Genomic DNA, 144179 nt, shown 5'->3' on the forward strand with positions numbered 1-144179 from the left:
GTGTTTTCATTGACTCAGTTACCTACCACTTTAGATATACCTTATAGCTGTTTTTGTGATTTGCCAACATGGGGTATAAAATAATGCTGAGTCTTTTTAAAATATTTACATTAAATAACTCTGAGCTCTACTCTTCTATTGTGAAAATGTATTGCCTCTCTCTTTGGGGTATCTCACCTCCCATACTAAAAGAAAGAATGCGAAGAGGCTTGCTTTGCTGAAGGCAGCAGTGCTGGTTATTATCCTCATGATAGAAGAAAACTGGAAAATATGAGGAGTTCATTCACTGAAGAATGCCAGGCTCTAGTGTAGTTGCTGCTGGTAAAGTGCTTGTGGAAAGCAGGTAGTTTGATAGAGAGATTCAATCTTTGGTCACTGATGCAAGAACAGTGGTGATTTATCATACTTGTGCTGGCCACCCATCACTAAAGAAAGGGACCTGGGCACCAATTCACATCAATGCTACTGGTCTGGCAGGAGTTTCTTAAGGTGAATTAAAAAAAAAAAAAAGACACATAAAAGTCAACAACAGTCACTACACAGCAAAGGCACATTTTCTACTTACCTGGCTCATTCTGAACAATCACACACAGATGTTTTCCAGATGTACGTCCACAGTGCCAGGAAGGGTCCATCAGGAGGAACCTTACAGCCTCGGCCACATCCTGAGCTCCCAGCCAGCTCTTTCCTTGATGATCTGGCCTTGGTTCCTTTCTCTCATAGTGAATGTACACATCTACCAGTTGACCCTCTATCTGAGCCACCTCAATTCATCAGAGATAATCTCTTCATGTTAATCTGCATAACAGAGGGTATTGGAGTCTCCATTCTATTTCTTCTAGAAAGCTCTTTGGTTTTGTGCAAATTGTTCACTCTTACAACCCAGACGCAAATCCTAGCCAAGGAGAATGTCTCAGTGAGAGTCCTGACAGTAAAGAGATGGCACATGTATATACTGAAGATAGTTAATAAAAGCACAATTTAAAGATGTGGCAGCGGGTGGGGAGGGAAATGCAATACCATACTAGTAACAAAGGAGGGCCATCACCCTCTACAGGACTGAAGGGCAAGGGGACAAAGTAGATCAGTACCTAAAGAGGGTAGGCATAAGGAGAGGGCTACCTGACAGGAGCTGTGACTTATAGTGGAGGAGCAGGGACACAACTCACCCTCCATGACCTGTTAAGAAAAGCTGTAGGAATAAACACTCCAACCTCACTCTTCTGCCTTTCTATCTCCTGCTGATTATTTCTGTTGGCCAAATACAACAGGGTGCCAGAAGGCAGGGGATCACAGTCTGTGCATGTCAGCGTCTTGAGTACAGAGCAGGGTAGAAAAAAATGAAGAATACAACTGGATGGGGAAGGGTGAGACTTAGCATAGAAAGCCAGAGGGGAAACGCCCCATATATTAACACTATTCACAGTGCGTCTCACAAACTGGTGCCAGTCTGTGAGGTATTTGCGGCTGAATTGCCATGAGCTAAATACGGAAATACAGAATGTACATTTAGAAATCTTAATAGCAGCTTAACACAGTCAGCATTCAAGTATGTGGTTGTTTCATTAAACAGGAAGTAGAACAGTTCAGTAGCTATTGTTTCCATGAGGAAAATTGTTCACGGTATGAGCTATATTCTAGTGGTATACAAATAGGCTCATGATAACACATGAGATATTTTAAGGCAAGTTTGTCAACTATAACTGAAATATTTATAAAAATCTTTTAAATTGTGAGAATTTATTTATTTTTACAACTTACTATTCTATCACTTCAGTTATTAACCAAGCCTATTTTTATTTAGATATAAATTACGCATTTTTCGTTATTAGAAAAATTAAGAACTAGTATTTGTATTGACATTTCCATGTCTGGTATTGGCAAAGTAGCTTGTATTGACTAACCTTTCTGTAGATCGTGATGAAATTTTTTTTTTTTTTAATAATCATCTGAAGGTTCTGGAGAGCAATAAAAGAAGCAGAAACTGGAGGAGAGTCAGTGTTTCAAATCAGGAACTGCACTGGACAAAATTTGTAGGTCGGGCACTATGGCTTACGCCTGTAATCCCAGCACTTTGGGAGGCTGAGGCGGGTGGATCTTGAGGTCAGGAGTTTGAGACCAGCCTGGTCAACATGGCAAAACCCCGTCTCTACAAAAAATACAAAAATTAGCCAGATGTGGTGGTGCATGCCTGTAATCTCAGCTACTCGGGAGGCTGAGGCAGGAGAATTGCTTGAACCTGGGAGGCAGAGGTTGCAGCAAGCTGAGATCATACCATTACACTCCAGCCTGGGCAACATAGCAAGATTCTGTCTCAAAAAAAAAAAATCATGTTTATATAGCTTTTTGTCTGAGAGTTTGCCCCAGTTGACACAAGTCTAAGATAACTAAAACTCAAGCAGAAAGTGCCAGTTTGAGGAATCAGATATGGAATTTGAAGAAAATGTCAATAAATGTAATAATGGACCCATTGAAATTATCCAATATAAAAAGAAAGAGGAAAACATTGAAATAAGATGGACAAAACTTTAGGAACCTGTAAGACAATGTCAAGGAGTGAATGCATAGCTCACTGCAGCCTTGAACTCCTGGGGTCAGGCGATCCTTCTGCCTCAACCTCTTGAGCAGCTGGGGCTACAGGCACACACCACCATGCCCAGCTGATTTTTTTTTAAAATTTTTTGTGGAGACATCCATACATGTCCAAACGCACACAGCACTGAGAAAGCCTTAAGCAATGACACACATGTAACAAAAAGCATATCTAGTATCCGATTGTGGTTTATAAACACCATTGTTTGCCAAAAGCCAGGCCTCCATGGAGAGAAGGAATACAAGATGATCCTGCGGTATCTCATGCTGAAAAAGTAAGAAAGTGCTTAAAGAATAAGAAAGCATATCAAAAGGGCAAAAAGGCAACTTGAAGGAGCTCCCTCTGGCCAAATCTAGGACAACTGATAAAATCAACTGATGTGAACTATAGCGGGTAAAAATTTGATTCACATGATCTTTGAGTAATTTTCACTAAAATATCTCCACCTTATAAGGGAGAGTTCTGGTGGACACCATCTTATCCATATGATCTAAGTCAATATCACTAATATTGAGACAAATCAATATGGTATGCCTCCAGATATGATATACTTAGAAGGATATATCACTTTATTCCTGCCAAAAATGCATGGCCCGAAACTAATCGTACCCAAATTGAGGGACATTCTACAAAACAAACAGTCTTGTTCTCTTAAAAAAAAAAAGTCAAGGTTAAATAAGACAAGGAAAAGTTAAGGAACTGTTTCAGATTAAAGGAAGCCCAAGAGACCTGACAACTATTGCTATATGTGATACTGGATTGGATCATGAACCAGAAAAAAAAAATAGCTATAAGGGACATTATTAGGACAAGAAATGAAATTTACATAGGGACTATGGATTAGAAAACAGTGTTATAGGAACTTAACAATGTTAAGTTTCCTGAATTTAATATTCCTATTTTCAGAAAATCCACACCAAATGATTTAGCAGAAAGGGGGAATGATGTTTTGAACCTACATTCAGATGGTTCAGAAAAATAATATTTTAAATAAATACACACATGGATATGAGACAGAAAGAGACAGAGGCAGAGAGACAGGGAAGGGGGGATGAGTGGAGACAGAGACAGAGAGGAGAATACTAAAGCACATGGAAGCAAAATGGGAGCTGGTAAGGGCATACTGGAGCTCTTGTAAAACTCTTACAACTTTTCTTCTCCTTTTTTTTTTTTTTTCTTTTGAGACAGAGTTGTCTCACTCTGTCGCCCAGGCTGGAGTGCAGTGGCGTGATCCCGGCTCACTGCAACCTCCACCTCCTGGGTTCAAGCGATTCTCTTGCCTCAGCCTCCTGAGTAGCTGGGATTACAGGTGCCCGCCACCACGCCTGGCTAATTTTTGTATTTCTAGTAGAGACAAGGTTTCACCATGTTGGTCAGGCTGGTCCCGAACTCCTGACCTCATGATCCACCCACCTTGGCTTCCCAAAGTGCTGGGATTACAGGCATAAGCCACCTCACTCGGTTTCTTGCAACTTTTCTGTGAATTTGAAATTGCATCAAAATAAAAACTTAAAACATATAATTAAAATTATATAGTATTTATAAAAATATTCACTCAGTGATCAACAAATTGGTGTTATTTTCTTGGAGGATTTGTGAATTATTCTTATTAAAAATAATTTTTTAAACTGAAATTTTGTTTAAAAGTTAATGCATCTGAGTTCATCAGCATTTTTTTTTAATTATATTAATAGCTGAACATTAAAAAGCATAAAAGTGAAATAATTATTCTTGGTATATATTCATGTACTTAATCAGTTTTGTAATTCTGTCTATAATACTATGTCACTGGTGTTCTTCCCTTGCTTCTATGTATTTGAAAGCTTTGTTTTTAATAATTACAATTTGCTATACACTTAAAAATAAAAGTTTTTAGTTGTTTCTGTCACTGAATAATTTCATTAAATATTTTCAACATCATTTTTAATATGAAATTATTTTTAATTTTCTCATAAAATAGCCTGCAGTATTCTTTATAGGTGAATATTTTATTAATAAATTTGAAATTCATGGCAGCTTCAAATGACTCTTCTCTTTTGGCCACAATATTTTTATGTGAAAAACTACTTGTCTTCACAGATGTTGGCCACTGCACAAGCAGCTCTGGTCAAAGTCTACTAAATAGAGGCTATTCTCAAATTTTGACTTTTTTTTTTTGAGACGGAGTTTTGCTCTTGTTGCCAAGGCTGGAGTGCAATGGCACCATCTCGGCTCATCGCAACCTCTCCCTCCCAGTTTCAAGTGATTCTCCTGCCTCAGCCTCCTGAGTAGCTGGGAGGCATGTGCCACCACGACCAGCTAATTTTGTATTTTTAGTAGAGATGAGGTTTCTCCATGTTGGTCAGGCTGGTCTCGAACTCCTGACCTCAGGTGATCCACCCGCCTCAGCCTCCCAAAGTGCTAGGATTACAGATGTGAGCCACCGCACCCAGCCAAATCTTGACTTTTTAAATTGAGATCTTAAATATTTTAGCCCAAATATTTTTACAGGTACTATTTTTTTCCTTTAGACTACTTTTTGCAACACATATTATTACAAGATGAAATTTAAAGTGTCCCTTTTTATTATTCTTCTAAATATGTAATCAAATTTAGATTCTGCAAAATAATAGGTCTTCTCAATTTCTATCCATTCTAGAATGTAATATAAACTTATAAAATTAAAACTAAAATCATCAAAAGATTTTTCCCACATGTTAACCTATTTCACCTTGAGTTCTCATCGATTATTTTTCTTTGCTTCTTCCCTTGCTTCTATGTATTTGAAAGCTTTGTTTTTAATAATTACAATTTGCTATACACTTAAAAATAAGTTTTTAGTTGTTTCTGTCACTGAATAATTTCATTAAATATTTTCAACTGATTTTGAACAAGATGCAACCAAAATGAAGAGAACTTTCTTCATAATTACGGTTGACGTTTAAGTTGATTTGCCAAGTAATTCTTCAAAAAACGCAAACTTTTTTTTTCTTTTTTTTTTAAGTTCCGGGATACTTGTGCAGAACGTGCTGGTTTGTTACACAGATATACATGTGCCATGGTAGTTTGCTGCACCTACCAACCCGTCATCCTGGTTTTAAGCCCCACATGCATTGGTTATTTGTCCTGATGTTCTCTCTCCCTTCGCCCCACCCGCACCCCACAGGCCTCAGTGTGTGTTGTTCCCCTTCCTGTGTCCATGTGTTCTCATTGTTCAACTCCCACTTATGAATGAGAAGATGTGGTGTTTGGTTTTCTGTTCCTGTGTTAGTTTGCTGAGGATGATGGCTTCCAGCTTCATCCATGTCCCTGCAAAGGACATGATCTCTCATTCCTTTTTATGGCTTCATAGTATTCCATGGTATATATGTACCACATTTTATTTGTCCAGTCTATAACTGATGGGCATTTGTGTTGGTTCCAAATCTTTGCTATTGTGAATAGTGCTGCAGTAAACATATGTGTGCATGTATCTTTATAATAGAATAATTTATATTCCTTTAGGTATATACCCAGTAATGAGATTGCTGGGTCAAATGATATTCTGGTTCTAGATCCTTGAGGAATTGCCACACTGTCTTCCACAATGGTTGAACTAATTTACATTCCCACCAACAATGTAAAAGCATTCCTATTTCTCCACACCCTTGCCAGCATCTGTTGTTTCTTGACTTTTTAATAATCACCATTCTGACTGATGTGAGGTGGTATCTCATTGTGGTTTTGATTTGCATTTCTCTAGTGATCAGTGATGTTGAAAAAAGCTCAAACATTTTTAAGGTCTGATTGATGATGCATGGCAAAGAGAAATTATATACTGCCATCTGAAGTTTTTTGTTTGTTTTTTAACATCAGCTTTATCATAAAAAAAAAGTTACTCTATATACACATAAAAATGTGTGTAAAATTTAACCACTAGCAATTCCTATTTAAATTGGTAAAACACTGAAATCTGTTTGGAGGCAATTAGGAATTGTGTGTGCATCATAGTCAATCCAAGTACACTTCTGTTTATAGATATCATGATTAGAACATAGTTTTTACAGTGGTGCTATGCTCTGCCAAAATTTATATTCATGTCACCACAGACACAAATAATTTCATTTTCAATGTTGAACTTTTCCTTGAATTTATCTCAGTATGCACAATGGTGTCAGATGTTTTGCCTTCAACAAATAAACTTCCAAAAGCATAACTTGACTTCATGAATTGTCAGGTGAAAAGAAAGTTAAGTCATTAACTGGAATGAACTTGATCAATTTTCTATTTGAAACATCTGATGACTTTGATATACAATTGGAATTATTTAACTTTGCAAAGTTCTCCTATTGTTAATGGAGCCAACACTTCAGCATGGCTTTGTACATGCACAAGAAATGTTGGTACTGAATATGATTGAAATTAATTTAGAGGAACAGACATTTAATCTAAATGAAAAGTCACATCAAAGAATGACGTATAAATAAACCTTTCCACAGCTGCACATATTAAATTGTTTTCTCTGACCACAATCCTCTTAAGATAACTTCCAACTTTGAAGTAGGTGCTGTTGCTTTTTCGGCTGATGTGTGTCATCTGCTTTTTATATGTTTAGTGATATCACTAAAACCCTTTGACAGATGGTAAATCTCAACATTTTTGTGCAAGTTCTATATTCATCATCAGCTATCTTGAAAAATGAACATTTAAGACCTAATTTTTCATTAAATATGCTCTTTCAGGTTGTTGGTTTTGTTTTGTGTTTGTCATCGTCATTGTTGTTGATTTTCCTTTTGTTTTTTAGCTCACTGCTGCTGAAAGTACTTTTTACAAAATTTTTAAATAGAGTTACAAAATAGTAATGACCAAACCATTATAGCGAGAAAGTTTATATTATTTTCTGAATATGACACTTGTGTCACTACTATTGAGCTCTATATCCACCACATATGTCTCATATACCCATCCTGTAATTTCCTGTATTTCCTACTGATAGACAATCTTGTGGTTGTGAATCTTCCCAGCCATGGCTGGGTACATACAGGGCACAACTGACTGGTAGACCAAGTGGCCAGTAGAGAGAGGAGCGTCAAAGAGCAGAAGGGGCGAGCTGTCGCTATTCACTCAAGTGTGAGTCTTTCCAGCTAGCTGCCTGCATGCTGTTCTTGGAAGGAGAGGTTAATTTCATGGCATCTGAAAAGAGGTGGAGAAAAGAATATGAGTTATTATTGGTCCCGTTTCCAATTTAACCACATGTTAGAGTAAAAACTCTGTTTACTGCACATGCATCTTACATGTGACCGTGGCAGAACCAAAAGTACAAGATAGAGGGCTACCGTATCCATTTTCTGTGCTACATAACAAATTTCCCTCATCTATAAAATGGGCATAGCAATGGGTCTACTTGTGGAGTTTTTGTAACCAATAAAAGAGTTAACAATACAAATATGATTGGGTTAAGGAAATATATAAGAATTAGGTATTATAATAATTATTACTGCTGTCTAGAAAAAAACAAATACTATAATACTTTCAACAATTCCTCATTGTTGAAATTGCTAGAAACCAAGTTGTTTTTCAGTCTCTTCACTGTCATGGATGCTTCCTTTGTGTTCCATTTGCCAATTCCTGCCCCTTTATAGTTGTATTTTTGTAAATAATAATTCTACTGCTACAACCTCAGCCGTTAGCTTTTATGGGCAGTCATGTTACATATTCGTTGGCTTATATTAAACTTCAGAGTTTTTTTAAAAAATGTACACCCAAGTATATTTCATCTAAACCATTACTAAGCCATAGTTTCCCACTTCAAACTCAAATAGCTGGTTTTATGAAAGTACACTTAGAATTTTCCATCCACCCCTTTTTATGTAATCTTGTTAGTTTCCATTCACAGCTCTATTTCTTATGAGATCTTTTTGATCATCCAAGTTATTAGCTTTGGATTATTTGTCATTAAGAGCACAGGTTTGGGCCAGATAAGGTGGCTCACGCCTGTAATTCCAACATTCTGGGAGGCTGAGGTGGGTGGATCACCTGAGGTCAGGAGTTTGAGACCAGCCTGGCCAACATGGTGAAACCCCATCTCTACCAAAAATGCAAAAAAATAAAAAAATTTAAAAAGCTGGGCGTTACGGCAGGCGCCTGTAATTCCAGCTCCTCAGGAGGCTGACCCAGGAGAATCGCTTGAACTTGGGAGGCGGAGGTTGCAGTGAGCCGAGATTGTGCCATTGCACTCCAGCCTGGGCAACAAGATCGAAACTCCATCTCAAAAAACAAACAGGCCGGGCGCAGTGGCTCACGCCTGTAATCCCAGCACTTTGGGAGGCTGAGGCTGGCTAACACGGTGAAACCCCGTCTCTACTAAAAATCCAAAAAATTAGCCAGGTGTGGTGGTGGGTGCCGTAGTCCCAGCTACTCGGGAGGCTGAGGCAGCAGAATGGCGTGAACAGGGGAGGTGGAGCTTGCAGTAAGCCTAGATAGCGCCACTGCACTCCAGCCTGGGTGACAGAGCAAGACTCCGTCTCAAAAAAAAAAAAAAAAAAAAAAAAGAACATAGGGTTGTGTTGTATTCAAATAATTCTAGGCCTCAATACCAGCTCCACTCTTCATTAATTCTATAGAATTGGGCAATTTCAATCCATTTTCTCATGTGTCAAATGACAATAATAATAAATATTTCACATCACAGGATTCTTGGAGTGATTAAATGGTATAATAGTTGATACCTGTCAATATAGTATATGAATAAAATATTTTATAAATGATATTTATTATATATAACATAATACTAGATTTTAAATGCAACATGTGAAATATTACTATTTATATAATATTAATAAAATATTGTTATGAAAAATTATTCACCAGGATAAAAATAATCACCGGGATAATAATAATAATAATAATAATTTTAAAAAACTATATTCTAATAGAGACTTCCTTCTAGTAGGCATATGACAATTTTAATAGCTACAAATCCATCTATCAATTTTAAAACTTTAACAGCAAGAATGATATTACTGTACTAAGATAGTCAACGTAAATTTTGATTGGCTTCTTACACTCAGATCTTTCTTTTTTCGCAAAAGTTTTGTGCCTTATTCATATTTTATTCTTCAGCTCTTTGAATATATCCATGTCAGTGTATCCACCTCAGAAAGTAAGTTCCTGAACAGACTTAACCAGACACTTACACTACCCAGGGGGAGCACACTGGGACAGAAGTCTGCTGCCTGGGATAGCAGGCATACAAAACACATTGCAAGGCAGCTCATCCCAAGGGCTGCACAAATCCTGTACCATCCGAAGAAAAAAGTCACCTATTTCAGAGCCACACACAGAGCAAGCACTCTGTACACATGGAGATAGCATTCCCAGCACTGCTCTATGGATTCCCTCTTCTCTCCTGGTGCCCATGTGAACTTCCCCTAGGATATCCTACATTCTCTCTCTCTCAGTCCACTATCTCCTCTCCTACACCAAAACGAATTTTCTCTCTCTCTCTCTCCCTCCTTTTCTCTCTTGGACTTTGGGAGTGTCAAGAAAGAGGGGTGGTGGGGAGGGTTACACTGGATTTTGTAGATAATCTTTGAATGTTTAGCAAAGCACAGAGCTTCTCAGGGCATTTCTCCCCACTGCACAGCCAAGGCACCCAACCCAGCTGTTCCATTCACTATTGTCCTGGCAACCCGGCGTGATCTTTCCCTTGTCCTACTTTTTTAAAAGCCCTGTCATCACAGCTTTTCCCTTTGGAACATAACAAGAAGGGACAGAGGTGAAGGAGTGATGGCCGCTCCTTGTCACATTCTCCACGTTACTAGGTGGCCTGCACTGCCTGGGCAGCCACCCCATCCCCAGACTCCACCCTGCTGGAGTGCCCCTTTCCTGCTGATACTGGGGCTAGGTCTGACTGCAGTGCGTCCGCCGGCCCTGTCCACCTTCCACTTTGCTCCATTTCCCTTTCCTCTGAGCGCTTTCGCCACCATCAGGCCCTGGTTCAGCAACTGCTGCTGGCCAGTGCCCTTCTGCTAAAGAGTAACAACTCCCTGGTGAATGCCAGAATCATCCTTAAAAAGTCTAATGGAGAAGCCAGTTCTTTATGATCTCAGCTCTTAATCTCCCTCCTCCAGAACCACAACAATGCTCTGGCCTCGCCAGATGCCTCCGTTACATGTTACTTCTACACACAGGGAGAGACGCTATCCACACTTTCAGGGTGTGTAAACCAAGACTCTGAAAGATTAGTAACTGGAAGGAAGGAGACAAGACCATTTCTTCAGTGTGTAACAGACTCCAGCTTTACACACACCACCTCCAGGTAAATGTTCCTGGGGCAGGTTACTGATGCTCACAGTCATTAGGCAACTCACCCGACACTGAAGCTGAACCTAACTCCTCCAGCTCCAAACCCAGAATTCTTTCTAGAATTTGAGAAAGAACACTTTTCCCCAGATATCTCAGGAATAAAATGGCTCTCTCCCGAAGGCTCCCACCTCCTCCCACAGCCTCATTACCTTCATAGCTACCTTTACCATCCTGGAGGGTAAGGCTGCCATTTTGTTCATCTTGACATCAACTCTCTGTCTCCCACGCTGGAGATGCTCAACAATATATGCTTTATGGAGATATTTTAAGACAGACAAAGGTCTCATAGAGGGAAAGCTTTTATTAATACTTAGGATCAAGCTCACACACAAAGGTGATTGGAGACACTGACATCTTTTCCCAGGTGAATCTACTCCTAATCTGACCCTCCCACCCAGCACCATTAAAAACACAACATACATTTCATTCTTCTGTTTATCCATGGGAGTTAGTAATAACCTTTATAGCACTTATTACAGTATGTCAATATAACTTCTTTCTCATTCTATCTCTCTACCAGGCTGGGAATTTATCAAGGATAAGACACCCTGTAATTCATTTCTGTGATAGATGAATAGTAGGTGGTAGGTAAATGCTTTTTGAATGAATGAATGAAGATTAAATGAACCAGATTCTCTGCTTGAAATAGGAGGTGGGGAAGGTTGATATTGTCTATGAAGCTGTCAGACTCTTTGATCTATTGAATGCTAGCATTCAAAGGCACTTTAGAAGTGAAGCCAAATTCCTTCATCTTACCAAGGGGGAAGCCCAAAGAAGTTTAGCAACTTGCCCAAAGTTACACAATTAGCCTCTGAGCTGGAACTAGACCTCAGGTCTTCTGGTTCCCAGTTTAGTGACTCCTGTCCTTTTGAGAATTTGTAACAAAGAGGAGGGAAGACTTAGAAATCTCCCAAAGTGTCCCCGTTTCTCCTTCAACCCAAGTTCCTTTAGAAGCCAGCCCAAAACTGTTATCCCTTTTTAGGGGCCTTATATCCAAGGCAGCTGTGGGAGATCATGAAGAATTTGAGCTGGGGTGGATAAGGAAAGCCACAACTCCCCTGATGTTCTCTCCCCTTCCCTCAAAAATTGCTTTAACTTCTAAGAATTTACCTTCATCTGTAAGGTGGACAAAGTTTTATATTGAAGGACTTTTATGACAAAGTTATTTACAATAGTAAGCATTTTGCACAATATAAGTGTCCAAAACCAGGAAAACAGTTAAATAAATCATGGTACAGCTATACAATGACTATTATGCACTAATTGAAAAATCACATTTTGTTAATACAATGAATTCATGCATGACATAAAAATATTAATATTAGCTAACAATTAATGTTCACCATATGCCAGGTGCAAGCCAAGAATTTTACATGTCATCTTATTTAGTCCTGACAGCAAGCTTGTGAAAAAGGTACTATTATTAACTCCATTTTACAGAAGAGGATACTGAGGTTTAGAGAGGTTAAGTAATTTGCCCAAGATAAAACAACAAGTAACGACAGAGTTAGAAACTTTAGAAAAATGTCTTTATTATAAAGTTAGGTTTTAAAAATCTGATGTACAACTTTCTGTATTATATTATTCCAACTATCTAGTTATTTTATTCAAAGAAAATATCACCAATGTAGTTGCTCCTGGCTAGTAGAAATACATACAGCTTTTGTATTCTATAATGTGCAATATTTTTCAAATGTTCTATAATGAGTAAATATTTCTCTTATTTTATTTATTTGTTTTGTTTATTTAAAAACATAGCGAAAGCTTTTTAAAAAAGTATTCTCCTCTTGAAATGGCAGCTACATCATCAGAATTTGAAAAAGAGGAAAAGAGGGGATGCCTTAGAAAAAGTCCATAGGAAAATGAGAGAAGTTGAGCCATCTGGCTGCTGGCACCCTACTTCCACCTCCTCCAAGCCTCTTCCCCTTCACCAGTAAGAACATTCCTAACTCAGGACCCAGAGTAGCAAGACAGGAGCTGCTTGTCTTGCAGTACCAACCATCGGTGAGATACAGGTTGGTACTGCAAGACAAGATTTTGCCTCTCAGATCCACTTGTGCCAAACTCAAGAGCCAATGACCCCATATAAAGGAATCACGATGTCTTTTTTCTCCCACTTGAACATTTCCCAAATTTCAAATTAGTGAAAGTTGCTGAAAATTGGGTCCTCCGCATAGAAATGATGGCCATACTAGTAATGAACAGTTAGTGAGAGCCAACATTCCCCAGTCTTCACACTGAACAATCTCTCTGTGGCACTGGAACCTGCTTACGTTTGTCTTCATTCATTCGTTCAACAAACTTTCATTGACCACACAGTATGTGACTTTTTCCCAAGCACTGACAATACAGAGGTTAAAAAAATACAGACCAGCCCCCTGTCCTCACAGAATGTGTCTATAAACTCTTAGCATTCCTCCCCTCAAGCCCTGGAATATGGCCTGGCCTTGGTGACTTGTTACTCATTAATAAAATGCAGCAGAAGTGACACCATGTCACTTGGTAGTAAACAGCAATGAAACTTCTCCTTAGCTTTCTCTGGAGTGCTCTTGGAACCCAGCCACTATGCTGCGAAGAAACCCAGGCCATAGGCGGAAGCCTCATATAAGAGTTCTGGCTGAGGGTCTCGACTGAGGGCTCAGTTGACGGCCACTATCAACTACCAGATACGTGAATGAAGAAGTTTTTGAGATGATTCCAACTCCAGCCCTCATCTGGCAAGTAAACCTGCCAACCTGAACAAAGGCAATCTTTCAAACTGTGAGAGGTAATAATAAAAAATAATGTTTTGTTTGCTTTACACTACAAAGTTTGAGATTTTTTTTTAGGCATCAATAGATGAGTTTACGGTGTAGCAGAGGAAAGCAGACATTAAATAATTATCCAAAAAAAGAAATTACGTTATAAGAGTACCGTGAGACTCTTCCCTTTCCTGGCTCACAAACCAGAACTGCATGACAGTTCGTCTCTACGCCCTCCCAGCTTCTCTCTCCTTGTTAATGGCATCTCGGCCCTGAAAAAAACTAAAACTGCAGAATTTGTGTCATTCTGCACTATTTTTTTCAGACCCATACTTAATTGGTAATCATATCCTGTTGATTCTACTTCCAGAGGCACCTCCCATCTGGCTCTTTCTTTCCAATCCTACCACCACCTGGGACCACATTGGGCCCTGAGAATCTCATCCCTGGCTTATTGGAATGCCCTCTCCAGTCAGTCTCACAGCCTCCATTCTCTTCCTTGTCAATCCATTCTATTCTCTGCTTTCAGACATATGTTCCTATACCAGGTCATCCCCAATTTTTCCCTCCCCTGCTCACAAAACTTTACTATCTCTTCTCACATTCCCCCCTCTTCCTTTCTCCGCCATAACGGTGTGTGCTTGACTTAGCTTCTCACAAGACTTTTGGGATTAAGTGATTCCTGGCCAAGAAACAAAAGCAAAATCGTCCTGTTCCCCAGTAGATTCGGATGAAAATTGGTAATAAAATCAGGTACAACTCCAAAAGGAGACATTGGAGAAGAACCAAGTTGGGTCTATAGGTAATTGCACATGAGATCGCACACATATTTATGCTGTCTGAAGGTCACAATCATGTTACCATATCAAACTGAAAATGTCACCACTATCTGGAGAGCTGGACATGTTTTATTGGGAAGATATTTTTCCTCTCTGTACCTGTTATGAACCCACTGGTTGATTGGGTTGAGTAATAAATATGTGAGACCTTCTGTTTAAAAAAAAAAACAAAACTTTACTATCTATTCATGGCCTAACAAATGCAGGTCAAATGCCTTAGACCTTTCCTGGTCTGCTGTTCACCTCTGATCTGGCTTTATTTTCCACACAGTTCTGCTACTGCCTGCTACACTCCGATAATCTGGACTTCTCCACACACTCTGAACACCTCTTCTCTTTGATGCCTCTGAGCTCTCTATCCCACCCCCGCCCCCCCCCTCCCCGCATCTGGATGTTTTCTTCCTTCCCCATGTGTCCAGGAGTCTACTTCCTATGACTTTCAAGGCTCTTATAGCAGCAATTGTCATCAGTCCTAAGGCCAGCTAATAATGATAGCTGTGACTGAGATGGCTTATGACCCAACATCTTGCACAATGGAAGTTAGGAGTTTTAACTGAGCATGTGGTCAGCTAGAGACTACAGTTCCCACCCTTCTAATGAAACTTGGCACAATCAGGTGACCAAGTTCTGGAACATGGAATGTAACCAGAAATGAAATGAGCCACTTCTGGGCGATGTCCTTAAAAAGATGAAGCATGTCTTCACCTGGCCTTTTACCTTTCTTGCTTGCTGGGATGTGGTAAGGGCCAGAGCAACCATCTTGGTCTTGGAGCTGGAAGCCATGTTAAAATGTGGAGGCCCCCTTATAGCCACAGACTTCCTACCTCTGGACAGAGAGAAGAATAAACCTCTATTATGCTCTGCTACTGGAATTTGGAGTCTTTTTGCTATAGTAGCTTAGTCCATATCCCAACTAATGTAATAGTTAATCGTTATATTGACATTTTTATTATGTGGCAGATACTCTTCATCACGTTATTTAATTTTCACAAATGTCATTGTGAAGAAGATAATATTGAAGATGAAGAAATTTAAGCTCAGAAAAGCTTTGCAACTTGCCCAAGGCCACACAGCTAGCAGGTAATCAAGTTAGAACTCAAACCTAGGCCAGATGATTTCAGAAACTATACTCTTAATCACTATTTATCCCTTTGCTCTGTTCCACAGCCTTAAAGGCATAGGTAGATCTCATTCAGGCTTGCCAGGTGTCCCCAAAAGCGCCTAGGAAAAAATTCTTGTATACAGTGGATGCTCAATAAATGTTTGTTGAATGGAATGATTGATCTTAGGAAAACTTTGTGAAAGTTTCTAACTAAAATAATGTGATACATGGCTGGGCATGGTGGCTCACGCCTGTAATCCCAGCACTTTGGGAGGCTGAGGCGGGTGGATCACCTGAGGTCGGGAGTTTGAGACCAGCCTGACCAACATGGAGAAACCCCATCTCTACTAAAAATACAAAACATTAGCCAGGCGTGGTACCACATGCCTGTAATCCCAGCTACTCAGGAGGCTGAGGCAGGAGAATTGCTTGAACCCTGGAGGCAGAGGTTGCAGTGAGCTGAGATCATGCCATTACACTCCAACCTGGGCAACAAGACTGAAACTCTGTCTCAAAATAATAATAATAATAATAATAATAATAATGTGATACAGTTAACTGTTTCTGGTGACCAGTAGCCTGCATCCCTATTTTATAGAGACTACTATTCTCGGTGCTTAATACCAACAAATCTCTTCCCAGAGAATACCATGTATTGGAGCACTTTTTGTCCATATCATTATTTATCTTACAATCAACAGAGAATCTATGTGAATTATTGGGAAAAAGTGTTTAGCCTGTTTCAGTCATCTATATTTATTTACACAGCTGTTCTTCCCCTTGTTCAAGCAGAAGACTGTGGTTCAGAAATCAGAGACGGAAATAAAATTAGGGGCTTTTTGAAGACTGCTGTGTGGTATCCTGCATCCTGGGCTCTCAGCAGGGATGTGGGGTCCAGGGACTTTCAAAGTCTTTCTTTGTGCTATGTTAAGGGTCCTGGTAGCAAGTGAATAGTGCTGAGGGCTTGGGGCTGTGGGAGAGGTTATTATAAAGTACCGGCATCCTACTGTGAGGGCTGAATGTGTTCCCTCCTTCAGGGCTCTTATCTGGAGCGCTTCGACAGAAAGGGAATAGAACAGAACGTCTGAACTGTTCTAGGGTTGTCTTCAGCCCTCCTCTGGGAAAACTTTTAGCAAGAAACACAAATCAAGGGGAAGCTAAAGAATAATTTTTAAAAAGGGTCTTCAAACAGTAACAGCCAGGCTTTGTTTTTTTCAATTAAGGGGACAAAAAGAAGAAATCACAGCCAATTTTCTTTCCAATTAAGTCTCATGGACCTCCCAAAATACAACACAGATGCTGTGACGAACACTAACACGCTCTTCAGTGAAGTGTGCTTGAACTCAGTGACACTTAGAGAATGATTTTTGAAACTAAAAATTTAAAACAAAAACAAAACACAGAGAGAGAGAGAGACCATAAAAGCTTATTATAATCATGGCTTGCACTAACTCTATGGGAGGTTATGCAGTAAAGCTGAATTCTTTCTCATCAGTACATTCAAAATAAATTCATTCTTCTCTTTCACTTCCAATACAGATATACATTTAAGATGATTCTTCCTCCTATGTGTACCTACCATACGATATTAATATATCAGTTTAAAACTAAGCATTATTTCATGTTAGAACATATGTTTCGTAAGAATGACCATGCCCTAGAATTTCATGAAGCCATGTGTCCCAGGAAGAAGTTACTTGGGTAGGAGGGCTAAGATGATCCTACCACCTAGAGGACATTTAGATTGGGAGGAGCTAGACAAACATTGAAGAGACTTGCTTGACCCACTGCTGGTCGGTTTTAATGAAGCCAAATCTCATGGAACAGGGGCAGAATGGGTGGAGAGTGAGTGATCAGCCCTGGCTAATTCTAGTTTCAATTCAGCAAATCAGAATCACGGTTCACGGCAGCAATCCCATGGATGCCATTGAGTGTAACCGCCCAAGGGTTTCACCTTGCCCGCTGCCTAGACAGAGCCAATTCATCCAGACAGGGGAACTGCAAGAGAAAGAGTAATTCACGCAGAGCCGGCTGTACAGGAGACTGGAGTTGTATTATTACTCAAATCAGTCTCCCTGAGCATTCGAGGATCAGAGCTTTTAAGGATAACTTGGTGGGTGGGGGAAAGTCAGTTAGCCAGGAGTGCTGATTGGTCAGGGATGAAATCATAGGGAGTCGAAGCTGGTCAGTTCCTGGGTGGGGGCCACTAGATGAGATGAGCCAGTTTATCGATCTGGGTGGTGCCAGCTGATCCATCAAGTGCAGAGTCTGCAAAATTTTTGAATTTTGAACCATATGAATATATTAACTATTCAAAAGATAAATAAAATGGAAATTATTTAAAAATATGAATTATTTACTCCCTGATGGTGGTAATGGTTTCACAGGTATATAGCTATGTCAAAACTTATCAAATTGTACACTTTAAATACGTATAATATTATATCACAGTAAAGCTACTAAAAATATGATAAATGACAAATTTATTCACTATCCAATAAATACTATTGGGATATTTGGCTGCCATTTTAGAAAGTGAAATAGAAAAGTTAGATGCTTACATTACAGCAGACAAAAAAACATATTCCAATTGGATTAAAGTGCTACAAGAAAAACAAAACAAGCTGGGCACAGTGGCAGGCACCTGTAGTCTCAGCTATTCAGGAGGCTGAGATGGGAGAATCATTTGAGCCCAGGAGTTCCAGGCCAGCCTGAGCAAAAGAGCAAGACCTCATTTCTAAACAAAATAAACAACTAAAATAAAAAGGAAAACAAAACAAAGCAAAAGCCCTATAAAAATTTTGAAAGAAAATATTGGAGAGTTACAATGTATGTTTATTACTTTTGAGTGGGGAACGCCTTTCCAAGAAATACACAAAGCCTAGAAGCCATGGAGAAAAAGTAACAATAGCAGACTTCACCCCCCAAAATGTAAAGCCTCTGACAAGAAAGACACCATGAATGAAGTTAATGTCATTGAACAAGGCACCAAGATATCCAGTAGAGGCTGGGAGCGGTGGCTCATGCCTGTAATCCCAGCACTTCGGGAGGCTGAGGTGGGTGGATTGCTTGAGACTAGGAGTTCAAGACCAGCCTGGGCAATGTGGTGAAACTCTGTTTCAAAAAAAAAAAAAAAAAAAAAAAAAAAAATATATATATATATATATATATATATCTCCAGTAGAATATATATCCAGTAGACTATATCTTTAGAGATAGCAGGGTCCTCCACTATTCTGCACCACAGGCCCCTATCACAGTCTACTGAAGCGCCTTCTCAGATGACATCTGGAGATATCTGAAACAACTGTAAGGTGATATGAAAATATCTGTGATTTCTATGGGTGACAAAGTCCGAGTACTGCTAAAACTCATGTAATTTTCTGCCTACATCCATTAGTTGAAGGAATTGCTGAACTTCAACTAAAGGTTAATGAAAATAAAGATGTACTATTTTTCCCATTCAAGTTCACAGACCCCTGGAGCCTATCCACAGAACCTTTGTAGGGTGTCTCCAACCCCACGGGCAGTGTTCCAGGGAAAGGTCTTGGCATAACCTCAAAAGACAAAGAAATGCAAAGGGTAAAATGTAGAGGTCCAATCAAGCAGTTTAGCCCCCTGGGGTTGCTTAAATTACGTGCCCTCAAGCCTTCAAATTCATAACAGAGAGAAAGAAAAGAACACCTTCCTTCATATGGCAGCGTGGAGGTGAAAAGCAGTGCTGTGTGTGCCCAGCTCCATATGTCACACCCAGCCAAAATCTCTAGGCAATGGGCAACATGACTAGCTGAAAACAGAATTCCAAAAAATTCCCCTAGGAAAGCATCCGAAAATTGTTTGGATGACATAATTATTTTCTTAGCAGGTATGTATCTATAATCCTGGAGAGATTTAGAATTAAATGCAGAGGTGAAATAAATAAAACACATAGTATTCTTTGCTTATGCCAAATTAGGGGAGACTCTGAAACTATTTGATGTTTTCAGTTCTTGTAATTTTAAGATAATTTGGCATGTTAGATAGGACTTCTGCTTTTTCCTCCCTTACCTCATTATCTTCATTCCAATTCCTTGATATCTTCTCCACCTCTAGACATTGGAGAGCCCAGGGCTTTTATCTGTTCTCTAGCTACACTCACTCATGCCCCATAGGAACACTATCTATAGCGGATAAAACCAAATCTAGTCTCAAACCAGACCTCTCCCATGAATTCATTCTCTCATATCTAACAGTCTATTCAACATCTCCCCTCGATTGTCTCAAATTTTGACTTCCTGCCCTGACCACATCCCACAAGTCTGTTCTCAGACTTCCCCAAATCAGTAAATTACAACTACATTCCTACAGCTACTCATTCCAAAAACCTTGGTTTTAGAGTCATTAAATCTTATATAAAAATTAGGCTAACAAAATGAGGCAGAATAATAGAATAGAAATTGGATTAGGTATAATACCAGCTTTTGTAATCATGTTTGTTGTACTAGCATGTATAATGTTAAATAAAACAACTTTGACCATTTAATTTTTAGTTATTCCACCCCATTTTGGTTTTGAATCTTCTCCTCCATCTTCATTCATTGTCACGCTTCCTTGGCATGATTACACAGAGTTTTAAATTCCGTGTGTGCCACAGATCCCAAATATAGAGCTCCAGCTTCACCTCTCTTGAGAATGCTGTTGCCACCTAGAGATTTCCATTGGAGATCTACGAGCATTCAGAGCTCTTCATTCCCATGCACCTAACTTGAAACTTCAGTCCTCCACCTCATTTTAGTTAGTCTATTTACCTCGTTGCTCAAGCCTAAAACTTCAGCTTTGTCTTTCACAGCTCTTTTCTTATTTTGTCCAATTTTTCACCAAATCCTGACAATTCTTCTTCCAAACCATATCCGTAAGTTGTAGCACTTCTCCCCACATTTATGGTTAGTCACCTTAATCCAAGGTGACTTAATCCATGGTTAGTCACCTTAATCCAAGCCACCAACAACTCTCACTGGGTCTTTTCCAATGGCCTCCCAGGTAGTCTCTCACCCTGCTAACCATTTTCCACAAAGCAGCCAGTTAACCTTTAAAAAAAAAAAAGAGCCATTTCCTTCTTCTTCATGATGTCCTACAGTGACTTCCTATTTCACTCTGAGTGAGATCCAAAGTCGTTTCCTAAAGCAGTATGCATTTATTTGTTTGGGGTCTGTCTCCCCCCACTAGAATGTAAGTTCCATGAGGGTCAAGGCGTCTTCTCCTTTGTTCACCACTTTAACCACAGCACCTTAAACAGTGCCAGGCAGACTGGGGCTCAAGAAATACTTGTAGCACAAAAAGAGAATAAACTGCTGAATGTGGAGTGAAGGCTGGGAGTATAAAGCAGTGGAGGAAGGAGGGCAACACTAACATTTTAGTCTATATTTTGTACACTTTTGCAAAGAGATGTTTTGAAGACTTCAGTCTTCAAAAATCTAAAAGGAAAAGAAAATTTATTTAAACTTGTTAACGAGTCCAAGCTCTAAATAATGACTGAAAGGGCAATAGAATAAGATAGCAAAATCTGTGAGTCCAATATGGGTAGAGCTGAGGAATCTGGAAATGTTAAATCAACTTTAAGAGGAAGAGGCTGGGCGCGGTGGTTCACACCTGTAATCCCAGCATTTAGGGAGGCCGAGGCAGGTGGATCACTGGAGGTCAGGTGTTTGAAGACCAGCCTGACCAACATGGTGAAACCCTGTCTCTACTAAAAATACAAAATTAGCCGGGTGTGGTGGTATGCGCCTGTAATCCCAGCTACCTGGGAGACTGAGGCAGGAGAATCTCTTGAACCCAGGAGACAGAGTTTGCAGTGAGCCGAGATCATGCCATTGCACTCCAGCCTGGGCAACAAGAGTGAAACTCGGTCTCAAAAAAAAAAGAGGAAGAACAGGGCTTGGTGTGGTGGCTCTTGCCCATAAGCTCAGCACTTTGGGAAGCCAAGGTGGGAGAATCACTTGAGTCTGGGAGTTCGACACCAGCCTGGGCAACAAGCAAGACCCCCATCTCTACAAAAATAAGCAAATAAAAAATTAAAAAATAAGAGGAAGAACAGATAGAAGCCATACTCTAGTCTGTATTGACTTTGTAATGAGATTCAAATCCCAGCTTTGGCTGGACACTGTATCCCTGAAGAACATCTGTGCCCTTGCCCACTCCTATTTGTTCTTTTCCATTTTCTCACCCTCACAACATCGATTTCAACTCATACAGCCAATGGGCGTTTTAAAATGTCCAGGCAGCTCCTTTTGAGTTAAGATACACCTGAAGGAAGGGTTTTCTTCCATAAAGCCTCAACATCTCCAAATAAAGATTGCAATCTCATCAAAAAGACCCAAGAGAATACTTCAAAATGGACAACCAGCAACCAGTGAATTCTGCCTAGCTAGAAGCTCCAGACTTTGAGGACTCGTGGATTTGTGATGATTTTTTTCTGCCTGTGATGAGAAATTGGGAAGACCAGACATTCCTGGTGGGTAAAGGAAATGCCAGAGAGGAAGCTCCAGGATTACCAGTAAATGCCTCTTGAAAAGGGCCAGTTTTGGAAAGGTAGGATTTGCTAGTGCCTGGCTATGGTAATGGGTTTGCAGGAAACGACTGATGCAAAGCAGGGTTAACCTGAAGTAAATTTACCCCTCAGCAGGCCTCCTTTCCTTAACTCCGCCCCCACATATTTTAATCAAGAGGCAAACTCCCAGGCTGGGATTAGACAGGGACCACATTTTAATCACTAAACTTTTTCATAACAATAGGCCTCACGTGATGGTCCTAACTTCCTGGAAGATTTTGAAAGAAAAACTGGGGGGAAAAAGATCTCTGAATCCTTTGGGATTTAATGGAGGAAAGGTGCAAGTCCAAGCAGCTCTCTAGAAAGAGGAGACTCTAGCTACCCTGTGCAGGGCTTGAAGGGTGAGTTCCATCTTAAATATTACATTTGAAAAACATAGCAAACATCTAAAAAGAGGTTCCCTAATAAAATTATTCACTCTCTTCTACATCTGGTGAAAGGTGCTTCTTCTAGTCTTGTCTCTCTGCCTTGTGAATGTTAGCAATTATGACGATTTGGTGAATCTATTGCCCTCTAAGACAGGTCTTCCTCTAATGGAAGAAGAAAAACCAGGGTTTTAATCAGAGCACGGATGGGGGCCTGTTTCTGCTGATGGATATCTTGGAATACGGAAGAATGTTGGCCGCCTGGGGGTTGCTCCCGTGGTATCTGAGTCACATTTGGATGTTTGGGTTTTTTAGTTTGTTTGGTTGGTTGTTTCGTTTTGTTTTTGGCTCATGGAGATTGGGTAATTCTTGGAAGGTCTTGAGGCTGATTTTGTTGTGGTTGGTGTTACTGCTCGTTCTGCCAGGTACTAGAAAACAGACTTTAGCATTCTCCGAAGTGCATTAATATAAACCTATTTTTGATTTTGAAAGTCACACCGAAAACTTCTTCTTCCTTTTTTTTGAGACAGAGTCTTGCTCTGTCGCCCAGGCTAGAGTGCAGTGGTGCGATCTTGGCTCACTGCAAGCTCCGCCTCCCGGGTTCACGCCATTCTCCTGCCTCAGCCTGCCCAGCAGCTGAGACAGGCGCACGCCGCCACGCCCGGCTAATTTTTGTATTTTTAGTAGAGACGGGGTTTCACCATTTTAGCCAGGACGGTCTCGATCTCCTGACCTCGTGATCCGCCCGCCTCGGCCTCCCAAAGTGCTGGGATTACAGGCGTGAGCCACCGCGCCCGGCCCAAAAACTTCTTTTCAACCCAAGAAATGCTGCGACTGCCTTGTCAAGAAAGCAAGGTATACATCTTGTTTCAGCTTTGTTCCCACTCCTCAACTTGTCCAGACTTGGAACTCTCTACTCAGTCTTTTCTCTGACCTCTTGCCGTGGGTAAACAGCTATCTGGGCCCCCTTGCTGGTACCCTCACAGGACTTGTCTTGTTCCTGCCATTTCTTCCTCCTGGCACGCCTCTGCCTAGCTACTCCTAACTGCAGAAAAACCTTCCTCATCTTTAGAGTTCTTTCTGAAATGCTGCCTCTTCCATGAAACCCTCCCTTTTCCCCCACAACTGGAATGAATTCATGTCTGTCCTGTCCGCTGAGGGATTTTATGTTTTTTCATCTCTCATGAGGTCTTCCTCTGACACGTATTTCATTGCACATGTTTTCCCTACCGTAATGTCAAGATCCTTGAGGACTGCCACGATTTTGCCCCACTTTCTGTATCCCACTTTCCCTCCAGTGCCTTCAAACATAGTGGGAATCTGTAGAATTCTGAGGGTGGTATTTTCATCAGGACTGTTAGTCCCAGCAAAGCAGAATTGTGTCGCACTTAAGTTCCCAGGCTTTAAATGCAAGCGGACTAGGGTAGAATCTTGGTCCAACCACTTAACCAGCTCCTGACCTTGGCAGTTGCTAATTCTCTGAGAATCTTAGTTCCTTCATTGGGAAAGTGGTAATAATAAAACTTAGTAACAATAGGATTGTTGTGACAAGTAAATGAGGCAAATATAAAACACCTGGCATGGTGCTTGACACGTAAGTCTTTTCAAAAAGACTTAATAAGTGGTAGCTCTTTTATTATTATTACTATTACCATTAGCCATAAACTTCTGTACAGAGACCAAAATATTCTTACCACATGTTGATCTATTTAAATAAATTAAGGGTGATTGCTCTGGAGAGAGGAATTCATGAGCCCTACCAATTCTATCTTTTTCCAAAGACTCTTCTATAAAGAGCAATCACTTTCTAACAGTGCTGACCAATAGAAATATAATGTGTTATATACATAATTTAGAATTTTCTACTAGTTACATTAAAATAAGCAAAAAGAAGCAAGTGAAATTAATTTTTTTCTTTGTCGCCCTGGCTGGAGTGCAGTGGCACGAACACAGCTCACTGCAGCCTTGACCTCCCGGGCTCAAGTGATCTTCCCATCTCAGGCTTCCAAGTAGCTGGGACTATAGGTGTCCGCCATCATGCCCAGCTAATTTTTGTATTTTTTGTAGAGACTGGGACTGGGTTTTGCCTTGTTGCCCTGGCTGATCTCAAACTCCTGCACTCAAGCAATCTGCCAACCTTGGCCTTCCAAAGTTCTGGGATTACAAGGGTGAGCCATGGTGCCCAACCAAAATTAATTTGAATATATATTATTTATCTCAATATATCCAAAATATTACCATTACAACATGAAGTCAATATAAGTATTAATGAGATATTTTACATTTTGAGGGTACTAAGTTTTCAAAATCTAATGTATACATAATACATAAAACAGCGCATCTCAAATCCTACTAACTCTATTCAAGTGCTCAATGGTTACATGTAGCTAGTGGTTACCATATTGGGCAGCACAGATTTATAACATAGAATTTGAAAACCTCTCCCTCATAAATGAATCCTATCATTCCAGGCTTTCACAGAATGTAGTTGGTACTACAAGACAATGTGTTTCTCTGAAAATGGTTAGGACTGGGAGTGCCAACTCTAGACTCTGGTCTGGACTCTGCCATTTACTTGGATAACTTTGGGTAAACCATTAAATTTGGCAGTTTTATTTCCTGCATTTGTCCTGGGGCTTAGCTAGGTCACAAGGCACAAAAAATAGGACTGCCCTCTTCAACTCAGTCTGTCTCATTGCCACCTACCGTCCCTAGGAATAGGCCTAAGACCTGAGACAGAAACCCCTACACATCGTAGCTACGGTTGAACTTTTTTTTTTTTTTTTTTTTTTTTGAGATGGAGTCTGGCTCTGTCACCCAGGCTGGAGTGCAATGGCGCTATTTTGGCTCACTGCAAGCTCCGCCTTCAAGGTTCAAGCGATTCTCCTGCCTCAGCCTCTTGAGTAGCTGGGACTACAGGTGTGCGCCACCACGCCTGCTAATTTTTGTATTTTTAGTAGTGACGGGGTTTCACCATGTTGGTCAGGCTGGTCTCGTACCCCTGACCTTGTGATTCACCTGCCTAGACCTCTCAAAGTGCTGCTGTGGTTGAACTTTTAAAACAAGCCATGTTTTGAAGAAGATTTATTTATTTATTTTTTTGAGACGGAGTTTTGCTCTTGTCACCCAGGCTGGATGGAGTGCAGTGGCGCGATCTAGGCTCACCACAACCTCCGCCTCCTGGGTTGAAGCGATTCTCCTGCTTCAGCCTCCCAAGTAGCTAGGATTACAGGCATGCGCCACTATTTATTAATTGAGGTATCATGAATACTGTGGAGTTCTTGGAGTTTAACTCATGCTTTTCGTTTTTCCCCCAGAGGTTACTCCAGTTTATGGGAATTTCATTCTTAGAATTTGAGTACTTTGAGTTACCCGATCCAGTCATTTCCAAATCTTGCCCCAACAACTTGGAACACACTCAGGGTCCAGATGCTGGTGGTTGGGGTTAGGGAAGAGAGAGGAGGAGGGGAAGCTAGAGGAAGGGTGAATCAGTGGCTCTGCCTCCCGACTCTTCAGGTTTATAACTGATGTGTCATGTTGCTTGTTTCATCATGAGATTTGATTAGAACAAAGGGTTAAAAAAAATTGAAACCCAGACCTCACCTTACTCTTCAGTTTGGAGGAGAGGACCTCCTACAATACTGTATTTGCCCAACCTTGCACCACTCGGGTCTCCTGACCCCCAGTCTCCACGCATTTTTCTCTAATGTCACATGACCTATCCTGATTTCACCTATTGATTATTAAGCAATTTTGAAGCATCTACTGGACTTCAGCAAACAACTGAGGCCTGGAGTAGGAGCAAACTAGTCATCCTGCGTTAATTCTATTTCAAGCAAGTGTGATCCATCCTTCCTGGGGAGGCAGCGGGATGAGGAAGGAGGCTTGCATTTGCTTCTTCTATGACTCAAAAATGAACTGCCTCATAAGGCAATGGGAATTCCCTGCCTGGCCAAGGAAAAGGGGATTGTTAAGCATTATGAAGGCTTTCTTTCCTGGTCTTTCAGCTTAGAGTCAATCCATAGGCACGACAATCACAGAAGATAGAATTTGACTCAGGAGCACAACCCAAATCTTGAATGTATGTTTTAACGCTTACACTAACTTTATTCTAACCTTACCCCCAGATTCCTATGATTGCATCCAATGTCCAAAAGTTATTTCAGCCACTAAGGTTGATTTTTGCTCAAGGCCCAGTTTCCACCGTTCACCCTGTTTTCTCAACCCAAAACTGCATTTTCTGTTGCTTTAAAAATTTGCATATTTTCTCAGTGCTGTTTCTGACTTACAATAAACAATACCCAGACCTCCTGCCAAAAAAATGTCCAAATGCGAAATAGTTGCTATAATAGTCGTTTCTGTGATGGCAACTTTGAGCTGTGTGCTTTTAAATTATAATTACTTTTTTCCTTACAAAAGATGTGTATCTGTCTTGATTGCTGTAATTATGATTCTATACCAGCAAACAGTTATAAAAGATTCATGTCATCACTGTGCTTCATAAAACCCATGCCCCTCAATAAGCTTCCTTTGGTGACTGTATTATGTTTGTGTTTAATTTGTGGCAGGGAAATCCTAATGAGAAGCCATTAATCACTGAGTGTATATAAAAATTTGTGTCCTTAACTAAACAGACCAAAGTGGATATGGCAAGCCCGTTATTGGCATGACATGATTTAGAATCAGGAAAGCGATTTGAGAAAAACAATCTAGTCTAACCTAGTTTTACGGATGACATTCAGAATTGGGAAGGGAGAGCATGTGGCTTAGTGACTGCACACATAATGGGACCAGGAGCCCAGAGATGCAGGTTTGAAACCTGAACTTGGCACTAAGGAATTATGGCACAAACTGACTTGACTTCCTCATTCATCCTCGCTTCCCAACTGTGATGTGTAGAATCCACACATTAAGGAGGTACCTCACCCAGGGAGCTACCTGGGGGCAAGAAAAGGGGGACACTGAGGCAGGCTGTGACTCCCACCCACCCCGCATTCAATTAGAGCAGCCACACTTGGACCTATTTTACATTGTAATGATTGAAGAAGGAACTCATTGGCTTTTTTTTTTTTTCCTTTTAAGTTTGATGTTTACTGACTTCCTTTCTCCAAATCTTAGAATTGGAAATGGACTGATGAACCCTCTTGTGTTTGTGACTGTGTTGCATCTGTTTATTGGTGCAGCAACTCTTTTCTGAGCACCTTCCGTTCTGGTTCCTGAGTATGCAGTAGTTATCCATACAGGCCCTGCCCTCAAAGACCCTGCAGTCTAGACAGGGAGAATTGCAGCACAAAGTGGTAATGACTCTGGAAATTTAAACCCAGGGGGCCTTGGGAGCACATAGGAAAGGCAACCAAGCCTGTTGGATTTGGGGAGTGGGAGGAGATTAGAGTTGACTCCCCAGAAGAAATAACAGATTGTAGGCTTTCCTTTTAATGTTCTTTCCTTTCTTTTCTATCTGTCTTTAAAAAAACTCCTGGGGGCTTCTTCTGGGAAAAGATGAGAAATCAACATGAAGAACTCTTGTCTTAGCGCTGACTATAATCCCCAGCATATTACTCAATCCCTACTGATCTCCAACATCTGGGTCTACAGGACCAGTAATAATAGAGTAGAATAGACCTCAAAGTATTATCACGAAGATTAAATTAGACAATGTGTGTAGAAGTACTTAAAAAACTATAAAGCCCCGTAAAAATGTCTGCTGAAGGCTTCAATTCCAATCAACCTACATAATCTTTCCCAGCTAAACTGATATTCTTGGTTCTACAAAGGCTTGACTCATGTTGAGCAACTGGGAAAAATGTCACTTTTCAATATAAATAATAATTGATAATAACATGTGTGAAGCCTTCATTAAAAAGCAGACCCTCTTTAGCTTTAGAATGGAGAAAACATGTTGTTTTTTAAGGCATCATTATGTCCACCTGTTGGCTTACTTGTGATAAAAATAACAGTTGGTGTAACTTCTTGCCATGTGAGAATCTATGTGGGGGGGTTCCTCTTGCTGGTCTTCACCTTTGTGTTGGTGTTCCCTAGGCTTCTGCCCTTGCTCAGTCCTCTTCTGAAACCCCATCAGAGGTCAAAACAGAAGGACTTCCTAGAGCCACATGCTGATAACTAACTTGAGTGAAGTGAGTGGGACAAGTGGGCTGGAGAGTGCACACTCCACCTACAGGAGGCAGCCTTGGCTCAGTGTCAGCCGACCACTTCAAGGGCCTTGATATTCTCAAATGGTCAGTATTTTTCAGTGTGAATGTGAACTCACCCAGTTTGTAAATTCTCCTCCTGCCCCTTGACTTCCTAACCCAAGTCTTAGTCACTTCAAGGCTTTGCATTTTACCTAAAACGAAAATTACTTCCCTGCTTAAATCCTGTGGCTGGCTCCCCATTGACTAGGAGTGGAGTTCAAGTTGTAAATTTGGCCCCTACTGGCCTGTTCTCCAGCAGGAACTGCTACTGGCTCCCTGCCATGCCACACTATGGCTGCTATGGGCAGGCACCTGCTAGAAACAGTGTACACAATGTGGATCCAGGCACGGCCCCTTCCCTTAAGTTGCTACCAATCTTTTTGACATACTAACTGGTAAATAGGCCTCAGCACACAGCAATCTCATAACTTTCTGTTGGGCCCTGTCCTGGCCCACTGCTTAATAATTACGATGCATTTATGGAAAGAAACTGGTATTTGGAACACAGTGGTTGCTCAATGTTTGTTGAAAGAATAAATGAATGTGATAAAGTTAATTTTAGTTCACCTCTCTGTAGTTGGATGTTTTTAGGCTTCATATGACTATAACTTTAAAATAAAACCCAGTTATTTAAAAATTCAACTAATCAGACTTCACCACAGGTTTTTTTGTTGTTCTGCTTTTTACATTCATACTCAAGAAGAAAAAAAATCAAGACAAAATGGAAGACAACTACCACAAGTTCTTCTACACCTACTGCCTCTAACACATCCACTGTTACACTCTGGGGTTAAGTCAGGTCCTGTTCATTTTCTTAGCATTCTACAATTTCCAAATTCTAGAAGGAGAATTGACATTCATGATGATCCTAAAATGCAAGCTATTTAAACAAGGAATGATTTTAAAACCATCATTAAATTAAAAATCAACTTGGAAAACATCGAAAAAAGATTAAAAGGTTTTCTAATCCATTTTGTTGCTCAAAAAAAAAAAAAAATCCAATTAACCAAAATTTGCTAATTTTAAATGGTGAAGTTTGACTGGCCTGTACCATGCTAAGATCAGCACGTGCTTATTACCGTAATCTCTTGTTCTTCAAACCAATAAATGCTCCCTTTAAGGACAGGTTGGATTTGGTTATTTCTTGTTATACTGACATTTTTTTCCCAAAAGAAAGGATTTACCGATAACATACTTAATCACACAATGTTCACAGAAAGATCTTGACAGATTTTTTCAGCAGGAACAGCATTTGCTGCTGGTGTTTGTGTTTTTTTCATTTGATAATACTAACATTAACATGATCCCCCAGGTTCTGTGTCTCCCACCCTGAGTAGCTTTAAATGAAATATAGCATACAGAGACTTGTTCATAATTTCTTGATCTTTCATTTATTTAGTGTTTCTAGAAGGAAAAAAAAAAGATGTTTTAAAGCTCAAGGGACTTAACTATAAAGTAGAGGGGAAAAGGTAGAAATACACGTTGAGGAAACCCAGGAGGCCCCCAGGCATTACTTTTGCTATAGCTTTCCAGAAAGAGAAAGTGGTGCTTAAAGAAGTAATTCCCAATGTTTCCCTCCAGACTAAAATTGGATGAACTCTGAACTGAGACTCTTTGCATCTCATTTTCTCATTAGGTTTTATTACAGCCAACAAAACTTTCAGTGGTGAATTATTTCCCTTCTCAACAGAATACCAGACTCCCATAATGTCTACACAAACAGAAATAATGAAATGGTTTTTAACCAAGCTTTAGGGATTAGAGAGGGAAAAAAAAAGTAAAAAAGAAAGGGCACCAGGATCTTCCCATCTCTATGCTAACCAAAGTGTGGTTTTCCAGCCCTTTTTCTTGCCTATTAAAAAAAATAAAAACAAAAAATGGAAATGCCACTGGGCTTGAAACCCCATTTAAAATCAGATTTCTCTTTCGAGTTCCCTTACAATACAAGTCAAAGTCATTTCCACCAAAAAAAAAAAGGCGGGGGAGTGGCGTGCAAATTAATCCTAAACCCATGGCTCAGATAGGACCTGGTATAGTAAATAAATGCTTTTAAAAGTAGTCATGGCATTGAGAAATGGCTCCATGCACCTAAGCCAGAGGCACCAATGTAAAAACTAGTAATTGTGTTTTAACACAAAAGATTGAAAAGCGTTTTGTTTCACATCCTAATATTATTCCACCCACTTAAAAAGAGTTACTTATTATTGACTCTGTATTAGTCATAAGACAAGTTCTTGCCCTCAAAGAACTTATAATTTAGTTGAGAAACCAAAACTTAACATGAGCTTTAAAAGAAGGATGCAGTGCAAAACATGGTATAATTAAGTGTTAAACAATGCAGTATAGATGCTCAGTGACCTAGGAGGTCAGAGGAAGGGAAAGGTCACTGAGGGCTGGGAATGTCAAAAGCATGTACTTTCAATAAGTTCTTGAAATGACAGCATGTTAGAAAGCTGTTATAATTGCTGCTGATTTGTAATTTTAAAGCATTGACATGATTCACCATTGCTTTCCAACCAGTAGCTGTTCAAAAGGACATACAGTTGTGGGTGAAAGGAGATATTTCTTTATGATCTCCAGAGATTTGTATTGAGGGGAAAAAAGACATACTTTCTTGTTGAATAATGAACCAAGAATTGAGCATATTTTGCATGGGGAATATTAAATTCAGTGAACAAGAATTCAAACCTCAGGCTGTATTTTTGGTATAAATTTTTGTTTCTAATGAACCATTTTCTTCCTGCTAAAGAAGCTTTAAGTTTTGGGAATAAGTCAGCTCAAAAAAAATTTTTTTTTAATTTTCTAATATCTATTTTCACAATTTATTTTCTTTTAAGAAAAGTGGACTAGAAGCGCAAGTTACCTTCTCAAGGCAATGAGAATTTTTTAGCTCTAAAAATGGTGTGTGTGGCAGGGAGAACATTTAGCATCCTTTAAAATGGAGACATCTGAACAGCAACTTATCTTTTGAATCACCATATCTCAAGTGTGTTTTGCACTCTTGGTCTTAAAATGCCTTTCATTTTCTAGTTTGGCAAAAATTCCAGTCTCTTTACATTTGCTACCTTTTCCGTCTTTGCAACACAGGCAGTGTGAGCTAAATTAGGTTTGTTATAATGAAGTTTTGAAGTTTAAACTGCTAAAATAGAGGCATGTCCCTAACTTTAGACAAGTTTAGAGAATCGTAGTAAGCATTATTTTTTTTTCTACATACTTGTCTGCATTCAGGGTCTTCCCAAGAAATGTCAGTTAATTCCCCGAATCGAAAAAGGAACTTTTTCGTAACAGTTGTACAACCAGGCTAAAGAGCACACCCTCGTCTTCCCTGAAGGGGAGGAAACCTGCAATAATGTGAGGTAATTAAATTTAGCCTTAGAAAAGTCTTTGAAACGTTCTAATCAAGACTTTCAGCTTTCCGATTGTGTGCGCTTTATTTTTCAATTCTTCCTGGTCCCGGTTTTGCATTTCTAATGACAGTGGACTGACAAAGCGTGAAAGTGGTCTAAGGAGCAAAACAAAGCCAGCAAGCCTGCTTCTGGTGTGCCAAGATTAATCAATATTCCAGAAACCTCGGGGTTTCCCCCTCCTCCCCTGTGCGGTTTCCATTCCCCACTCCTCCTTTCCCGGGCACAGACTCCTCCCCTTTTCTTAAGTTGCCCTGATAGTAACTTGCAGTTTCAGAGCACATGCACACTGTCAGGGCTAGCCTTCCTGCTTACGCGCGCTGCGGATTGTTGCTCCGTTGTACCTGCTGGGGAATTCACCTCGTTACTGCTTGATATCTTCCACCCCTTACAAAATCAGTAAAGGTAAGTGTCACATGCTGTGTTCCTGCTGGGTTTAATTTCTCCTTTCACTTCTCTGCCGATGTATTTTGCCTTCCAAGCAGAGGAGTAGCCTGAATCAAGGCTAGCCATTTTGGTAGATAAAGTCCATGTTAGTCATCTCACGTCGTTAGAGTGTGGTGTCTGTTTATGCCGGGTCCTCTGTTAATTTGGAGTTGAGTCATTCGGGGTGGATTGGGGGCAGATTGTGGCGCGAGATCTAGAAAAGGATCAAGGTTGAGCGGATCTGCTTAAAAGTGACTGGTAAGAGGAATCAGAGCTATTAGTTAAAAAAAAAAAAAAAAAATCTGGTCTCTCCTATTTCCCGGTCTTCACTTCTCCCTAAGCATTTAATCCAGTGTACAGTCTTAAACAAATTAGAAGTCTTAGTATCACTGACCCCAACTTGCAATTTTATTTAAAAGGCAAACTGTTAAGACAAGTCTGTTTTTTTTTCCTGCACTGGGATTTCGAGAAGTCATTTGCGAGGAGTCCTTTGGTTTCCAGTTACCTCCCCCACAGGCGCACACGCTGGCTGCTTGCGTTGGCAGCGACACACATCCATGGTACGGCTGGTTTTCACTCGGATTGATTATGGGAAGGGCTATGGATTAGAACTCCTGTAAAGCACCAGGAGGAATCCCTTGATTTTTCAGAACAGCTGATTTCCACCAGGAAAGAGATTTACTGAAATGTAGTTAAATAGCGTGAGTGCTTTAAAGAAACCAGAAACCACAAGCTGTAATGTTTGGAATGAAAATTGGTTTCATCTCCTCATCTGTTCTAGAAATCCTAAATTTTAAAATGCTAAAAAGTCAGCGATAGTTTCCTCGGAAGACTCCAGCATGTGTGTCACAAAGAAAAACGCTACTTCATACTTCTACTTGTGATAAAAACGAAGCTGAATTGTAATTTCAGATGATTTATAGATGTGTCCAGAGCACTTTGCTTATTTCATGGAAAAAAAAAATGAAAAAATTACCCTGTAAAATAGTCACACGTATTTCCCATGTACTGTGGGCACTTGTGTTCTTTTTATGACCATATTTACTAGTAGATATTATTATTTTTTTCTTAATGAAGAAAATAGCTGGTTACTTTACTACATATAACAGAGACAACTCCCACCAATCAATATCTTAATTATTTTTATTGACTTGATTATGCTTTCAACCATGTATACAGCATAATTTGTCAAGTAATGATTGAGTACTTTCTGTGCATTCAGTTCAATTGGACATTTACTGAGTGTGTACATTGTGCAAGGCATCAGCTGGGTTCTGCGGGGGCGGGTGGGAATAGGGGTTCTCAGTCAGATCTAGCTCTGAAGAACCCTTTTATAGCCTCATTGGAAGGGGAAGGACGGATTTTTAAAAAGAAAATAGAATATATTCCGAATTTATGCACATTTCTCACACGTGGTCCACTAAAATATGCACACTGCAACCTTGAAGTCTGGTATTGTGGCTCTCCAGTCCTTGATTCCTGCTGAGATTATGCAATTTGCCAAGAGCTTGCGTGGTGTGGAGCAGCACTGATTTCTCACCCCTGGAGGCTATAAGTCATGTCTCTTTTTTTCCCATTCTAGTTGTGTTTTCTAATACCAAAGAGGAGGTTTGGCTTTCTGTGGGTGATTCCCAGACACTGAAGTGCAAAGAAGAGACCCTCCTAGAAAAGTAAAATATGACTAAAAGCAATGGAGAAGAGCCCAAGATGGGCGGCAGGATGGAGAGATTCCAGCAGGGAGTCCGTAAACGCACACTTTTGGCCAAGAAGAAAGTGCAGAACATTACAAAGGAGGATGTTAAAAGTTACCTGTTTCGGAATGCTTTTGTGCTGCTCACTGTCACCGCTGTCATTGTGGGTGAGTCATTTGATTAAAAACAAAAAAACCTGTATCTTGTTTCTCTGGGGCATCTGGCTGCCCAGGGAATATTATCAGATGAACTAGTTGTAGGTATCAAAATGATAGCCTAGGCTTTCCTCTGATCTTGATGATTTTTCTCTATAAAAATGACTGTTATGGCATGTTTGGAGCAATATATAGTAAACACATCATTAGGCATCATTAGGCATTATGCAAATCAATTGTGTGAGGAAGAAAAATAAATAAAATATTTTCCCATTTCATGTAAGGATAAGGAAGTGATCATTTAATCATTAGGCATGACAAAGCAAGCATGCTAGATTTGGCCAAAATGTAATTATATACAATGTCAGTTGCACTTAAAACTAATTTATACAATTAGTACACCTAAAATGAGATGTTGGTTCCGAATAGTAATTATATTCTAACTGGTGCTGACTTGAAGCTGAGTATCAACACTTAGACACAGAGACCGAATCTTTTATGTGTTTGCACTTTGTCACCCAGCAACTGGGAAAGGTAGATTGGGGAAAATGTTAACACAGATCTCTTTCATTCATTGCTTTGCAGAGCCTGCCGTAACCAGCTATACCTTTTTTTGAATCATTTCCATCTCTTACTAATTTAGCAGGGTTGACAGCAATCTGTACTAATACAATATTATTGTTTTGTTTTGTTTATTGATCTTAAAAGTTATAGTTTATTACTTATGGGTGGCATTGATCCTACTTTAAAATATAGCTGAAAAAAACCTACTTATTTGGAATTTTTGACCAAACCAATACAGAAATCCTTAGGTTGACAAACATATAAGCCAATGACAGGTTGTAAAAATATTCTAACTTAACCTACCAATTTGCCACCAAAAAAGAAGCATTCCGTTCAGTTTTAATCTCTACTTTGGAGTTTGCCAAGATTTCCATCAACTTTAAAGAGGTAATGATTTAATAAAGATTAAGAAAATTCTGTGGTGTGTAAATATAACTTTTTTCAAGAAAATTGAATTCTTAAATTGTAGACAAATGAAATATAGAAGGAGAGTTTGTCACAAGATTTTAGATACATCCCATTTTAACATCATTGTCTTCCATTAGTAGTCACTGGTGATTAATGATGGTTGGATTAATTTAGAGATATTCAAACAGAACCTGTCCTAACAACTGACCCAGAGAAGTAATGGCTTTCCACAGTAGGTTTCCAGGCTTGAATATATTCCTGGGTGAAGTATTTCAGTCCCACATCATTGTCCTGGAAGTCAATGCAAAATGCAGTCTGCTTGCCTCATTTTTCACTCTGAATCAAAGTCATTGCCAAGCCAAGCAATAGCTGCATAATAATAATTGCAAACATTTATACAGTACTATTCCAGCTACTCTGTAGGAGTTTTGTTTATATTAGCTCACTTAATCCTCAAACAAGCCTATGAAGCGAGTAGGAAGGTATGATTACTATGATATTCCTCATTTTGTAGATGAAACTGACCATGGAGAGATCAAGCAATTTGCCCAAAGTGACAACACTAGTAAACTCTAGAGCTGGAAGTCAAATTCAGTCTAGCACCAGAGGCCATTCTCTTAACCACTCTATTCTTCCTCTGCTCTGCTGCTAGTTGACATCTTTTAAGAGATGCCAGGAAGAGAAATACCCTCATGAGCTGATGAAGGCCAGTTAGCTAGCAGTGCTAGATGCATTCACATAGCATTGTCATTTAACTATATGATTTACCCAGTTAACTCAAAAGAAAACTTACAGTTCTCCTATAGACCATTAAGCCACTTCCTTCTCACTCATTTAACAAATACTCATTTATAATTCATGATCCTATACGTATAATAAATAGAGCTCAGTAATACTGGAGTATATTTGAAAAAGATGGAGAAACACCATTCAAAATGGTGTTGTAAACACAAGAAGAGTTGAATTTCTAAGACAGAAATGTTTCCATTCAAGAATAGAGGAATGGAAAGTCATAAAACTTGAACATGGAAGACAGATTGATGGAGAAGGAAGTTCCTAAGTCATTAGTACGAAGCAATAACATCTCTAATAAAAGGAAGATAATGCCAGGATTTAAAAGTCTGTTTTCCTCTAGGAGTTCTGGGATCATCCCTAGTGTGTTTTTCTCTAGGAGTTCTGGGATCATTCCTCACCCAATGAGGGCTTTCCTAAGATTTGTGAGAATTGCAATAAGAGTTGGCTGAGCTAGGGTAGATAAGTTGGCCGGGTGCCCTCATGGTTGGCTTTACTAATGGAAACTGAGGAGGCAGAAGCAACAAGAAGAAGGCACTAACAAAGAAACACATAAAAAGAGCTCATTGACAGTCAAAGAGACCACTGAGTCTACATCAAAGACTTGGAATAGCAAACAGACAACTTAGGAGCAAACAGATTTAGGAGAGAAGGAAGAACCCTTCAGTTATCTGTTAGTGTGTCTTCCATCGAGAACCCAGTGGATATAAAGGCTCTATTTAGCTTATCACTGGGTTCCATGTCTACCAGTTCTAAGAGATAGGAAAAGAATGTGTCTGTACACCAACTCTTAATTTATTTGCTGTAGCATAAGAAAAAACAAGAAAGATGCTAGCAAGGAAGAAGGAGATAATTATCTTCCCCCAAGATGAGAGATGAGAAGAGCTATAGTTATTACCTAGTTTTCAAATTCCTAGGTTTTTATTGCTTTTAGTAAAAAAAAAAAAAAAAAAAAAAATCGCTGGGAAAACCTATGTACTGGGTTGAATCTTTTTTTAGACTGTTTTGTTTTGCCTTTTTGAAATAAAATATATGTGATTTAATGTGTAGAAGTGGAAACTAGAAAAATATTATGGTAAAGACATGAATCCATATATTCAAAATAAAGCAGAAAATTATAAATATTTTGAAATCAATTCATCTACAAGCATAAGCATAGAACCATTTGTACAATTTTATGTCATTTCTATTGCCATTTCTAAGCAACGTCAAAGTCTGAATGTGCCATGCCATGACAAAAGCTCATGTAACAGGAGCGGTTAGCAATCTGAGAGAATACAGTGCCAAGCTCCACATCCCTTAGAGGGCCCATCATGAAAGCATTAGATAATGGTCTGCCAGGGCTGTTGTGGACATCCGTATGACAAAAACCACACTGGGAAGAGTGGTTATTGTCTTTCTTCCTGCAGAAAGAAATTTCTCCCTTCAGACTGTGGTAAGTTGTGTTAGAGTGACCTCAGACATCTAGCTGAAAGAAAGGAAAAGTCCTTTGTCATGTTCAAGTCACAGAATACTGACTCTTTCCATGGCTAGGGAATGAATTGCACAATAAAAATGAAATCTCAGGCCAAACAATATAAAGAAATGGGTTATAAGATCAGCTGCAAGGTTGGGGGATATTTATAAATAGGAATGCATAGAATTGAGTGGTGGTTTTACCTGAAGGCATTCACAAACACAGTAAACTAGCAGCTTTCTCTGATGTTGGTCTTGGCGCGCAAACACACACACACACACACACACACACAGAGTTTACATTTGAGTTCTCCTTTTTCTGATGTTCTCCTTGCACAGTTCTTCTTGCGCAGTTCTTCTTGCGCAGTTTACATTTGAGTTCTCCTTTCTCTGATATTGATCTTCACACACACACACACTCACAGAGTTTACATTTGAGTTCTCCTTTATATGGATTTGAAAGAAATTGGTGACTTCTCAGGAAAGAAATCATCCTGGCTAAATTTTTATAAAGCATTTCCCTCTGTTCTCTAATACTCTGGCAATGAATTTAAATTGCACTAAAATTCAGTGCAATTCTTTAATATCTCTAGATGGATATACAAGAAACTGGTCAGCATGGCTCCCTGTTGGGATAGGAGCTAGGTGTCTAGGGAATGGGGTGGAAGGAATACTACTTTCCTTTGAGTAAGTTTTTGTATCATTTGATTTTTTCCCCTTATTTTTATATTATCTACCGATAGCTATTATCTACAAAGTAAATAAGTTAAATTATTTATTTTAAAAAATTCAATGCTATTCAATTTAACAAATATGGGATGTTATGTATCTTGCCCTGTGCTATGCAATGGGGATCCCCTGTTCTCAGGTAATTTCATAGGAGACATGGATGAAAAATAAGATGAGAAAGGAATATACAAGGATCAGAGGTAGTAATAGAGAAGTTTCTAATTAGCTGTAAAAAAAATTTTAATGAGATCATATTATGCACACTGTTCTACATAATATGGCATTTTTCTGTGTTGGGACTTTAGAGGTTCTATTTCCTTTTAATAGCCACATTAGGAGCCCTAGATGTGCCATCTGAAAAAAAAAAGAGTGTGGCTTTTGATGAAGGTAGATCTGCATCCATGTGCCAGCTGTATTATTTAATAGCTGTGTGATCCAAAAGGAGGCATCTCTGAGCCTCAGTTTCCTGTAGCTATATGTTTGCTATAGTTGTAATATATATTGCTAACAATAATAAAGCCTGGGTACAGTGGCTCACGCCTGTAATCCGAATACTTTGGGAGGCCAAGGTGGGAGGATCTCTTGAGCCCAGTAGTTTGAGACCAGCTTGGGCAACATAGTGAGACCCCATCTTAAAAAAAAAAAAAAAGAAATAGTCTTGTTGATGTTCACTATTTTGGGCTGGGCAAGGTGGCTCACACCTATAATCCCATCACTTTGGTAGGCCAGCGAGGGAGGATCACTTGAGCCAGGAGTTCAAGATCAATCTGGGTAACATAGTAAGATCTCATCTCTCCAAAAACATTTTTTTAAAAAGTATCCGGGTGTAGTGGTACATGTCTGTAGTCCCAGCTACTTGAGGGGCTGAAGTGGGAGGAGGATCACTTAAGCCCAGCAGGTTGAGGCTGCAGTGAGCCGTGTTCATGCCATTGCACTCCAGCCTGGATGACAGAGCGAGACCCTGTCTCTAAAAAATAAAATAATAATAATAATAATAATAATAGTAATAGCTAACACCCACAATGTATGGAAAGCACTGTTGTGTTTAAGTATATTAACTTTATTTAATTATCACAACAACCCAGAGAGGGAGGTAATTTTATTACTCTTATTGTACAGATGAAAAAACTGAAGCCCAAATCCTTATCACACAGCTGATGAATACTGAGTGGGATTCAAATCCACCGTTCTGGCTCCAGGTGTTCATTCACCACACTGTTCTGGGTGCTATAACACCCATTCTGGCTTTACTCCAGCAATTTGCTGAGGGTCTGCCTGAGGTAGCAATGGAAGAGATGGAAAAGAGAGGTCGAACTGAAAGACCACTGGTGAGACTTGGCAATTGATTCAATGAGAGAAGGTGGACTGCAGACCGATGGCCCAGTTTCTGGCTTAGGTGGCAGAGTGGCTGATGACGCCACATTTGAAGGTAGGATACAGGAAAAAGACTGGGGCCTTGGGGGTGCACGAGGATAAGTTCAGTTTGGACCTGTTGAGTTTGTGGTGTGGGATGCCACCGAGGTAGATATACAATGGAAGAACCTTGCTGCAAATCAAGACTTAGAAGGTATTCCTCCAACCTCCAAACTGAACGAAGACAGTTCTGTCTTTGGATTTCAAGTGAATAAGGATCAGTGAATTGGGCTATCCTACTGTATAAATGAGTCTACTCTGTAAGTGAGTCAATTCTCAGAACAGTTTCCATAACTCTAGGGCCCTCTCCTTCATGCTTAAAAACACTAATCTTTCAGAAATGCTATAGTGGTGTTCTGTGCCTGGATGTAACTGGCCAAGCCAGTTAGGTCAGCCAAGCAGGTTAATCAATGTGGTTTGCTATCAGCTGCTGGACTGAACTGACCTGGTAATGGGACCACACTAGCCAACTGCTTGAGTTCGTGGAGCAGGCACAGTCGGGCACCCACACCTCTCAACTTCCTGAACCCCTGAGAGCGGGGCATTTTCACACTGATTGAACAACAGCAATCCAAACAACGATGGACAGATATCTGGGTTCAGACTTACGGTTTCTTCAACACTTCTTGGAAATGAGCAGGGAGAGAGGAACTTCAACAAGCTGGGGGTAGGGGGATCCTGAGTCCCCTGGTGTTACCAGAGCTCAGCCGTGCTTTCACTCAGCAGAGGCTAGGAGAGGAGGAGGAGGAAGCTGTGGATTTGCAGAGTTTTTCTCTGGAGAAGCCACACTGGGTTAGGTTATAAGAACTAGGGTCTGATTTATCTGTGCTTTATCTTCTCCCCTGGGAGAAAAAAATACAGAAAAATTGTCAGGGCTAGAGATAACACATGTGCCCACAGCACACATACATCCCAGCCCTCTCCCACCTTCTCCAAAAGCACTCCAGGAGCTGCCTCCTACTGTGAGGGTGTAGCCCAGTAAGGTATAGTGGAGATCAGAGCTATGTGCTCTGGAGTCAGACAGCCTAGGTTTATGTCCAGTTCTGGAACTGAGCCTGTTTCTTCATGTATAAAATAGAATAATTATAAAAACTGTCTGCCAAAATTTATATCCCAGTTCTGCTATGCACAAGCCGTATCACCTTAAATGATTTCCCTAAGTGCTTGCCAGGTAAACTGTCCATAGACATTGTAAACCCCACATCTTTTATTTACATCCTGATATGGCTTCAAGCTGTCATATGCACTGATTTGATGATGCTGATCTTCCAGAGAGCTATAAGACCCTGGCATTTGGGGAGGCTGGGGGGCAGAGATGGGAGAAGATACTCACCTGGTTTTGGTTTAGAAGTGGCTTCTGTTTCCTTAGCTAGAGAAGAGAGCCAAGAGAGTTGTAGGAAGAGCCTTAATAGTTGTAACGGGCTTTTAGATGCAGAAATGAAAGCCTCAGAGTAAGTGATACCATCATTATCTGTCCCTTACCTATCTGGCCTCCTGAGCAGAACCAGAAAGTAATCCCCAGGCAGCCATAATCACAGTAGACTACTTAGTGGAGGGGGCGCCTGACAGTAGACGCCTCTCTCAGGAAAACAGAGAGGTGCTAAGAAATGTTTTAATAAGTGTTGTAATACACTCAATAGTGAATTTTTTGTTCATACCTCTCAGGGCCAATCTGAGTGTTCACCACCTCCCTGGTTTCTTCTTTCCTCCAGCCCTTTGGTGCCTACTGCCCATTAACTGCCACTCTGGTCAGAGTGGGGGCTGGCTGGAACCCTGAGAGAAATGTGGCTGGTTTCCAAGAGAGTTGGGAAAGGTTGTTTTGAAGCAGTGGGTAGAAGTCTTAATGTTGTTCTAAGTGTATCTCTGGATTCTATTTTGCTCTTTTTCTTCTTGTCAACTCAGATATTGAGGAAACAGAGCAGGCAATTTCAAATTTCTCTTTCAAGTAGGTAATCAAATAAGCAAGTGTGTTCAGAACAATTAACCTGCAGTAATAATACCTTTCATTTTTGTGGTGTTACAATTTACAAAGCACTTTCTGTTGCACTCTCTGTAGCACGTAAGCTATGACCAGGCCACCCTCCTTCTGATTTGTATCTGCAAATGTCTGGGACGCAGCTAAGAAAGCATTGAGAGTCTAAAGATCCTGAGTACAGGCCCGGCTCTACCATCAACTAACTCGATTTATGATGTAAGACAAATCTCTGGGTCTCATTTTCTCATCAGCAAAGTAAGTTTGGACTAATATCTGCTTCCAACTCCAAAATTCTATCATTTTAAGTCTAGTTTATCTTCCTCTAAAATATCTGAATATATGGAATAATAAACAGACGTGTTTTGCTTTGTTTTATTTTATTTTGCTTTGTTTTGTTTCCAGGGCATGACACTGTACCATTGCTAGAATCTTTTTCCTAGATAACCCATTCTGGCTGGTCTCTCCAGTCTAACAAATAGCCCCCTTGTCTCCCTTTGACCTCTTGAGGGCCCCTGGCTCTGGGTCTGATAATCAGTGTTTCCTAGCCAGTGTTTGAGAACACAGTGATGGCACGCTTTGCAGAAGCTCCTTCTGCCCTTCAGTCTCTGCCCGTCTCTCATAAATTAGGGGAAGAAAACCATAGACTTTTGTTTTTGCTATGGAATAAATAAGATTGTGAAGAGCCTAACCTGTTTAGAGGAGGCAACCAGAGTTTGAGCACTGTCTTTTCCAAGCTGTACATTCCAGGTACTTGATATTTATGGAACACTAGGATACTATCATTCATCAAGTATTTGCTGGCAGCTAGGTGAGCTGCATCATTGCTGGGAGCTGAGAAAACACACAGAGCACTTCAGTGCACAAAGTTTAGCTACTATACTCACTGAGTATAAAAATGATGAATTTTGTCTGCGCACAGTGGCTCACGCCTGTAATCCCAGCACTTTGGGAGGCCGAGGCAGGTGGATCACTAGGTCAGGAGTTCAAGACCAGCCTGGCCAAGATGGCGAAACCCCATCTCTACTAAAAATACAAAAATTAGCCGGGCATGGTGGCGGCTGCCTGTAATCCCAGCTACTCGCGAGGCTGAGGCGGAGAATTGCTTGAACCCAGAAGGCAGAGGTTGCAGTGAGCTGAGATCGCGCCACTGCACTCCAGCCTAGGCGACAGATTGAGACTCCGTCTAAAAAAAAAGATGAGTTTTATGTCAAGCTTCAGTGCTATCAAGATTGCCTAGAGCTTATTCCCTAGGCCAAGAATATTCACATCACTATGCCCTATCAAGAGATGTGCTCAAGAGAGTTTGAAACCAAAAAGAGAAAGATAAAAGGCCCAAAAAGGTTTAGATAAAGGAAGATATACCCTGGATAAGTTAAGGGAGGGCGCTCCCTTTTTCCCTTTGTATAACTTATCAAAGATTGGCGGGTAAATTTAGGAGCAGCAAATTGAAAGGCACAACCAAGTTTTGAATTTCAAGACGGGGTTTCTGTCTCCAGAGAGGGCAACTCCATTCTTCTTGTCCTCAGACTTCTCCAGTTCTCCAACAATGTTTCCAGGCTACAAACTGCTGCTGCTTCACACAGAGAAGACAGCAGGCTGTTAGTGAGAGACTTCTTATTCAGAACCTTGTACGATGAGGCTCGTTTATCCCTAATGAGAGTAGGGAGAAAAATATACCCTGCAAAGATGGTCCCTTCTTTTATACACATTGCATTACTTGAAATTTCATCTTTCAAGCAAATAAAACAAAAACTCAGGTTTCTTGTGCTTGTCTAGAAGCTTGCTGGTATCTTCAGCTACTTGATGAATGTGAAGAGAAACATCAAGAAGGAAATTATGAGTCTATGAAGAAACACCCTGTGAAAAAAGTAGTCATGCTTTTATTTAGTTATTTATTTATTTTTGTTTTCTTAGATTTGCTGTTTTAGGGCAAATGAAGTAGTTTGTAAGCAAACCTGAGATTCAACAAACTTTTCAGGGCCTTGTAAGTTCTGACATTGCAATGCTTTCCACGACACGATGGGTGACGAGGAGCTTGTCATCTTTGCAGAGCGGTTTCAGTTTTCTCATACTTGTAACTCCAAGGGCTAATTGGTTGAAGTAGCACATGAGCCTATAATGATTGAGTTCAAAGTTTTTTCAGATTCGCTTCCTTGTCTCCAAAAAAAAAAGAAAGCGGTTTGGTCAGAAAGTGATCTACTCACTATAAATCTGAACACAATCTCCTCTCCATGGCCTAAACTAAGTAAACTCCTCGTTAAAGCAAATTAAAGCAGGATTGAGGAGAAATCAACCCAGAATCAAAGCGACATTTTAGAAAGATGCAGGCATCCAGCAGAAATATTGCAGAAAAGAATCCAATAAGATTAAAAAAGAAAGAGGGAGATAAGGTTGTGGGCTTTTTTTTTTTTTTTTTTTGGCCTATTTTATTTTACTTATGTAGTAAATAAATTTACACAGTCCAAAATAAAAAAATAGAAAAGCTTATAAAAAGAAAGTATCTCATTGACCCCTGTCCCCCAGGGTTCCCGTTTATCTTGTTATTCATTTCTCATATGCCTTTGGAGAAATGCTATGACTATAAAAATAAATATGTATTTATTCCTTTTTTGACTCTTTGTATACAAATAATAGCATAGTATACATAGCCCACTTTTCACCTTGCTTTTTTCACTTTACGATATACCTTGGATATTATTCCTTAGCACGTAGACAGGCCCCTCATTCTCAGGGCTATATTGTATGGGTATACTATAACTTATTTAAGCAATTATCAATTGATGGACACTTCGGTTGTTTCCAGTCTTTAGACATTTTTATTTAAAAACAGTGTAATGAATGATCTTTCACCCATGTATCTGGATATACCTAGAAGTGAAATTGCTGGGTCTAAAGGTATACTCATTTGTAATGTTGATAAGTATTGCTAATTTGTACCCCATAGAATTTGCAGTCATTTGCTCTCCCAAATTGTGGGATTTAAAAAAGAATTAGCCTCGGTACTGTACTGCCTCTGCCAAAGGTAAGCATGAGTGGACTTTGCAGTTTGTGCAGGTTCCGCAGACAGACTGAGGAAACTAAGGAAATCAGTGCATTGGAAAACTGCAATTTCAGGATAGAATCAGGTAGATGCAGGTATCTCCCTGCTTCTAAAGCCCAAATTTAATCCATATACAACACCCAAAGTTTTAATTTGTATGTTACATTCAACTTTTGAAGCCCTTTCACATCTCTTACTATCTATCATCTTCACAATAAACTGTAAAAGAGATGGACCAGGGTTTCAGTTTTTATCCCTCCCTCTAAGCCCTTGCCTCCTACCACCAATTTAACAGAAGTTTAGAAAGTGAAACATTGAGCGATGTGTCAAGGGCACTCAGAAATAAGAGACTGCCAGAAATAAGACTATAGAAGCTAGGATCACCCCGCTCCCAGGCCAGCCCTAGCTGTTTTAGGTACAGTCTTAGGGGATGCAACCTGTCCACAAATAATTCCCCAGAATACTGGTGCTGACAGTCTGAACACAAATGGGTCTCCGCTGGGCTCTAGAGCAGAACATAAAATAAGGAAACAGGAGCAAACTTTACTCTTCATACTGCACAGAGACATATCAGTTAGTAGAACAGAGGCTCTGAAAGAACAGAAGAGGGAATAGATGGAAATGGGAACACCCTTGCTGTGCACCAGCATATAACACACAAAAGGCAACAGCGGAACTTGGGAAATTTTAAACATATTTCATTCCCAGATTCTACTCACTCATAATAATTTTTTTTTTCCAGAAAGGAAGGCAACAAGTCCTGCTTTTAATTGCTATTTCTGGAATAGAAGATTTTTAAAAATAACAATGGATTGGACATTTAGAATACCTGTAGGATTATTTGTAAATTACATTACCACTTCACATAGCCTTTTTCGGTGCAGTTTTTGGAAGAAAGCACCAGGCCTTTCTTAAAACTCCAAGGTCATTCTAATGCAGTTGTCTCTAAGAGACACACTGTGTGCACATAAGTCTGTGTCTCCACTCTACTTGGTCATCAGTCACCCAGGGCTCGCTCATCTGGGCACCCCTGGTGGAACAAAGCTGGGGCAGGTATTTCCCACCTTCAGCAACAGGAAATACCAAAGGAAAAAAGAATGAGCCAGGCCAAGGCCCAAATCTCCCAAGGATGTAGAAACAGGGGAGTGGGGGAGGGTTGAGATGTTGCCTCCAACACTGAGTAGCTTCTCACCAGGAAACGCCTGAAAGTTTGACAGAAACAAAAGACCAGGGACCAGCAGAACTCTCACCCAGGTAGATTCACCATTATGGCTTTGCCTTCTTTGTAAAAATAAGCTAATACAGCCTGGCACAGTGGCTCACTCTTGTAATACCAGCAACTCAGGGGGTTAAGGCAGGAGGATCCCTTGAGACCAGGAGTTTGAGACCAGCCTGGGCAAGATAGTGAGACCCTGTCTCTAAAAGAACTTCTAAAATTAGCCAGGTGTTGTGGTGTGCACCTGTAGTCCTTGCTACTCAGAAGGCTGAGGCGGGAGGATCACTTGAGGCCAGGAGTTCGAGACCAGCCTGGGCAACAGAGTAAAACCCTAGCTCTAAAAATAATGAAAATAAGCGAGTGAAAATTTATGTCCAACAGCTTCATCAAACTGTAGTTTGTAAGCAAACATAAAAATCATAAGCGTGAGACAGGCTTATGATTTCTCCAAATTGGGCCAATTCCTGAAATAGAAATTTTTATTTGATTCCTCAAATAATTATTGCATGCCTGCCATAATAATTGTAATGGCTAAATTGCTAAAACATTTTTTGACTCATTAAATGCTCTCATATGCATTATCAAGGAGTTAGAATTCATTAACAGAAACAAGATGAATTAGTATAAAGCAGCTAAGATTTATAATGCTTTTGATGAACATGGTTCTTTTAAACTCAGAACTTAAAGTTCGGGAGGATCTTAGACACCACCCATTCCAATTGATCTCTCTCATTTTGCAGATTTTTTTAAAAAAGAAAAAAGAGGCCTGAAGAGATTGTGTGATTTGAAGATATGGAAACAGGCAGACCTAAGTTTGCAATCCCATCCTCTCATATCACTTACTGCAATGTGCCTTGGGCAAGTGGCTTATTCTTTCTAGGCCTCAATCTTTTCATTAATGAGATACTGATATTAAACGCTACAGGTTTGATATGAAGATTAAATCATTTAGATAAAGCATCTCCTACCCTAAGTTACTGACAGGGTCAGGCCCAGAATTGTCTTTCTACAGCATCACACTTGCTCTCCCTTCTACTCAAAAAAACCTACCTTAGGAGCAAATTCGGGATCCATAGCTATCACTCCTCATTTGTGAATTTAGAAAGCTAAGTCTATGAGAAATCATCATTCAGTCAAGATGCAGTCCCACAGACCAGGAGAGCAAAATCACACAGTTTTGTACAGAGGGGACATTCCTTAGGGTAGGCTACTATGTTCAGGGAGTGCAGTAGGGAATCAGATTTACTGGGGAGCACAGAACAGAGAGATTCCTGCATTCAGAAAGTGTGCTCAGCACCAGCTGGGGCCCAGGCACTGTTGGATCCCACTCATCTGAAAGAAAATAAGTCACGTTTGTTCTTTCGTTCAACAATATGTTAAGCAGCTACTGTGTGCCAGGAACTGTTTGAGGGGCTTGATATAGGTCAGTGAACAAAACTGTCCAAAAAAAACAAAAAAAATTCTAACCTTGTGGAGCTTACATTTAGCAGGCAGAGAAAATAATAAACAACAAGCATAATAAATAGAAAATTATATTGTATTTTGGAAGGTGATAGGAACTATTAAAACAAATAAAGCCAGCTAAGGGATAAGAAAGTTCAAGGTAGACCTCATTCAGAAAGTGACATTTGAGCTAGATCTTCTTTTTTTTTTTAGGCAGGGTTTCTCTCTGTCACCCAGGCTGGAGGGCAGTGGTGCAATCTCGGCTCACTGCAACCTCCGCCTCCCAGGTTCAAGTGATTCTCCTGCCTCAGCCTCCTGAGTAGCTGGGACAACAGGCATGCACCACCACACCTTGCTAATCTTTGTATTTTTAGTAGAGAGGGGGTTTCACCATCTTGGCCTGGCAGATCTCCAACTCCTGACCTCAGGTGATCCACCTGCCTCGGCCTCCCAAAGTGCTGGAGTTACAGGCGTGAGCCACCACGCCTGGCCAAACTAAATCTTAAAGGAGGCAAATGTTGTGGATATGTGGGAATGATGTTTTAGGCAGAAGGAAGAGCCAGTGTAAGGACCATAAAGGGGGATCATGTCTAAGATGATGGAGAAATGACAAGGAGGCAAGTGTGGAAACAGGTGAGAAGGAGCAGAGTAGGAGATGGGTTCTGAGGCAAGGTGGATCTAGGGGGGCTTGCCAGGAGCAGCCATTGATTGCATGGTCTCGGGCTTTGAGTACATGAGAGGAGGAGTCAGTGGAGGGAGTAGGGGAGAGAGATCCTGACCTAGGTCTCGGTGTTCTTTTGGGAATAGGCTGGAGAGAGGTGAAGTAGAGGCAGAGAAACCAGTTAGAAGACTACTGCAATAGTCCAGCCAATAAGGAGGGTGACTTTTTAATCTTGGAGCCTTCTTCATTTACAAATTAGAAAAAAGATTTGAAGCATAGAAGGCAATAGACTTATCCAGGATCACAAGGGGAGTTAAGGACTAGGACTAGAATCTCGACATCATTCATTCCTTAAACATTTGTAGAGCATCTTCTCTATGAAGATAGAAGCAGCCTGGTAAGGAGGCCCAGAGACCTTTGCATGTTAGATTGACCTCTAACTGCCATGTATAGCTCACTTGTCAAGTGTGGGTGGGACTTGTGACTTCTAACCAACAGAATATGGCAGAGGTGATGGGATGACACTCCTGTGATTACATTACAATTATACAGCAAATTCTTGTAACCTTGAGACAAATTAGTGCTAGTTTGGTTTTGGTTTTGCTACCTAAATGGAAAGATCCTAACTGTGAAATAGTAGCATTTGTGTCATGTAAAACCAGTGAGTGGTGTGCTATCAACACTATGATTTTCCTTGAGCCATGAAAGTGGACATCCTGGTCCCCTTTCTGGCTAGATATGCAGGCTGAGGTTTTTCTGGGCAATGGGTGTGAATGCCTCCTGGCCTTTCTGTAGCACTAATGCTCAAACAGCTGGCTGGCTCATCTTGGTCAGGCACTTAGTTTTCTCGTGGTTGGCCTCAGAATGCGAGGTCTTTCTGTCAAGATCATTGCCTCTATTGCTTTGAGATTTCCTTTTGACATCTGAGCTCCTTTGGGGCACTACCTCGTTTTCTGGAAGATTCGGCATAGTAACAACTCTTAGAAGACTTTGGTCTGCCAAATTGTTCATGACAAAGTTTGCAGATAGAGGAGGTACTTTAGTAAAATTTTACTACTTCAAACTCCAACATTTACCAAAAGTTAAGTAATATGATTTGGTCTAAATTTTACTTCAAATTATGCCTCATTCTTTTACTCTTAAATATTTTCTGGCATCTTAATATTTTCAATAGTTTTATCAGATTAAATGTGGACTAAATTCTTAAAGTTGGTCTTTAGCTTTTAACTTATTGTGCGTGTTTGGTCTGAAAGAGTAAACCTATGATATCTTCTTTCTGAGGCTGCAGTGTGCACATTGTGTCTTAGTTTAGAAAATGAGATGATATTTAATTTTCCAAAGAAGTATTTGTTGTTGGCCAGGCGCAGTGGCTCACGCCTGTAATCCCAATACTTTGGGAGGCCGAGGCGGGCAGATCACGAGGTCAGGAGATAGAGACCATCTTGTCTAACACAGTGAAACCCTGTCCCTACTAAAAAAAAAATACAAAAAATTAGCCGGGTGTGGTGGCAGGCGCATGTAGTCCCAGCTACTCGGGAGGCTGAGGCAGGAGAATGGTGTGAGTCTGGGAGGCGGAGCTTGCAGTGAGCTGAGATCGCACCACTGCACTGCAGCCTGGGCTACAAAGGGAGACTCCATCTCAAAAAAAAAAAAAGAAGTATTTGTTGTTAGGAAAACAAGGAACCCCTGAAGGACTCCTTTCTTGAACTTTCTACATTAGCAAAGAGAAACTAAGCAAAAATGCAACTTTGTTTATAGCATTCATCCAGCACAGTTATTTTGATCACTTTAAACATTCTAGTCAATATATTTTCTAGATTCTAGAAATCTTAAAATACTAACACTGGAGTAAAACAGAAATCTCAATTAATATTGATAACCAAGGGTGCATGATCTGAATATTGCTCATGACATCCATATATTGTATAACATCACCTATATGCAAACTTTGCAAAATTTGTTTCAGCTCTAACAAATTCTGCTAGGAAGTTATTTTGATTTTCATTGCTATTTTTGCAGAGTAATCTATAATAAAGGATTTGTTCTTTTGCACTGAGGATCTGGTGGCCATAAAGCTTTTTGTCAGCTTTGGGACTATCAATCCATGTGTTTCAAATAAGTGACCACTAAAGGAGCTCAGTTTTGCAAAGGATGAGCTGCTTTACCATGGAGAAAGACTGCTTGTGGCCGGGCAAGTTGGTTCACGCCTGTAATCCCAGCATTTTGGGAGGCTGAGGTGGGTGGATCACGAGATGAGAAGATTGAGACTACCGTGACCAACACTGTGAAACCCCGTCTCTACTAAAAATACAAAAAAAAAAAAAAAATAGCCATGCATGGTGGCTCGTGCCTGTAATCCTAGCTACTTGGGAGGCTGAGGCAGGAGAATCACTTGAACCCAGAGGCAGAGGTTGCAGTGAGCCGAGATTGCGCCACTGCACTCCAGCCTGGGCGACAGAGCAAGACACCGTCTCAAAAAAAAAACAGAAAGAAAATGAAAAAAAGAAAGACTGGTCATGCTACGTCTCCTTGGTCAGAAAGACAGAGCAAAGAGGGCTCTGAGAAGTCTGGGTATCAGGCTGTGTTTCCAAGAAGGCTTTTTTCATTGCTGGGCTAGAATGTAATAGGAAACCAGAACTGCCTACCAAGATAAGCAGCCTTCGTATTCACCGCATTTCCTCTTGATTTGATGCTGATAGCTGGCTGACCCTACCTCTGGCTTCAGCTCTAACGTGGCTTGTAGGGGCAGAAAGCTGACGAAAAATGACTTTTGTTGATTCATTCAGCAATGAGTTGAGAAAAGCTAGCTGTTGACTTCGTTAAGTAAACTCAACGAAACTTTTCCTCAGCTTAAGCTCTAGATTTAGTTAATGTCATTCAAAATAGATGAAAAAGTAGGCAAAAATATTGTGTACCCATTTAGACTCCTTCAGTCAGTACCATGGTTGTTGAGAGGCTGTGAGGACAGTAGAGTGGGTAAGTCTGGACCCTGGAGCTGGACAGCGTGGGTATTAGGTCCACCTCAGCCACTCCATGGACTTGGGTGATCACATAACCCCTCTTTAAGCCTACTGTGGCGCCAGCCTGCCAGCTGTGTGGTTTTGGCAGTTTACCTGCCCTCTCAATGACTCTGATTCCTCATCTGTGAGGTGTGGATAACAATAATAGTCCTGGCCTCGATACAATGTGTGAAGCAATGTGCTTGTGAGGACTTGGTATCTGCCACGTGGTCAATGACTAGGAGCTGTTGCTGTTAAGGACGCAAACGTTGACACACGTCTTCATTAAATTCTTAATTAAATGTCCTTTTCACGTTATTACCGATGGTTTCTAGTGACTGAAAATGTGTGCAGTGGAGGGAAAGGCAGACTATTTTAATTAATAAGCTTTATAAAAGTTTTATTAAATCATGAAAAAGGATTTGGTATAGCCATTTTTGAAAGTGGCTATACCACCTTTGAGATCTTCAACAAGTAAGAAGACCTGTAAAGAGTTCCAAGATGTGCTGGTGCTTACAGGACATGTCGAGGAGATCCAAGGTTATTCCTCCAGGGCATTCACCATGTAGGAGTTCAAGATGCTAAAGACCCAGGAACCAGGCTCTTTTGAGACCTATACTCAGGCCTAGGCTACAAGAACATGTTTGTGTTTGAGAGGCATTAAAAGAGTAATGGAAAGAGCACTGGGCTTCGTGTAGAATCCCTCCACTCAACCACTTATGAGATCTATAAGCTTGAGCAAGTTAACTGACTTCTGAGCATCAGTTTATTAATCTTTAAAATAGACACAAGGCCTGGTACAGTGGCTCACACCTGTAATCCCAGCACTTCGGGAAGCCGAGGTGGGCGGATCACGTGAGGTCAGGAGTTTGAGACCAGCCTGGCCAACATGGCAGAACCCCATCTCTACTAAAAATACAATAATTAGCTGGGCCTGTTGGTTCATGCCTGTAATCACAGCTACTCAGGAGGCTGAGGCATGAGAATTGCTTGAACCAGCAGGCGGAGGTTGCAGTGAGCCGAGATTGTGCCATTGCACTCCAGCTTGGGTGACGGAGTAAGACTCTGTCTCAAAAAAGTAAAAAGAAAATAAAATAGATACAATAATATCTACCTCATAAAGTTGTGATGAGTGTCAAACACCACCATTAACACATAGTACGGGCTCAATAAATATTCCCCTTTCCCAGTGTAATCTCATCTTTTTCAAGAGTAGAAATAGCTCGCCTGGTAAACCCAGAAATAGTAACCAACCAAAGCATAGTCAGGGATAAAAATGATTCAAAATGTGTCCGAATCTACTATCACTCTAAACAACACTTCTCTTCGAAACTTTTGACCTAAAACTATCCCTTATAAATAAATGATGTCTCCTCTCTATAGAGAAGAGATGTCCTACTTTAGAGAAATGATGTCCTCCTACTATAGAGAAGAGTTTTTAGACAATGTAGGTGTTGTCCTGAGGAATGTAAAGAAATAGAGACACATCCTAGAGTAGGACTGCACTTCCCAGCAAGATCAGCTTGTTGACTATAAGGAGAAACACACACAAAATATCACCACCTCTTGAGACTTTTCTTCCCTTACTGTCTTGCATTGTTCTGTTAGATATCTGTTGGGCAGGTAAGAGACTTTGTCATTCACACATTACCCAGAATTCATTCATGGAGCTGGCTTACTTTCCCTCCTAACACCTAAATAAAAATTGGTTGCACTGAGTAAGTGCAGGGCTTGAGTGGGGAAGAGGAGAGAAGGTAGTAGAACACCCAAGGAGAGGAAGAGGCTGTATACACAACCAGTATTGTTGTATCAATGGGAGTAGAGTTAGTGTAGGCTCAGATAAGACTCTGGAAGATGAGATCAAGTGCACCTAGTATTTAGAATAATCGCTTCCTTCATCAGCACTTGTTTGACTTTTGCTCCTAGAACCTATATCATTAGCAGAACAGCTATTCTATCAATTACTTATAAATAAGATAAATTTTATGGACTAGATAGGATCCTGCCTACCCTTGGAAATATTACTGTATGTAAGTAAGTGTATTTCTAATAACAAACAGCCAACTTGGATATGAATTTGTAAAACCAAGCCTGGTCTTCAACTGTTGTTTGCAGTATATCTAAAACTCCTAACAGCTTGATACATTCAAATTCCAGATGACCAAAATGAGCCCCTTGTGTTTACCATGCACATGTTTTGTTATAATTGAATGTCAAGTGTTTAAATCCATTTAAATGAAGATCAGAAAAACACATCATCAATTCCAGTAAAATTAATTTGATTGGAAGTAAAGCAAAATGTTTGTTTATTTATTTATATGTGATAAAGCACTTATCTTTGCGTGACTTGGCTTTTATGTGAGCAAGCAGGAAAAAGACAGATATAACCAAAGTCTTTTATTAATTCCTATAAGTTATGGATGCTGCTGTGTTGAATAATGGGCATTGTAAATCAGAATTAAATGCCTTACACCAGACTGAGTTCCAGGAAGATTAAAAGTTAAATATTTTAAAACAAAACAAGTAAACAAAGAAAGAAACACGAATTTAAGATCTATCAAACTTGTGAGGGGGGAGGGAAATTAAAATGTATAAACTCAAGAAGAAATCACCTAATAAAAAAGGTGTGCAGACATTGTTATAAAAATGCAAAATACCTGTACATGTTTAATGTAATAATGTAAGGCAAACAAACCAGAAAAACAGTTATAGCAAGTATTTTATACATAGGCAAAGGGTAATTATCTTTATTATATAAAAATAATCACCCAACATGTACACACACACACGTGCGTACCTAGACTCTTAAACGATTAGGATTGAATAGATGCTTGGAGAAAATACAATTAGGAAAAATAGTCAACATCATTAGATGTTAAGTAAATACAAAATAAAACAAAATATATACTATTTACTCATCACATTAGCAAATTTTGCTTGTTTTAACAATCTTTTTATGATAATACTCTGCTCCTGGGAGTAGAGGAAATAAAGCCTCATTCACTAATAGAGCATTAAGCTACCCAGCCAACCCACGCAGAAAGCAATTTTGTAACATGGATTCAGGTAGTCGTATCCTCTGAGGTAGCAATTCCCTTTCTCTAAAACTACACTAAAAAAAAAATCCCAGATGTAAAATAGCCTTCATATATTCATCATGATATTCTTCATAAAAGTAAAAAATGCCAAACAACCTAAATGTTCAACAATAGAGCGAGGACTAAGTAAAGCCTGATACAGTGAACGAATCTGATATCAGGAGACCTAAAAGTGATGTTTATGGTGACCGTATATGGAAAAGTATATTCTGTATGATTTCCATGTGTTTAACTACGTATTGGAACATTCTGCAAAGAGACACACAAAGTGGTTGCCTTTGCTCTACAGGAGAAGAGGAAACACATAAAAGGGTTAAGAACCTGGGATCTGAGTCCAAATTGTCTGTTTTTAAATCCTAGCTCTGCCACTTGAGTATATTTCACTTTGAGCAAGTTTTAAGTTCATTGTGATTAGGTTTCTCCCTCAGTAAGTTAGTGGTAAAATAGTACCCTCCTCCTGGGGTTGTTGCAAGGATTAAATTTGCTGCTAACCTAGGTAACACCCAGCATATAGCAAGAGCTCAGTAAGCATTAGTTACTTGCTATTTATTTCAGTGATACAACCAATATGGGCAGGCTTTTGCCCCACCTTTCTGCATTTTCTAATTCAACTTTTCTCCTTGACCATATTACTGTTACATTGGAAAAAAGCAATAAATATTTACCTGAAGGCCCTGAGAGCTGGGTCAGCTGGATTTTTTTTAGCCACATGGATTAAGATTCTTATTAGAATATCACAGTTTAGAGACAAAGAATGGATACTTTATGGTTGCTGAGACCCAAGAATTGAAATTGGAGTTGCAGTGACAATTCAAATGAACTTTGTGTCCCATTTCATAAGAAGTTAAGACAGTTCACTTTCCATAAAAGACTGCTTGCCTCCTCTGGAAAAGTTTGTGCCAAGCCGGTATTATTCCCGCTTCTCCCAACCACCCCACTACCCCAGCCTTTAACTCCTAGTTAACTCAGTGCTGGGCATGTTGCTTTCTCTATAACTTACATGGACTTTTTTAAAAAATGGAATCACATGTTTCAGTAATAATAGCAAGGCAAAAACTTTAAAAACATTTACAACACTGGCATAAGTAAATTTTCTTTGGCAAGGAAAGTAAATTAGGTAAAAGGGAGAGGGAGTAAATTTACACTTTTATTGACACCAATACTTTTATTAATTTCTGAACATTTCAGTAGTTATCATGCATAATTTGATTTAAATGTAAATTTCTCATTCTAAAAAGATTTTAAAGTTTCAGTTGTAGAGGGAAAATTAAGGGGAAAATTGCTTTCCCTTTCCCCTATATTCTCCTATGTTTTCAGGGAAAATTTTGGGGAGAAAATCCCTGCTCATTTTGGAGTCTTCTCTTGCCAGCAACTAACAAGTCTGTACGATACAGTTACCAAGGCAATGTCAAGACCATGTAGACAGAGGGAGAAAATGTGGTGTGAAGACAGCGAGATGATGAAAATGGATTAACAATGTGAACATGAGGGGTTTTTCTAACTGGAAAAAAAAATAAAATCACACTATCCTTTAAAAGTGGTTATGTTAGCAATTCTAACATCTGTTGTTATAAAGGAACTTAATTAAAATAAAGCCTTTTTTTCTATATCACCTGTTCATGAATGCTTATTTGTTTCCTAATTATGCCCCAATCTTCGTAACTCTGTATTGAGCCAGGTCAGAATGAGTTCCGCTGAATTCAAGTTAGACAAAGGGATTTTTTTACTTGTTGAAACTAGGAAGAGTTTTTTTTCTATAAGTTCTATTGAACCATGAATTCAGCCAGACCCTCACAGATAATGACTGCAAAGATAGATACATCTCTTGCTCCCAAAGCAGCACAGATATTTGCTGCTTAAATAAATACAACCACCAGCCAAATACTTACTCATTTTGCTAGGGCTGTTCCTTCTGTTTCAAAAAAGACTCAATTTTTCTTTTTTTTTTTTTCCCTTCAGGTACAATCCTTGGATTTACCCTCCGACCATACAGAATGAGCTACCGGGAAGTCAAGTACTTCTCCTTTCCTGGGGAACTTCTGATGAGGATGTTACAGATGCTGGTCTTACCACTTATCATCTCCAGTCTTGTCACAGGTACCATAAGCTGTTGTTGGTTTGTTTGGTTTTTTTTTTTAAGCGTGTTTATTGCAAAAGATTGCTTAGAAAAGCCAATGCTTTAGGTTTCTGCTGGATGCATGCTCTGTTCTAGAAAAAAAAAAAGTCCCTTCAAAATGATGGAAAGGAGGCTTTAGTAATGCATGAATGATTATAACTCTCGTATTTTACCAATCACAAGAGGAAACGAATTTAAACAGCCACGTAATCTGGTTCGCCTCACAGTGAACGAGGTGCCCTGCTAAACACCACACCATCAGCCTTCTCTGACCACAGTGATGTAGTTGACAACAGCGTACAACAGGTCTGTTTTCTCACCCTCTTATCCCACCCAGATAACATCTGGTTGGACAGCCTATTAGCTATTGATGCAAGAATGCTTGTTCTCAGAACCACCAGGACTTGAGCGGGAGCCTTCTTGGAAGCCTCATCAAGAGGTAATGCCCACAACACTCACCAACTCTGCTGCCACCAACACTTATCTTTTCCTGGTGTACCCGCATGATTTCATTTCCTTCTCCAGTTGCCTCCCACCCCCATTACCTTGTATGCTGGTGGGAGAAGGGGGAGGGGGCGGGAGATTTTCCCATCTGAATATTTTATCAGCGGACACTTGGATTTTTAACAAGTGGAAGCTTTGCAGGATAGGAGTCTATGTTCTATGACAATGAGATAACCATTTATTCCTGCATGGGAAAAGGTGAAAGAGTCATTTGTCTATGTGATTGGTGAATCAGATGGAGCCAAGAAGTTGCAGAAAAATGTTACTGTACATTCCTTCCTGCCCGCTCTTCTCTTTCCCCGCAGCACATCTCTGACTTGGAGAAGGAATTTCCATAGACACTGCCCGAGCGGGATGATTTCTGGGTTTGTAGGTAAAGCTCAGAACTCAGGTATTACTGACCCTATTCTCTTTTCCACCCTTGGCTCACTGTTCCCCTGTTGGGCATATACCACTCTACCTCTATGTGAGCTGGCACTGAGAATCCTTCCCATCCCAGGGAGTTCTCAAGGATATTTATACTATCCTTCAAGATCTCTGTGTAATGTGAACTTCATAGTACAACTCAAAAGTCATGGAGGAACATTCTATTACATGCCTTGGAGGGCTGGCTATTACTTAGACAGGAACTATGTCAGATTTTCCCTCAATGCCTTGCAGATCTCTGCTGGTTTCCACTTGTCCAGGGCCTTAAACAGGTGATTGCATGTACACGTGCTTTCACTGGAGAATGAATTACCCATAAAACAGTCCTGGAGTTGATTTGATGTATTTGCTTGTGAAGCTGGGATGGTCCATTGCTGACCAGGGGTAATCACAGCAGCTACAATTCTTACCACCAAAGCTATGTTCATGCTGACATGAGGGCACATGCTTATTTTATTATCCATATGCTGATATTTTTCTGGGAAACAAATTATTCACAGAAAGCACTTGTAAGGCAGAACCCACATCTGACATTTTCTGTGGTAGAGCAGAGTCTCTCCTCACCATCCCTGCTGGCAGGGCATCTGGATTGAGTGTCTGCAGTTTTCCTGTACACAAACTGAGGGGTTCTGGATCTTTTATACTTTCTCTTCAAGGGTGGAACCAATGTTTAGAGGTTTCTGCTTTCTCTTAACTGTGCTGAAAATCCAATGTGTTACTCTTTAAAAGAGAAAAGCCCTTATATGATACAATTAGAGAAGTGTTACTTCCCCTTAGTAGCAGTCCCAGTTGATCACCACCTTGAAGTGGAATTTCCTGATTTTTCTTAACGCCTAATAACAAACAACTTTATTGAAGAAATAAGAACTTTGGTTGTGTAATTTTTCAGAAAAAAAAATACTATGATGCAATACCTTTGCATGGCTAAAGACAAATTTTTGATCAAAACTTGGAAAAATCATTAACGTTTATAGTACTGTTAAAGAGAAAAGAATTATAAGCTGCAAACAACTAATATAAAATGAACTTTTAAAACTGTAACCTAATTGCAAGTTGGGAGTGTTGCCAAATTGGACCATTAAGAGAGTTTTAGCTCTTTTCCAGGACTGTGCTAAGGCAAGGAGCCTGAGGGGCAGAATTTAGTTCATCAAAGATCTTTTTAAGGTGTTGGTCTGAAGTGAGTAATTTCCAAACTACACAGTAATTTAGATATTTATGATCAAATGAAATGAATGATTGATTCAATAAGAATGTCCTTTATGGTTTTGAATACAATAATTCTAACCCAAATGAGGGTATGACCCAGTTGTAATGGGAAGGGAGGAACTTCTACAAATTACACAGACCCCTGGAGGATCCCTGTGTATATTGGGAAATGTTACTGGAGAATGTGTTGCCTAGGGAAGAAACAAAGGCAGGCTCCATTGCTTCAGAGTGGAAAGGCAACCTCAAATGCCTCCAGTGGCCACGTGGGTGATGCATGTACATGAAGCTGCCCTTTCAGGCTACTTTTTGTTTTCCTATTTTGATAGAGTCATGGATACAGAGAAATATTTCTCTTCAACAAGAGAAGTAAGAGGAACAAGTATGATGATAAACGGAGAGGGACCCAACTACAGAATAATATGGCAAAAGGAAGGCAAAGAGACTATTGAAACAAGGGCCAGATCTTCCTGTTTTTCAAGAGTATCCAGAAATCTCAAATTTTTTAAGAACCTGCAGATTTTTTCATACAATTCACGAAACAAAACAGTGCAAAGCAAACACAGTACATCTGCCCATTCCAACCCTCAGACTACCAATATTGGAACTCAGGTTTGAATGTCAGTGCTGTTCATTATGAGAAATGTACTCCTAAACTTGTGCCCATGAAGCTATCACCGGGTTTCATATGTTGCCTTATCCAATCATTGGCAGTCCTGTGCCAAAGCTTAACTGATAATGTGGAATTCGCTACTGAACATCATGTTTACTGCTGACTAAACAAATTGCTATTGGAAAGCCTCTTCTCTCCATCTTCTGGGTATAACTGCATTGTGTAGTAGCCATTCTGGTCTTTTCTGCACCAGAAGGAACACTAGAGTAAGAACTCAGAGGTCACGCTCCCATAGGAAATATTTCCCAGTGGGAAAATACTTTATAGACTTGTTGCTCCTAAGTTCAGTTGTCCCAGGGTCTGTAGACAGAAACTGAAATGCATAAAATTATTATTGTGTTTCTTGGACTAAGCTTTTTATTGTGGAAGATTATATAGAAAACATGCTATAAGTTTAATTGTACTAAAGCCACATTTAAATTCTGAGACATCTAAGTTATATTTTTTACTTGAAACATCCGTGTTTATGAGTTGTGGCTCTATAGCCCTCGTAAGCCATGTTCCCTTTTCCCTGAATTTGAAACTCCAATCTTTCCAAACATCCCTGGTGTGTATTAGCATTCCAGAGGCTGCCAGAAAGAAGCTGGGAGGAAGCCTAATGGCTAGATTTGTACTCAAGTACCTATTTTTTTGGACAAGAAGACTATGTCTATGACAACACACCACACAGTAAAATAGGTGTTTGGTGCCAGTTTCTATTGATTTGCTCAGGATAGGCAGCCAAACTAGAAATTTCATGCCAGAAATATGAGTTGGTTTGGCTGACTTAGCCTGATTAAATTCACTGGATAATAATTAAATGTTACATCTGGTATGCAGTGTAGACATAACTATTACCTCCTCACTTCTGAATCTTTTCAGAAACTAGTACTTTCTTCTTTTCTCATTCTAAGTGTGCATTCCCCCTCAATCACTTACCTCAGAAGAAATCTTTGGTGTCACCCAGTTTTCTGGAAGTGGGGAGCACAACTTTTGACAAGCAATCTCTGTGGAGTTGGGCATGATGTAAGTAAAAGAGGTGAGAGAGGAGTGTCAACACAAGAGAAAAGCAACAGTGTCTGGGACGTATGGTAGGGCACCCTGGAGGCAGGATTATCAAACAGATGAAATTTCTCATTTAACATTCATTCATTCTTTAACAGCTGTTTATTGCACTTCTACTATGTCAGACACTGGAGATACGTGAACACAAAGATACAGTCCCCAAGAAGATGTATGTTGGGTGCTGAGGAGACAGCTTCCCTGCATCCCTTAATCACATAATATTCCAGTTCCAACTAAAAGGAGATAAGACTCATTCTCTGTACTCCCAACAAGAAAGTGACAAGGTGATTTTTAAGAACATGATTTCAAATCTGATTTTCATGACACAGCATCTCCATCCTAAAGTCAACTAGCCCAGAATTTTCCATCATAGGTACCACCTCAGTCTCATTTACTTAATATTTTCTTTAAACCAACATACTCTTCTTCCACAGCCTACGATCATTACCCAAAATGTAAACCTCCTATTACTTGTCATGTGAAGGAGATAAGTAACAGTGTTATGAAATTGTAAATTGATACAGTTGCCTAACGAAGGCTCTGGGAGCCTGAGACCCGACTCCCCCACTCTTGTAGTATTTTTAAATGGCCGGGCACCGTGGCTCATGCGTGTAATCCCAGCACTTTGGGAGACTAAGACTGGCAGATCACTTGAGGTCACGTGTTCGAGACCAGCCTGGCCAACATGGTGAAATCCCATCTCTACTAAAAATACAAAAATTAGCCAGGAGTGGTGGCGTGTGCCTGTAATCCCAGCTGCTCGGGAGTCTGAGGCAGGAGAATCACTTGAACCCAGGAGGCTGAGGTTGCAGTGAGCCAAGATCACGCCAGTATAGTCCAGCCTGGGTAACAGAGTGAGGCTCTGTCTCAAAAAAAGAAATATAAATAAATAAATCGATAAATAAATAAAGAGAGGGGATTAGCAAATGTTAACAAGGTGTTAAATACACATTAGCACCAAAATAAGACTTTGCCTTTCCTGTAATCCAAAGAATCAAAAGAGAATTGAAAAGAATGACTTTCTCACTGTGATTTAATATTAATTAAGGTAGGGTTTCCACACCACCAGAATACCTATCCCACTTTGGAAAGCACTGATCTGGTGGTCCAGACATTCCTGCAATGTCCCTTCCAAATGACTGTCCAGCTTCTTCCTGAACATTTCCAAAGACAAGAGCTCTTAGAAAACTCTAACAATACTTTTTTTTAATGCAAAATAAAACAGATAAATTTAAAAACCAGAAAAACAAAACACAACACCTCCCTCTCTGGTCCTCTCCTCTCCATGTGACAAGCTCTATGATGTGTCACGTACTATTTGGGCAGCTTCTTTTCAAATCTATAGACCAACAACTTCAGTCAAACGTGGGACTCAATGACTGTTGAAGGCAACAAGCTAGAATCACCAGCAAAGGGCTTTCTTAATTAAAAATAATAAATGTTGTACCTCAAAGTATGGTGCTTTGGCTTCAGAGAAATGACAGTTACAGTAAGAGTGAACTAAAGTTTTGTCATTTCATGTAACACAAAAGGGCTAGACAATTCTTAAATCTTCAGCATCTGAAGGGTTTGTCAAGGGCTTGCAAAATGAGTCGAAATCACTTAAGAGAAATTTAATATCTTAAACTATGCATTGCCATGGCTCTGGTGTATGTCTGAGGCCTGTTTGAATACTCTGAGCATTTATGGACAAGAAAAGGAGCTGTAGATTTCACCACCTGCCCCCCTCAACACCTACCCGTACGTTGTATTGAAAAAAAAAACAAAACTGTATCTAAGCCAGGGAGGAGTTTCTTTAAGCTTCCCTTTCATTCTCTGTAAAATGTAAGTGATAAGATACCTGTGTCACAAGGTTGTTGTGAGGATTTATGCCTGGCACATAGTGTGTGCTCAATTAATGGTAGCTGTTGGCGGTAAGAGTAGCAGCAAGAGCTGTCCTCCGGCGGTTCCCATTGTATAAATGAAAATTCTAGAGCAAGAAGACAGAGCTTCAAGTCAGGGGCACGGAACTAAGGCTCCAGATTCCACAAGTCTCATTTGTCTGTGATCCCTGAAGCAACCACTTTCCTATTAAGGTAAATTGAAGAAACCATAAAATTAATCTGGTAACAACATGGGAGCCAGCGAGAATTCCTACCTCATTACTGGAAGGGATAGGTTTCTGCCCTGCGGCATGGAATTCGATTACCTTATCACAGCTGCATAATTCTAAATATTTTCATTGGTTATACAACTGCTCTGTCTTTTCTGAGAAACTCAGCCCCAGTGTGTAGCACCCTGGATTCCACGGGGCAGCAAATTCCACACACTGCACCCATGTTGTGAGAAGAGATTTTCGAGCTGACCAAAACTTGAGGCGAACTGAGTCTCCATCTTAACACTCAAACACACTTCATGGCGGCCTGGAAACAAGGCAATCATTACGAAGCTTCAGCCCAGTTCTTCTGAAACCAACGTATTGGGCCTGCTTCATTGTCTCTCTAGGGGCTAATCACAAACATGTGGGAAGGGAAGCTAAGGAATGCCTGTCTAGAAAGGGAGGTTGTATAATGTAGTGGGAAGAACCTATGTGTGGGGTAAACTTTTTTGCATCATGTAGAAAGCAAATCTAGGTAATTAAATGTGTGTGTGTGTGTGTGTGTGTGTGTGTGTGTGTGTGTGTATTTAGGTTTTGGTGAGGTATAAAGTCATTTAAGTCTAGCTATACCAAAAAGAATTTACCTTTCCATTACAGATGATTCATTCAGTAAGCATTTGTTGAGGATTTTTATGTGCCAGGTGCTTCTCTTGGAGCTGAGGATACCAAAACGGAGAAGACAAGATTTCTGCCCTCAAGGCATTCAACATCTGGTTGGGAGATGGACTCATGATTGCAGTATTCATGGTATCAGTGACATGGGTAGTATCATCTCAATGAAGGAACAACTTAGGGAAGGAACGATGCACCCGTCTCTTGCCCTGCCTCTCCACTATTCGGGCTTCCTTGCTGGGAAATAATTCTATTAGCAAAGAAGGGGCTCTTTTTCTTTCTTTCTTTCTTTCGTTCTTTCTTTTTCTTTCTTTCTCTTTCTTTCTTTCTCTTTTCTTTCTTTCTTTCTTTCTGTTTCTCTCTCTCTTTCCTTTCTTTCTTTCTCTCCTTCCTTCCTTTCTTTCTTTTTCTTCCTTTCTTCCTTCCTTTTTTTTTTTTTTTTTTTTTGCCCTGAATTGTTTTCCTCTCACCTGAGTCTTTCACCATTAAATGCAGAAAGAACCAGAGGTGGGGCCCTGTGAAATTCCCAAGAAAAGTCAACCTGAAGAACATGGCCTCACAAATGGGAAGTAAATGAGAAAAGGTGCTTGATAGGCTTTCAACGACAGAAACCTTCCCTTTCGGAGGGAGTTTGCAGGAAGGGAGCCAGGAGACCTGAGGATCTCTGGGCTCATGCAACCTTGCTCCCAGAGCAGGAATGCCCTCTCCAGCCCCTGGAAAGTGGCCATGGAGCTCCCCCGAATGGTCCATTCTTAGTTGGTCTCAACTATGAAGTCTGTCTTCTGTGAGGTCCACCTATTGGTCCTAATTGTGTTATTTGGCACAATTAGGATGGCAGTCTTTCAGATGGTCTCAGGGGAGCACCTAGCAGTCTCTTGGGCACCTAAGCATAAGCGAAGTGTCCCAGTGCTTCTTCTGTGCCTGTTCTCCAGGCCTTCCACCATCCTCTCCGCCATCCACTGTGCTCCCAGAGCTGATCCTGGTACTCCAGATGTCATGTGACTGGGTAGGGACAGTGGTCTAGATCCAATCCTCTATTAATGCAGGCCAAGGTTGGGTCCGCTGCTTTACCAGCCACGACAAACCATTGGCTTAGAGGACTTAAGCTTGTGATCAACTAAATCCTGCAGAACTGAGTGTGGAAAGATTTTTGTGGCAAAAATGGAATTGTTATTCAATTAAAAGATCAGTAATAACAAGCACACGGCTTTGTTGTGAGATGCTGCTTTCCAGAAGGCTTGAGCCTGTGCGAGTTAGAAATTCTTATTTGCTAATTTCAGCAGCATCAAGTGAGCCAGTGATTTTGATCAGTTCTGGTTTGGAAGAAATTTTTGAAAAATTTAAAGAAAATGTAAATAAGAAAGAAAAATTTAAAGCTTCCTTTATCTCTAGGAAAAATAAGATTTTTCCACTCTGAAATTATAAACTTAATAAATCTCCTTCAGAATGCTGTGGAACTGCAGGTTTCTTCTGCTGATATCATGGTTTCCAAGAGAGTGAGTTACCTGATTAATTCTGACTTGGAGGTTTGTGCCTAAGGATTGGAGGTGGCAGGTTGGGGTTGGAGGCGAGGAATACCTCCGAAATGAGACACTGTCTTAGGCTCTTCTAATTTCTAGAGCTCACATTCTGAGAGGATGCACTGTCCTATCAGATTAATTGCACTACATAGAGGTAGTGCCCAGACTCCAATCCCTGCCCCCCACCCCAGAGTTCTTTAATTAATTGATCTGAAATGGAGCTTGGGAGTTGACGTTTATTTGTAGTTCTCTAGATGATCCTATTGTGCACTCACGGTTGAAAACTACCACTTTACAGTTTTTCCAGAATTGTTGTTTCCTGGTGCCACAGTCCCCCACTGTTACTACTTTAGTTGATACCTTTATTAGTTTAGATACCCCCTCGTCTAGGAAGCCTTCCCTGGCTTTCCCCTGCTAATACAGGCTCACAGAGGTGTAGGTACGTTTCCACCTTATCACAGTTACTGCATCACAATGAAATGTACTGTTAACATGTCTATCTTCCTCATAAAGGCTTCTTGAAGGTACTGTGTCTTTATCTGGCACATTCTTTGCGTTGCCTAGAGGACAGAGTATGCATTCTTGGCATGACAAACAAGAGCCTTAGCAGCCTTCGCAAGCCCCTCTACCAGCTTTATTGCCTGCTGCTCTCCTGGCAGAAACGCTGTCCCTCTCTCAACGTCCTAATGCCCTCAGCACTTCATCCTTAGTAAGTTTCCCTCTTCCCTAGCTCCATCAGAATTCTTTACCTACTTCAAAGTAAATTGAAAGCTTAGCTTTCAATCTTTCCGTAAAGTTAGCCCTGTTGATCCCTCCCTGGAGTACCTGTCACTGTCACTCATACATTACCAGCACAGGCTGTCATGCTCCAAACTAAACTGGAGGGTTCCACTAGGACCATGTTTGATGTATTTTTGTGGCATCTGGAGCAAAGTTCATCCTGCCTGAGAAGTGTACCATTTTTAATGGTTTTTTGTTTGTTTGTTTGTTTTTGAGATGGAGTCTCGCTCTGTCGCCCAGGCTGGAGCTCAGCTCACTGCAACCTCTGCCTCCCGTGTTCAAGGGATTCTCCTGCCTCAGCCTCCTGAGTAGCTGGGACTACAGGCGCCTGCCACCACGCCCAGCTAATTTTTGTATTTTCAGTAGAGACGGGGTTTCACCATATTGGCCAGGCTGGTCTCGAACTCCTGACCTTGTGATCCACCCGCCTCGGCCTCCCAAAGTGCTGGGATTATAAGCATGAGTCACCGCGCCTGGCTGGTTATTTTTAATCACAAAAGCAATGCATTCTCTATTAGAAATGACACATACAAATATTGATGAGCATAAAGTAAAAAGTGAAATGCTACTCTGCAAAGGTAACAACCGTTAACAGTGCTAGACCTGTTGCTGGAGAAGCAGTGTGTGGTAGGGAATAAGTGTTCAGGCTAGAAGGACTGAGTTGGAAGCCCAGCGTGGCCACTTCCCAGCTCAGTGACCTTTGATGGGCTACTTTATCTCTCTCTGCCTCAGTTTCTTTATCTACACAATGGGGATAATAGTAGTATCTACCTCATTGGATTGTTGTGAATATGCAAGTTAATACGCATTAAACATACTGCCTGACACACAATCGCTGCTAAAACATCGGCGCTATTAATCTTTCACACTCTTTGTTAAAAGCTTACACACAAATATACCATTGTTTTTATGAAAACGGAATCATACGTATTGTTCTATAATATGCTTTATTTGGATAGTATTCTCCTATGCGGATATGCCTTATCACTGAATGATTAGGGTATCTCTAATATTCTGCTCTTTCAAATAATTCTGCAGTAAACTTCAACATGTATGTATCTTTGTAGTCTATTTCTGAATGATTGATGACTAAAAGCAGAGCTGTTAGAGCACCAAGCATGTGCATGTAAAATCCAGAGAGATGCTGCTAAATTACCTCCCAGAATTATTCTCCCAAAAGGATGCTGTTTTCTCCTACTCCTTCAGAAGATATTCTCCACTATAAATTCCATACAGTTTTATTTAAAGTCATTTTTATTACTCAGGTAGTGCATGAATGCTTACTATTTGTGTAAGCAAAATAGAAAATGCTATATATAAGGGAAAACATGAAAGTACACTGCACACACACACACACACACACACACACACACTCACAAACACAAAGACCCCCACTATATTGACTCTAATTTGAATAGACTTCTGAACTGATTACCCTGGAAATGACTGGGAACCCGCATTCCGTTATAAAAAGACTCTGTGCACCATAAAGCCAAGTAAAAAGATACTGGAGTTTCTGCTAGCAAAAATAGACAGAGAGAGAGGAAGAGGTGGGGGCGGCGGGGGGAAGGGTCTATATCCAGACAAGGATTTCTGTCGCCATGTCATGAATTGTATGCCTCCAGAAGACAGTTCTGTTTTTTCCCTCTGTTTGGTATTTGGTGGCCATTTCATGATAAGCAGAAAGAAAACTTTGGGATAGAGCTATTCTCTGCTGAAGGATTGATTTACCTGAATGATCTTCCAATTTTGAGTCTGGGCAGAATCTAGGGTCCTAAGTCTTAAGTGTCTGCAAATTCATTTTACCAGGCAAGATAGACTTCTTTTTGCTTCTTCATGGTGAAGATCCTTGCAATAATCTCAGATCCTCAGGCTGGAAGCCAGTGCATTACCCCATGATGTACTTCTTTCACTAACCCATCAACTTCTATACTACCAGTGTAACACTCTTCTCAACTGGACTGCCTCATATGGGGATATAGGCGTGCCATCTTTGTGTTTATTTTTTAAAACAATTGTTTGAGTTTCCAACCAGATTTTCTTCAAAGGGAAGAAATTTCCCCTAAATTACCAAGCTAGTTTCCTCTCACAAGGCATTGGATTAAGAGTGGCCAATAGCTGAGCTTTGTGATTCTGAGGATAAGTAATAAGTCAAAAAGAGCTGTTGGCTAATCCTTTAGAAGGATTCTAAAAGAAGAGTAAGATGATTGTAAGCTTCCTAGATCCAGGCTGTTAAAATGACTTCCATATTACCAAGACTTGTCAGTACTGTTAAGGGAAAAAAGAGGGGAACCCCTATATATAAAAACACAATCTTGTTTCATCTATAATATCCCTGGTCCCCCTCCTTCATCTACACTGCCACCCCCACCTACACCCACCACTTGATCATTTTATAGCAGATATTTTATTACATTTTTGAAAGCAAAGGAAACATAAGACAGGTGTACTATTTTACGATTATATTAACATATTTCATGTTTCTTTAATGCCCCAACACACACACACATACACACACACACACACACACACACCAAGAGCTGATCACTTGAACAAATCGTTAACCAATTGCCTTGCTTCCCATTTCTGGTATAAGCTTCTGTACCAGTGCTTTATATTAATTACCAAAACCCTCCTGCAGCCAGAGCATGATACATCTTTAGTATAGGATGAAGCAATAAAATGTTTATGCTATGAAATTTGGGGACAAAATTTTTCATCATGGCATAATGTGCATGTATGGGCACACATAGCTTTGTATGTTTATTCTTTTTTCAGAAGTCCTTCCAATTCTAAAATGTATTGTAGTCTGACAGTGCCTCTAATATCGGTAATTCTTTTTAAGTTTATAACTTTTCCAGAGTTTGTTTCTGCACTTTAAGGTTTCTTAACTAGATTATTTCTAGTTGAGCTGTAATTTCAGTGTATAGTTCTCCAGAGTGTTTGTGCTAAGTGCTGAAGTTTCATTATTTTAAAGCTACCTCCCTGAAAGTATATTACAAATGTTCTACAATTGTAATACAGTGATTCACACAAAAAAAATCCCTATTATCAGCATATCTAAACTACACACAAAATATTTAAGAAAAAAAGTGGAAACATTAGTAGCTTTTATACTGGAATCTTGCCATTTCTTTTTCAATTTAGAATAGAATTTGGTTGTCTTATCTTTGGACTCTATGCTTCACAACATATCTGAAAGCATTCTTTTGGCGTGGATCTGGAAGATAGTTTTAGAGCCAGACATCAATGTAGTAGTTCTCAAGATACTGAAAATTCATAACATTCTTATGGGTATAATAAAAAATGTTTACATATTGAATTCTATAATATAAAGTAGGAGCACACTTACTATGAGAAATATAACTCCTATGCAATATAAAAGTAAAATTATAAGCATATTTCCATAAACAGTAAAAGCTATTGAATCTAAGCATGATTGACAATTTCAAATGTTCCAGTATCATTTAGGCATAATACTTCAAAGCTTTCAAGCCCTTTTTCTGCTAGCATTCAGAAAAGTAGAGGACAAGAAAGGATGAAGAAAAATTTATAGTGAAAAAATCTTAAAATTGAGAGAATTCAATCTATTAACTTTAATCTATAAACCTTTTTTCTCCGAATTGGGCACATTGGCATCATTATTTGATTTTAGCAGCAAACATTTGGGTTTAGCTTATGGAAGGCAGATGTCCTGTGGGAACGTGACTTGAAGTCACCATATAACTTCCCACTAAATAAACATCTGAACTATAACTTGACAGCTACCAAGTGAGGTCAAGTGTCTGAAAGTGCTGTGTACACCACATAAGCACGTTTTCCTTATGTGAAGAATGCATTTCTAGCAATGTGTATCAGACTTTCAAGTACTCAAAACATACTTGCTGCCAAACTTTGCCACCCACCACTAACCTCCATTTGATCCTTAGAAGGTGGAAACTTATTTTACAATAGAAAAAGAGATTATTTTATTTGTATGATGTCCCTAAAATTATTTATTGGTATTGATAGACCTAGGTTTATCTTATTTCAAGTTTGCCTTATTTTTTAAGAGATTTATTGAGATATAACTCACATACATGCAATTTACCCATTTAAAGTGTACAATTTAATGGCTTCTAGTATGTTTACAGAGTTGTGCATCCGTCATCACAATCAATTTTAGGACATTTTTATCACCCCAGAAATAAGGCCTGCATTCGTTGGCCATCATCCCCCAATTCCCCCAAGCCCTCAGCCCCAGGCAAACTCTAGTCTACTTTCTTTCTCTATAGATCTACCTATTATGAACATGTCATGTAAGTGATATCACTCAATATATGGTCCTTTGTGACTGGCTTTTTTCACTCAGCACAATGTTTTCAAGATTCATCCATGGTGTTGTATATATCAGTACTTCATTCCTTTTTATGGCTGAATAATAATATGATATATGCATATTGCATATACATGGACATGTGATATGTCCATATAATGGAATATTACCCATTCATATAATGAACATATCACATGTCCATATTCCATATATGACATGTCCATATAATGGAATATTATCCATTCATTAGTTAGATATTTGGGTTGTTCCTATTTTTTGGTTTGGTTTGGTTTTTGCTATTATAAATAAGGCTGCTTTGAACATTCATGGACATACGTTTTCATTTCTCTTGTGTATATACTTAGGAATAGAATTGCTGGGTCATATGATAACTCTTCTTAGCCTTTTGAAGAATTACCATGCCATTTTCCAAAGTGGCTGCACTATTTTACATCCCCAGCAGCAGTGTATGAGGGTTATAATTTCTCCACTTTCTTACCAACCCTTCTTATTATCTGTCTTTTTGTTATTATTCATCTTTTTATCAGGGTGGGTATTAAATGCTGTCTCACTGTGGTTTAATTTGCACTTCTCTGAAGGCTAATAATGTCAAGTATATTTTTATTGTCTATTAGTCATTCATACATCTTCTTTAGAGAAATGTCTATTCAGATCCTTTGCCCATTTTTTAATTGGGGTGGCTTTTTGTTATTGAATTGTAATCATTCTTTATATATTAAACGTACACCTTGTAAAAATGCTGGGCACTAGACTATACAGGGATTACTGTACCGCTTGTCATAAATCACAGCTATGGTCCTCATTGAGAAGAATTCCTTACTGTAGTTAACACCTGCTCTAAATAAGCACTCTGAAGTGCTTGTTACAAAGTGTAATGTGGGCCAGGCACGGTGGCTCATGCCTGTAATCCCACCACTTTGGGAGGCCGAGGCGGGTGGATCATGAGGTCAAGAGTTCGAGACCAGCCTGGCCAACATGGTAAAACCCAGTCTCTACTAAAGATACCAAAAAATAGCCGGGCCTGGTGGCTTGTGCCTGTAATCCCAGCTACTCAAGAGGCAGAGGCAGGAGAATTGCTTGAACCTGGGAGATGGAGGTTGCAGTGAGCCAAGATTGGGCCATTGCACTCCATTAAGCCATTGCACCCCAGCCTGGGCAACAGGGCAAGACTCCGTCTCAAAAAAAAAAATAAATACATAAAGTGCAATGTGAATAATGAAACATCAGTGAAAATAAGTAGTTTTATATTATTATGTACTTTTGAAGTAAAATGTCTCCCCCCAGCCCCCCATAGCAAGGAGATATAATAGCCAAAACCAAAAAGGAAATGCAGTGGGATGTCATTAGTAATACCTTTTGTTTGTCTTAGGTGTGAGAGGATTCTTGCTCTTATCTGCATGATATATGTTTTAGCTAAAGCTTTGAAGTCACAAGATATGTAGTCTAGGTATTGTAATTGTACATTTCATATTTCAAAAATTGTAAAATTCAAATGTTAAGTCTTTGGCTACACTAAAATAGTTGTTGAAATCCCTTAAAATGTAGATGGTAAACTCATCAGTTATAACTTTTTGTTGCATTAAAATATAATATGAGTTTATTTCTTTAGTTGTAGTGAATAAAAATAAAGTTAATTACAAAAGTAAAGCAGGTAACACAACTATTTGAATATGCTTAACACTATTGAACTGTATCTCTAAAAATAGTTAAGATGGCACATTTTATTATGTGTTTTATACCATAATTAAAATTTTTAAAAATAAGGCAGATATAAATATTTGAATGTCAATTCTTTTGAGTGGACTATTCTAAATGATTATTTGCTTATCAGTCTAACTTAAGCACAGTTAATCACTTTTACACTGCTTTGAGTTAGATAGCTGCTCCCTATCCTAAATTTTACTTTCTGAGTTGAGTAATACAGATACTCAAGTTAACCAGGTTGTTAGTCCGTGGGTCAGTGATCAGGTATCTCCAAGTCAAGACATTCCTCAGCCACCCCTGTGGTTGCCCTGTGAGGTGGTTGGTGGTGAGGGTGGGCCTGCGGGGAGATGGCTGCAACAGGAGGACCTCTGGGTTACATACCCAAGTTCCCTCTCAGGAATGTGGATGCTAAAAGTGAAGTGCTGATAACAAATCTCACTGGTATGAATTAGATTTTACAAGCTGCTTCAGTCTCAGGCTATATCTCAATTTATGGGGTGGCCTCATTGCTAAAAGTTCTGTGTAGGTCTTTTACAATAGTATTGAATTTTACCTTCGTTATAATGCTTTTTATTATGAGCTCTAATTCAAAGTTAGTTATTTTTAATTCAGAAAGAAAGTAAATATTTGCTTTCTGGAGGTAACTGCACTTGAGTATCTGCAAGGAGAGCCCCTCAAGTTCTGTTTTTGGGGATCCTCCCCTTTTGAAAGCACTAATCGGACCTCAAAACCAGATTTTATCTTTGAGGACTGACTTCCACTGCCTTTTTTTTTTTTTTTTTTGATAGAGTCTCACTTTGTCACCCAGGCCAGAGTGCAGTGGCTTGTTCTCAGCTCACTGTAACCTCCGCCTCCCAGGTTCAGGCAATTCTCTTCCCCAGCCGCCCAAGTAGCTGGAATTACAGGTGCCTACCACCACGCCCAGCTAATTTTTATATTTTTAGTATAGACGGGTTTCACCATCTTGGCCAGGCTGGTCTTGAACTCCTGACCTTGTGATCTACCCCCATCGGCCTCCCAAAGTGCTGGGATTACAGACGTGAGCCACCGCACCCGGCCCTCCCTTGCCTTTTGACCATCAACAAAAAAGGCCAAAGTGAAGCTTGATGGAAATGCTTTCTAAGCCAACCATTCTCAGTAATTTTGGGGTTGTTTCATTCGTCTTTATTTGGAGGAGGCTAAAATCAGTTGCACATTTGTAGTGAACATTTTGGAGTCCTGTTATTTGAATTATCCATTATTTCTTATATAATTGGAGAGTTAGGGTTAATGTTTTCTTCTATCTCATGTCTTGAATTCCCAGCAAAGGCTACATGAAATTTACTTCTATTTCATACACCAGTTTATCATGGTGCAGATTATTGCTCATTTTTATTCTTGAATAGAGCTACAGGCCAAGCAACTTCTTGCATTGATATTGATGTCTTCTTTCACATATGTAAGTAATGTATGTAGTGATTATAAGACATTCCTTTTGTTCATTAAAGAAAACCCCCAGGAGACTCTTTGGAATAAGCTATGTGTAAGCCACTGAATACTCTTTAAAGAAGCAAACCTATGTCATTAAGGGAAAGCTAAAGATACGTAAGCTTTTTGAAGTTGACATCAAGGAGGGCAGCATTGCTTGGTTGGTGCAACTGCCAAAGACAGGACAGATTATTGGTCTGACCAAGGACAATCTGGAATTGTAAAGAACGTTGATAGAATATTGCACGGACAAGTTTAGATAACAAGGGCTGGTATTTTTCACTAACACTTGGTTTCCTCTGTGTGTTTTGCTTTTTCAGAGTTATCTTTTCTGTGTTGAAATCCACACAAGGGACATAAAATAACCCTCAAAAAATATAAACACAATATCCAAACTTTTTGGAAATTTAAATGTTAAGTATTATTCAGTAATGTCTGTCCACTGTAGTTGGACAAAACCACATTCATGTCTACGTGACAGCTTTGCCCCTCAGCCCTGTGATTTGCTTTTGGTGTCTCAGGGCCACCTCTCTAAGGGCAAGCTCCATGAAGGCAGACAGTGCGTCTCCATTTTGATGAAGCTTTGCAGTCAAGCTCCTCAGTGTGTGTTAGAGAGGCATAGAGCTCTGCAAGGGTAAGTTCATGTCTATAACAATAATTGACCTCCCTAGTGGAAAGACAGGATTTTCCCAAGGAAAATAGTTTGCGGTGTCATATTTGTGGTCTCTCTAGAGAGACAATTCCATAAGTGGTTCCTGAGCCTTGGAAAATTCTCTTTTGCAATAGTACCCACAAATAATGTTCAAAGAGCTATTTTTGAGGAAAGGATTCCTCACATTTTTGCAGGTGTAAGTCATTCCTGCCTCAGTAGAGTACAAAGAGTGATGTGAGGGAAGCAGAGCTGCTGGCAGGAATTTTAAAAGTATACTATATTTGTCCCACATTAACTGTGCTTCTGGGGTATAAAGGTCAGGGATAGAACTGGTCCTGTGGGATGTTTCTCATTGAAACCACCTCTATTCCAAAGCCTTGGTGTCGCTAGCCAAGATGTATCTATTCTAATAAAATATAGGTCTCATAGGACACCACATTACAAAATACACATTTTCATTTGTTTTTGTTTATCTAGTCTATTGGAAATGTGTGGTTCTTTTGTAGTTTCAGTTAAGAGTATAATTTGGTCATTTTCCTCTTAAAATACTCTTCAAGTCCTGTGAGTACTCAACAAACACTCACTGTTGACCAATTTCTATTTCCAGCCACATACTGTTCATAATGAAACCTACTTAGAGGATTTGAATGAAATAATTTAATTATTTTCAATGTACAAGAGGCAAAATTATCTGCCATGAATTTCTCTGGAGTAAAGCATCCTCAGTCCATCCAAGTAAATGTTTTCATTTTTGACGTTCAATAAGAAACACTCAAATTCAACTGTATTTTTTGTTAAGAAGAATATTTCCTTTGGCATTCAAAATGATCCCAAACATTGCTTGAAAGAGAGAAGTGGGGAGAGAGACCACATGTATTAAAGCACATTTAACCAGTTTTACTTTGACACATTTTGTTTTGCCATTCTACCTATCAGTCTTCTCACACCGAAGAGCACTTATAAACATTAAGATAGAATTTTAATCTTTCATGGAGGGAGCTTTTTGTCAGCATTGGAAAAAGGGAGATTTGGGTCAAATTTTGACTGAAGGGCCATTTCCTTAGCAAACATCCAGACTCCAGGGATCCATTTTGTTTTATTTTTGCCACTGAAATCAGTTTTTGAGAAAAGGCAAAAGTCAAAATTATTAGGCTTTAAAAGAGAGCAGTTTCTTTTATCACAATTTGCTGCACTAACTTTATGGCTTTTTGTTTGTTTGTTTATTGTTTTTAATTTATTCCAATATTTATTTGGAGGAGACTAAAATCAGCTGTAAGTATATGGTGAACATTTTGGAGTTAGGTTTAATATGTAAGCCATTCTGCATTTCTTTCATCACTTAGATTTTTATTTAATTAAGGTATTAATTAGCATGAAGCTTACTATTTGGTGTCTGCTTATCTCTTTTTTTGAGGACCAAGCATATAGATATGCGAGGAATAGTGTTTTATTATTCTAAATACCTTGCCATTATTAACAGGTTTTTTATGATTATACTGTCTCAATGTTGAAAGAAAAATTTTTAAGTTTTTCTTTAATTTGCATTTCAATTTTTTTACCTATTGAATTTGCATTTCAATTTTTTTACTTATAGGCAAGACTGTACCACTCTGAGCAACAAACTTAAGTTTCAGAAATTTAACTTAGGAACTTTTCAAGGAAATTTGAGATTTGTGTCAAGAAACCTTTTTATTAACGACTAACGTAATTTGGAACACAGTTCTTAAGTTAATGTAACCTGTAAAATCTACCATTTTTGCCTCCATAATAAGTCAGACCTTGTACAACTTAGAAATGCATTCTGTCCCACGTCTCATGCTGTCCCTTCCTTGGAATAGTCTGGGAGTTCAGCTTTTATAACCTTTGGTTGCCCTTGGAAGGTATTTATGGCTTGGATGGGCTTTGTTCATAATCACTGTGTTCTTGTAGGATAACCCCCTGGCCTTCTTGTGACACTGAGCTACTGATAACAACTTCTCACGTGTACAGATAATCCAAATCCACATTCAAAAAGTGCAGCGTCATCAAGACAGACTTGAAAAGGCTTTTTTAGGCATCAACAGGTCATTAAAGATAGCACATCTCACCATTTTTCCCTTCAACTACATACATTGTGAAGACTTAATGGGGGAAGGTGTAAGATTTTGATCTTTCATGATCCTAACTGCGTTAATGGCCTATGGTTCAAGGTTTACTAAGATTGCAATAGAAGAAAAAAAATATAAAAGCAAAAACATTTCTCAAGAAACTACCCAAATACATACTTTTATACTGCACATAATGAACATTCCTGACTGTACAGTGCTGTTATTATAGTCCTTATGTATGTTTAATTGTAAAAGTCACACATCTACCCTACTTGAATGAATATATCTGATTGACTCATTGGTAAAAGATTATTTATCTTGACAAGACCTGGTGGCTCACACTTGTAATCCCAGTACTTTGGGAGGCCAAGGTGGGTGGATCACCTGAGATTGGGAGTTCGAGACCAGCTGGACCAACATGGAGAAACCCCATCTCTACTTAAAAAAAAATACAAAATTAACCAGGTTTGGTGGCCCATGCTTGTAATCCCAGCTACTCCAGAGGCCGAGGCAGGAGAATCGCTTGAACCTGGGAGGTGGAGGTTGCAGTGAACTGAGATTGTGCCATTGCACTCCAGCCTGGGCAACAAAAGCAAAACTCCATCTCAAAAAAAAAAAAAAAAAGATTCTCTATCTCTATTCTGTATCTCTATCCACACACACAAAAAGGGACAATTGGCATAAATTCCTATTTTTAGGCTTCCCAAAGAAAAACACAATCCTATGTTCTGTTGGTTGACAAGACTAAGATTGAAAAGTGACATAAAGAGTAGGGATACAGCCTTTCTATAGTTTATTATTTGTCTCCTAAAAAGGAAGATATTTGTATTTCTTTTAGGAATTTCACTCCAACAGATTTATTCTAAAACAATTCCTGACTGTGTTGAAATAATGAGGTACAGTTCACTTTGAGAAAATACCCTCAAGAAAAGACCTGATCAATGATTCTCAAAATTTTTCCAGTCTCAATATACTTATGGGATAAAAAGTCATTCTTCTCAGTAATTAATGGTAGTTAATATAACCCTTTGCTTTTGTGTTTATTGTTGGTGTAGAGAGAGTAGAAGGAGCTATGTTAATTTCTATGGCTTTTAAAAACTAAAGATTATTCTGATATCCCAATATTCATTTCCCCCAGTCCTCAACCCTTGAGTGAGATGGGCCTTCCCCATTGAGAATCACTGTGTGAGTTTTCCAAAAACAATTAATTATAATACGTTCCATCGTGGATTACTTTAGTGCACTTAAAATTTGACTCAAAATTTTACAAGCATTGATTTTACTTTCAGAAATACGTTTGTGGGCAGATGTGAAATTTTCCTATGGGAATATCAGTCTACCTTACTGCTTTGGGGACATCCAAATCTTAGTGTAGAGGCGGGTGGGGAAACTAGATTAAACGTTGGGTGAACTTGTCTGCCATTTCTACCTTGACCTCTAACTCTCAGGTAAGGGTGGAAGTCCGTCCTGTGTGCAGGTGGAAGTCCTCTCTCCTGAATACAGGATAGGGATTGTCTATAGTCTGAGAGAAAGGCTGCTTTCTACTGGGGTCATTTATCCATCTGTAAAAGAGGATTTTTCTCCCCTTAAATATAACCATAATACCCATTATCACTTGTTAAAACATACATAATAATCCTTTAATAATGCCATCCAGTCAGTTTTCAAAAATCCCCATTTCTTTTCTTTCTCTTTTCACAGTTTGTTTGAATCAAGCCATATTCATACATTGAATTTGTGTGACAGAGTCCCTGAATCTCTTAAGTTTGCAGGCTAGCTCTCACCTTCTCTAACACCAGCTTTATCTCTGTCTTCAGAGATCAGGTTGTCAGATCTCTGTTAAAGAGGTCAGGTTGTCAGATAAAATTAGTCCTCCACAATCTGGATTTTGATGATTATATCACCATGGTATTGTTTAACATCTTTCTCTTTCCCCCAAATCATTGGTTTTCAGTCATGAGAGATAGATATAAGCATTAAAACTCTATAGCTGAAATGGCCTTGAAGATCCTCTGTAACCCACAGCTTTTAAAAGCTGGTACAAGTCAATTGGCCAAAGGATATTGAGTTAGGCAGGGCCAGCCTTTGGCAATGCAATTGCTGCTTCCTCGGACTCAACAAAAATTATTTGTTTTCTTTGAAGATGAGAAAAAGCTACAGGATAATTCATAAGGCATAAGCATAACTAGAATTGTCTGCAAAATAAGCATATACACATGGTAAAGGCCTCATGATTCTAAGCCTGTCTCCCAGGTTCCCTTTCAAGTTACCAAGATTTGCAGAGTTACTTCATTATTATGAAGATGGTGAGTGCATGCAGAACAAATGTATTCCTGGTAAAAGAACATTAACATGATGGGGAATGCAGCTATTTTAGATGTGATATATAAGAGTAGGGAAACTAAGTTTTTTTTAAAAAAAAACAAAAACAAAAACAAAACAAAAGAAATATAGAAACGAGGGGCTAAACTAGTAACTTGGCCCCTCCTTGGGTCCCTTCCCCACACCAGGCTTGTTGATTCTACCTCCCTAACTCCATTGACCTCTACTATGGCCACCATCTGCACCCTAGTCTGGACAACACCATATTGATCCTAATCTACACTAACTTCCTTTCTAGTCTCCCTGCCATCCCCCTACCCCACGATTCAGGGTCTTGCTCTTTTCTTACCTACTTTTTTTGCACGAAGGTAGCATGTTCTTCCTAAAACTCAACTCTGGGCTCATTCCCCACATTGCTTTTGGAATAAAGATCAGACTTCTCACATGGCTCCTGCTTGTGCCTTTCTGTCTTATTTCTCACTCCTCCTCCCCACCCTCCCACCCCCAGCCCAACCCCACTCCCACCCTAGTGTCTGCCTGGACTTTTTTCCCCAGCCTCTTCACCTGAAACCCCTCCTTACCTTCAGGTCTTACCTTGCATGTCACTTTCTCCAGGAAACATCTCCTACACACACAGTGCAGTTAGGCAGCCCCATCGCCAGTCTCCACCTCCTCCAGCCAACTGTGTCATGAAAACAGGGACCATTTTGTTCAGCTCTCCATCCCTGGGGACAGACAGCAATCATCTTTTGAGATTCCAGAGAGTCTTAAGTTATTTTATAAAGTGCTTTGAAAGTCTCCACTTTCATGTTAAAAAGTAGTATACACTGCATAACATTTTTCAGAAAGGGTTATTATGGGAGGGCCGAGAGTCAAAGTTCCAAGGTCCTGAAAGTATTACACTGCTTCCCTGAGTAGTGTCAGACCAGAAAAACCAACAACGGACTCTTGACTTAGGGAAATATTGCACCCTACTGCCAATTTATGTGGTTGGCTTTTTTGTCTTTTTAAACAGGCAAAGAGAGCTTTGCCATGCTTTTCCTGGAAAGATTCACTGATTCAATCCTTCAGCTAATATTTGGTGGAATGCCTACTAAAGCCATGGCATGCAATTCTGCCGTAGGACATGAAGTTGTGTGTGCCTGTTGTTGAAAGCAGTGAGTGTTACATGAGAGTTTTCTGATTGCCAGCTAGTTTGCTTCCCTGACAGGCATTTCCAGATGGGAGGAAAGATTTATTTTGGCACTCCCAGCTTCAAGTGGCGTGAGCGCACACACACATACACACACCACACACACAACATTCACTCTCCTTCAGTGCTTAAGGATCATCATCCTCTGCCTTCAAAGTTGGTAAATTGAGTTTATGCTACAGCAGAATAGCTGGCTCTTAGTAACTTTCAAGGGGAGAAAGGGCATCTCTCCCTCCCCTGCAGCTGAGTACAACAGCTTAAAAATAGAACAATGTGTGTTTGGTGTGTTCTTTTCATCCTCTGCATCAATAACAGGTGTACAGTTACAGACACAAAGAGCTAGATTCACGTCTTCTGAAGCCTCCAGAGAATTCCCAGAGTTACCCACGGAGAAAGAACTGGGCCTAAAATGTTTAGTAAAAAGAAAGTAACCCAATATATCTATGTATTACTAACACTGCTGTCTCACATGGCTTTATTCTTTTCCTCCCATAGTGATCCTCAGATGTAAATGCACAGTGGAAGAAAATTTTACCAAGAACAATTCTTAGCGACATTACATACCCACACTTTCCTCAAAACAAAATAAAATTCATACCTCTAGAAATTGAACTACAGAAATTGGCGTGACTGCTGTAAATAGCAAGCTTGGAAATGCTCTGGGTGAGGGTACAATACTGAACATTCAAATGCTTCCACTGGAGAATGCAGGTCTAGCTTCTTAAACCCAATGTGAGAAGTCAGATTGATTTGCTAGTTTACTTTTTATGCATTTTCTAAGATGTTTCTTCTTGTTTTATGACCTCTTAGAAGCACTGACCTCATATTTGCCTTGTGATTGAATGCTTTGCCCATCTTGCCGCACATCTGTGATCATTAATGGTATTACTTAATGAGTAAGTTAGCACATAAATTTGCAATGTGGAAACCGCATCCCCTGACAGCACGCTTCTCAGCAGCTGCTTACAATTCTTTCACGTTCCCTCCCCAAGGAAATGGTTCATAACAGAATTGAACAGATGCTAGGTGTTTGGCAGCATTGTGAGCGACACTGGTTTTCAAAATTTAGGTTATTTCATGTCAGATAATTACAATTTCAACAGGTTTTAGGCCTTTAATGTGTGGCGGTGTTCACATACATACTTAACCTCTGACTCCACATTTACCCCTCCCAAGTTCCCCTAACCTATTTATTGGTTCTGACAACACCACTACTAAATTCTTGGCTCTCAAAGTCAAATCTGGTAAACACGCATGGGCAGATCTGACTTGGCACTAAAATTGCTCCTTCTTTCTAGATGAGCTTTTACAGTTGTTCCTGACAGTAGTCAAGTGTTGCCAGAACTCCAATGTATAGGTTAGTAGAGTTTCCCAAGTGCCTCTCTCCCAGGCCTCTCGCTTCTGACACACACAGATCTCTTCTTTCTCAACCTCATGCACTGTTCTGTCTCGTGGAATGCTGTGATGCCCTGGACTTGTGAGCTTTGAGAGCAAACACTAGGTCTTTCTAGAGCTCCTGAGAGTGGCATACAATAAGTGCTCAATAAATGCATCCCACATGAGCTGAGGATAATTAGCTAAAAATAAGGAAAATATTGATGCTTTTTCGTTGTTGTTTGTTTTTGTTTTTGAGAGAGCCTTGCTCTGTCGCCCAGACTGGAGTGCAGTGGTGCGATCTTGGCTCACTGCAACTTTCACCTCCCGAGTTCAAGGATTCTCCTGCCTCAGCCTCCTGAGTAGTTGGGATTACAGGCATGTGCCACCACATCCAGCTAATTTTTGTATTCTTAGTAGAGACAGGGTTTTGCCATGTTGGTCAGGCTGGTCTCGAACTCCTGACCTTGTGATCCACCCTCCTCAGCCTCCAAAAGTGCTGGGATTACAGGTGTGAGCCACCGTGCCCAGCCTAATGTTTTCTTCTTAATTAGCTTTAATGTCAGAAGACTCAAAATCCACAAATGAGGGGTTCTTACGCCCCTCCAGGGGCTGTTAGGAGACACAGTGAAAATGGTTTGGGCTTACAGAAAACGCTCTGTGAGTGGGATGAGCCAATGGAAATGTTCTCGTGCTGCAAAACACTCAGTGGTAGATGAAGGGTGGTTTGTGTATCTTAATGACTGAGTCCCTGCTCATCGATATCCCAATCACTTGACTTCTTAACACAGTTTATCTCCCTACTTGAAATGTTTTACCTTTCCCCCCATTTGAAAGTTATTCCACACACATTCATGAAGCATTTTACAAATGCTGCCGCCTCCGTAAGACTGGATGCTGATACACTTCTAAAGAGGCACAGACTCTGTAAGACTGTGGATGCCAATACACTTCTCAAGAGGCACCATTTCCTTTCTTTCCCCTAGCAAGCCTTGTATAGCTCTGTCCCCTCACTGGATACACAGGAAACAGTCTTGACCGAGCATCTGCCATATGTCTTCATGCTACATTCCCTTCCTTTTCCCCATTGCATGTGTGCTCTGCGTCATGCAGGGCTGCTATCGTCTAGCTGAGGTTGTTAATTCATTCAGTATTGAGGCCCTCCAGTTAGCTGTGCTAGGTGCCTAAGAAGGAAGTCACAGCACTGTTAACCATAGACTCCAGGTCCTACATCTCCTTCCTCTGCAGAGTGAGGAGATGTTTGCATCTGAAAAGGTGAACAGGGGCCAGCTGAGTGGTGCAGGGAACATTCGCTCTGGCTGCATTTATTTGTAGTAATTCCTGTTTGGTTCTTAAGAACACAAACTTCTGGAGCTACCAGTTGCAGCATTGACTAGCTGTGGGAGAAGTCACTTTGGCATTCAGGGCTTGTATATGCAGTGGAAATAATAGTAGTGGCAGTAATAAAAATGTTCATTGTATGTGCCTCCTGGGGGACCTGGAGGTGAGCTCATGGGGAATCATGGCTGTGAGCGTGGTCTATGTGAATCTGTAGGCATTGGCTAATGTCAGTGACTACTACACTCTGAGATTCTGCTTTAATATTACAAACACCAACTTCAAAAGCCCTTTTGGCTTCTTTGCCGGAGAGTATCAGGTGTAAGGTCTCTCTTTGCACTTGCATCTAGTGTCTGCCTAGAGAGGATCATTTCCTCAGCCTCGGCTCGGTCAAATGATGGCATTCTCACTGGCTTTGCCCTGGCTTTGTCACTAATTGTTAGGCAGTTTCGGAGATCATGTTGCATGTTACTTCACCCCCTTTCTGCTGACCGGCTGCCTCCTGAGTGCTGCTTACTGCAGTTCATAGATATTTCTGAAAACTGCTTATGGGTGACCCTGAGTAAACAATTAAAAGTCACTGTATTTTCTATGTTAGAATTTAAAAATCTACCTTGCCAGGAAAGCTTGTGACCTTGTAAAGATTGGGAAAACTCCACCTGTCATAAACTTAACCAGTTTCCAACTCATGCACTAAAGCAAAGCTTTAAGCCACTTTGCCTTATCAAAAGGCCATGAAACTTTCATTCTGTCCTAGCCTCACCACTAACTAGTGTCATTTTGTATATCATCAAGCCTTTTGGGTTCCTTAACCTCACTCACCAGACCTGGAGGGCCCCGGCCAGTTTTAGGCATTTAATTTTGACTTTTTGATGACAGAATGGTTTCCAAAGGTGTTTGAGATTCCCTGTGGGATTATGTTCACTACAGTCAAGTTTCCATTGCATTAAGATGAGTGCAAGTTAGAGGAAACACATCACAGGGTTTACTTAGCCTGGAACAGAGCTGGACGCATGGTTGCTCCTCAGTAATTAGCTAAATAAGATGTGATTTACATCAGAAGCTGTAAATGACTGAGAACATTGGTGTTGCAGTAAAGATTATACTTATTCTACCTTAAAGTACTAAAATCCTAATCTTGATTACAGGTTAATTCTATAATTGGTCAGTGACTTTTTAATTTTACCTGCCATAATAATTGCTAGCAACTACTGGGTATAAAAAATATGCTGGTTATTGAACATATGTACTTGTTATTCCTTCTGAAAGGTCACTGTTATTATTCCCATTTTATAGATCAAGAAACTAGGTCTCAGAGAGGTTGCATAATGTCTCAGGGTCTCCCGGCTAGCAAGTGGCTGAGCTTGAATTCAAACTCAAATCTACGTGTCACTAAAGCCCCCTCTCTCTAGAGCCATGTAACCCCTGATGTGGTATGTGGCCTCTAGATTAGTACTGGATGAGTTTATAACGTTAAAGTGCATTTGTTGCCTTAAGTCTTTTCTCCACATGAGCTAAATATTTTTCATAATTTTTCTGTACTCGTGTACTTAGCCCTTTACATCATGTGTGGTTGAACATTCTATTATTTGGTGAGACTATGACTGTCTAATTGTTCAGCGAGAATCTGACTTGTCTACACAACAAAAGAACTCCTTGAGAAGAGGAGCTACTATTTGTACATTTGCATTGCAGTCCTAGTTGCAGTGATGAACTCTTGCTACAGTACGTTACAAAAATATGTCATTGATTTGTAGGTTGAGTATAGTTGCTTAATTATTCTCACCTGCTGAATTTGCAGAATTTGTCATTCATCATTCATTCAACAAAGCTATACTGAGTTCCTGCAGTGTTAGTCACTGGGCATATAGTAATCAATGTAAACCATCGTGTATTACTATACTTGAAGGGCTGTGACCTGGAAAATCACTGATATGTTATTCCAGAAGGAATAAAAGTGAAGTTGAACTTAAGGCATATACTTTAAAAGAATGGACTTTTTAATAATCATTGTAGCACAACCGGAAATTTTTGCTAATGAATTATCCAATTAACTTTTCTGAAGCCTAAAATAATTATGCTGTTATTTCTTTTGCATATGAATAACTTCTGTTTGTATTGATCCTTGATGCATTTACATCTCTGCCCAAATGATATGACATTCCTATCTAGTGGGGAAGGATATTTATTAGCTTATTCTTCTCTAGATTGATACTACTGATTCTTTTAGGAAAAGAGTAATTCCTGAAGTTGCGAAGTCGGGCTAACAGTATTCCCACAAAACATCTTGTAATAGCTTCATGTGCTATAGGGAATTTTTTTATTTAAAAAGTGCTCCCTTTCTATAATCACTTTTTGGTTGTGGAATTCCTGAAACAATTTGTTTTGGTTATTCTGAAAAATTCTGAATCTTCCCTAATACCTTTAGTAATAAAATAGGACCTGATAAAAATCACGAAGTGTCTTTGAATCTGGCAGAATATCTAGACTTAATGAGTGTTTAAGGCTCCATGTCAACCTGCGAAGACAACTGGTGAAGCACCTTGTGTACTTTTCAAAAAAACCCTGCCCTGTTCCATACTTTAATCAACGACTCAACAACATAGAAGTCATCTACATAGTGTTTTCATATGACATAAGCCCAAAAAGGATGGCTTCCACTACATATGCCTGTGATCATGATTCATAATGATTTCAATAGGCTGCAATGCTGGATGGAAACCAACAAGATGAAGTTGAGCAAGGAATAAGTGTACATTTCTGCTTTTAGATTCAAAAGGCAATTGCGCAATTACAGGATGGGGAACAACTGAGCTTGGCAGCAGTTCATGTGACTAAAGGCTTAATGTGAACCAACAGTAGGAAGTGGTGGCTAAAAAAGAATGAATATAGCCGTGTGCTTCCTCAGTAGAAATATTAATAGTCACTGTACTCTGCACTGACCGCACTGCATTGGGAATAATTTGTTTGGTTCTAAGCACATTCAGGAGAGGCTCTGACAAAGCAGAGTAGCTACTAAGAGGGTGTTGAATCCAATCCAAGATACATTGATTAGACTCCTGTTTTGGGCAGACAATGTGCTAACCAGGGTAGGCAATAAAGATACAAAGAGACATTACCAGTCTCTAGGCTCAAGGAGTTGAAAATTTAAATAGAGAGCCAGACAGGTACATGCATGACTATAAAACAAAGTGCCCCACGAAACCAAGAAGCACAAAGAAAGTGTTGTGGGAATTCAGGGGCTGGGCTAGTGGTCAGATTTCCACAGGAAATGAGGACGAGAGCAGAGGAAGCCTTAAGAGCAAAGAGACAGAGACAGGAAAACCCAAGGCATGTCTAGGGAATACTGAGAAGTCTGGGTTGCGTGGCAGAATAGAGTAGGCCTGCGTAGGAAATGAAGCTGAAAAAAAAAGGTTTGGGCCAGAGTGTGAGGACATTGACTGGTAGGCAGTGGGGAGGCATTACAGGTTGGTGAGCATCTGGAAATAATGATATATGAGGATCAGTTGGAGAAATGATGCATATTGAGTCTATAGAAAAGAAGACCAAAGTCCCCTGGTAAACGTATATCAGACTTGCTTTGGGTTCCTCCAGAAGCAAAAATTTATCTCAAAGGGAAAGGGTTAAAAGGAATGAGATTTTAGATTTCTAAGCAGTTTTTTTTGTTTGTTTGTTTGTTTAATCAAAGCTGCCCAATGGTGAGGACTTACCCTAGAAGATTGTGAGCACCATTGTGGTGGGACTCAGAGAAAGTTTGGTAACTGACACTCTAAACAGAGTTGGGAGAGAAATGCTGCAGCTTCACCAAGTGGCCTGGGCATTCTAGGGATTACCCATGGCCTTTGCAATGTGTAATTATCCATGGTTGAGGTTTTTTTCTTTCTTCTTTGACTTAAGACATCCATTAGTATGTCATTTTCTGAATAAAGCCACTATGTTATGACTCTCCAGTTCAATGAGAGATGTCAAACTAACTCCAGTGCAGGTCCCAGGGCTGTGAAAGTAGCCACTCACCATGACTGTGGCACTTTACAACTTACCCATTTTTTTTTTTACTGTGATATATGGCTTCCTTTCAAACATGACTTTAAGCAGATTACTGTCACAATTCCACATTGGATAGATCAAATGCACATCAATGATTGATACCAGTCTAGTGTGAAGAAGAATTTATTTTACAGAAAATCTCCAAGACAGTAGGCATAGTGATCAAACAGTGGGCTCTGGAGTTGGAGAGACTTCAGATGCCAGCAATGCCACTTATTAGCTGTGTGATCCTGAGTGAGGGACTTAACCTCCCTATTTCCTAATCCATAAGTGCAGAGTGACCATTGTTAGCCTCCATCTTGAAGGGTTGTTAGGAGGATAAAGGAGGTGAAGCACTCAGCACAGTGCCTGGCAGTAGGCTCTAATTTGACTGAGTTCTTATGGTTTACAGTGGTGTTCCAAGGAGCCCTTCAGAGCTAAAAATCTTTTTTTAAAAACAAAAATAAAAACATCACTGTCATCATATGCCGCATATTATTAAGGCATCGCATATGTTAATTTATTGAATTCTCAAAAACATCCATTTGCCAAGAGAGTGAGGGATTACATACCTTGACCAGTCACAAGCTGATAAGTGGGGGAGCCAGGATTCAAGCCAAGCAGCCCTGGAGTTCATGTTGATGACAACCATTTCCTTCCAGTTCCTACCAACACGTTTCTGTTTTCCTCCAATTCCATTCCAAATCACTCTGCTAGATAATTTAATGTGTTTTATTTGTTTAGGCCAGTTTCACAATATTTTTTTAAGTCCTGTTGACTGTAATAAACACATCAAAGGCTTAATGTTTATGTCCTTTGCCAGAGTATCAAGAAGGTCCTTAATAAATGTTGAAAGAGTGCACGAATAAGTGAAAAAGTTTTAATCGTAGGAATAATTTATAGTCACTTTTAGAAGAAACATGTTATCCTGAATGTAACTTCACTACCTTACCAATTCACTCCATTATTTGTGATGAGCCATAGTCCTTTGAATCCTTCATTTAAAAATCATTGTTTTGTACCTGGCTTCTCTTTACCTTATGTATAGTTCTTCTATTCCATACTTCTCTTTAACAACAATATCCCCAGTTCTATCACTCGCTGTCTTTTTAAATCATTTAGTGTGACTATATTTTACTCAAATGTATCCATCTACCAATTGTGTTTGTTCCAAACCCTGGTGACTGTATCTTCATCACTCACTCTATTCCTAAATTCCAGATTAAAGAATTATTTTACCAACCTGTCTCATGCAACTCAAGTCAACCAAATGTTACTTCCACATCCTTTCTCTTTATGCCTTCCTAGACCCCTGAAATCTATTCAGGATAAGCGAAGTTTGCTATAAGGGACTGTCCACAATTTTCTTGTATAATTTTTGGGATTCCTAAATACCCCTTGAAAAAAAACATTGGAATATGAAGCTGAGAAGAAACTATGCACATAGGTATTACAAAACTAAAGTAGAATGTGCAGAAACAACTCCTTCCTAGAGAAGGAAGAAAGCTATAAAAGCGTCGTGCCACTACTTGTGGAATATATCAGCAATTATTCAATTCCATTGCTGCCCTTGGGCCTGGGGGCAAAAATGTAGCTTTTCCTGTTCCAAGGGAAGAATGTTCTCTTACAATGGTAACCAGAAACAGTGAAGCCGACCAATTCTAGAGTTTACTCCGATAGTGTTTTCACTCTAGGCAGTAACACTGCTTTATTGTTTGGCTCTGGTAGCTGAGAGAACAATCTCCCACTCCCTAGGTGAGACTATTCTTTTATAGGAACTATTCTTTTAGATAAAACAACCGATGAGCTTTTAAATGCTGAGAAAACTAATCAGAACTGAAAGGGGGTCCCGCTGGCCACAGCCCAAGAAATATGCTGACTAAGATAAAAGCCCCTTCTGAATTTTTCTGCATCCCATCTTCCTTTGATTTCTCGTCTCCCTTCCTTTCTCTACGTTTTCTCTTTCTCCTCTTGTCATTCTCTCAACTCTATCTCCACAATCTTCCCTTTCTTCTCTCCTCAGCCCCAGCTCTATCACCAAAGATTTCATTTTGCACACTCTTTTTACTGGCCAAAGTGTGGACCTGAATTTTTTAAATGTATTTTCTTATATAGTAGATAAGATTCACATCGCTGGATTTAATTTAAAAAATAGACAAAGTGGTGGCTCATGCCTGTAATCTCAACACTTTGAGAGGTCCAGGCGGGCAGATAACCTGAGGTCAGGAGTGCAAGACCATACAGGCCAATGTGGCAAAACCCCGTCTCTACTAAAAATACAAAAATTAGCCAAGCATGGTGGTGGGCACCTGTAATCCCAGCTACTTGGGAGGCTGAGGCAGGAGAATCACTTGAACCTGGAAGGCAGAGGTTGCAGTGAGCTGAGATCACGCCACTGCACTCCAGCCTGGGCAACAGAGCAAGACTCCATCTCAAAGAAAAAGAAAAGAAAATAAACAAGGTGAACATGTTTTATTCACTTGTTGCTTTTTTTCTTTAAAGAAATACATCTGTTTGAAAAATCTTAATTTCAGTTTCAAGCAACAGACTTAACCTCAGTACATTTCAGAGTGCTAACGTTGGAATCTGGTTCCAGAATCTTTGCAGAGTGTGGGTGGGCACAGGTGCATGTGGCTCCTTTGGCCACAAGAATCTACTGCTTCCCAGCCTCATGACTGGGCCTGGAGTCACACTCCTGCTTCGGCTGTTCTTTGGCAAAGCAGGGCCAGATTGAACTGGTCTTTAACATTCATGTATTGCTTTCAACTTCTATGAGGCTTTCATTTCAATTCCTTTTCTTCTGTGAGGGACAGGCCTTCCTTGGGAAGAAAGGTCACCCCTTGAGTCTGACATGCTCTGCAGTCAATTTGAGAAGCCTTTTGGTTAATTTTGGACAAGTCAAGCCTGGTTGTGGAATTCGGTCCCATTTAGCATTCTGCCAGCTAGGAAACGTGCTATCTCGATCATCTTCCCAAGACAGTCATGCGGAAAGGTCTTTTCCCTAACAAGAAACACAATCCAAAGTAAAGACAGCTTTTGTGGAAATTTCAAACTACTCATCCAGTGGTCAGTTGTAAATCATGATTCTTTTGGAAAGAAAGGTAGACAGGCTGGGGCTCTGGCCCTCAAAGAACTTCCTCTCATTAAACCAAAGCAATTTGCTGCTCTCCCCAGGCTCTTTCTGTGCGTAAATTCACCTACTTTTCCCGCCACCATCAGTGCCCCTGGTGCTGCTGGTGAATGGGCATCACGGGGAGACAGGGCTTTCCACGTGATAGAGGTTTTTTTCCAAACCCAGGCTTTACAGGTAGATCCAAGGGTGGCTTTCGTCAGCCTGTTGCCCCCACTGCCCAACACACACTTTGCTTTTTGCTGCTATTTTCTGCGCTCCTGGGTTTCTAAATCTTGGCAAGAGGACAGTCATTCCTTTGTGCTCGGCTGTTACAATGAGGTAGCCAAAGAAAGGGTCTTGGTCTGAGGCTGTCAGCTGTTACTAATCACGACTCCCCGGCCCATGGTGGGTCCCGCTCGCCTCTCCCTCTTGCTCTGCTTAGCACACATAAAGAAGATGAATTACTCTCTGGTTCCTCTTCAAAAAAGCATATTGTGCCGCACATTCCAATACAGTGAGCGAAGGATGGGCTCATGTGAAGGGTAAATGGGTATCCAAATCACCTCGCAGCGGGGCTCGCGCCGGCAGCTGTGGGCCTCTGAGAAGTGAATTTCAGAGCTGCCCCTTCTGAGAGTTTCCGGCGACCTCGCTGAGAGTGAGAGGAAGTCCCTGCGGTGGGCCCTCTGGCAAACCGCATTACTGGAAAGATCTCAGGACTGTGTTAAGCTGTCATGAGAGTCAACTGAATGGTCAAGACCAGCGTAGACAGAAATAAAGCTTGACCACTCAGAGGCCGCCATGGGCTGCTTACCCGGGAGAGGCAGTCTCCACCCCAAAGGTTAAGCCAAAGGGCGCTAGAAGTGCTTTGATGTTAGAAGTAGCAGTGGTGGAAGTTGTGCCTCAGTTTCCTCTCATTGCTTCCGAATTAAAGTTCATCCTCAAAGGACGACTGTAGCCAGAGAAAAGGGATTGTCTGCTTAGTCCTATCAGACCGAGGATACAGTGATTTATTTGACTTTTTCTGCCACTAATAATATTGTCTTCGCCACTGATTTTTTTCTACTTAACAATCTTTCAAAAGAGAATGTTTCTTTTGCTTTTCTACACTTCATTTTCTTTTTTTGTCTGTTTGTTTGTTTTTGTTTTTGTTTTTTGAGATGGAGTCTTGCTCTGTCCCCCAGGCTGGAGTGCAGTAGCGTGATCTCTGCTCCCTGCAACCTCCGCTTCTCAGGTTCGAGCAATTCTCCTGCCTCAACCTCTCGGGTAGCTGGGATTACAGGCATGCGCTACCACGCCCGGCTTTTTTTTTTTTTTTTTTTTTTTTTTGTATTTTTAGTAGAGACGGGTTCCCCATGTTGGCCAGGCTGGTCCCGAACTCCTGACCTCAGGTGATCCGCCTGCCTCAGCCTCCCAAAGTACTGGGATTACAGGCATGAGCCACCGCGCCCAGCCCTGCACTTCATTTTCTTAAGGAACACTAGAGCTCGAAGAAAAAGATGTGTTGACAAGTTTTAAGGGTCAAATTTAAAAATCAGTTTCCCTAATAAAGTATGTGCCATCACACGTGGCAAATCTGTAAGGAACACTTGGTGTTTTCATGCAATGTAACCTTATAAGGCTAAGCCGTGTTATAGGCTAATAAGATGTCATTTGTGATATTATAAACCGCCATAATGAGAAGGAACCTTTGACCAGGGAGAAAATCCATGTGAAAATGCTCGTGACTGTGAATTCTGCAAAATCGTTCTCTGCTCTTCATGAAGATGGTTTTATTCTCTTCACCAAGAATCACTGATAAAAGTAAATTGCCTTCTTTGCCCAAAATTCCATGAAGTGAACCTTTCTAAAATGTATTCCCTTGTTAAGATGTCCATAAAATTTCTGTTCAAGTGAAATGACCCAATACCAGAGGTCAGTATCCTCATTCTGTGTTCTCCACTACTGAGATGAAGCAAGTTCTTGGGTATGGTGGACAGCCCAAGATCATAGGAAGCAAAGATGGTAGGAAGGGAAGACAATACATAGTTCATGGTTCCTTTTTGTTGTTGTTGTTGTTGTTGTTGTTTTTAGATGGAGTTTCTCTCTTTTTTGCCCAGGCTGGAGTGCAATGGCATGATCTCAGCTCACTGCAACCTCTGCCTCCCAGGTTCAAGGGATTCTCCTGCCTCAGCCTCCCAACTAGCTGGGATTACAGGCGTGTACCACCACACCTGGCTAATTTTGTATTTTTAGTAGAGACAGGGTTTCATTATATTGGCCAGGCTGGTCTCGAACTCCTGACCTCCAGTGATCCACCCTCCTCAGCCTCCCAAAGTGCTGGAATTACAAGTGTGAGCCACCATGCCCGGCCCATGGTTCCTTTTTAAAGCCTCTACTATTAACCAAATGGGGGTTTATGCCAGTGTTTGCAAACTTTTTTTTTTTACCAGAAACTACAATAATAAATATATTTTGTATTGCAACCTGGCACTCACACACATACACACAGAGAGCTGAAAAAAATTCTCACAAAACAATACTTACCTTTACCACATGTGACACACTGTGATATTTTCTATCCACTTTGATTAATTGATGAAAATACTAGTTATGACCTACTAAATTGACTTCATGAAGGCACACATTTAGACCACAGGCCTCTCTTTCATTCCCTTCTCTGCATTTCTATTTTCATTTACTCACTCATTCACCTGTTAACATATGGACAGATAGAGCCATAGCAGTTACTTCTATAGGCTCATCTGCAAGAGGGAAATATGTTAGCAAAACAGGGAAAATAATATAGGAGTGCCAGAGAGAAGGCAAAGGAAGGGAAAGCAATAGGGTGCCCATTCCATGGTGGTGAGTAATAAGTGGAAGTTTTCCAGCCTCCTGGCCTTCCTGAGCAGCTTAGGGGCCACCTTGCCGGGAACTCATTCCCAGCTCTGGAAATGAAACTCTGGGTGTCGCTGGGTTTGGATTGACACTCTTTCCCCACAAGGTTTGTCTCTTATTGTTCCAGACAGAATTAACCTCATTATTTTGGATTAATTGGGGGAAGATCAACCAAAATTAGTGAGTCAGAATTAAAAAGTGTTTTAAACAAAAGCAACTTTAGAATTTGTAATTCATATAGTAACCCAATCTAAGTGTTAGGAAAAAAAAAAGCATGTGGCCTCTATCCAGCATAGCAACAAAAACACTAATAAGAATGGCTGGTTATTCAAAAACATGATTATTGAGCCCCTCTATGTGCAGACACTATGCTAGGCACTGAGGCCACTGCAGTGAATAAAACAGATGGTCCTGCTCTCTTGGCACTAAAATTCTGGTAGCAGGAGACATAGAATGAACAAAACTGTCCTTTATCAAGCACCTACTTTGTACCCTGTAAATATGTTTTCTCTAATCTCGCAATGTAGGTATTGTTAGTTTATTTTCTACATCAGAAATAAGGCTTAGAGGTGAAATAATGCTTTGTGAACAGCTTGTTTATCATGTACCTGTTTAATAAGTAATAATAACACCTAACATTTGTTGAATGCTTACCATGTGCTGAACACTACTTTAAGTGCTTTCTATATGGAAGCCCCTTTAATGCCAGTGAAAACCCTATGAGGGAGCTTCTATTTTTCACGTTCTACATAGGAGGAAACTGAGGCTTGGAGAAGCCACATGGTACCAGAGCCAAAAGTAGAATCCAGGTATTCTAACTTCAGAGTCTGAACTCTTCACCACTGTGCCACTGGGTCTTTTAGATTACATTCCGAGGTTGTCACTGGCTTACTAACTGTGATGCAAAATTGTGACATAATCATTCTTTACCAACAATTTGGAATCTAACTTTTAATGATTTGTCTTCGGTTCCAGAACTCTTAGAATCGTAGCACTTTGTAGTGTTTTTACAAGTTAGTCTATAAAGGGGCCAGAAGAAAATATTTTTGCACAGAAAAACAATATAGTTCTAGAGAGAGATTTAAAGTGACTTTCTTTGTGCTCCCTCCCCACCCCTCACTGCCTTTCCTGGGTGAGTTTTTTCACCCTCCTCCTCACTCTCTTCCTAGGATGGCAGTGTACACTGGACTCAGCAGTGGGCAGCTGCCTAGGACACAGGGGCCCATTTTTCAATCTGTAATTATTAAGTATATTGTATTTTTAGAGTTTGATTTTCTTATTTTAAAAATCTTGTATTTACATGAATACAGTACATATTAGCGCTCATCCTTGCTTTCCTTGTAAGTTTGTCCATCTTGAAATTCTAGGAGGGTTGAGAACAGGTGGCTTTCATTACATGCGTGTTTGAGAAACTCATTGTGGAGAAGGAGTACATCTAAAATAAAATAAAAACTGAAACAGAACAATCTTCTTGAATCAGCAGTTGTCATCACTCTTTTCTTTCCTTCTGGACCTGTTCCAGTGGCCCTGGAAGAATAATGAAACATCATGGGGATAAGTGGGAAGACAATTCAAAACAGAAGACTACTTCTCTAGATTTCGTGTTTCAAAACCGGAGATGGGAATTGTTGAGGGGAGTACACTGATACATGTTAATGTCCAAGTCATAGATTTTCAGCAGACGGGAGAATAGAATCCATGCCAATGATGGAAACTTGGGAACTTGGCACATTTTATGTTGTCCTTTAATACTTGACTGAATGTATATTTTAGTTATTCAAGAAGTCATATTAATTATTATACCAAAAGAGATCTAATTTACCATATAGACTTACAGAGTACCACATACACATTTATGAAACATTCCCTCTGCCCCCTAAAATCCCATGAATTTGGTGCATATTTGTTGTGACAAATCAATTGCCAAAAGACTATCTTTATAATTACCTATTTGCTCAAGAAACTCTCTTCCTTCCCTCTCTCTTCCATGTGACTACTGCCTAAAATACTCAGGTGTTTGAAGCAAAGTTTTAATCTATTACTTTCTAGAAAGCATCTTATTCAGTCTCCTTCTGACGCTTAACTCATTGTCGAACAGAAATAGGTTTGGAGAAATGATTGCCTGCTTGATAAGTGGTTATTTATGGGTAGACTTGTAGAAAAGAAAATAAGACTCAAGTGCTCACAGCAGCCAGCAAATATCCACGGCTCTCCACCCTCCATTAAACATGCTCTGGGCTGTTTCTCTAGGAATGGTAAAGAATTTGCACTGATATTATCAGCTCTGTAGCTAGTCCTTCTGGTGACCAGTGTTAATCAGCTTGATCTTAAAGTAGGTTTAGTGAATACTGAGTAATTGGACAGAGATTTTTCACAATTATATTCCTCCATAGAATTATCCTCAAGCCAAGTGGCTCATCTTAGCAATTAACTCAAATGCAAGAAAGTTAGAGAAAGTCAGCATGGATAACAAGCAAATGAAACATAGGTGACTCCTGGCTTGTCCATAAAAAGAGAGGTATAGCAGTAAAAATACTCTCTTGGAAATGTGGGTTCAAATCCTGCCGCTGCCATTTATTAGCTGTGCAATGCTGGGCAAGTTATTTAACTTCTCTGGTTTCTTGTTTCTTCACCTATAATATAGTATCAACAATATCTGCATTATACAATTGTCATGGAATTAAATGACTATTACCATCAATCAAAGATAGGACTTAGTGAGTGAGTCTTTGGACCAGATAAAAGTTAACTCAAAATGTACAAAACATACACACAAATGTGTCATTGTGAACGTTGTATAACAATAGTACAATACAGTATTTCTTTGGATTTCAGTGGGGTCTTGATTCCGAAGGCAGGTTGTTTTCGTAATAAAGATGTCATGATGTCTTGAATTGGGCTAGTTTAGCTAAGCCCAGATCAAATGAAGAAAAAGAAACTAGTCAAGATCATTATCTTTACCACTTGCTCTGGAATGTGTTTCTCAAATATGTATTTAGATGAGTGCATGGCTGTCGTAACACACTCCCACAATTACCTACATACCAAAGTAACTTTCTGTCTCCCCATCACCCCAGTGCCCTTTTCTCCCATATATTTTAAAGTGATAAGGCTCAATGTAAACTTCCTCCTTCCCAAACATTTAGGGCAGTTCCTGCCAAAGTACCCCATTCTACAAAGTGATTTAGTACTTTAACCTTGCTCCAGACACTCTGACATCTCTGTTTAGTCTCTGGTGTAAAAAGGTTCATCTCTCATATTTCTTGAGGTTGGGGAAAGGAAATGGTCACAGAGTTTAGGTGAGGGTGAGGAAAGCGATGCCCTGCTCATTTGGGGTTTTGTCTTCCAGAGTTCTTCCTCCATTTTCCTGATGCCACCAGTATTAAGGCCATTGTGTGTGAACAGATTGTACACATCTGTCCTGCTGTTGTCCTGATGACAGTGTACCACCTCGTACCTGGTGGTCTCATTTGTTTTACAAGCCAGGGTACCTGGAACAGAGGTGGTCAAGTAACTCTGTGTGGGACTTCGATCCTCCTTTAAGGGAAGGACCTACATGGAGATGTGATTAATGAATATACCTCCCTTACCTTTCTTGGCTGAAACAACAGCAGCTGTTACTTTATTCTCTTTCAAAGGATAAGGGCCAATATGCAGAGGTGAGTGAGGCCTCTCATTTGATGATTGAATCTCCTTCTGTGCTCTTTGGGAAAAAATGCCTTGATGGTTGTCTTCAGCTATTTAGAATTAGAAAGTATGAAGAAAATGTTTTCATATTGGTTTTTACTTTAAACATTTTTTAAAAACCTATTAACTTTATTTTCTAGAGTCGACAGCCCTGTAGCTGTGGGTATTGGGATAACTTTCCCTCTCCCTCTCCCCATGGTGTGAGAAGGGACATTAAACCTCATCCTTTGTTTGCCACTTTGGTTTCCAGTGCTCTGCCTTGACCACTTAGCACTCTCTCCGAATAGCTGTAGGTCGAGAATAGTGGGCAGGAGCATCAGAGAAGAGTTGGCGTGAGAACGGAACAGCACCACAAAATAGAAGGCGAGAGGGAAAAAAGCATCTCGGAGGAAGAAAATACTGCCGCCTGGTACTCCCTGGTACCCAGAGATATCCGGCGTATTGTGCTTACACTACTCGCCGGTTCCACAGGGAGAGAGCTGGAAGAATTGCAGGCTTTGGTGGTGACAAGTTCAGGCACTCATGGGAAAGAGAGTGGGCCCCTTCTGAGAGAAATCATTTTGAGCACAGCCAAGCCAAGATATTTTGAGATGTGATTCAGACCTGAGAATGAAACTGCACGGGGATGGGATACTTCGGTTGGGAACAGATTAGCCCATTTTTAACAAATTTGAAGTGTTGAAGTGGTGCCATCCTAACAAATGAATACTTAGCCCCAGGTTTCGAGAAAGTGGCCAAGGATAAAAGAGGCTAAGTGCATGACATCAAAGCCAAAGCTGGCCTGCTTATCTGTGGGAGCTGCAGTTGGTTTTCTCAGAGGCAGAAAGTGCACTGAACCTAGTTACATAAGACCCGAGTTCAAGTTCTCACTCCATTCCACTTGGTGTTAAATCCTTTAGACTGTAACTTAATTGCTTTTTTAATCTGCATTATAGGTTGTTAAAAATGAGAACATATGAAATACTAAGGGCTTATAATGAAAATTATAGGTGATACGATTGAAATACAAATGAAATTATAAATTGAAGGTCATGGCTTCAATTTCCACTTAAGCTAATTACCTTTGTATTAAGATTTTTAAGCAAACTCAATCAGTTATCTGGCAATCGTAGACACAATTTTAATCAGTACTTTACCTTCTAAATATGCAAATATTTAGAGTTCACACAAACTCTAAATATGTTTGTGTGAACAGGGCCACTACCTAAATATTAAACCACCATTAGAATCTGATACTCATTATTGAAATACTGTATAACCTTTTAATACATTTGTGGAAACACCATTTTAAATTGTAAAAAAAAAAAAAAAAAAAAAAAAACTCAATTAACTATAATTGGACTACACTATAATTGGATTTTAGTGGGATTGGGGAGGATAAAGAATGAAGAAAAGGGAAGATACAGCTAATAAAACAGAAGAGCTCATATTAATGTAGATAATTTAATCTTTTGAGAATTTTGTGTCTTTTCCAATAGTTTTTCAGCCCAAAAAGCATCAAACTGTGTTCCATTAGCTACAGCCTTTAGGAAAACCTTAAAAGTCATGCCTCCTTTTTTCTCTAGGATGACACCTTGCCTGAGGCAGACTTTGAAGATGTTCTGAAAATGAGGGAAAGAAGGATATTTAGCAAGAGATGAGGCATCTCAGACCTGTGGGACAAAGAGGAAGACAGAGTAAAAGAATGAGAACTGTGCCATGATAATTTTTAAAATTTTTTTTGATTGGATGAGATGAAATAATAGCAGAGAAACTATTTGAGAACCTTATAAGCCAATGTCTACTTTAAATGCAAATTGAAGATAGATCAGCGGGTGATCAGAATAATAGCTTAAATTGTACATTAAAACATCAAAAAAGACTCCCAAATACATATATAAAATAATTCTTTTGAAAGAAGTTAATGGCAGTTAATCTGTGTGTGAACCACCACAGTGCTTGAACTTGAGGTAAACTTACATTATCCTGCCAGAAAAATGTTTTAAGTATTTCTTTACACACACATGCACACAGGCACACTCACACACGCACTACTCACACTCATAGCTTCCCCAGCTAGTAGTAACCTAGGAAACAATCTGATTGCACTTTTGGACCATTAGAGAACAGTATTGATTTGGCCATGTGAAATCAACTCTTGGGGCAGAAAATGAGTGACTGCATGTTCACTCACACCCCTGATGCCTCACCATTCTAGCCTCGACCTTTTCCCTTCATCTTGTAAAATATGGGGCCAGGTTCTCACAATATGTACGAAATCCCATTGCTGGGTGGGATGAGGGTAGGGGAGTATAAAGGAAATGCTGTTCCCATTGTCTTCCACTGGAGAATTCCCTGGACTGACTTCCTGAAAATCTTCTGTTTGCCTCCACCAGGAATGGCAGCGCTAGATAGTAAGGCATCAGGGAAGATGGGAATGCGAGCTGTAGTCTATTATATGACTACCACCATCATTGCTGTGGTGATTGGCATAATCATTGTCATCATCATCCATCCTGGGAAGGGCACAAAGGAAAACATGCACAGAGAAGGCAAAATTGTACAAGTGACAGCTGCAGATGCCTTCCTGGACTTGATCAGGTATGTCCTTGCAAGCCCATCCTTTGGGGTGTATTTTCACCATCCAGACCCTCTTACTGGGAAGCTAATCAAACCCTGGAAGAGGTGTGTGACTGAACCAGCCTTGCCAGGCTTGAAATGAAGGTCATATACCTTTACTTCTTTCTTATAGAAATTGAAGAAAGGATCCATTTTCTGATCTTGTATGAGAGAGGCGAAAAGAGCAAGGAGAGGATATGGATTTTGAGAGCCTTGCTTTTAGGATTCAGAATCTGGTCACTGACCTCTCTCAACTATGCAGCTCACCTTGGAATTGTAATAATTCGTAACCTATTTTTCTTAAGTGCTGTTCTTTAAGGCTAATTTTTATTCAAGTAAAAATTCTTTGGACCCTTCTGATTTTGAACTTGTGATCAGTATCCTTGCCCACTATGCACAACACATTATACACAATTTGGTTCCAGAGGGACTTTAGAAATCATCTTGTCAAACCTGCTCCAAGGTTTTCCTTTCATAATATTTATGGAGAAAGAATTTGGCAGGTCTGTAATAAAAATAAAGGATGGCTTCTTTAGCATTGTTTTACGTACAAACCATACATTGATTACAAATGAGTTTTATCTACTACTTGAAGCAGACTTGGTAATAGAGTCAGCCTTATGTAGAACTGTGACGTAAGCCAAAATTCGATCCTAGCACCTTCCTGCTTCCTCTCCCCTACACACCTGCCCTTGCTCAGTCAGGTCCTGGGAAGAAGCATACCACATACTCTAAAGGAACCTTGAAGAAGGTTTGCCAAGGTGCAGGCAGCCTTAAAGGAACCTACAAAGGATGTTGAGGCCCCAAAGCACTAACAGTAAGCAACTATTTTGTTAACACCCTTAGCTATGAAGAAGCAAAGGAAAGAAGGTGTTACTGGAACCCAGAAAGAGCTATAGCCTCGGGAGGGAAGGTCCTCAGGAGCCCTAAATGGAGGAAGGGAGCTGCCACAAAATCTGTCAAAGAGAGCTCTGGGAGAATGTAGACTCCCTCTGCCCTGTGATCTGTCCGTGCATGTCACTAGACAAACCTAATAGGAGTAGGAAGCCAGAGGGCAAGAGAACCCATGTGTTGTGGTCCATAGAGGCCAGGCTCCCAGGGCATAGACAGCATGGAGAGTGAATCTAGAATGACAAAGAAAGATATCTCAGCACAGGCTCTAGATCCCCCGTCTGCTCAGCATTCCCCCACTGTTTAGTCTCTCTCAGCCTGTCTTCCCAAAGACTAGCTCTTTTCCTCCCAGCTTTTCAGCTAACTTACCTGCAGAGTGACTGGGTTGCCAATTATAGATACCTGTCTAAAGGGCCCATTCTCCATTGATCATCTGAAGGAAATTCCTCCGTGCCATCTCAAGGAATGGGGCTGTGGCAGGTAAAGTCAAGAGAGATTTGGGGAGCAGAAGGTACCTTCAGCAGCACCTCTCGATTCCCACCATGGGTGACTTTGCACCATCTCTATGTACGTAAACACTACCCAAGAGGCCTTTTCTTGAAAGTCCCCTTTCAGGGAGTTAATCACAATGATCTGCATGTATCAAGCCACCCTATAACATTATTTCATACCAAGCTGACATTCAATAGCTATGTTTTTATTTAGTTCATACAATTAATTAAGGCTTTTCACCATTTCTTCATGAACTTTACCCTCAGATAGTTTAGATTAGAAGTATTTTATTATATTACATTTTCTTTCCCTGTAATTTTTATTCCTTGTTTGAAGAATTGGAATCTTGTCATCCTCAGTCTGGTTGATCCATCAGAAGACTGTGTTTCTGCCCTGCCTTTCTCCAGTGACAAATGTATCCTGCCCACAACCAATCACTTGGTTTGAACATTTATCCTGGAATCTCCTGAATGCATATTTCTATCAAGGTTGATAGCAACAACCCCACAGAGCGTAGATAGGAAGGAAAAGAAAACAGGACGGTCTAGTAGGAAGAAAGGGACAAACATTTATAATATTAAAATATAACTTTGATAACATGCAACTGCTGGAATCTTGAGCCTGTGGATAACTGCTGGATCATTTCTCCTTCTCCCATAGTCTTTCATCTTGGAGCCCTAATGATAGTTTAATCCAATCTCCTCTTTAAGAGATGAGTCAACTGAGACATAAATGGGTGCCATGACTTGGCCAGTGTCACACAGCTGATGACAGACTTCCCAGCCAGAGTGTTGTCCCTTACTCTACCCCCTACAAACACAAACAGTGCTTTGACACAGTATCTGAAGAAGTAACAAATCCTGCCACATGGGCTTCAAGTTCAAATTTTGCAGGTCATCTCTCCATTGGCTACCAAAGAGCTGCAGAAGCTTTAGCAATTCAGTGCCAAAACCCCATTCCCCAGGATGCCTTTGGGAGGCTTTTCTGGAGAATAAAATTCCATAGGCCGACCATGGCTTTTGATTCAGAACATTTGGTTCCTAGACACATGGCACAATAACCAAAATGACCACTGCTAAACAATACCTTAGTTAACCAGAAAGCTAATGATAAAAGTCATTTCCAATCTTACTTTGATTATTCCTAGCAGCAGGATTTTTAATAATATAATGGCTGAATGAAGAACCCCATTGGCTGACAAGCGGATAAATGAGTCGAGTTTGGACTCCCCTGAAAATATGAACTACATGGGCCACACTTAGGGAGGACCACATATTCCTTTTCAAGCTGTAAAATCCACTAACATTTTTCTTTTTCCATTTGTTGCTTGGTTCAATGCAATCTTTACCTTACACGCAATGAAACAGAATTTAAGGAGCAAACTTATTACTTGGAAAATTTTGCAAGTAACTATTATTTTCTTTGCAGGAACATGTTCCCTCCAAATCTGGTAGAAGCCTGCTTTAAACAGGTAAACACTCTACAGACATTAACTCGCCTTTTAAATTTCTCTTTTCTATACCAAACCAAGTGGGACCCTCTTTTCCCCCCTCATTTCTCTGCTATAAGAAATACTTCTCTTGTCAACCAGATTAAAAACACTAGCGTTTTCCAGGAATTTTTTGGGGAAGGGATGGTTCTTACCTTGTATTGAAGGCTTAGTAGTTGTCAGACACAGTGTGTCTTGCATACAAATATCTCATTCAGTCTGCTATTGTTAAGAAGGCTAATCACAAGACCCCCCCCCCTTCCTATCACCCAACTCCCCACTGGCAAAAGCCCACCAACCAAGCAAACACCAATATAAAATATATTATAACTTGCCTTAAAGAAGATTAGAGAGATTATTTAGATTTCTGGGTTTGATTTAAATATCAATGGACTGTTTTTTTTTCAAGTCTACCAAGCACCTAATGGACTCTAAAGGAGAGCCAAAGCAGAAAGGAATGGCATCATCATTCATGGAAATCCTGCTATATGCCAAGCACTAACATTATTTTTAGTCCTCACATAAATACTATAAGTATCATTGTCTTCATTTCACTGATGGGGCAGCTCATCTATAAGACTCAAAGCAATTATGTATCACGCACAAATTCTCACAAGTAGTAAGTGGAAGACTCAGAATTCAAATTCATTGTGTTGACTCCAAATTCTGTCTGCTTTCTGCTACTCCATTCTGCTTCCAAGAAAGAAATATTCAGGGTGATGAGACACCGACCTGGAGGCTATAGTGAAGTCCAGCTCCTTTTAGCTCATATACAAGCAACTCTTGGCTCTGTGTTGCAAATACAAATACCTTTTACCATTAGAAGATAAAATCAATAAAGCTCACTTTAACCTCACTTGAATATGAGAGCTTTGTTGCCTAAAATATTAAAAGGGAAACAGACACTCTGGGTTAAATAATATTTCCCAAACATTTCTCCAGATGGTGTCAATTCACTCCTGTTGTAATTCCCTAACACTTCTGCTTAGGATCTGTAAAACAAACCAAACAAAACCCCAACCTAGTAGAAGACTGGATTTTACACATATAAGTCTCCCTTATTTTTCCCCTTGTAATAATTTTTAAGACTATTTTTAATATGTAATGCATGCACACATTGAAACATTCAAACCAAATTCTTTCTTTAAAAAAAAAATAAGCCTGAGGCCAAAATCTAACTTTCTTTGTTCAAAAACAACTATAACTATAAATAATAAGCGCCTTTCAATCCAACCAGCCAACTCTAGCACCATGGGGCTGACGATTCCAGTAAGTCAGCTGGCCCTGTGTGATATCAAAAATGCTGATTTCCAGATCCTTCAGATGGAAAAAGTGCTGACTTGTACAGACTGATTGTGTTTGATTTGGATTTGCATTTACAGGATTTTGAAGGGAAAGGAAATGTTTCTCCCCAGGTCTAGTTGGCTTAGACCAGGATGCAAACAAGGTTGCAGTTTCTGTGCATGCTGCAAACAGAGTCTAAGGGGAATGAGTTAGAGGCATAAGAAAGGCTGATCAGGATTGAAAATCTACCCTGGACAATCCATAAAATGCATAAGGACCCAATGGAATAAAGAAATTTGAGAGTTGGTTGGAATAGATGAATGGGGCCAATTTTTTTGTTGCTTGAAATTACCAGTGCTACTAGCTGTTCATGAATGTGTCCGTAGTATTGACAGCTGGCCATGGCTTTGTTTGGGAATAGTTGTTTCCCAGTGGATAAGAAAGTTTTCCATTAACCCTTGGTAAAGAAATGACCAAGCACTTCATATACAGCAGCACTTTCTTCCCCTAGACTCCAGATTCACTCACCATCCACACATTATTACTTTCACAGGTGCTTTCCCTACAATCGCCATCAAGATCAGGAATTCTAGTCTCATTAAAATCACAGAGGGATGAGCTTACTTGTTTCATGTGGCCAGCATCTCCTGACTGGGGCATCTATGCAGAAACTGAATAGATGATGGGAAAAAGACCATCTCTTGAGTTAGAAGAGAAACCCCACTATAGACTTGGAGAAGATGAGTTGTCATCAGCAACTGTTAATCAGGCACCTACTCTTAAGAATTGATAACATCAAGAATGGCTTGGAAACAGCTTGTTTAGGGATTTTTAATTTGTAATACCCACTGAAATCTCTAAACAGGTCTAATCCCTGAAGGGCTTTGTCATTGAGCACGATTAGCAGAAATTAGTACAATACTTTAAAATTTGCAAGACGTTCTCATATATTCTGTTTAATTTGATTATCACAACAACACTGTGAGGTAGAACCAGCACGGTTGTTCTTGTTTCACAGCTGTAGAATATGAGAGAAAGGATACCAGGTGATTTATCTATTATACCATAGCATGATCCCCACAGAAAAGAAAAGGACTATTGTGAATATTTGGGTTTATGGTTTTAAAAAAATCCCATTATAGTCATTTTATTACAGTTTCAGAAGAAAGCAAAAGCACATGCACGTGTTTAGTCCAACATCTTTAGCTGGATATCTCTTTCCTGTTATCATTTGTTATGTATTTGAGTGTGTGTATGTGTGTGTGTGTGTGTCATGATTTGTATGTATTTCAGTATGTGTTTCTGTCTGTCTATGTTGAGAAACTAGTAGGGGTTTTGACAGATTAAAGAGAGAGAAAGACTTTCTATAACACTCGTCTCTGAATACAAAGTAATGATACCATTTTAGAAATTTGACAACAGGAAAATATAAAGAAAAAAATAAAAATCACCTTTAATCCTCATTGTGCTTTTTATTTTTAAGTTTAAAACCAACTATGAGAAGAGAAGCTTTAAAGTGCCCATCCAGGCCAACGAAACGCTCGTGGGTGCTGTGATAAACAATGTGTCTGAGGCCATGGAGACTCTTACCCGAATCACAGAGGAGCTGGTCCCAGTTCCAGGATCTGTGAATGGAGTCAATGCCCTGGGTCTAGTTGTCTTCTCCATGTGCTTCGGTTTTGTGATTGGAAACATGAAGGAACAGGGGCAGGCCCTGAGAGAGTTCTTTGATTCTCTTAACGAAGCCATCATGAGACTGGTAGCAGTAATAATGTGGTATGTATTTCCATTTTCCGTATATGTTATATACGAGATGGTTATTGCCATCAACATGTGTTCTGTACTGAGGAAGGTGCCACGAGGCAGGATGGCCAATTGCAGTGATCTCAATCTGGTAAGCCCAGGAAAATCGAAGAATCTCTGGGCCTCTAAAGGCCTTGAACCTATCTGCAAGCCTCTTCTAATAAGTTTGCTTCCTTGTTTTCAAAAGCTGTCACCTCCTTTTACCCCAGTGCTGATGGAATCTCATTCCTCATTTCTCCATTTTTTATCTAGTTTTTCATTCAAGACATAATTATTGAGTGTCTACTATATGCTAAGCATATAGTGCCAGGCACTGTGGATATAGCAATAAAGAAAATATACAAGGATATTCCAGATCTTACACTCTTTTAAGGGAAACAGACAATAATCAACCATATGCTTTAGTCACAGGTGCTGTGGAAAACTAAAATAAAATTGCAGGTAACTAGGAGAAGGCACAAAATTTGCCTTGGATTGTGCAGAAAGGCCTCTGAGGAGGTGACATAATTTGTTAAGACCTGAATGAACAGAGGAAGCGGTCATACCAAAGTGCCAGAAGAAGGGTGTTTCCAGTAAAGGGAAAAGCAAACGGAGAGGCCCCCTAGGCCATCAGGAAAACTGAGGGCTCCTCATCTGTTTCAGCCCTAAGAAAGAAATGTAAATGGCAGTTCTGCTGCAATGTCTAAGGGATTCACAGGAAGTATTACAAAACGCCAAGCCACAATTTATAACAAAATTTGCTTTAATAAAGTTGACAGCAGGAGACAAAGGGAGAGACTATAAATCTAAGAGGAACATTGACTTTGGAAAGTAAACTTTACCCAACAGGGAGAGAACGCTTTGATTGACTTAGGCTTTGTGTGGAGGTTGCCTCTCTTTCATTCTTTATTTTTAATCCAGTCTCCTCCGTGGCACCTGAGGCAGGAAAGCATCCATTGCTAAGAAAAGCACTCACTCACCAACATGATTAAAAATGCCCTTGTCTTTAATGCCAACAAAGCCCAGAGAAATCCATTTTTCAGGAATTTGTACAAGATGGATATGAACTTGGGCACAAAGACAGATCAGAATGTGGTCTCCACAGGAGCCTCCACTTGGAAAGGCTCCTTTGAAATCCTGGCAGGAATGAAAGTGGACATTTATCTTCATATTATTAAATGCCTCCACCTTTCACCTCTTTTATGAAAGAAGCCCATTCAAGGCCACTGAACAAACCTCACATGCAGCTTGTCTAGCTGTACATTCGCCTGCACATTCAACGCTGAGTTATTATATTTCTGAAAACAGGTATTCCTATGATTTCCTGGCCTGGGTTCTTAAAGGACTTTTGAAAGAAGTATTGTATTTCTCGATTTGAAACAAGTCCTCCTTAGTTCCCAGGAGACCCTTCTTCTTAAGTGTGATTGGCTTCTCTGTGTTTGGTAATGTGAGTTTGGTTGTAGTTTCCTGCACATATGAAACAAACAGAAGGGAAATCCAGGCAGCGAGGCCTTTAAGCAACCTCTGGGTTATTTCAACATGTAGAAATCATTTTGAGTCTCAGTTTATTGCCTGCAGGAGGAAAGCTCATAAATGGCAGTAGCAGCCTGTGGGGAATAATGACTTCATTAGAACACCTATAACGTGACTGCAGTAGTACATACATGCACATTATTAAGTTTAATAATGAATTTATTTTATGGACATCTTCTATTTATGGCAAGCGGTACTAGATTTTTGTACTATAACATAGAATTTTCTCTGAAAGTAAATTTACTTAAGTAAAAAAGGTGATTTGAAGAATAATACTAAGTAATCTTGTAAGTGGTATGAAGATATGGAAAGGCAATAATAAAAGTGGCCCTTGAATAAGAGAACTGACTGCAAACCTGAGACACTGGTGTAGCATCGTGTGCCTCTTGCTTTAACTTGGGAATTAGGCTCTGATGTGGAAAATGCTTCCAAAAGTCTGGATATTGGTACAGTGGATTCTGGCTGTTCAGGACACTTAGCAGGGGAGCAGGAGGCAGAGGGAGTGAGTGGTATCTGAGGACCAGGAAAGTGACCCCCGTGTAGTGAAAGGAGGGCTGTCTAGGAAGACAGAGGTGGGTATCAAAAGCTGTGTATCTGCCTTTTTTCCCAGGTTTAAGAGAAAAACATTGTGTCCTAGAGCAATTCTGAGTGAGGGGAAAGCCCGATTCTGCAAGAATCAGGGGAAATTTATACTTACAAAAGAAAAAAAAGAAGTCCACAGTTTCTGTAAGTCCTAATGGTATCCTGGGCAGGAAAGTTTGGCAGTCAACTCTCTTTTCCCTTTTTCTCATCACTTGGAAATTTCTGTGGACTAGCTTGGTGGAAACCAGACTCCAACCTTGCTGGTGTTGCTTCTCCCCAGGTATGCCCCCGTGGGTATTCTCTTCCTGATTGCTGGGAAGATTGTGGAGATGGAAGACATGGGTGTGATTGGGGGGCAGCTTGCCATGTACACCGTGACTGTCATTGTTGGCTTACTCATTCACGCAGTCATCGTCCTGCCACTCCTCTACTTCTTGGTAACACGGAAAAACCCTTGGGTTTTTATTGGAGGGTTGCTGCAAGCACTCATCACTGCTCTGGGGACCTCTTCAAGGTATGTATATATGTGTGGAAAATGAGTCTGAAATGTTACCTTGAACCAGGGCCCCTCAAGTAGGGTGTAGGAGAAGCCATTTTATTCTGGGTTTTAAACTTCCAGGAATGATGAGTTAGCTTTCTCACTTCTGATGCCAATCACACCTGTTTGGGATTCAGGGAATGCCTGGCTACATATCTTTTGTGGGGACAAATTGGAAATCAACTATCCTTTCCCACCCACTTCATCTCTCTTTAGTTGACATTCGCCAGAGGGAGAAGAGGCAGAGTGACTTGGCACAGGCTGTCGTGATGAGGGCATGATCACAAGTGATGCCTCACAGAGGAACCCAGAAGCAGGAGAGCTGCCAAATGACCCCGTGAGGGGACCACACTGTTCTTAACCCGCTCCCCTATTTATACAAGTGCTGACTTAGTTCCCTTTAAGTTAGAACATGGGAGAGGAAGGAACTGTCTGTCCCAAAGACCAAACACACAGACAGTCAGAACTACCAGGACACTCAGCTGATGTGCCCTGTTTCACTGTTCTCAGTTCTGCCACCCTACCCATCACCTTCAAGTGCCTGGAAGAGAACAATGGCGTGGACAAGCGCGTCACCAGATTCGTGCTCCCTGTAGGAGCCACCATTAACATGGATGGGACTGCCCTCTATGAGGCTTTGGCTGCCATTTTCATTGCTCAAGTTAACAACTTTGAACTGAACTTCGGACAAATTATTACAATCAGGTACAAGGAAAGAGTTCTATACACCCTTTCTTAAGAATGCCTTTAACGCTGGGTGTGGTGGCTCATGCCTGTAATCCCAACACTTTGGGAAGCCAAGGCAGGTGGATCTCCTGAGGCCAGGAGTTCAAGACTAGCCTGGCAACATAGTGAAACCCTGTCTCCACTAAAAATACAAAAATTAGCCAGGCCTGGTGGCACGGGCCTGTGGTCCCAGCTACTTGGGAGGCTGAAGCAGGAGAATTGCTTGAACCCAGAGGCAGAGATTGCAGGGAGCTGAGATCATGCCACTGCACTCCAGCCTGGGGGACACAGCAAGACTCCACCTCAAAAAAAAAAAAAAAAAAGAATGCTTTTAAAAGACAAGAGGATGACCAGGGTTGGGAAGGGGATCCCACTTAATCAAGAGGTGGGGATTTGGGGTAATCGTTTTATATTTAGGTATTTTAATTGGTTTTTTTAGATTATAGATGTATACACTAATTAATAACAAGGTTCAAAAAATATAGATACGTATAAAGTAAAAAGGGAAACTTGCCTGCCATCACATCGCTTCACATCCTTCTGTAAGTGACCATTGTTCATGTTTGGTTTGGAAAGACTTATGCATATACTTCTCTTTGTAGTTAGTGAAATTATACTATACGTACATGTTTGCCTTTGATTGGTTTGCTTATTAATAGACCAATAAATATGTCTACTTCATCATTCTTTTTAATGTCTGTAAAATACGTAGTATGGATAGTTCTCCTTTTTAAAAGTGTTAGATTATACTTCAATTTTTAAAAGCATTAAAATATATTAGCTTGTATAGATACTACTAGAAAATAAAAAGTTAGATGAAATTTTTCTCTTGGGTGAATTTTTAGACAGTGTAAGATAGATGACAGACCACACTGACAAGCAGTTCAAGAATCTGACTTTTGTGGAGAATTTTTTTAAACTATTATATTTGAGGTGTTCAGTGAAAAGTTATTTTTCTTTCCATACCTTCCCCCCATCTCTTAGTTTCCTTCTGCAGAGGCAACCAGTGTTACCTGCAAGTTTCTTCTGCGTTCTTCCAGAGATATGCCAGGCATACGCATGTGCATATCCAAATATAATCCCTCCTTTTTGCTTATTAAAAGTTATTTTGCACAAGGGACCCATGAGTCTAATGGCAACGGGACACTTTAAGCCTCACTATCCAGATCAGCCTCTGCTCTTCATTGTTGTGGGGTTTTTTTTAAATTGTTATTAAAAGTACATTTTGGAGAGCAAAATAAGTCAGATTTGGGGGGATTTTTATCACTCAACATTTTGTTGTGAAATGCCCTACATATAGGGAAGTTGAAACAATATTATAGCAACCATCCTCTACCAGATGGAAAAACTGCAAACGTTTTGCCATGTTTGCTTCTTCTTTCTCTGTCTTTCTCTGCCATTATGACATTTCACCTGTACATAATTCAGCATGCATCTCCTAAGAATAAAGATATTTTTCTACATAACCACAATAGTAAGAATCTTAAAAATACTTCCAGAATATCCAATCTATATTCAAATTTCCACAGTTGTCCCCCAAAACATGTCTTTTACAGCTTTTACTTCCAGACCAAGTTCAAATCCACATTTATGGCCTACATTTGGTGTCTTAGTTTCTTTTCATCTAATCAGTCACCACACATTTGTTGTTATGTTTATTTAGAAATAAGTTGTTAGACTCTGTGTATATGTTTTGTGTTAGTAGAAAATGATAATAGTTGTAGTAGGATGCATTGGAGTAAAAAGGACAAGGCTGATCAGGGCCAGAGGTCAATGACTGACCTGGGGGTTCTGGGAACCTCAGGCCCAAAGTAGTTACAATGGGACTTAGGAGATCATTATCTCAGCTCACCTGTAACCTATACTTTGGCATATTGATTGAAAGTCTCTGGGTTATTAAAAAAGGTGACAGAGTTAAAAATAACAGTAACAGTGACAAACAAGATGGAAATATATTTCTCTTTCATGCAGCACAGCTCTGCTCCACAAGGCCTTCAAGGCTGATTGATAGGTGTTCTGTGGTATAAGGGACTAAGTCTCTAGGGTATTATCATTATCCAGGTGGTCCGGGATGACTCACCACCCCCAGATTTTAGCCAGTGGGAAGTGGAGAAATGGTATACCCTGCAAGTTGCTCAGTCACCTCCATGCATGTCTGACTGGCCAGAACTTCATCTAAGCTTCAAGGGAGGTTGGGAAGTGTAGTCTTCATTCTGGGGAGCCATATGCCAGCTAAAAGTCCCAGTATCTTAGAAGGGGACCAGTATGGGGACCATGAATACTTTCTGTGACAGACTTAATACTTTATTAATACCACTTATAACCAGATAATACTTTACTATTTATAAAACATTTGCTTTGCAAGCCAGGTCTACACTGCCTTCATAAAAAGTATTTCTAATACTATAAAACTTTGTTCATAAATCATTTTCCTTTTGAATTAACTAAGCAAACCAAACTAAGAAACCAAATTTGATTCTTTTGACAACATTAATCATGAATGTTCAGTAACTTTACAACCCTCCACTTGGATAGGGGAATTATTAGAAACAAATTATTATTGTAACTCTACAGCATTTTAGACTTTGCCTTACAAAATACTTTCAGGGATGTTAAAAAGCGTATAGCTGCCAGTTTATTTAAAAGCAACTAGAATAATAGGTCCAACTTCACAAGGGTCATTGTATGAGGACCAAATGAGATAAACCATGCTTAGTATATCAGAAGACACACAGTAAGCACGTGATAAATATTAGTTAGCATGATGATTAGTTCAATGTTATTTTTTTTTAATCTCATTTACGGGCCGGGCATGATGGCTCATGCCGGTAATCCCAGCACTTTGGGAGGCCAAGGTGGGTGGATCACTTGAGGTCAAGAGTTCGAGACTAACCTGGCTAACATGGTGAAACCCTGCTCTACTAAAAACACGAAAATTAGTCGAGTGCGGGGGCATGCACCTGTATTCCCAGCTACTCAGGAGGCTAAGGCACGAGAATCGCTTGAACCCAGGAGGAAGAGGTTTCAGTGAGCCTAGTTTGCACCACTGCACTCCAGCCTGGGCAACAGAGTGAGATTCTGTTTCAAAAAAAACACATCTCATTTACATTTTTTCTGAAGCACGTCCTCTTGTGTTACATGGCAAGTCAGGCATTGGCACCGTGCGTATTTTGCAGTGTATATGCTCTACGTGGGGAGCTTTGTAAAAGTGTTTTCTGTTCTGGTACTTCTGTTAACAGCATCACAGCCACAGCTGCCAGCATTGGGGCAGCTGGAATTCCTCAGGCGGGCCTGGTCACTATGGTCATTGTGCTGACATCTGTCGGCCTGCCCACTGACGACATCACGCTCATCATCGCAGTGGACTGGTTCCTGTGAGTATGCTTGGCCTGCATTCCAGCTCACCGTCACAGGGTCCCCCTCTGTCACTCTAGGGCACCAGGCAGCCTGGCACATCTACAGAAAGAACTCTGAGGAGAGGGGCCACTCGGCCCATAGTTAAATTGTCCTCATTGTCTGACCCCTGGTCCTTATCTGGAGACTGAGCCCCAGATGCCATGTGCACTCACTCCCCTATCAGCCTGAGGGGCACATCTGGCTGCCACACATCTCACTCCATAAAGCCATTCAGGAATTGGGAAACCCGCGTCTGCAAAGGCAACATAAATCAGCAAGGCTGTTTCTAAGTTGCACAACACGAAGGGACAGCAGCTGGAACAAAGCTGCAGGCCCCACATGCCAGCTTAGGCCCTGCCTCTGTGTGCTTCCCATTCCAGTGGGAATGATTTTCCCATCCTAGCCCAACAGGGTGAGGCTGGGCTATGCCGACACTGGGAAGAGAGCTAGTGTCATTAAGTGGAATTGAGTTTTGGATCTAGGGAAAGTTACAAGAAATGTGCCCTCCACCGTCTCAAACTCTAACCTCTACAGGCCCATCCCTGTGCCCCCTTCCCTCGCTCTTCCAGCTGGCATTCTCTGTGCCTTTTCTCTTGAAAGTTTCCTTCCACTTTTGAAAAGAAATCTTTCCCCAGGATGCCCAAAGCAAAGCCTAGAACACAGTAGGAGCTGGAGTTAACACAACATATGTTCACTAGAACTGCGACATGAAAAGAGCTTGACAGTGTGCGTGAAACCCCAGACTGGGTGAGAAGATTCACTCTCCAGTTACTTGGACCTGTGTTTGTGCCCTGACCTTGTGTGAGACCAGGCAGATTACCCAACCACCCTAGTTTCTACCTCTGTAAAATGAGGGTGCCCGTGTCCTCTACCTCCTAGGGGTACTGCAAGATTCAGTGCAGTGATGCCTAGAAAGCATGCAGCATACTGTCTGGTCCACAGTCAGCATCAGTTAACATGAGCACTCTCATATAAAGCTACAGTTCTCCACAGTCTTTGATCTTTACACTTCAAAATTATTGAGAACTGAAACAGCATTTGATCTATATGGGTTGTATCTATTGATATTTATCATATTAGACACACTTATAAATTTCCATTTGTTAATTTATTACATGTTTTATTTAAAGGTGACAATAATAAATTCATAAAATAAATAAATAAAATGAATTTATTATCATCTTTAAACAAAAAGGTGACATATGCTAACATAAATAGCATTTTTTTGCAAAAAAATCACCATTTTTGACCCCAAAATTTATTTTATTTATTTGTTTACTTGTTTTGAGATGGAGTTCCATTCTTGTTGCCCAGGCTAGAGTGCAATGGCACAGTCTTGGCTGACTGCAACCTCTGCCTCCTGGGTTCAAGTGATTCTCCTGCCTCAGCCTCCTGGGTAGCTGGGATTACAGGCGCCCACCACCATGCCCGGCTAATTTTTGTATTTTTAGTAGAGACGGGTTTCACCATGTTGGCCAGGCTGGTCTCGAACCCCTGACCTCAGGTGATCCACCTGCCTTGGCCTCCCAAAGTGCTGAGATTATAGGCATGAGCCACCGTGCCCAGCCTCGACCCCAATATTTAGTGAAAAGAATGGTACTATTTTATATTTTGCAAGTTTCCTTAATGTCTGGCTTAATACAAGACAGTTGGAGTTTGCTGTTTCTGCAGTTTCACAACTGCTTCAGTGAGTTGTGACATCACACATCATGTAGTCTTTGCAAAACTCCACTATACATTCATGAGAAAATGAGACTGAGAGGGACAAACGACATCTTAGTATTATTATGAGAATGGCTTAAAGAGAAGGCTCATTCCCCACTGTTGGGACTCTCACTTCAGTCAAACTAATAAGTGAACATTCATTATCTATATGGCCTTATAACCTTTAATAGCTACTATTGTGAACATTATGTGTCTATTACATAATCTTGCAGTTGGTAGATACGGCGTACTGAATGTTAAGAGGTGCTTCGCTGGCCACTTCCTAACGTAAGTTGAAATCTTGTGATGCTCACGGGAGCCTCGTTTTTCCCTCCTCCCCACCCTGCCTGCAGGGATCGCCTCCGGACCACCACCAACGTACTGGGAGACTCCCTGGGAGCCGGGATTGTGGAGCACTTGTCACGACATGAACTGAAGAACAGAGATGCTGAAATGGGTAACTCAGTGATTGAAGAGAATGAAATGAAGAAACCATATCAACTGATTGCACAGGACAATGAAACTGAGAAACCCATCGACAGTGAAACCAAGATGTAGACTAACATAAAGAAATGCTTTCTTGAGCACCAGGTGTTAAAAACCATTATAAAATCTTTCCATCTCATTACAGCTCATTCGCTCCAGCAAGCCCGTTATCTTCCCTTTCCTCCCTTCTGATAAGACTGGAAAGTAATCCTCCAAAAAACAAGGGAGGATTTTGGGTGGCCAAAGTGTATAATTTTCATCCCACAATTGAAATTTTTAAATCATTTCATGTTAGTCTTACCTAATAAGGTACCAAGATCACAAATAGTGTTGATCAGATCTTACAAGTTTATGTGGCACACAATCCTATAAATGTGATTTTTTATATAAGTTAAAGAGACAAATAGTAGGCTAAAAACATTTTAAAATCAACTTTTGTAATTTAAAAATCTTTCAGAATACAATTCAGTTTTAGTTTCAAAATGTTAACAACTTGAATTACAACCGGTTATCAGTTGGACAGTAAGATTTTGTCCCTTTCTCTTCTGACTGGTATACCTATTTCATTAGTAGCTAGGTGCACATATACATCTAGCACAGCTGTGAGGAGAGACAGAAGGCAAAGTTTCCATGTAGCCTTGAGTAAGTCCCATCTCACCTCTAGGCCTCAGTGTCCTCATCTATAAAATGAGGGACTTCCCTAGATGTCTTCATGGTCTCTTCCAGCCCAGACATCCTGTGATGTCATGAAAGCAGCTGCCCTCTATTTCCCCTCAGAACACCCTGTACCATCCATGGAGCACGATGCCTTCAGAAAAGACACTTCAATGGGAGTGAACATTTCTAACTAAGGACAGGATGGCTGTGTGTGGTGGTCACCAGGTCCTGTGAGCAAAGTGCAGGTTATGCAAGTCGCCAGGCAGGAGGCCATTCCAGGAGTGGGATTATTCATAAAACTCTTTGCCCAGTTCATCCCAATGGGGGAAGTATTCCCTTCTTTCCTACTCTGGGAAGAATGTCTCCTGCCACTCCTCAACTGATGATAGACTTCGAAAACAGAAGAGAAGACTAGCAGCTAGCAAGGGTGCTTGTGGTCACACTGTGGAACACTAAAGAGCTAGGAAAGAGTTGAGCACAGGCAACATTACAAACAAAGGATTTGAAAACACCAAGAGTACAGGACTTCTTTAAGGAAGAATAAAAAAGAAGAGGTTCATTTTTCTGGCTTTTTTTTTCAACTGAAACACTTTTTTCTCTTGAGTCCAAAATCATTCCCCCATGAAGTCTGCCTACCAAAACATAAGACGACTTATATATTTGAAGGAAGTCAAATGAATGAGCTCTCTAACAGAAGTGCATGAGTTGAGTGGGTATTTCTTATCTGAAAGTGTTTTTCTTTAATCAAAAGTCCTTAGAATGAGGAAAACAAAATATTTATTTGTTTTGGAATCCCACTTATCAAATAATTCAAAACTTTCAGCTGGAGTGGGGTTTGCTTTTGTTTTGTTTGTGTCCATAAGACAAATGGTAGAAGATGAATCAGTATGAAGACACTGTCAATGAGGTTATGAGAAGAAACAGCAGGGGCATTAGTTTCAGGCAAGGCAGCTCCCAGGTTTAGAGATTAATTTTTATCCCCTAAGGAATATCCAGTCAAAGACGCTGAGTGGGAGCTGTCAGGCAGTAGCAGCTGTGTTTGAGTTTCTGGCTGAAAATGGTGAAGAATGGACTTAATTATGCTAACAGACTGAAAATCTAGACATACATCCTCTGATATACAATTAGAGATATTTTTATATAGACCCCAAGCATTCTGTGTATAAAAGTTAACATTAGGCTGTGGTGCAGTAACCATTTAATGTCGAAGCTCTATTTGGGAAATACACTACAAATGTTAAAGTACGTGGCTGTCATCTTAAGACACTAGTAGAGCAAAGACTTAATCATATCAACTTAATTCTGTTACACAATGTATGTTTTTTAATATACTAACCATTTTTTATGGAAAGGTCCTGTGGGGAGCCCATCCTCTCGCCAAGCCATCACAGGCTCTGCATATACATGCACTCAGTGTGGACTGGGAAGCACTACTTTGTAGATGTATTTTCAATAAAGAAAAAAAATAGTTTTACATTAACATCTTTGCACGTTGTTGTTATTCTTCTCCTCAAAGGAAAATACATTTTCCATTCATGGAAATATTATAATAAGCTCAGGGCAGTCTCTGGAAGGATCCCGTGCAGCAAGGTCAAATCTTGGCAGAGCCAGCTGGGGGAGCCAGCCACAAGAAAATAAGTAAGGACATGCCCTCCTGCTCAACTCCAAGACCTGGAGCTGGAAACAGGAGGAGGTGAGCGGAACACTTTGCTGTAGCCGGCCGTACTTCCTTGTCCATGTCAGATTGAAATTTCTCAGATGAATTGAATCATTCCATGTTGGGATTAGAAAAGTGTGATACCACCATGGGCCCTTCCAAAAAAGTAACTTCCTGTCTGACCTCCAAATTAGGTAGATTTATCTCTGTGATTATTACCACCATTTGTGAAAAGAGCTAACTAAGATCTCAAGGGATTTCCAGAAACAGCCATTGTGCTAGTGCTCTAGTTATTAAGAGCAGCTTATAGATGACTACTTTTCAGCATGCTTTTTAGTAAAGAATTGGCAGGCAATATCATGAAATCTCCAGATTGAAGTAGTGTCTGGAGCCTATAATCTGACCCTCTCTACCAGCAGGTGGCAGCCACCTAGAGGAAAGGCTCTTAAATGGGATCCATGGACCCCTAGGTCATCCACATGAAGAGTTCAATAGGTTCATCGCCCTTGAAGTTGTGGGGAAAGTTTTGTGCATTTGCCTTTTTCTGGGGGTAAAATTCTTAATTTCCATCGGTTTCTCTAACAGATCTTACGACTAAAAAAAAAAAAAATTTACAAATCGCTATATTTGAACCATACATCCTAACTTTTGTGAAGGCATATATGGTATTTACACGACCAGTCTGGGAAAAGAAAGGCTGCTCACAGACTGAGGGAACCAAGCCTGGCCACCCTGAGCAGATCAATATTTACCCCCTGTGAGATGTTCTGGGAAGTGCCACATAAAATCAATCCACTGCTAGGAAGTGCTCCCTTCTGCCGGGACCATTTTCTTCCCTTCTGCAGCCCACGCTGGGTTTTGGCCACCTCCACAACGCAGACATAAGAAGCAGGTCATCCGCCTGTGGGAGGTCTGTGGAAAGGCCCTCATGGTTAAGGGAAGTGCCTCTCAGCCAGAGTATGACAAAGAGGGTGGAGAAGCGGGCCTTAGATCCCTACATGTGGTAGTCACAGATGTGCTCACAAATGGAACTATGAAAAATATTCAGGTTCACATCTTTTTTTTTTTTTTAAGATACAGCGTCTCGCTCTGTGATTATGGCTCACTGCAGCCTCAAACTCCTGGGCTCAAGCGATCCTCAGCCCCCCGAGTGTCTAGGACCATAGGCTCACATCACCACGCCCAGGCTAATTTTTATTTTTATTTTTTGTAGAGACAGGATCTCGCTATGTTGCTCAGGCTGGTCTCAAACTCCTGGCCTCAAGCCATCCTTCTGCCTCAGCCTCCCAAAGTGCTAGGATTACAGGAGTGAGCCACTGCACCCAGCCTCAGGGTGACATTTTTAAAAATGTTTCTTATAAGTAATTACATTTAACAAAATGTTTAAATCCTACCCTCAGAAGTTAGGGGTCTATGTCCTCCTGTATCCACATTCATCCTGGCACCACCACTGTCCCACCCAAGCAAAATTCTCCTTTTCAAGAGAAAAAAATCTCACTTTACCTCACTATACTAAGTAAAGGCATAGAAAAAAAAAGTAAAATCCTTGACTCATCCACACCGTGTTGAAAACAGAAGTGTGAGTTCTGTTAGCTGAACGGGCCTGGAGGAAGCGTGGCGGGAAGGCTGGATCCCCGCCGCAGGGGCTGCGGGGCTGTGGCTTCCTGCGGGCCGGGCAGGGCCGGGCGCACGCCCTCCTTCCGGGTGGCCTCGGGCCCCGACCCCAGGCTGCCATCAGTCAAGCGGCCTCCGCAGCGGCCCCGCTTCCCCTTCTCCCACCCTGGTGGTCCCAGAACTGGGGCAACAATGGCCGGCTTTGTGTGGCCGCCTCCTGGGGCCAAAACAGTCGGGACGTGTCACGCCGAGCGCGGGCTCCGAATGAATACGCTGACAAAATAAGAACGAAGGGAGAGCGAGGGAGGTGATGGGCAGCGTCTGAGAGGGAAAGCCGGAGAAAAGAAATCTACTGGATCCGCAAGGCGGCGTCCGGGGAGCGAGCCTCATAGTGGCCACCAGGGGGAGTCCGGAGCTCACCTGGGGCCGCTTTCACGGGGAGCCCTAAAGGGAGCTGGGGCACTTCCTCTTAGAGATGTCACTTGGGTAACATCAAATTCCAAGTCTGCAGTGCGGAGAGGGAGCAATCTGTGAAAGCCATCAAGCCAGGTTTAAAATTCCTCAGTGCCCCCATGTCACTTTTCCCTCTGTTCACCCTGCCTCTTCAATAGCCTCCCCAGAGGACCCCCTTCCTTTCTGGGTATCCTGTTTTGTCTCCCTTGTGCCTCACCTCTCTTCTCTCCCATCTCCTCTTCCGGATTCTCATCTCCCCATTCTGTCACTTACATGTTTTGCAGCTACAGACAGGTACTCAGAAGGTGGCATGGTAACGTTTTCCTGCAGGTCATGCCTCATCATGCCCACAAAACTGCTGTCTCAACCTTCAATTTTGAAACATTCACAGCATGCTGAATTCCACATATAAGTAGGGTTGTCAGATAAAATACAAGACACCCAGTTAAATTTGAATTTCAGGTAAATAACAATGTTTTAGTATGAGTATTAAATAACAAATAATGTGGTGGTATAAGTATGCAAAATACTGCATGGGGTATCCTGTAATTTTATGTGTTAATCTGGCAACCCTCTAGATACATGAAATGTGGAACTCAGAACAATTTATATTTGCTTCATTGAAGCTGATATTACAGGTGAAACAGGTTGCTTGGAGTGGAGGGAACTTCGTTATAAAATAATCACCCCCATTTTGAATTTCTCTCTGAAAGCAAAAACATGTTTTAAAAAGCAATTTAGATCTAACATTTCCTACTATTAATTGTTCTGGTGACATTAACACTTATTATGTGCTTGTAAATCTTGTGGCCATAGTTAAAAAGCTTGATGAATCACCTTTAGGATTTCACAAAACTGTCTTGAATAAATTAAGCAATATCTCAGTTATCCATAGTTGAGATATTTAAGACTGACATCTGCTTTTGTTTTCTTCCCTCTCCTATTTTCTTCTTTCCTTCTCTCACTCCTTACTTCTACCCTCCTCACTGCCCCAACATAAAATATTTTCTGTAATCCATTACAGGGCTGAAAATTTTGGCCTTCACATATTGTTCTCCAAAGATGGACACATTTTTTTATTTGGGGGGCACCTATTAGAAAAGCACCCATTTTTTTCATATTGTGCTATTCAAAGTTGATTATTTTCCAGTCTCTGTAAAGTTGAGAATGAGGCATTTTTCAGTCTCTTCAGGGAACTCCAGCCTCCATGAATGGGAATCATTCCCACAAAAACCCCCTTTTTAAGCCAAGTCTGAAGGATATGAAAAACAGGACCCAACTGACACCGCACAAGGGGAACAAAATCAAATCATAAACTCTTTCCAATAATGACATATGCAAAATCATGTAAAGATGGTAGTGAGTGTCCTAGAAGATGGTGTCAGATGACAACTTTTTTATTCCTTTTCCAACTCTTTAGCTTCAGAGGATCATAAGTCCTGGAAGCAGCCAGCCAGGAGCTTCCAGACATAGCTGTCACAGGGGAAAATAAAGACCATTTGGAAGTCAGCTCAGCCCTGCACAATGAACTGATGACTGGCCTGCCCTGGGGAGAACTCAGAACGCAAAGATTTTTGTCGGCAACACAAACCTCTGAACGCTATAACCAAATTCCCCTGCTCTTGGCACTCCAGTGCCTCAGTCAGGCCTTCTTTCATTTAAGCCCATGAGGAGCTGTTAGCTAAAGAAGTGGAAAACAAACATGAGAAAGTCAGCAGGCATGTTAGAAAACTCACATGGCTAGACTAAAAATAGCTTTATGCTTCCTAAAACTTAAAGGCCTTCCGCTTCAGAGTGGTAGTTGAACTCAAACTTCTACACGGGGATGGGTTGAATCCACACTTGTTACACCTGAATTCTTAAGCAGTTCAGAGACCCTGGCTGGTCCATTCCCTGCACCTCAGCATCCTCATCTGTAGATGTGGGGATTGCATGAAACCTACCGTCTCCAAACCAACTTTCATATCAAGTGTCTGTATATTGGAGGGGATGCTAGAGTTAAAACGCTTAGTTAAATGGTCAACTGCCCTTGGCATATGATAGGTTAAACTTCAACTTCCCCATCGTAAATGGGTATCATAATACCTTCTTTATTATGGTGTAATGAGAATTAAATAGATAATAACTAGATACAAAATTCTCAGCACAGTTCCTGGCACTCAGGGAGATTCTTAAGATGTTCAGAACAACCCTGGCTCAGTAGGGAGGAAGAGGCATGGGGTGACGCTGGAGGAAGGGAGAGTGGCTCCCGGCGCCATCTGGGCCTGCTGTGAGCTGGAAGGAACTCCCCGAGGAGGCCACAGACCTACATTGCCCGGGGGGACGCTTTGCGGAGGTCGTCACCCCTGGAAACCGGCATCATGAGACACTGCCAGGCCTCTTCACGGAGGGGCCCGGGCCTCTGCGCCCGGGGCGGCCCGGCAACCCCTGCTCGCCTCCGCAGAGGCCTTTTGTCCCGCGCGGGCTCTCCCAGCGGCCCCGTGCTGCGTGGCGGTTTTGTGAAGGGCACAATCCGATGTTCTGAGGAGACCACCCAGCTTCCTCTCCCAGAGCCTACCAGAGAACAAAACCTCCCCTTCGTGTGCCAGCGACCTCCCCTTCTGCCAGACCCCCTCCCACTGGCCTCCTCCCTGCCCTGCCAAGCGGGGACGGAGAGCCAGCCGGCCGTGGCCCGGTGGGAACCCAGTTGACGGTGCGCTTGCTTATTAGCTGTCCTGAGCGCGGGGACAAACTCTCTGTGCCTGGGCCGCTGCTGCCACCCTGCGGCCAAGACCTTTCTCTAGGCCCCGATAGCCCAGAGCAGCCCAGACCAGACCACGTGCAAACAGGAGCGCTTACAGCAAACTCCTCCCTGAGGGGCTCAAGGAAGGCTGGAGAGCCAGGAAACAGTTGCGAAGTCTGAAGGAAAAAGGAACTCATGATCTGTGGCCCCACAACCAGTATCAGCATTCCCTGGGAACTTAGAAATGCCAATTCTCAGACACCACCCTAGACATACTGAATCATAAACTCAGAGGGTAGACCCCAGCAATCTGTTTTTTGGTTTGGGGGAGTTTTTTAGAGATGGATCTTGCTGTACTGCCCTGGCTGAAGTGCAGTAGTTATTCGCGGGCACAATCATGGTGCACTACAGCCTGGAAGTCCTGGGGCTCAAGTGATCCTCCTGCTAAAGCCTCCCAAGTAGCTGGGACTACAGGTGCATGCCACCTTGCCCGGCCCAGCCATCCGTCTTAACAGGCCGACCAGGGGATTCTGATGCGCACCCAAGTTTGAGAACCACTGGTCTGGACTCTAAAAAGAAACGGACGTCAGAGTTGACAGAGCAGGATGCTAATCCTGGCTTTGCCTATGAGCTGTGTGACCTTGGGCAAGTTTCTTAACCTCTCCTTGCCTCCTCTGATTCCTATCATGATGAAAATCATTCCTAATTTCCAGGATTGTTGAGAATTAGATCAGAAAGAAAGGTGAAGTCACTGACATATATTCGTGCTTGATAAAAGGTCTTGCTTCGGGTGTTATTATAATGGGGTCATAAATATGCCCACATTAACGCTAGAATGTACAGAGAAAACACAATTCCTCCTTTCACTTATTTAGCAGGTATTTATGGGATGCCTACTGTAATGGGCAATGTCGATAAAGCCCCTCCCTCCAGGGAGGTACATTTTAATATCTGTGTAATATAGGGTGCTATGGACTGAATTGTGTTCTCCCACCCTTCACCAACATTCATATGTCAAAGCCCTAACCCCCAATGTGACTTTATTTGGAGATGGGGCTTATAGGAGGTAATTAGGGTTAAATGAGGTCACAAAGATGGGGTCCAAATCCAATAGGATTGGTGGCTTTCCAAGTACAAGGAGAGAGAGAGAGATCTCTTTCCACAAGCACACACCAAGCAAAGGCCATGTGAGGACACAGTGAGAAGGCAGCTGTCTGCAAGCCAGGAAGAGGGCCCTACCAGAAATAAGTCATGCTTAGAGGGTCAGAGGGTCAGACAAGGCATCCCAGTGAAAGCAACACTGTAAACTGATGTATCTTCCTCTCCCCTCACCTCTGCGAGGCAGTTCATCCAGCACGCTGCTTTTGAGCATCGACATGGCTGAACTACACAAGCAGGATTACTCTATTCTTAAAGATTCCCAGTTGCTGGTTTTAGAACTTAATCCCCGTTCCACATTAGAAGTGTCCTCCTTTAGTGAAATTGTAAAGTTCTCTTACCACATATAATATAAAAACCTTCAAGTACAGAAGGGAAAGGCATATATAGCCTGGGCTGGGCACAGTGGCTCACACCTATAATCCCAGCAACTCGGGAGGACAAGGCAGGAGGACTGCCTGAGCCAAGGAGTTTGAAGCCACAGTGAGCTATGATCATGACATTGTACTCCAGCCTGGGCCACAAAGCAAGAACTTGTCTCTAAAAAAGAGAATGAGAGAGACGAAGGAAAGAAGGAAAAAAGGAAGGGAGGGAGCGAGGGAGGAAGGAAGGCTGTTGTGTAGCAGGTACCGCACGATGATCCTGTGAATAGACATAATTCTCTTCATTTTACACATGAAAATGTTGAGGTTCAGAAAATAAGTAACTTACTCCAGGTAAAAATCGCAATTTGAGTCTCTCTCCAAATCCAAAGCAGGTGTTTTTCCCCTTAGACTGTTTTAACCATGGAAATTATGTCTGGTCAAGCACTGCAAACCAAGAACTTCATCTGAAACATACTGTGGTAATATCTCCTAAGCCAGTGTTTTTCTTTTTTTTTTTTTTCTTTGAGACGGAGTATCGCTCTGTTGCCCAGGCTGGAGTGCAGTGGCACTATCTTGGCTCACTGCAACCTCTGCCTCCCAGGTTCACACCATTCTCCTGCCTCAGCCTCCCGAGTAGCTGGGACTACAGGCACCTGCCACCATGCCTGGCTAATTTTTTTGTATTTTTAGTAGAGACGGGGTTTCACTGTGTTAGCCAGGATAGTCTCAATCTCGTGATCCACCCGCCTCGGCCTCCCAAAGTGCTGGGATTAGAGGCATGAGCCACTGCACCCGGCCTAGGCCAGTGTTTTTCAAACTGTAGGTTGTCAGTTTAGAGGGTCCCAATTAGCAATTTTTAGTGAAAGAATAGAGCAGAATAGAACAGAAAATATCACATGTATTAAAGTATTGTTTCAGGAAATTTTTATTATAATTGTGCACATGTGTGTACAGGCTTGCAACTTGAGTAACTTCCATTTCATGATTAATAAGTGTAAAGCCACAGTTCCAAGCTTTTTCTGATCAGTAACCAATCACCAATCAATAATTTTTCCACCCCTTGAATTCAAGAGTTTGACTGCCTTGCTGTTTCCAGAACTGATCACCTTCAAGGAGCTTTTATCTTCCAAATACAAATTGTTTCTTAGGAAGTGATGCTGTGGACTTTCATCTTAAAGAGCCAAGTGTTCTACCACCACACATTTCCAAATTCAGTTCTGGGTTCTGTAATATATGTTCTTCTGACCTAGCCTTCCAAAATCACCCCACGCTGATGAATGTGACGATGGGCACCATGACCAAGTTAAGCTTCTCTTAGACAGTACCTGCCGGTGCTGCTTGCCAAATGAATAAGCGTGCCCTGGCACCTAGCTCTGGAAACAACCAAGTGGAGGAATCTCTTATTAGCACTGACATCTGGTGGTCACTGAGAGACCAGCACCCCAGCATCTTGAACTTAAAAGTATGCACCTGGGAACCAGGCACCAACCCCAACGACTCCAGCAGAATTGATTCCTCCTCCCCCTCCTCTCCTGGACCACCTACCTTCTCCATGCAGCTGGACTCAGCAAGGTGGAGGGAAAGAGCAAGGATTTAGAGTCGGATGCAGCCAGGGTCCACAGCCTAACACGTGATTCTGGGTAAACTATCTAAACTCTGTAAGACTCAGCTGCAAAATTGGGATAAGAAAACAATCTACATTGGGCATTGGGGTATCTTATTTAACTCTCAAAACAACTTCTTTGATGTTAAGTTCCACATACCTATTAAGCATCCAAATGTTGATTCCCTTCTTCCTTCTGTCATTTTATTTAAGGCACGCTCTATTCCTTCAAAGTCTAGAGTCCCACTTCCTTTCTATCATTTTTTGTCTGGCTTACTCCATTGAAATAATAGCTAATATTTATGGAGTGCTTACTATGAGCCAGGTGTTGTTCTGAGATGTACACTGTTAAAATCGAGCTATGTCAGCTCTCTGAAGTCAAGACTATCATCTTCCCTCTGTTTCACTGATGAAGAAAATGAGGTGGGGTGAGTTTAAGCAGGTTGCCCAAGGCCACAAGTCTTGGGACTAAATTTTTAAACCCAACACTGTAGCTCCAGAAGGCACACTCTTAACTTTTGAGCTGAATTTGACTCTTTGCATTCTGTTGTAATAATAGCTGATGCTTATTGAGTGATTATTAAGTGCTGGGTTCTTATATACATTATCTCATCTAATCTTTACAAAAACCTATGAGATCATTATTATCATTATCTTCACTCTACAGATGAAAAAAACAGGTTAAATGATCTGCCTGAGGTCACGAAGTCAACAAATGGTGAAATTGGAATTCCAACTTGGATAGTTGGATTCTGTAGTCTTTGGCCTTAACCATCCTTCTCCTGGAGGGGATGCTGGAGTTATGTAGTTCCAGCCTCCCAGTGAGCCTGTTATCTCAAAGGCAAAGCAGTCTCTGCTGGTAGAAGGCACTTCCTTGCCAGATGGTTGATGACAGTGATAGTGATCTGGCTACGCTGGTGAGGCAAGTCCTGCCTTTGTGGCTGCACAGTAGTGCAGCTTCAAGGAGAGGTCAATAGAAAGCCCTCAATGACTCTCAGGTGACTCTCAGCAGATTTCCTGTCCAGTGTCTAAAGGCAAGGGACAATAATACTGACACTAAGGAGCTCTCAATTCAATGTGCCATCCCTGACATGGGTTCTTGTCATTCCCTTAATTTAAACTCTGCAGTGGCTTCTCATGGCTCCAGGATAAAGTATAAATTCCTGCACGGAGTGTCAGGGTCTCTGATTACTGAACCCCTGCTTCCCTCTCCATCCTCATTTGCAGTCCTCGCCTCTGTTGGAAGGAAATAGCCACAGAACGAACTTGCCCCCCATGGCACTGTGCTCTTGTAACTCCAGGCCTTAGTTACACATGCTGATCCTCATCTGGAAACATCACCTTCCTACCCCAACTGTCCCCTCGCACCACAAACCACTTGGCCCACCTCCTTGTTGACTCCAACTCCTACTTCAGTGGAGGCAGCAGGTGCTTCAGGAAGCCTTTCCAGACCCCTCTTTGTTCCCCTTGGCCTCCCAGGTTACTGATATGATGGCAGAATGTGGTTTGTCTCCCACCAACTATATGCTTCTTTAGGGCAAAAAGTAGGTTTTTTAAAAACCATTGTACCCCAGTGCCTGGCACCGAGTAAAAAAATAAATTTAAGTATATATAATATACTTAAATTATATATACTTAAATTTATTTTTTTACTCGGTGCCAGGCACTGGGGTACAATGGTATATATATATATAATATATATATTATATATATATAAAAAAAGTTAAATATATATATATGTATGTAAAATGGTATATATATAAAAAGTTATATATATATATATGTATGTAAAATGGTGAATTTCAAATGACCATTGTTAGCATCTATTTGAGTGCTGCGCATTTCCCCTTCCATTCTTTCCCAGTACAGGTGTTACTGACATTTTTGGTGAGACAATTCATAAGGTGGGATTGCCCTGAGAATTGCAGGCATTTGACATCCCTGAGTCCTGGACACCAGATGCTGGTAGGTCCCCACCCCTCTACCATCCCCATCACCCTTTCCCATTTTCCACCTTTTCATCCTTGTTGCTGTGACAATGAAAAATACACCTTTACATATTTTTTAACATCCTCCCAGAGGTATCTTCCTCAGAACCACTGTAGCTAAAAGGTGTTTCCGATTCGGACGGAACATACTTTCCTTGAATCGGGCATTCACAATATTTATGGAAAGTTTACATTTCATCTCTAATGCCAATGCTTCTGTATATTTATTTATACATTCTGTATATTTCTAATGCCATTGCTTCTGTATATTTCACCTCTAATACCATTGCCTGTCAAGTGTAAGCTCCAGGAGACCCTCTTGGGTGACAGTGAACTTGAGCTGTATAGCAATGACATTATCATGATATGAGTCTGCCCATGATAGGGATAAAGGGTAAGGAGGGGAGAGGAACCCAGAGAGACAAAAATGTTAATCACATTGTCAGGGCAGGGATGACAATAGTATTCACCTTTTCTACTTGACTAACTTAATGAATACAGTAAAATTCTTTTGGGGAATTCTCAGTATCCATTGTTAACATCAATTACACAAGCAGTAGACATCAGGTCTGTGTCAGGAGCAAATGGTTGACCTGAAGAGATGCCTTATGTGCTTTGAAGGTAGTGCTGGGAGGGCTTACAAGTTATGTTTAATATTTGACATTGCTGATACCCAGTTGTTTTGGGAAAGTAAAAATCCTTCCTTTAATTGACTGGTGGTCTCAGTTTCCTTCTCTGCAATGAGGATTTTTTTTTTTAATGCTTCTCTTTCTAACTGAGTAGAGCAAGGAGAAACCTCAGGAATTTCAGAAATGAATGTACCATTCACCTTTCTATCTTGAAGGCTAACTATTGCTTAAGTCAGGCCTTGTATCTTCATTATCAGTGTCAGCACATCAAAGTGTTAAGTATGGGACTGTGTCATGAAAAAGACCATGAAACTCTACCATCATTTCTTTTATACTCATAGGCACTGATCACTTTAATCAAAGATAAAACACCTTGTTTAAAACAATTAGCTTTGATAATACATGTATAAGCAGAACCTTAAATTGTAAATGTGTTCATTTCCTTCTTCCCTACTACACATATTAAATAATACAGACAAGAAAAGTAAGTGGAAGATGATTCCAAGAAATTTTGGGGCATTATTACAAAGTGAAGCTGGTGAGATTTTTGTCTTTTTGACAAATTCAAGGAAGCCTGCAGAACAAACCTTGTTTCAGGAGTACATTTTCACTTAGCTGTCCTCTAAGTAGAAATGCATTACTCCTAGAAAGAAAAATGAAAGTTCTTCAACTGCCGAAGACAAAATGACAGATTTGGCTTCCAGCAATACATTCTTGACAGCTACTAGAGTTTCAGGAAAAGAAAACAAGAAAATTAAATTTGACAGAAATGAAGAGGGGGAAAAAAGAAGGAATTTTTTCTAGTTAGCATCTCAATGTCTTTGGAGGGATTTTAGGGCAATTCCATAACAGACCACTTAGGCATCTCCCCCATGTTCCCCTATAGATGTGAATGTTATTTTAATGGAGCTGCCACCCTATAGACAACAGGTGGTATCTACACGTGAGTCCACAGACTGACTGCACGATGACTTGCTCAAGAGAACTTGAGAACAAACGGGAGCCATGACCCGCTTGGAAATGAATTGTACAGCTTTCCATCAGACTTCATTTCTGTAAACTTAAGAATATACTTCTGCAGAATTTTGCAAAAGCCTGTGCTGAAGTTTGGGCTTCAGATGGAGGAGTTTGTTTTTTCCATGTTTGGACAGCTATGCGATCCAATACAGCAGGAGCTATTAAAATGTAAATTAATTTAACTATGTTATTTAAATAAATTACTTAAATTAATTGGTTGATTATATTTAACATGCAACTAAAAAGTTCTTCAGTCACACTAGCCATGTTTCAAGGGCTCAAAATCCACATGTAGCTAGTGGCTACCACGTTGGACAGCGTAGATACAGAACATTGCCATCATGGTGGAAGGTTTTATTCACTGAGTTATCTCTGAGCTCAGGACACAGTCGCAGATAGTGAAGAGTGGGAATTCGGAGTGAAGTGGCACAAAAGGAATAAACTGGGGAGAAGAGGTTGCAGCAGACTTCTGTGAGCAACCAGAAAGCAATTCAAGTCAAGAAATAATTGCTAGCCCAGGCATGGTGGTTCATGCCTGTAATCCCAGCATTTTGGGAGCCGAGGCAGGCCGATCACTGGAGCACAGGAGTTTGAATAGCTTGGCCAACATGATGAAACCCTGTCTCTACCAAAAAACACAAAAAATTAGCCAGGCGTGGTAGCACGTGCCTATAGTCCCAGCAGCTACTCAAGAGACTGAGTTGGGAGGATTACTTGAACCCAGGAGGTGGAGACTGCAGTGAGCCAAGATCATGCCCAGGCACACCAGCCTGGGCAATACAGCGAGATCCCATATAAAAAAAAAAAGAAAGAATTGCTAATTGCCAACACATAACCACAGAAGCTGAGGGAAACATAGAAGAATAAAAGAGATGTGGTCCCTGCCCTCAGGAAATTCAGAGTAGGACAAAAGAAACAGAAATACCCATTACAAAACCACTTTAATACAAGTTCCAGTGACAAAAAGTACATCTCAGGAGAGAGTGATCGAGGAGCTCATGGAGTTATAAACAGGAATTAAAGATGAGATCAGTAAATGGCTGAAGGATGGGTGAAAAAGGGGACCAAGGGGTAGGAGAGGAGGAGAGGACTCCACAAGGGAGATGACAGGGATTGGAGGGAAATGCGGGGGTGTAAGTGCGGGCAAACATAAGCTTGATGTGGAGCCAGGCAGGCAGAGGGTGTAGATGCCCCAGGATCACCAAGGACAGCTTTTTATTCATCTCTTACCACTACCTTTGAAAGACATTTATTCTTATTACTGAAATGATGGAATAGGCATGTGCTTTGGACTCAGAAAGTCTTGGGTTTGCACCCTAGCTCTACTACTATGTACCAGCTATGTGACGTTAGACAACTTACCTACCCTCTCTGAGCCTACCTTTTCTTCCTTATCTACAGAACTGGGAAATGATAGCTATTTTTAAATACTGTCATGAGGATTAAATGATGTATGTAAAAGTGCTGAACAGAATGCCTAGCCCATAGTAGATACTCAACAGGATTACTTTCCCTTCCCTTTTCTGAAGGCAGTGGCTATGTCTCCAGACTTTGGGGGCAGACTGCTTGGTTAAACTCCACTCCGCCTCTCATGCTGGCTGTGTGATAAGTGGGCATGTTGCATTCCAACAGAGGCATTCCCAAGTGACAGGTGAGTGTGGACATGTTACAGCTTAAGCCTGAGCACACCACTGTTTGCAGCAGGAATAGGAACTATTGGCAAAATCACTTGGTAGGATTCCATTCACACTTCTTATGTTAAGGATAAATGTTTGCCAGTTAATCTCACAGTAACAATTTGAGAACGATGGGAAGAAATCTTGAAGCAACCACTCAGAACAATTGGTGAGGGAGAGGGGGCATTCAATAGGGTTTTATTTACACTTGTATGGTCAGATCTACTGCAATCTGCACCCGTAGTGACACCTCACGGCACTCCCTATTGGTTTACACTTTTAGAACTTAATCACATACATGTTGGGCTTACAGTGTTATCTCTTCTATAACAGATCATCTGCTTCCTTTTCATTTATCTTATCTCCCAAGCCAATATCCAATTTTCTTGAAGGCAAAAGCTGAGTATATGCTCTTGCTATCCCAGATCATACCTAGCACAGTCCCGAACTTGCTGTAGAAAGGAGAAAAAGAGAAAGGAAGGAAAGAAAGGAGAAGCTTGTATTCGTGTTTGAAATCTCAAATAAATAGATATTTGATAATAAAATGGCCATACTGGGTAAGACTCACACGGTCCATTACAGTCTAACATTTGGTGTCAAGTGCTGTGTTGTGGCACAGTCTGGGCCATTTTCATGTCAATCTCAAATAATCAAGACTGTATCTTGGAAACATGCTAGAAAAACCCTTTAAGGTTCTGCAGCCATTACTTGTTCTAAATTATTTTAAAGAGATACAATAAATCTTTTTGCTCATATTTGATATGTTTTTTAAAATAGTATATGAATTCATTTTCTTGCAAAAGATTTGAAAAATAGGCAAATATAAAAGTAAACCATAGAAGTTGCCTTCACACTTTCATCTCACTCCCATCCCCCGATAAGCCCTGTTAACTATTTATTGTGTTTCCCTGAAGTAATCTAACTCACTAGGTTCAAGTTAGATCCATGCATTAGTTTCCTGTGGGTGCTGTAACAAATCATCATAAATTCAATGACTTAAAGCAACAGAAAAGTATTCCCTCACAGTTCTAGAGGCCAGAAATCCAAAATCAGTATCACTGGGCCAAAATCAAGGTGTTAGCAGGGCCATTCTCCCTCCAGAGGCTCCAAAGGAGAATCTGTTCATTGTCCCTTCAGCCATCGGCGGCTGCCGACAATCCTTGGATTGTGGCCACATCACTCCCCTCTCCGCCTCCATGGTCACATTGCCTTCCCCTCTCCTGCGTGTGTCAGATCTTCTGCTTCCTACTTAGAAGGATCACACTGTGGTGACATGTAGGGCCCACTGGATAATTCAGGATCATTTCTCTACCTGGAGATTCTTCATTACACCTGCAAAGACACTTTTTCAATATGTCATAACATTTACAGGTTCCAGAGATTTGAATCTGGTATCTTCAGGGGCTATTATTCAGCCCACTCCAGTAATTTGTTTTGTTTTTTGAAAAAACAGTGAAGTCTTCCTTCAAAAATTAATGACAATAATAATAACAAAACTGCTGTTGAGACCATGTTCATGTTACTACAACTAGGAAAAGTTAATATTCTGATGAATCTCTAACATCCCTCACCACTTTCCTCTATTTAATTATACTCCCTTTAAGATCACCTGAAAAAAGTGGGATGTTCTCAGGTAAATATGCAGCTGGTAATTTAAATTCAGTGCCTCAAGATAGTGTTTTTAACCTTCCTTTCTGTCTTCCCTTTCACAAGGGTAACTTAACTCCCAGTGCTCCCAGCCCCTTCCATCCTGTTGCATCAGTTTCAACTATGGTTGTTCCAGCCTCATTGTCAGAGCACGTGATGAAAGATCATTAGCATCTGATGCAAGGCTGTGCTCCCTCAGTGCGCTCGTGCCTGAACAAGTTGGCTCCGTGCCCCCATGTGGAAACTGAGCTGCCTGGCAGTGGACCATGTGCCAGTCCCAGGAGCCCCAAAGATTCTGACTTTGAAAGCAATCTTCAGGGCTTTACCTGGGAAGCAGAAGAACTCTGGAGAACTCTGTACACAGGTGAGTTCACTAGGACGGTGAGCAAAGTGGAGGTAATGTACACTCCAGGAGGAAAGAAAAACCAAAACAGAAACCCCAGCCTCCACTGACCAACCTTCCTCTCCTGATTTTCCACTGAAAAGGTTGGATCTTCCAGAGACAACCTGGAAGTTCTTGCCTGGGGAATATACAGTGTAGAGACTTGGCACTTTCGTTTTCTCATGTAATTATGCATTGAAAATGACCCTTAATATTGAGCCGATAAGGAGAAGTTGAGTTCAAAACAACACCTTCCTACATCTTATGCCCTTACTCATCCTGGCTCCATCTCACCAGTATCTATTTTACTTTGGGGAAGGAAGCAGTTAAATTTCAATATGAAACAACAGCTCCCAGAACTTCCATTACCGCCAGTAATTACTGCTCAGGGAAAGGATAAATAATAATAATGATAATGATAATAATAATAATAATAAAGCATAACTCCAATTCCCCATAATCTGCCTGCTAGTTCAAGTGGCCAACATAATATTTACAATATATTTTAAGTCAAGCATGAAAAAAGTTGAGAATACCAATAAACTTTATTATTTGGAGTGCTGACAAAGAACATAATAAAGCAATTAAACACCATGTCAGAATGGGTTCATTACACAAATATGCCCATCCTCCTGGAGGGCTGGAGGGCAGAATAAGTGAGGTAATGTATCTAGGGTGCTCTGCACAGTGCCTGGCAAGTGGTAAAGGCTTGATAAATAGCAGCTAGCGCTATTCTTAGCGCAACAGTGGGGCCCCCATGGAAACTCCACCCAGTAGTAGGCAAAGGGAGGAAAAGATATGAGAAATAATGCACAGTAAGAGGTGAGGAGGGAGAGAAAGAGAAGAAGAAAAAGAGAGACCAACAGTCAGACAGACAAGTGTCACAAGTTTCTGGCAGGATCATTTCTACCCTGGATGCATAATCCAAAATGACCATTTTATCTGATTGTTAACGCCTCCAATTGAGCTAAAATTATTATACTTTTTATTTATGTCAGAAAACATTTTCCAACTGTGGAAATGCAGTTAGCTCTATTTATTTTCTTTTCTTTACAAAAATGAAAGACCCAGGTGATGATTTTTTTCCACTCTTCATCCCTGAGATTCATTTCCGGTTTTATGGTTTCATGGACCATTTACCTATCTGGAATATCTGGAAAGTGTGCTTGATTGGGTAAAGCTTTCCTTTCCTGGTCGGCAACCAAGACCTCCCTTGATTGCCATAGTGAAATGAGTGAAATCTGCACCACCACGCCTGCCCTTTCAATGTGCTGGATTAAAATAAATTGATGACGCTCATCACTAATCTTTTGCTGGAGAGAGGGACATCAACATTAATATTCTTGTTTGCTTATTTGTGTCCTGTATTGGTCCATGGAGAATTTGAAGAGCTTTTCAACAAGAATACATACAATACTACTGTAAGTTAGAATAAAGAATCAGCAGCAACAGGGGCAAAATAAATAAAAATAGAAAGTCGAGACTGAGAAAAGCCCATTGTGACTGAAATTTAGCTGGAGAGAGTATCCAGGCAGCCTGAGCAGCAGCCTGGGAGCCAGGGCCCAGGAGGCCAACCTGGGGATTGGAGAGAAGGAAACAGCAGGAGCCTCTGGAATCATCAGTAAGACTGCAGGGCGGAGCACACAGAGGAGAGGCTGAAAAGCCTGAGAGTCTAGACAGAGACAGCCAGTGAGCCAGAGATACCCAACTTTGGTCTTGTTATTGCAACTTACCTCCGCCCCTCATCCTCCTTTAGTGTGGCCCCAGGGAAATATAGATTACTAGTTTCCAGTCAAGAACTCAGTGCGTAGGGAGCCTGAGAGGCTGGTTAAGGCAGATCCAGATGCTCTTGAGATCAGATCAGCAAGTGGCAAAGTGAGCATCTGCAGGGTCTCCCATGAGCAGAACCAGGAATTTCCTGGAGAAACAGAGTCTGCTCTAGCATGGCAACAAATGAAGGCTAAGCTTGCGGCATTCTATACCATGGGTCATGGCTCTGATATTCTTGGCATGGAAAATACTTAAATCGGGTCTTACCAGTCATTCAGCAAGGTCACAAAAAAAAGTCTCAGAAATACCCTCATGAGCAACAGCTTCCCAGTGAATCCGCCTGGATGAATTAGCTGCACAATGTGCCCCCAGAGGAACTAGATGAAGAAGCCTGCAGCAGGCGGGTACTAGATATGAGGCAATCCATTTTGGAGGACATCTGCCAAAAGAATAATTTTCAATTTAGGATGGTTAATATTGAATCACTCTTTAAAAAAGAAAAACAATTAGCTAGCAGGACCACCTATGTGCTGTAGGCCCCTCCTGGTCCCTACCATGAGGCTACAGATCAGCAAACCAGAAGGTTTGCATGTTTGCATTCTCCCATCATCTGTAACCAGGCATCCGGGTGACTGCAAAGAAGTTTCCAATCATTAAAATATGACTTTGCAAATAGCTGACAGTGGCAAGACACAAATCACAAATTTATCCAATTTCTTAGCAATCTACTCTGGCTTGGCTAACCCTGCTTCTTACGGAAGTATGAATATACTGTGTACCAGGCTTCCTATCACATCTGAATTAATAGCATAATGATTTTTGAGTGCTATGAACCTTCCAATTGCCTCTTCTGATTAAAAAACTGTGCGGGAGGAATCCACTAGGGTACCTCTTCCCCAGTGTCCTTGTCCTTTATTATCTCAGGATAAGTAGAATAATGGCCCCCCAAACATATCCACATCCTAACCCCGGAACATATGCATATGCTAGGTTACATGGCCAGAGGGGATTCAAGGTGAAAGTGAAATTAAGTTGTTAATCAACTGATTTTGAAATGGGACATTATCTGGGGGTTTCCCAGTGGGCCCAATGTAATCACAGGGTCCTTAAAAGTGGAAGGAGGGAGGAAAGTCAGACCCAGAGAGATAGCATTGCCAGAAAGACTTAACTAGTCTTTGCTGGCTTTGACAATGGCAGGGAGCCTCTAGAAATCAGAAAAGGCAAGAAAACAGATTCTCCTTTAGAGTCTCCAGAAAGGAACTCAGCTCTGCCAACACAGTGCTGATTTTAGCCCATTTTCTAATTTCTCACTGTAAAATAGTAAATTACTACCTTACTGGTATGTTATTTCTCCCGAACTGCAACTCATACATAACCGGAGAGTTCACCTCTCTCTCTTCCCAGATGGAAGTGGTTCTCCAACCTTGGCTGTGCATTGGAATTCCTTGGGAATCTTTCAAAACACTGAATCCTGGGGCCCAGACCCAGAGAGTCTGGCTTAATTGTTCTACAGACTGCCCCAAAATTAGGAATTTTAAAAGCTCCCCTGACAATTCTAACGTGCAGATGAGTTTGAACACTGTCATTAACTCCTCAGTGTCTCGACAGTTTTTAGTCTCATGCTCTTCAGGCCATAACTGTTTCCTATCAAAGGCTGATGAAAGAACAATAAAAGATATAGACTGACATATAATTGTTGACAGATTTCTCTCCATTATAATGAGGGCATAACCATGATCGACAGTGGAGAAGCCGTACTTGAACCTTGTTTGCTTCTCATATAAAATGTTGGCACAGGACATTGGGTCCCTAAAGCTCTACATTGATCAGAGTTTACTTGCAAAGAACTGAATCCACTGTAGCTAGTTTAAGCAGGAAAAATATTTATTATAGGATATTAAATGGCTTACTGAATCATTGAGAGAGTTAAAGAAATAGCCTCCAAGCCATGCTTTCAGGAACAAAAGCCACAAGGTACAAATGGTTACCTTGGAGCATCTACCTCTTGTGTAGTGTGATCGGGAAGCAGCTGGCTCTGGAATCATACTACCCCTACTACGATGGGGAAGCTGTAACAATGCAAAAGCTGCCATATCAGAAAGTCACACCTGCCTGCCGTGACACACACTAGCAGAAGGAATGCCCATGGCCAGCCTCTTAGTGCTCATCAACTCAGTTATCAGACACTGGTATCTATATTAATGCTGAAAAAAAATCCCTCCATGACTGTGCTTTCCAGAAAAAAAAAAAAAAAAAAAAAAGCCAGAGCAGCAAAAGTACAGCCTCCACCTCACTTCTGCTATCCAGATCTTGCAAAAATATGTTTAACTGGCTCAATTTAAATGGCATTCAAAACCTTAGCTGCAAGAAAGTCTGGGAAAAATAATTTCTTTTTACTTCCTAACTTTTGTAGTTGAAGAAAATTCTCTAGAAGAGAATTGAGGACCAATCCACCATAAATTCCATAGACTGTTCCTCTGGCTTTTCAACATACATGCTTACTTTCTGCCTGTATTCAAAGTTCCTAACTGTCCCTTGTACCAAAAAAAAAAAAAAAAAAAAGTACTCACTTCCCTTCAAAAGGAGAGACCCAAAGTCCTCTAAGTCTCTGCATCTATCTTTGGGTGATATTCATTTCTTCTCTAGCTCAGTCACAACCCCACCATAAATCCCATTTATGTGATATTCTGTAAGATATAAATTACCTCATAAAGTTAACCAACATCAGTAGGCCATTTATAAAATTGTGAGGATGAGGGAAAGGAGAAGAGGAAAATGGTCAATATATTAAAAATATACATAACAGAGAAAGGAAGAAAATATTGATGTTTATGATAGTTCTAGTTATTGTCACAAGGCTGTAGTTGGCACTTATAATTTTTTTCCTCCACAACCCATTGTAAGTTACTTTTGCCTCAGTCAGCCCCATAGCTGGGCCAGGCTACTTATCTGGTGGAGTCAACCAAATCTTGATTCCTAGTGGCTCTGAGCCCCTGGTAATTCTAATTATACTAGATTTCGGTAGTCTTCCATTAAAAGTTAATATTAAATATGTAAATTAAATATATAATACTAATATAAGGTAACTTTTACCAGTGGGCATGATGTTACTTTGGGCTGCCCCACAAGATCCCGTGGGTTCCAAAAATACTCTTTCTTAGTCCTGTTATATAACAGCAATTCTATTTCCCCTTGATAATTGGGATTAATCACCCTGCTGACAGAGTAGTGACCCCTCTTTTGCCTGTTGGTTCATCAACACAATTTGTCCAAAATGTTCAATGGCAATCTCAAATTCCAATCCAATGAGACAAACTGGCATCATGTGCATCCTGATATTTTCCATTGAGAAAAACACAACATTGGTTGGGTGGTATTCCTGCCAAAAGTGCATCCCCTGAATCTAATTGTGAGGAAACAACCCGTCAGACTGGGGAAAGAGGCTTACAGACATTCACAAAACAGGTCAACGTGTCCAATTTATTTTTCAGCAATTTCTCATCAATACATGGTTATTGTGAACAAACATATAGGTCACGCATATCCTCATATTCTGTGCCCATCCTGTAAGTTCTAGTCACATACGACTTCTGCACTCTTTCTTCACACCAATATTCCAATCTTTTGCCTTCCAAATTTCTGATTACCAGCTAATCCGGTGCCCATTAGCCATTACCAATGAATCTGTGTTGACCTGGACCTCTGAACATCTTTATGTTCAAGCAACATTGACAAGTTCTGCCCATTGAGAGGTTTTCTTTCCCCCACTTCAAGATCACCGCTGAATGGTGCTATAATGCTACATCAGTTGACTTCCAACTGACATAAGAATGTCACGCAGGTGCATCCACAAACCAGGCTCGATTTTTTTTTCTTTTTCAGATAACTTATTCATTGGGCCCTCCGAGGAATCTATAGTTGTTGATTGAGGGAGAGGGTGATGCAGCAGGTGATGCCCTAACAACGTGAGCCTCCCCTCCTGGCTCAGACAACACACTGTGTCTTCAAGACCACGTAACAGTGAAAAATGAAGAATGAGAAGACCCATTCTTATAGCATAGTTAATCAACTAACACCCAGCTCATGAAAAGGAAACCACGACTGTTTCTCAAAGGGAGAATAGTCAACTGACAAATAGGGCATAGGTTTGCTCCACAACCCCAAGGACCCACACTGTAATTCTCCTAGAGGGGCTTGCTACAGGTTCCATGCACCATCCTCATCTGATACAGACACTTCGGCCACTATTAGATCAGCTGAGTTATTATGGCCAAGTGGTAGCACTGCTTGCTCTGCAGACTGGACTATCTAAAAAGCCTTTTAATACTCTGGGACCTACTCAAAGTTGGTAGCCATACAGGTAGCTCAGTAAATGGGTTCAAGCAGCACATCCAAATGTGGTATGTCTCCAAAATCCAAAAGAGATCTGCCAAGCTTGTGCCTCTTTCACAGTGGAAGGTGCAGGAACTAGTCTTTTTTTGTTGTTGGCGGTAGGGGAGTCTCGCTCTGTCACCAGGCTGGAGTGCAGTGGTGCGATCTCGGTTTACTGCAATTCTTCTGCCTCAGCCTCCCAAGTAGCTGGGACTACATGTGTGCACCACCATGCCCAGCTAATTTTTGTATTTTTAGTAGAGACGGGGTTTCACCCTAGTCTTTCACTTTGGATGGGGTATCCCAAAATGCTCCAGGCCACTGGTCCTCTATCAACTTTACTGAGGTGATGGGTCCTTATGTTCCTATGATTTTTTAAATATCCTCTGTCATGTATGCATCTTACCAAGAGCACATGCTGCTTCTTTCACCAGGCCCAATAGAATGATGTAATTAATGTAGTGAACCAGCATGATGTTCTATAGCATGGTGTGATGATCAATGTCCCTGCAAACTAAAATGTGACTGAGAACCTGACAGCTGACATAGCTCAGAGATAAGATAGGGATAGTGCACTACATCTCTGTGAAGTAAAAGAAAACTGATTCTGGTATCTGTACTAACTAGAACAGGAAAAATAGTATTTGCCAAATGTGTGGCTCCATACCAGGTTCCAGAAACTATATATTAATTTGACATGTGAAACAGCAAAATTGGAGTCACTGTCTGAGAAAGTTTACAGTAATCTACTGTCAATCTCCAAGACCCATAGTTTTTCTGTAAGGACCAAATACGTGAGTTTAATACAGACACGAGAAGAATCATCATCCCTGCCTTTCTGTTATTTCCTTGAGGTTGTAGTATTTTTTCTAGGAGGGGGTGGTGTTACCATTTTGATAGGTGAGGTAGTTGCAGCTTCCACTGGACCCTTGACAGTTAATAACCTTTACTCCCCAAAACCATTCTCCACGTGCTGAAATGTGTACTCCAACTATGCATTCAGGAGTTGAGAAAATAATCACAAGATGACTTCACAAACCCTCTAGGATCACATCACTGAGAGATCAAATCAGACAAGAATTCTACTCCTAACCTCTAGAGAACCACAATGATATGTTTGGTCTCAGGGCATTAATGTTAATAAAAATTAGAATTCAATAAGCCCTCAAAAGTCTTGGTTTTTCCCTTTTCCCAATGCAGAGTTGGGTAGTTAAATTGCTACAAGTTTCTTTGAGGAAGGTTAGGAGGAAGATTTACAGTACATTCTCTTAGCAGGATCTCGGGATCCTGGCTTCCTCTTCATTCAATGGCCCTAGGTTTATAAACTGCTTAGTCGAGAAATTGGGTGAAGTTGGGCCTATGTTTTCCAGATCTACAGTATTTTTTTATTAAATTGATCCTGACAGACTGGCCATCTACTCATTCCTAGAAACTCAGTGACCAATTAACTTACAACAAAGATCAGCTTGCCACTCCCATCCTGCTGCCAGTAGCTGTTTCCACCCTGCTTCTGGCATTCAAGATTGCTACTTGGCCTCTGCCACTCCAGCATCTCAACACACCCTTTAATATCAAAATGCCCATTTCAATAGCAGCATTTTATACCTTCACTCCTGGCCTACAGATGACTTCACTGCAATACTTTTCAAGAATTTGTTTCTCACAAGTGTGTTCTCAAAGCCTTGGTGAAAAGAGCATCCTTGGCGAGTGACTGGGTCATACATGAAATATCCATTCCAATAGTTCTTTCTCCTAAATGTTTGGATCCCTTCCCCTACGCTATATCATGAATTTCTGACACCTCAATTTCCTTGCAAGTATGCCACCATGGGGTCCTGTTTCCAGTCAGTCAGACAAACCAAGTTACAACCATTCCCATCTTTATCAACGAGAACAATGAACTTATACCAATAAATCAAGCCAGATTTAAAAGCTTGTGTCTTCCTCTGTGGCCTAGATTCTTCTAATCTAGGTGTGGGGATTCACTCCCACACCTATTCCCCAGGTTTTTGCTGATATAAAATGGGCAAAATCTTGCAGTTCTTTGAGTGTGTAAACTTTTGCTTCTTAAGATAGGCATTATCCTTTTGGAGTGTGCTGGGGTTTGACTCTAATTATAGGTCTAGAGCAATGAATGGTGGGAGATGAGAACAGGAAGAAATCTGGCAGCCCCTTGCATGGAAACCACTTCAGCAAGACCATTCCAGAGTCTCTAAGGAAGGACAGACCAGCCTCATCACACAGAGGAGGAGAAGATATGTCTACTGACAAAGGAAGTCTGATGGAGTTCGGAGGACTTGTATACTCAGGTTCAGTTGAACTCACCCAAATGGCTCCATTTCACTTCTTAGGGTCTCACCCCTTCCCAATCAATACCCAAACTTTCATGTAAGTGACCTAGTGATGCTGTGAGTTCAGACCATCTTTTATCATCAGCCCACAGGATCAAACTGCATGTGATGATAGAATGCATCAGCCCTGTGGCTACATGAAATAAATGATTCTTCTAGAAAGTCACAGAAGCTCCTTGGTCCTCAGATCATGCCTCATACTAAAAACTTTAAAATTCTTAGCATATAGTTTTCTTTCTTAAAGCTCTCCAGTGTAGGCAGAGACAGCCATCCAAATCCACAGTCCTTGTTTTCCTCAATTTTCTCCATAATGATTAGCAGGCACTCAGTCCACTAAAGCCTTGTCTTCACTGGGCACTTCATTCCAAGTGACCAGTGGGTGATACTTTAAGTAACTATTTTGCCACTGCATGTCAAGCACTGCAAGCATTCCATATTCTAATGCTAACCTCATCATTGTTCCTTTCAAACCCAATCAGGTCAGAAAACACAAATCCAGGTTTCCAGTTTCTTTAGAGTATGTTGTCTGTAACCCTCCTGGCACCAGTAACAGTCATAGTCAGGGTCCTGTTGCAGAGAACTTAAGCCATTCTAGCAAGTTTAAGCATGAAGGGATTATAGAGCATTAAAAAGCTCACTGAATTATGGGGAGAGCCAAGAAAACAGACTAAGTTTGAGATTTCAGAAATGGCTCCCAATGTCACGTTGTAGAATTGGGTCACCAAGGAAGCTCTTGGGTCACCCAAGATTAGGAAACCACCACGTCCTAAACCATAGACTGCCAAAGTCAGGAAACCACCACAGTGTGGAAGCTTTCATGGACAGAAACTCTCTCCACATCATAGCAGACATGCTTTAATCCTCACCTGCAGAAGGAGATCTCTGTGATTCACCTCTTGACACCCACAAACTTCTGCTAACACTGCCATAGAAAATGCAAATGCCTCCAGAAGCAATTCCAAAAGAAAAAGCAGACACAGCAAAAGCATGGCCTCTGCCTCATTTCTGCCTTCCTCACCTTGCACCAGTGCAACATAACGGCTGGATTTAAATCACATCCAGAATCCTGAGGGCGGGGGTGTGCAGGAAATGTGGTGTTTGGTTCTCCAGCCTCGGCAGTGCAGGAAGGCATATTAGAAGGCAAGTGAGGTGGACACTGGGGGCAGATCTACTAAACCCATCACAAGCGCCAAATACTGAGTTCAGTCTTAAACTCCAACACAGAACCCACGTAGATGTAACTCTGTTTGCAATCAATGTGTCCACAGCTTATATCTCTTTATATTCCCCACGTAACTGGTATAATCCCTTGACAGTTACATGTAAATTGTAAGTTCCAATTGATTGCATGATTGGTTTAGAATATGTTATAACAAGAAAGCCTTTTTTTTCTGACTATTGACAGGATCCCAGAGGGGCTTCTGCATCATCTAAGTAACAGTAAATTATATTTGGTAGCATCACAGTTTGAGGTACACTATGCAATATACTCATTTCTGGAAACTGATATAGGGAACAAAAACATCCCTTTTTTCCATTCACTTCAGAAAACAGAGAGTTTACTGTCTTAAGGAAAGGCACTTTCATGGCCTCTTGCCTTGAAGTCAATAATGTGCTATACCCAAGAGTCCCAGCGGGGATGAACAGTCTATCTTCTCCAAGATACCCTTTCTTATCTTGCATTCGGCTGTCTTGAAACTCCTAAGGTCTCTGGAGTAATCATTCTGCCTAAGACAGAGAACATCTTTGTGAGTATTTCCCAGAGGAACAACTGACCCAGAGAACTATGGCCCCCTCCTTCAAAGTCTGCTCTGAGCACCAAAATCTATTTGGATTATTTAAGTATCCAATTCACACAGTGTGCCAAGTATTGGGCAGAATCTACACCTTGCACAGCCCAGCTGCCTGCTCAGAATTTGGGAGATCAAAGGTCATCCTGTTCATCCCCCTGCCTTCAGTCAGGACTACGCCAAATCATTTTTAGTCAACAAGAAACCAATTGTGACTTGGGAATAACACATGGGGCACTAAATAACCATTTTCTTCTCCTTAAACCAAGTATCCCTTGTTAGTTTCTTTCTTTTCTTTTCTTTTTTTTTTTTTTTTTTTTTTTTGAGACAGAGTCTCACTCCATCGCCCAGGCTGGAGTGCAATGGTGCAATCTTGGCTCACTGCAACCTCCACCTCCTGAGGTTCAAGCAGTTCTCCCGCCTCAGGTTCCCCAGGAGCTGGGATTACAGGTATGTGTCACCACGCCCAGCTAATTTTTGTACTTTTAGTAAAGATGGGGTTTCACCATGTTGCCCAGGCTGGTCTTGAATTCCTGACCTCAGGTGATCTGCCTGCCTTGGCCTACCAAAGTGCTGGGATTAAATACGTGAGCCACCACACCTGGCCCCTTGTTAGTTTCTAAACCATTGATTGAAGAAAACTAGCTAAGGAAGGTGAAAAAGTTTACTTTCAGAATCCCCAAGGAGATCTTGCCAAGGCCCATACAGGCCCAGGTAAAGGATATTTCACTGACTATTGTGTCTTGCTCAAAAAAATCTAAGGACTTAGGAGGCAGCACAAGCCTGGTGATGTGACACACATTGAAGGAAGTGACCAAATCTCTCTCTAAACACAAAAAAGAGAAGAAAAAAAGTAGAGGTAATTATTTTAGTAATTCAACAGCTCCCCTCCTGAATTACTGGAATAATTGCCCCATCTTTAGTGGAGACTGGATTGTATGCTTAGTAGCGACTCTAGGCCTGGATCCTAACCGTGGTCTTCAGGGTAGGGTAGTCTTCCAGTCCTCCACTGCTACTGCAAACTTTATGCTCCTTGGCAATGTGAGTACAAGCCTCTCCATTTTCTTTCCTTAAACACACTCATATCCGCTCCTGTTTAACCCTAAATTCTCAGGGCTTGTCCATCAAGTAGAGCCAGGCCATGGAGGGTATTGGCTAGAACAGAGGTTATGGCTCCATAGGAAGGTGTTTAATGTGGCATTATTTTTCAATGGAACCATGCCATTTCTAATCCTTTATAAGAAGTCGGCAAAGGAGTGAGAACAACTCCCCAGAATCTCTTGCTAGAATCCTGTCTGGCCCTCAAGGCAATCTCAGCTCTGTCTTGAGGCTTTGTGGCATCTGTCATTGTCTCCCAACTCTTTCCCCCAACATGCACCAATGAAGGCTTCCGCATGTTCTTGCCTTTCTGACCTAAGTTGTGCCTTGCACTCTCCCTCTTATTCCTGTCCTACCCCAGCACACATACACACATGCACCCACATGCATGCACACGCACACAATCTTTTGCCTCCACCCCCCTACACACACACCCCACACACTGATCTTTTGCCATGACCCCAGTGGTCATAAAGAACAGCAGCTTGGAGCTTGTGTGGGTTCCAGTTGTGGGACCATTTCTGAACTATTGGTCAAGCTCTATGCCTCAATTTTTTTTCTTTTTTCTTTTTTTTTTTTTTTTTGAGACAGAGTCTTGCTCTGTTGCCCAGGCTGGAGTGCAATGGCGCTATCTCAGCTCACTGCAACCTCCGCCTCCCGGGTTCATTCCATCCTCCTGCCTCAGCCTCCCGAGTAGCTGGGACTACAGGCGCCCACCACCACACCTGGCTAATTTTTTTGTATTTTTAGTAGAGATGGGATTTCACCGTGTTAGCCAGGATAGTCTCGATCTCCTGACCTCGTGATCTGCCCATCTCAGCTTCCCAAAGTACTGGGATTACAGGCATGAGCCACCACGCCCGGCCATGCCTCAATTTTTTAATCTCTAAAATGAGGATGACAAAACATCTATTACAAAGAGTTGTTTTTGAGGTACTTAGAAAAAATGCCTGGTGCAACACATACTAGCTCTTATTATTATGGGACATGGTATCTGGGATGGTGTGTGCTGACCATGCCCATAGCTCCCTTCAGAGAAAAGTGATCATAGGTCGTCCTTTATTAAGATGCCATAGCTAATGTTCATTGAATTAAAGATGAGGGCCCAGGCCAAAGGGAGCCACATACAAGTAAACAGAAAATGAGTAAGATCAGTTGCCAAGGAGATAAGTCTGCTTTAGATACTACCCAATGGGGGCCACCATTCAATATGGAGTGCCCTGATGGAACTTCTCTCTTAAAATTTTTGAATATAAAAGCTCTCAGAAAATAAAACAAGAGAGGCCTGCTTGGAAAGAGATGAAAAGATGACCAGATCACTAGCAGGGCCATCATACTCTGAATAGCAATGATTCACTGAGTTATCCATGAAGCCCACTGTGTACATTTAAGCCAGGAAAGCAAAGGATCCAGGGACAGCATAGACGCTGAGATAATTTCCCACATTTCTTTTCTTCTGATGTATCTTTTTCTCAAAACCTATCCCTAAGCAGTGATTTTCAAACTTTAGTGTTAATAGGAACCTGTGAGATTTGTGAAGATGTAGATTCCTGGGTGCCCCCGCTAGAGATTCTGATTCAGGAGAACTGGAATGGGGCCTCAGATAGGGTCACTATTTGTGGCTACGCAGCTTACTCACTGCACTCCTCCAGGAAGCACATTCATACTGACTGTGATGTGAATGCCTCCTGGGAGTCGTGCAGTACACAAGCTGCCCCACTGAATGTGGCAGCCAGGAGTAACTCTTATATAAGTGGCTCCAGGCTCACAGTAAGAAATACTGAAGGTAACCTGGATACCTTGTCATCTAAAAGAATTCGGGGTCAGGCATGGTGGCTCATGCCTGTAATCCCAGCACTTTGAGAGGCCAAGGCAGGCAGATCACTTGAGGTCAGGAATTCGAGACCAGCCTAGCCAACATGGTGAAACCTCATCTCTACTAAAAATACAAAAATTTAGCTGGGCGTGGTGGCAGACGCCTGTAGTCCCAGCTGCTTGGGAGGCTGAGGCACAAGAATCGCTTGAACCCTGGAGGCGGAGGTTGCAGTGAGCCAAGATCATGTCATTGCACTCCAGCCTGGGCAACAGAGTGAGACCTTGTCTCAAAAAAAAATAAATAAAATAAAATAAATAAATAAATAAGAAAAGAATTTGGCAAATACTAGTCCCCTGCTGACCCACTGCAGGCCCTAGTCACCACTCATAACCACACAGTATCTACAGCTGGCAAGGACTTCAGTAGAAAGGGAAAAGGTTAGGCAGAGAAAGGACCAGCACATTTGTGTTTCATTATATACAGAAAGTTTCAATAAGAGGCTTAGAGTTTAATCTAA

General features: G+C 40.8%; 1 protein-coding gene across 9 annotated transcripts; it reads left to right on the forward strand.

Annotated features, from left to right (window-relative positions):
• Positions 1-22411: 22411 nt before the first annotated feature.
• Positions 22412-115035, forward strand: SLC1A3 (solute carrier family 1 member 3). 9 transcript variants are annotated; one of them, XM_009240641.4, is made up of 11 exons: positions 32387-32551; positions 33045-33132; positions 34155-34430; positions 56171-56308; positions 97773-97977; positions 100807-100849; positions 103635-103927; positions 106329-106562; positions 107097-107291; positions 110552-110686; positions 112766-115035. In XM_009240641.4, the coding sequence occupies exons 3-11, from the start codon at positions 34250-34252 to the stop codon at positions 112968-112970; spliced, it is 1629 nt and encodes a 542-aa protein (XP_009238916.1). In that variant the 5' UTR covers positions 32387-32551; positions 33045-33132; positions 34155-34249; the 3' UTR covers positions 112971-115035. The 9 variants fall into 9 exon arrangements, with proteins under 9 accessions (XP_024102623.1, XP_009238916.1, XP_002815543.1 ...); XM_024246855.3 differs by lacking the exons at positions 32387-32551; positions 33045-33132 and adding an exon at positions 22412-22527; XM_002815497.5 differs by lacking the exon at positions 33045-33132.
• The last annotated feature ends 29144 nt before the right edge of the window (positions 115036-144179 follow it).

This window comes from Pongo abelii, chromosome 4 (assembly GCF_028885655.2).
Source record: "Pongo abelii isolate AG06213 chromosome 4, NHGRI_mPonAbe1-v2.0_pri, whole genome shotgun sequence".
Classification (NCBI taxonomy): Eukaryota; Metazoa; Chordata; class Mammalia; order Primates; family Hominidae; genus Pongo; species Pongo abelii.

Bases quoted from the DNA above. Each gene is read 5' to 3' on its own strand.
- SLC1A3 (XM_024246855.3), top strand. From the start codon at position 34,250: ATGACTAAAAGCAATGGAGAAGAGCCCAAGATGGGCGGCAGGATGGAG. The intron at 97,978-100,806 runs GTATGTCCTTGC...TTTTCTTTGCAG, and splicing joins GCCTTCCTGGACTTGATCAG to GAACATGTTCCCTCCAAATC. The intron at 110,687-112,765 runs GTGAGTATGCTT...CCCTGCCTGCAG, and splicing joins ATCGCAGTGGACTGGTTCCT to GGATCGCCTCCGGACCACCA.